The sequence below is a fragment of the Uloborus diversus genome, chromosome 1, assembly GCF_026930045.1.
Source record: "Uloborus diversus isolate 005 chromosome 1, Udiv.v.3.1, whole genome shotgun sequence".
NCBI lineage: Eukaryota > Metazoa > Arthropoda > Arachnida > Araneae > Uloboridae > Uloborus > Uloborus diversus.
Window position 1 is genome coordinate 173,545,229 of NC_072731.1, and position 144,179 is coordinate 173,689,407.

General features: G+C 34.2%; 3 protein-coding genes across 3 annotated transcripts; 1 reads left to right on the forward strand and 2 right to left on the reverse strand.

The window, feature by feature from the left end:
- Positions 1–6,695: 6,695 nt before the first annotated feature.
- On the reverse strand, positions 6,696–43,052 carry LOC129223149 (protein ABHD11-like). The gene is made up of 7 exons (XM_054857718.1): positions 42,760–43,052; positions 35,820–35,973; positions 34,971–35,032; positions 34,793–34,904; positions 15,014–15,205; positions 9,565–9,764; positions 6,696–6,856 (listed from the first exon to the last, which is right to left on the reverse strand). The coding sequence occupies exons 4-7, from the start codon at positions 34,901–34,903 to the stop codon at positions 6,718–6,720; spliced, it is 642 nt and encodes a 213-aa protein (XP_054713693.1). The 5' UTR covers position 34,904; positions 34,971–35,032; positions 35,820–35,973; positions 42,760–43,052; the 3' UTR covers positions 6,696–6,717.
- A 17,159-nt stretch (positions 43,053–60,211) lies between these two features.
- On the forward strand, positions 60,212–87,296 carry LOC129223157 (protein ABHD11-like). The gene is made up of 6 exons (XM_054857728.1): positions 60,212–60,344; positions 62,095–62,248; positions 63,999–64,172; positions 65,706–65,897; positions 68,783–68,967; positions 87,103–87,296. The coding sequence occupies exons 1-6, from the start codon at positions 60,337–60,339 to the stop codon at positions 87,239–87,241; spliced, it is 852 nt and encodes a 283-aa protein (XP_054713703.1). The 5' UTR covers positions 60,212–60,336; the 3' UTR covers positions 87,242–87,296.
- Positions 87,297–87,395: 99 nt separating this feature from the next.
- On the reverse strand, positions 87,396–120,900 carry LOC129223168 (dCTP pyrophosphatase 1-like). Its single transcript, XM_054857737.1, has 4 exons — positions 120,714–120,900; positions 108,900–109,010; positions 98,821–98,855; positions 87,396–87,734 (listed from the first exon to the last, which is right to left on the reverse strand). The coding sequence occupies exons 1-4, from the start codon at positions 120,827–120,829 to the stop codon at positions 87,541–87,543; spliced, it is 456 nt and encodes a 151-aa protein (XP_054713712.1). The 5' UTR covers positions 120,830–120,900; the 3' UTR covers positions 87,396–87,540.
- Positions 120,901–144,179: the final 23,279 nt, after the last annotated feature.

The following is a 144,179-nucleotide window of genomic DNA, read 5'->3' on the forward strand; positions in this document are numbered from 1 at the left end:
AAAAAAAATAAATAAATAAATAAAAAATTATTTTTAAATAAAAAAAGAACCGACTGCAAAAAACAAAGAGGAACTAAAAAGTAAAAAATAATTGGTCATACTTACATACGATTTCCTACCCAAACGTATAAATCAAATTTAGTTTACAATTCCATGTTGCAAATGCATTCGTTTGGCTGTTACTGCAATGAGAGTGCAAGTAAAGAGTAAAAAAAAAAAAAAAAAAATTCAAATGAAAAACAACTGCTTTTCTGGACTCAATTAGCAACTTTGGACCCCCACTGCAGCCAAACTAGGGCCTATGCAGTCAAACCGCTTTAGCTAGGTTCATATCTAGTGCAAACTGATCTAAATCCAGAATTTCGTTCAGATCTGTGACCCTCGAGATCGTGCCGTTTGGTAGTTCAAAAACTTTTTTATAGTTGCTTCCTTTAAATAGGTATTGATTACGTTTTAAGACAAATGTTGTCAATTTAGGACGGTAAAGACAATTTTCTCGCTCAATCAAACACCCCGCTTAATCGAATAATATTTCTAGGAACCGACGAAATTCGATTAAGCGGGGCCGACAGTATTTGTTAATATACAGACAAACTAAATGACCTTTTAATTTTCTACTGCGGGCAAAGCCGTGCGGGTACCGCTTGTAAAGTAATAAAGTTCTTGTTATAAACATTTTAAACATCAATTGAGACCTTCTAATATGCGGTACGATATTTCTTTAGTTAATATTAAGCTTATTTGTTTTTTAAATATTTTGCTAAAGTAGTCGAGTACGATCGGGGTAAAGTGGATGGGGCAAAGTGAAATAGCTTATTTCGCTTACTCACTCAATCATTTACTAAAACACTTACGTATTCAGTTATTAACTTATTCATTTACATTCATTCACTTATTTATTCATCCATTCACTTATTTTCTTATTCATTCACTCTTTTACTCACTCATTTGCCTTTCTTCATACATTAATTAATTAATGAATTAATGGATGAATGTATTCGTTATTTTGTTAAATTTTCTTTTCATTTGTTCATTCGAAATTTTATTTACAGATTCAAGTGATAAAAACTACCTTTTATTATCAAATAAAAACTATTTCATTTTTCACTTTGACCCATGAAAAAAAAAAAAAAAAATTGTTTCACTTTTTTTTTTGAAGGATCAAAATTACTGCTAAAAATAAAAAATAATATTTCAATGGAAGTTTTATTACAAAATGCAATGTTCTTTCTTTTTATACTGTAACTAGTGGCACCCGTACGGCTTCGCCCGTAATAGAAAAATTAAAGGTCTTTTGGTTTGCCTGTATATTTACAAATAATGTATGGTGAATTTTCTCGCCAATTGGCTTGTACCGACGTTACAGTTCCACGTTATGATAATTTCGTATCTCGCCAATTGACTTGTGCCCATGTTACGGTTCCACGTTATGATAATTTCGTAACTTATGATAGTTTTTTTCTTAAAATTGGAATAAAAAAAGAACCACGTCGAATTTTCGAAACATCGCTTCGAGGTGCACACTCCCATGCTACATACTAACTTTGTGCCAAATTTCATGAAAATCGGCCGAACGGTTTAGGCGCTATGCTCGTCACAGACATCCTACAGACATCCAGACATCCAGACATCCTCCGGACAGAGAGACTTTCAGCTTTATTATTAGTAAAGATTAACAAAACAAATTCCCAATTGGTTCATCTTGGAAAAAACTCAGTCATCTTATCTGTTTCACTTTGCCCCACATTCCCCTACTAGATTTTAATCACTAATTTCGTTACGTTTGGAAAAATATTTCACTGTTCAGGTTTAAGCATAAAAATTCTGTTTTCAATTTTATTGACGATCTAATGGTACCCGCACGGCTTTGCCCGTAGTAGAAAAGTAAATGGTCTTTTGGTTCGCCTGTATATTTACAAAAGATGTATGGTGAATTTCTCGCCAATTGGCTTGCCCATGTTACGGTTCCACGTTATGATAACTTGGTAATTTACTCATCCATCTTATGATCATTTTACTCGAGAAAATGTTCTTAAAATTGGAATAGAAAAAGAACAAAATCTAATTTTCGAAAAATCGCTTGGAGGTGCACATCCCCATACTACAGACTAACTTTGCCAAATTTCATGAAAATTGGCCGAACGGTCTAGGCGCTATGCGCGTCACAGAGATCCAGACATCCTCCAGATAGAGAGACTTTCAGTTTTATTGTTAGTAAAGATAAATCTTGCAGGGGTTCCTATGAAACATTTTCTTATTAATCAGTAGCAAAATAAAATTTGATGAGGCTATTAGCAAGAGAATTTTGTAATTTTTAGTTTGAATTTTGAGAAAAAGTCATCATTTTGATGAAGAAAGGTACAGATATTGAAATATTTGTGAGCTATTTAAAAATAACAATGACACAATCCTCTCCCTTTCTCTAAACATTGAGGTTCTTAAAAACAACAGATACGCAATACTAATGAAACTTTTTTTTTTTTTCATTTCCTATTTTGTTACGTCCAAAATTATTACGCTTAGCTAGAAGATGACATTACAAAGTATTAATTGTGCATTTATTGAAAATAGTTAGTCGATAGCTAACTCAAATGCTTCATTTTGAAACAATTTCCTTGATGATAAAACAATAAGTATGAAGAAAAACTTAGTGTAGTGTTATCGAAGCACACTATACTAAGCACAGTATACTTTTTCAAAATATACTGGGAAATTCTGTTTCGTTAGTTGATTTAATATAAGAGTAAAAACATGTTTATAGTCTTTCAAACCATCTTATTGGGCGACATATCTGTACTTGAGAGCCGGACTGACGTAAGTTTAAAAATTGCGATGTTCAGTTTATTAGTGCACTAGTGGTACCCGCACGGCTTTGCCCGTAGTAGAAAATTAAAAGGTCATTTGTTTCGCATGTATATTTACAAATAATGGATGATGAATTTCTCGCCAATTCGCTATGCTTGCCCATGTTGAGGTTCCACGTTATGATGGTAATTTACTCGCCCACGTTGTGATAATTTGCTCATTGAAACGTTCTTAAAATTGGAATAGAAAAAGAACAAAATCGAATTTTCGAAAAATCGCTTCGAGGTGCACACCTCCATGCTGTAAACTAATTCTGTGCAAAATTTCATGAAAATCAGCCGAACGATCTAGGCGTTACGCGCGTCACAAAGATCCTGACAGAGAGAGAGAGAGAGAGAGAGAGAGAAATCCAGGCAGACTTTCAGCTTTATTATTAGTAAGGATTGTATGTATATAGTATCCTATTCCGCATGTAAACGTAATTCTAAAAAAAAGGAAAAATCCTTTGCAAAAAGTTACCAGTGCTGAAAGATCACGTGCCCCGTTTTTTGCATGCGCCAATCTTTTTTCCTATATCTCCTGCAAAGTAGCGATTATATGACTTACGTTGTTCTGGCTCTAAGGTACACATACCTCCAAAACGAAACTATACATGCTTAACACTAAAATGGAAGATTTCCAAAAATCTGTCATCGGCTAACTTGGTCATTTATGTCTTGTTCTATTCGTATTTTGAAAGAATAGTCGCCTGATTTTTTCCGGTTTAAGCTGAAAAGAGTCTTTTTTATTGTTTTAATTTGAGACAAGTCGGTAATAAAATAAACGTTGCTCTAAGGAGAAAATTGATTCAATATGTTTTGAACATTTCTATTGAAGTTTTGAAAAAATAGAGAAAGAGAGCATAATACTTATTACATCAACATTTGCTGTTGGTCACTTTTTTATTCATTTTTTTTTTCCCGACTGTATTCGATAAGGAAATGGTATCTGCTTGATTAGAAAATCCGTTTGGACGTGAAACAGATGTAAAATAAGATATAAAACGTTTCACCGCAGCTAGAAGTTTTCTGCGATAAAACTTTGTTATATCTGATTTAATTTTCAAGCACAAAGGTATTTATTCAATCCTTCTTCGTGGAAGAGATGTTTTCTTTACAACGACTTGTATGATTGCTGCGGCTTACACACAGTGCATCTTTAATTAATAGAAAATGCACTTTGTATTAATAATAATATAAAATGCGTCTTTTATTAGTAACAAAACAGTATTTTCAGATTCTTATTTAAAAACAAATAGTTCTCATTTCTCTCAGTATTTGCATTAGCATGGGTCTCGGAAAATATCATCTATATTTCCTTTAAATACATTTTGTGTATGCCTGTTTGTGGCTCGTTGTATGATTCGAATGTTTTCATTGTGTTACAAGTAGTCTTATTTGTCGCATCGTAAAAATGGTGGTTTTATTAATACTACACTAATGCTAATCTCTCCATTTGAACACACTTATCAAATTCTCGATTTTTTATCTGAATTAAAATTTAACGTTCTGAGTTATTCAGAGTAAAAATAATGGGAAAATACTTAATATCAGGCATAACTTTCCCACCATGGGCAACGCAGAGGCTGACCACCTGTACTTAATGGCTGAAACCACCGACGTGTACGTATAATGGTGTCGTTTACGAACTTTTAAAAGTATTTTTTCTGAAAGAGCACGCTTAAAAACATAGGATTTCACCATTTTTTAAATAATTTGACAAAGTTAAATATTTTTTAAACATTTTTTAAATTGATATCGCAGATTCAATTCCTTTTTTTACGCTTCTGCAGATGACATCACAAGTGATGAAATGTCCTTCACTGATGCCATTAGCGCAGAGCGCAATATTCAATTCCCCACTGAGTTATCATAAGCTGGAAACGTGGTAGACAGCAAGCGTAAACATTCAGCGTGTCAAAGTTCATCACTTGTGACGTCATAAAGATCACGCCTTATTTGAAAAATCGGACTGCTTAAAAAATTAATTAAAAACTAAACGATTTGAAAATAAAAGATTATCTTCGCATACATTTTTTTTTTTTTTTTGCTCATTCTATCGACTTCAGTGACTAAAAGTAGTACTTTTGACTGACGGAAACAAACCCATTGACAGACTGACAAAACTGACAGACAAGCAATACCGAAAGAAACCACCTCAGGAATCAATCTGGGATGTGTGAGAAACTTATCCGTTAGCTTAGTTCGGATTATCATATTTCTTTGTCATATTTAAGCTCAGGGGCAGATTATTGTGCGGCTTTCTGGGGCCAGGGTCTCACCAAAAACGTTTGGGGTGCAGAAATGACTTTTCTCTCATCATATATTTGATTGACATTGAGCAATTGCGCATGTATGGTTAATGCATTAATTAGGCAATATTACAAACTTTTAAATGCTATTGCAACATCATTAATGAGTTGCTTTTTTGTTGAATTTTACCACTTACAAGAAATTCCTTTTTCAAAAAAACTTTTCTGGGAAAGTAGGATAAAAAGGAGCTTTATTGTGAATTTTTACTTATTTATTTATTGAGCAATCACGATTGCTTATTGATCTCACTTGACTGTTTTGATGTCCTTTGATTTTATTTTCTCACCGCCACCCTCTGCAGCATCACCGTCGACCGGGTCCTCACGATGCTGCTCCTATAGCGAAAGCCGTCTGCAGGTTGCATCCATGTCCTACACACACACGCAATAGGGTGTGTCTTATAATGCACTTTTTAAAAAAGTTTTGAATTTTTTATGGGGCACCCCTTTAATTGTTTCCTTTTGATGAAAAAATACACACATAAAAGTTTCATTGAATTTGATCATAATTTAAGGGGTGCTACCAGTGATTAAAATTACATTCATTGTGAAAAGAATGGTGTAAAAATCAACTCCCCAATATATCTTGTTACATTTTTGATCAACATGAAATTAGGTTGGTTGGGTTTAACATAACACAAATACCTATTTCTAATATATACAAGAAAATAATAAGCATTTCATGGTTGTCATTTTATGTAAAAATGTCAAAAAAACAACCGAAAGTTCGGTAATGCCATTTATATCACAGGTTTACACTTTCGGTCTTTTACATTCAGCAATATTGTAATTTTTCTCTTTGTGACAATACAAACTTTTCACTGATTGCTATACTTATTATCCAGACTAAATATATAAATTTAAAAAAAATAAAATAAAAAGAGAGAGATTTGACAAATTTTGCAGCAATGGTAGCACCTTCTAAATATTATTCAATTTTTATTTTTCAGATATGAGAATTTTTTTTTTCATCCAAAGGAACAAAATGAGAGGGTGCCTCATGAAAAGATAACACCTTTAAAAATAAGACGCACCCTAACGCGCATACATACACAATTACACACACAAGCGCGCACACACACACAAACATATACACACAACTACCCACACATTCATGCCTGCACACAGACACAAACACATATGCCTACACACACATACACCCCACACACATTCATATACACAACTACCCACACACAAACACACATACCCCCCACACACAAACACACACGCCTACATACACATACTCGTGATTGCGAAAAACATAATTTGAATTCAAGATGTCAAAATTCATTTTTTTTCTTTTTGTCAGCTATCAACACATGAAATCATTGAAGGAACAACTATGGAGTTCATCACTAGCAAGTTTATTCAACAGTTCTCTCAAAGCATTATTGAAATGCAATTAGACAAATACTATGTAATTAAGAACATATAGTTCATTTACAAATTACGTTCAAATTTGCGTCCTGCGAAATTGTTATTTAGGTAAGCGTGCAAAAAAAAAAAAAAAAAAACATACAATAAATTTTTTGCTTCACTGTGTGGGGGAAAGCAGATATAAGTTACACTTTAGACAGAAATTCCAAAAGAGTTTTTTGAAGCATATCTGGACAGTCTGCTATTATATTGTGAGAAGATCCTTGAATTGCCACCATCTTCGCCCCAGGAAAATGTTGCTTAATTCTAGCTTCATTTGTTGAGCTGAAAAGAAAGGACAAATACTATATGACTAGTGGTACCCGCACGGCTTTGCACGTAATAGAAAAATTAAAAGGTCTTTTGGTTCGTCTGTATGTTTACAAATATAATGTATGGTTAATTTTCTCGCCGATTGGCTTATACTCATGTTACAGTTCACCGTTATGACAATTTCGTATCTCGCCAATTGGCTTGTGCCCATGTTACGGTTCCAAGTTATGATAATTTCGTAATTTTAATCCATCTTATGATATTTTTGTTTCTAAAATTGGAATAGAAAAAGAACCACATCGAATTTTCGAAAAATCGCTTCAAGGTGCACACCCCAATGCTACAAACTAACTTTGTGCGAAATTTCATGAAAATCGGCCGAACGGTCTAGGCGCTATGCGCGTCACAGACATCCTCTAGACAGACTTTCAGCTTTATTATTAGTAAAGATAAAGATAAAGATTTGCAAGATTGAGATCCGTCAAAATACGACCATGTCACACAAATTAATTAGAAACACAATTTTTACTGTTTCTTGCAAATGAAGCCCACGACATTTACCACATTTCCATTCAGCAAGGTTTTTCCGTTTTTAGAGTGCTATGCAAATAGAACCCAGTAAAATAGCTTACTTCCATTATGCAATATATGCATCTAGGGCATACTGAAAGATGGGAATCTGGTTTTATACTCGGGAAAACCAAACCTGGCAGCATATAAACAACCTTTATTTTGTTAGAGACCATGTAAAAATTTGGAGACTGCTGATTGGCTACCACGTAAAAACTTCATCTGTGTCTTTTATAGCTTGATTTGAACCTTTTAATTGTTGTTTCACTTCGGAAGAAGGTGAGGTTAAAAACATCTAAAAGGGAATTCAAAACTTCTGAGGGACGAAATTTGTTCACATGCGTTGGTTCTGAAAAAACATGGTCGATGCATTTAAGTCGGCCAGCCAAATTGGGAGTCCTAATGCTACCAGCTTAAGTTTCCTCCAACTATAGTTTATGTTTTACGTGAATGATAGTAGGGAACCGAGAGATAACTTGAACTGACTCAATTACGTTAGTCATTTCTCGTTTGGTAGGTTGCCAAAGATCCGGTGTTAGGATTAATTACAATATTTTCCCAAATCAAATATTCGCTTTCTAAGAAATTCATTAACATGACTTCATAAACATTTTTATCCTTTTTATCTTTCGTATCATTTTAAATTCCATAAAATATGCACAAAATGAAAACTATTCAGAGTTCAAAGAACAAAGCACAAAAGACACTGAATTTTATTGACCTTGAGCAGCCGATTTTTATAACAGTTCCACAGAGTAATTAAGTTTCATGTAGATGTGGGGGAAACACATAATGATAACTAGCTGATGTGTTTATCACATGACTTCCTTTTACACCAATTTAATGTTATTTACCCATTATTGCAATTTTAATGCGATTCAATAGTTTACTCTCTAAATATCACCAACAGTGGCCTAATTGAAACCAGATTTCAAAAAAAAATGCCAAATTTGTCGCCAAGCTGGCGACAAAACTTGGCGACCGAAAGACTGGCGATATATCGCCATGTGTTCGCCAAATTATAACACCACTTGAGTTTGCATCGAAATTAACAAAGATTTCCCCCCAAAAAGGTACAAAATACCCTTTTAGAAACACCTAAATGCAACCAAAAGGGGAGGTGCACAACTAGACCCCACTAGGAGTCTACGTACCAAATTTCAACTTTCTAGGACATACCGTTCTTGAGTTATGTGACATTCATACGCACATACGCACAGACATACGTACATACAGACGTCACGAGAAAACTCGTTGTAATTAACTCCTGAAACGTCAAAATGGATATTTTGGGCGTCTTTACGTTCTTAGGTATATATGCACGTGTGGTCGGGTCGGAAAAAAAACTCAATTTATCATTCGGGGGTGAGCAAAATGGAAATTAAGGTCGATTTTCGAGTGAAACTTTTTTCGCGAATACAATACTTATTTTTTTGTAAAAGGAAGTAAAAATCACATATGCAATCAGTTGACTAAAAACAGCATTTCAAATGCGATTTTCTCAAAACGTCCATTTTAAAATCTCACAATTCATTTTCCAGAAAACTGTTTAACATATTTCTCTGGTATTTTCATCACGTTTCATTTATATGCAGAAACGAAATTTTTGTTTTAATACACACTCATTCCTGAACAGCTGTTTTTAATGGTAACGAGCTGATGTGTGCATCACATTACTTCCTTTTACCCCAATTTAATGTCATTTCCCCATTACTGGCAATTTTACAATAGTTTACTTTCTAAATATCAACAACAGTAACCAAATTGAAGTCAGATTTAAAAGAAAAAAATCGCCACATTTGTCACCAAGTTGGCGACAAAACTTGGCGACCAAAAGACTGTCGATACATCGCCAAGTGTCCGCCAAATTATAACACCACTTGAGTTTACATCGAAATTAACAATGATTTCCCCCAAAAAGGGGCAAAAGGGCTCCTTTGGAGCATCCGGATGCAACTAAAAAGGAAGGTGTACAACTAGACCCCACTAGGAGTCTACGTACCAAATTTCAACATTCTAGGACATTCCGTTCTTGAATTATGCGACATATATACACACATACACACTTACACACATACGCACATTTTTGTAGAAGGAAGTAAAAAGAATGAAATACAAATACTGAAAAAAAGAAAAAAAAGATTGCTTACAAATCCAAAATTGATTCAGTTCCATAGATGAATGTTGAAGGACCACTATAGATGCCTTCGGGGTCAGACATAAGACTGTCTGGATTATTCAAAGCTTTAATCAAAACGGGAATATTTGCTCTGGAACTCCAATGTCCGTTTTTCTGGCGTTTCAAGAAACCTAAATATGAATCGATCATTTGCTCTTTCACTTTTCCAGTCTGAAAATGATAATTGAAAAATAAAAATATTTTGTAACTAAGTACAGGTTTCTTAAAGCATAGTAAAAGTGATGCTACGAGAGAGAAGTTGTCAATTCTTGTCTATGGGCTCTGATGTTTAATATTTTCTAACTTGTCACTTTCTTACGTGCTGTTTACAAATGATGTCACGTTTTGAAGGAGGGAGGGGTGGGAAATTGTGATAAGGGGGAGGAAGGGGGTAACAAGAAATGTGACATCACGCATTTTTTATAAGAATATATTAGTGAAAAATAGCGTGACATGTGATAAAGGGGAGGAGGTTAAGTGTGACACTTAGTGACAAAGGAGGGAAGGAAGAAAATGTGACGTCATTTGTGGATCGCCCCTTAACACTTTTTGTTATAGCGATTAACAATGGAGGTGGTGCATTCCCAGAAATGTACACTCTATATAAAAAAATCGACGTACCAAGAAGCAATCATCCGATTGCTTTGAAATTTTGTATGCATGAGTGTTTTGACCAGATATGCAAATGATTAAAATTTGGTGTCCAATGAATGAATAGTTTGATCTCCAGCGCATCGAAACATCTAGCAGATGTATATAAGAGCAATTCTTCTACAGTTGTTAAAACTTTCGGTTCAGTTGCGATTCAGATTACTTTTCAACAACTTAAAAATGCCTCGCCGCATGGTTCGTGCTCATTAGGAACAACTGTCAGTTTAAAAGAGGTCGCATCATAGGATTGAGAGGCCGGTTGGTGAAATCGGAGAATCTCTCTTCATTTGAGTCGAAGCGATGCGGCGATTCGAAGATGCTGGCAAGGATGGGTGGAAAATGGTAGAGTTCAGCGTCAGGATGGCAGCGGTCGACCTAGGGTCACAACAGATCGTGATGACAGAGTGATTGTCCGATCAGCTGTCACAGCGCTTTCTTCATCTCTATGAACCATCAGATATTAAACCCAAACACCAGTGTCCATCATGACCATTTACAGACGGTTGGGACAACGAAATAAACGCTCGCGCCGACCGTTAACGCCACCTGCCACTGACGTCTACACACTGCCGAGCCAGATTACAGTGGTGCATGGCTCGATCAGGTTGAAATGGTGCCGACTGGGGACGTGCAGTCTTTAGCGAAGAACCCCGCTTCCAACTGTGTCATGACAATCATCGAAGACGTGTTTGAAGACATCAAGGGCAGAGGGGGGGGGGATCCTGGTTTCCCTTTTGCACGCCACACTGGCCCTCAACAAGGCATTATGGTCTGGGGTGCCATTTCCTTTGATAACTGGACCCCTTTGGTCGTAATTAGAGGTACACTTACTGCACAGTGGTACGTCGACGACATCCTAAGACCTGTTTTGCTGCCGTTCCTTTTGCAGTACCCTCGGCTGGTTTTCAGCAGGACAATGCCAGATAACATACGGCACGTGTTGCTATGAACTGTCCGCAAGTTTGTCAAACTCTTCCGTGGCCTGCCAGATCGCCAGATTCCTCTCCCATCGAGCATGTCTGGGATATGATGGGATGGCGATTGCATCTGGCAAGGAATGTTGATAACTTCGTTCGACAATTGGAGCGAATTTGGCCGGAAATACCGCAGGACACCCTCCGGGAACTTTATTGGTGTTTGCCAAATCATGCTCCAGCTTGTATCCGGGCTAGAGGTGGGTTAATCCCATATTGAACTTGTTACTGTATTTCTGATATAAATTATTTAATTGTTCCGAGAAATTTAATCATTTACTATTCAGTGCATTGTCTTCCTATCCACTAATTTTCGTCTAAATCGGATCATTCCTTCTTCGTGCGTCGATTTTTTTTTTGTTATAGAGTGTATATTAACGCTATATTATAGGCAAACTCAATTACATTTTTTTTTAATCTTAATTATATTTGTGAAAGTAACACGAAAAGATATAAATAATACGGGAAGTTTCTTTACTGAAGATATGCGGCGCGACTCGTATGCAACATTCGATACAGATTCAGCTGATCGATAAACATTGTACATTGAAATTTAAATGAGACTTTTATCGCTGTCTTCAATCTATACGAGACTTTTAAAGCTACTGTTAAAAGTTTCATGAGAAATGTTGATGTTGATGAGGATATTGATGGATTGTTGTCCTTTTTCTAGCGGATGATTTTTGGGGATACTGTCTGCATTCAAAAGTTTTTTATGTTTTTGTTTTTGTTATTTTGATGTGTGATTGTCGTAAGTTTATGAATCTCTTTACATTCATAAGCTAGCATCTTTCATAGTTTACAAATTCAGAGAACTTTTATGGTTTTGCATTATTATTATTATTATTATTTTGTGGGTCGAAATGAAAAAAAGTACCCCGACCCAGTTAAATAAACACCAAAACCAGAGGGCAAACACAGAATTTTCTAGCCGTTTTGCTCTGGAAATGTTTAGAAGAAAGTTATGACTACCAAAACAAAAACCGAGGCGATCATTTACAGGTCGTTATGTTCTATAATGAAATTGTTAATTAGGACATTATAAGAAGAAGAGTCGGAAATGAAGTTTCAACAGTTGAATGCGGTCAGAATTGTGTAAGAAAGTCAAAAAATAGATTGATACATTAATAATAAGACATAACTTAATTTTTCCACATAAGTACCAAAGACATTGATACATTTGTCATACCGCTTAATATGTCTCAAAAGAAAGCTCAGGAAAAACTAAGGACTTTGCATACAAAAGCGTCTAACGACTTGTTTGACTTCAGCATCATTTCTAAAGCGCCTTACGCCAGGAGTTTTCTTCAAAGCCGAAAACAGATAGAAGTCACTTAGAGCGAGATCAGGACCGTATGGCGAATGGTATATGTGTTCTCAACCATGAATTGCAATATGGTTTTGTGATGCTGTCTCGTATTGTCATCCATCATCAAAACGCCAGATCTGAGAAAGTCAAGCCGCTTTTTCTGAATTGCCTCTTTCAATTTCGACCCCTCTCTCAATTTTTGAAATCACCTTTTACAATCTTGACGTCCCAGTAACACGTAGCATCGTCAATATTAAAAGCCCTGATGTTTTCCTGGAGGGCTTTTCGAGCGGTATGACAAATGTCTCAACGTGCTTGGTACTTACATTGACAAATAAAGTTGTGCCGTATCTTTCATGCCTCTATATATTGCTTGACTTTCATACACACCTGGTCCACAGTTGTTAGGGAAAAAAAATTTTCCCACTCATTCCTGTACATTAGGGTAAAGTAGCCATATTTCGTCCGTGTTCCCAATTTCGTCCCCCTAAGTTTCTCTGGTCTGACACTAGATGTTGCCGTCGATGATATTTCTCTTGTTACGGTCAAAAACACTATTTATTTGTCGAAGTTTCATAAATCTATTACGCTACGTTGCTGTTTGTCAGCTTGATTTATCGTAGTACTATTTGTAAACGCTCTTTCTCGGATCTTTTAAAATGAGTTTATTTCGTTGTATTTGACATATTCGTTTAGAGTAAGCTGTAAACTGAATTATTTGAGCCTTTTGCTACTTTTAAGTTCACTTCACGTAGAGCGGGAAATCGTTATATTGGCGAATATGATGTTCCTATTTTCGTCCCCTATAAAGATTGGAGTAAAAACTTTGATGCAGATTCATATGTGCCAAAAATATTTCTTATGGAGAAAAACATGAAGAAATATAGGTACGTTGCCTTCAACGCACCTCGTGGCAAGCATAAAATGTGCTCCAGGATGAAAATCAAAAAAAAAAAAAAAAAGAAACATTTGTGACGCTTGTTTGGAAGCTTGATGAAATGAATCTTACATTTGCTAAATAAGTATCTCACCTAACAGCCTTGAAATTTTGTACAAAATTATTCGAGTCCCCCTGGTTTGCACTTGGGGTTTTGTTTTTTAAATTTCGAATTAGTTTTTTGTAATTATTTTTTACGCTTAAATTTTGCGTAAATTGCCTATTAAAGGAATGAAAGAATTTCCATACCCCTAAACATTTTATGTCGTTCGAAAGAGATTTTGTTTCTGCATCAAATAAAGCTTGTTCCAATTTTCTCAATTAGTTAGAACAGCAAATATGAGGGTTTCTATTTTAGCGAAAAGTCCTAGGCTGAATTCATTTCAAGCCCAGAGATTTTTTCTCTAGAGATCACGAATTTGAAAGCGACTATTGAAACAATCAAAACGGCCGTTTTGCTATGTTGAGGAGGCCCTTAAGCGGTGGAATTTGGTACAAGTTAGTTTGGACTTTCAACAAGTTAGTTTTGGACAAGAGGGACGGATGCTCTTTTAGAAGTGTTTTTTTTTTAATGAAATAATTTTGTAATACTTATTTTTATGAAGTTCTTTTTGTCTTTGTCTTGGAGTGGGATTTTATTGTTTTTCTATGCTTAATGTGTATTTTACTAAAACAATCTTTTCTGCGGGAAGGGGAGCGTGATCTTTATTTAGTTCTAACGGTAACACGTATTGTAACTGGTTTTTCTTAACAGGTACTTTAGATCTTCGTAAATCAAATAAGATTGCCAAGCAATCTTCGGGGGTGGGTGAGCGGCAGTGAGCAGGGGGTGCAGCGCCCTAGTTTTGTAAAAAAAATGCATGATCTGTTATGTTTTCCTTCAATACAATTTATTAATCCGTATTATTATTGTCAGGTTTTTAACACTGTATTGCTTCTTTTAAAACGTGTATTGAAGGGGACGAAAATAGGACAACCATTTTTAATTCTGATAAAAGTTCATTTTTTAAGAAATTTTTTTAACGGAAAACAAATTATGTTTATATTGCATTTAAGCTTAAATGTCACCTGCAGGCTTAGTTGGTGGTGCTTTATAAATTATTTTGGATTAATTGATTGTAACGTAAGGCAATTAAAGACCAAAAAGCTTATAGGGGATGAAGTACGGCTACTTTACCCTAAATTTTGACTATAGGTTCGTTTTCCCCCTAATTTAGAGGCAGTATTAAATGTAAGAAATAACGATATTTACTGAAAATTCACCACCTTTATATATATATATATATATATATATATATATATATATATATATATATATATATATATATATATATATATATATATATATATATATATATATATATATATATATATATATATATATATATATATATATATATATATATATCTGTCCATTGGCATAAGTCCCAACATAAGTAAAATTTTTATTTCGAACAGATAAAATGAATGTGAGTTGGTCGTTAAGTCACTTGAACTTCACGATCTGAAAGACTGAAAATGAATAAATGAATAAAAACAAGCCTCTTACCAAGCCCTCCGGGATAATCTTTTGTATCTCCTCAGACATAGTTAGAATTACTTGTTCCGCATCGGTGTCTGGAGGTATTTGCTTCAGAAAATTATGGACTCTCGTCATGCCCGATTTGATGAGTTCAATTAGTGATTCGGAGTACTTCCCAACAGTCATGTCTACAACAAATAACCCTTCAACTCTTTCAGGCTGCAATAAAGTGAAAAAATTTGGCACATTTTTTGCTGTTTTCGTGAGAAACGACAACCACAATCTTCAGTCAATAAAAGGTGGCACGATGACAAAAAACTTTCTAACTCTGATGCATACAAGGTATGATTTAAAAGTTTCAAGACTGATCTCAAAACTAGAAAATTACTGAACATTTAAGTACAGCGCCCTAAAATTCTTCTAAATATGATCCTTCAGCAGCATGGAGTCGAATCACTTCCTTTTTAGACCTGTCGTGATTAGGGGAAGATGAAAAAAGTCACTTGGAAACAAGTCGGGGCTGTAGAGTGGCTGCGCCAGTGTTGACACGTTAAACTTGACCAAATCTTCGTCGTCGGTGACGACGTGTGAGCGGACGCGTTGTCGTGGAGCAGAATCTAATCGCCCTAGATCGCCAGGCGGACGAGGCCGACTGGATCTCTCAAGCGGCGGAGAACACCAGCGTGAAAATATTTTTTCGTACCTCCCACTTTTCGAGCGAGGTCAATGACACGCACTCATGCTATAAGCGATGTACACTCTCCAGTGTTCCGAAGCCAATGGCCGCAGCTTCCGTTCGTTCACTGACATCCCCCACTACTTCCCTAGCCCATCCGCACCAGTCTACGCGCGCTCCCCTTCTCGGAAGAAAAAACAGTCTTGAAACTTCTGAATCACACCTTGTATTACAGAAAATTTAGAAGAATGTATGGCTTTAGATCAGGGGTTCCCAAATTGGTGCCACGGTGCCCTGCGGGGTGCCTTAGGGATAGACGAGGGGTGCTGCAAAGTTTTTAAGATATAAAATTTTCCAGGAGTGCCCCCCCCCCCCCCAAGATCAAGGGCGTACCCACCAAAATATCGCGAAGACACCCCTAAAAATAAGAAAAATACTCCTCAAACAACCCCTTAAAAATTTCAATGGCGCAGTCTGAGTCATGACCTCTTCCCTCCCCCCCCCAAAAGAGTGGGCAGCCCTGAATTTTTGTTAGTGTAAAAAATAAGTGTGATGGTTCTCTTTGAAGTTTCACCTGGTTTCATATATTTTACACAAATTCATAAAAAGTAACACAAAAGCCATATTAAACCCATAAAGGGCCTTTTTATTCTTTTCTAATTTAATTTAATTTAATATTACTTTTTTATTTATTTATTTTTTTGCGTCTTCGAACTTGTGCGTCTCTGCTTATTTGCAATCTTAAACTAGAGCGCCTTCAGTTTCTTTTTTTCTTTTTTATGCCCTCAAACCTGCGCAATTTCTTTTTTTAAATTTATTTTATTATTTTACATTTCATTTTATTTGCGCCCTTGAACCTGTGCGCCTTCATTTTATTTATTTTGCTCCCTTGAACCTATGCGCCTTCGTCCCCCCCCCTCTCGAATCGTCTTTGAGGGGGTCTTCACCTTCAAATCTGTGCGCTTTCGCTTTTTTTTGCACCCTCGAATCTATACGCCTTTTGGGAGATAAGGTTGTATTCATCTAGCTTGACCCAGTCCGTTCCTGCACTATAAGCAAATAAAAGTAGAAAAAGTTAATTGTTTCTGTAGTTTTTATGTTTCAATCTGCAGAGATTTCTCTCAGTAAGTTAAAAAAAAAAAAAAATTCCCCCAGTAAGACATAAAAATAAAATTTTCAATGTTTTCATTTGAAGTTAAGTTTGATTATTATGCAGTGTCTTCAGACCCGTCATTTCAAATTTTTCCATTAGGGCAGGGGGTCAAAGGGCATATACAAAATTTAAATTTTCTGAAAAGCAGCAAAAATTACACCCATGAACTTGAAATGTAAACACATTAAGTTTTCTTTCTCTTAAACTATATGTGAAGGGATTTTTCGATAATGGGGTGGTTTCCTTCAGTGACTAAAAGTACTACTTTTAGTCATTGAAATGGATAAAATGAGCAAAAAAAAAAAAAAAAAAAAACCTGGACCCAGAAAATACTTTCATTTTTCCAACAGTTATTTTTAGTTAATTTTTTAAAATGTCCGATTCTTCAAACAAGGCGTGGTTTTTATGACGTCACAAATGATGCACTATGGCGCATCTGTTTATCGCGTTTCCACGTTATGATAATTAAGGTGCGAATTAAAGACGCGCTCTCGCTTGCTATCAACCATATCGTTGCACGTGAGTAAAGATGCGAATTAAATATTTTGCACTGTGAATGGCAACACAGAATGGCATTTCATCATTTGTGATCCCGGCAAGGAATAAAGGGTGTCCCAAAACTAATGCAAGATTTCAATTTGCCGCCATTTTTGCAATAAATGGTTGGCAACCCTGAAAAAAGAACAATTTGACAGCTGAGAGTTTAGGGTAATCAAAAATGGAGCGTTATACGATACAATAACGCGTTTTCATTATTGAACAATTGTTTCAAAAATAATGAAAGTTGAGGCTGGTCAAGCAGTTACTGTTATTGGCGCTCGGTATCGCAATACGGTAATGCACGGGTGGTTGTGGGGCTTGTTGACATAGACCTTTGAATTCAAATAACCTCATAAGAAGAAATTTAAAAATGTTAAATCACACGATCTAGGGTGCCCATTCTGATCACCGAAATGAGAGAGTACGCGACTAGGAAATGCCTTATGCAGTAATTGAAATGTTTCACTCTCTCTAGCTGTATGGTACAAAAACACCACATTTTTACTAACCCTAAACTCTCAACTGTCAAATTGTTCTTTTTTCATGGTTGCCAACAATTTATGGAAAAAATGGTGGCAAATTCAAACCTTGCGTTAATTTTGGGACACCCTTTATAAACTATGAAAGCGCACCGATTTAATTTTTTTTTAATATTAAACTTAAACAAATTATTTAAAAAATAGTTAGAATCTATGTTTTCAAGCATGTTCTTTCAGAAAAAAATACTTTTAAAATTTTGGAAACGACCCCATTGAGAATTTGGCACGACCATCAAATTTTTGCGCCCGAATAATTTTATTTTGGTAACAGATGATTTTTGGTAACCTTATGCGACTAGATCTTTCCTTGGAGCAGGCTTACCCTGACCACATTCCTGCATTCTCGGGGGTGGTCAAAGTCACAGATCTGATTTAGCCCTGTTAGGCTTTTGGTATGCGCAACCAGGGCTGTGGAGTCGGAGTCGGACTGATTTTGAGGTAAAGGAATCGGAGTCGGAGTTGTTAGAAAACATGCCGACTCCGACTCCGGGCTTCTTTTTTTCTTTCCTTTTCAGTGACTCTCCTTGCATTTTTTAAAAACTGACTACCAATCGGTTCGATTACATGCATAAAAAGATACTAATGAGAAAATAACTGCCATTATGGCAATCAGCTAGCTGGAGTGCTTACCGAACTTTCTGCAGCCGTCCCCTAGTTTGCTCGCTTTTTAGCTTAACTAATAGCAACTGTCAGCAAACTGTTTGTTGCCTAACATTTTCAAGTAATCACTTTCAAATAAAAATAGAAATATAGTGTTTTGTTCGATCTCAGTTATAAAATAGTAAAAGAAACGTAACAAATTAGTAAGTCGAGGCCCGTAGCTAAGGTTGAAACGTTTAAGGGTGATCGGCAAATTCAAAAAAGTTCTGGCACGAAAGCACGAATCCAAATGATTCGATGAAATAATCTATTGTTTTTTTCTTTATTAAGACTATTTCTATAAACTTGGTTAAACTAAACTTAAAAGTATGGAACAAAAGTGTAAATGATTTCTTGATTAAAACACTCAATAATTGCAGTTAATCTCAAAATCTTCATATTAAAGTTAATTCTAAAACAGCCAATAAAATTTAAATTAAAAATTTAGCGAAGAAGAAATATAGGTATAGTAAGAGCTATTCCTACAAATTTGTATATCGCCGCATTTTGTGTAAAATTAGCATATGACGTATATGTGCCCTATTTTCGTTGAAAATTTATTGATGAAATATAATTTTAAATATATTCGCGAAAATTTTCGGAATTAAAGTATTTACATTTTTTATAAACTCTGAAATTAGCTTTGGGAATCATCTACCAGATGGGTGTCACCCGGGGCAAACCACCCCCTCTCAAGAACTTGGATTTAGAAAAAAAAAGCTTTTTTTTCTCTCAAGTTACAACTTTCAAAAATTGAAAGCACACGATTTGATCAATATCCATTTGTGAAACATTTAGGGGGGGTAAATTACAGATAATCCTTTTCAAATTTTTTAAAATGGATTTTTAACTCATCTCACTTTTTAACTCGTAACTATTGGAAAATTTGATTTTTAAATTTTTCTAACGTTGTATGCGTCTTGGGTTTACAATAAAAAACAAAATGCAAAATTTTCATAAAAAGGAATTAATATATCAATCTCTGTTTAGAGGTTTTCCCCTTTCCCCTGAAGGGAGAGAGGGAGTTGAAAAAATACAATTAAAAAATATATATAAAAAAATCCGGAGTCGGAGTCGGGGGTTTCAAAATCCAGGAGTCGGAGTCGGTCATTTTCCTTCCTACTCCGCAGCCCTGTGCGCAACAACAGATGTTTCCTCACTCTTTGCTTATTCTTGTTACGGAAAAATTTTCCTCGCACAGACCTTGTAGCCAAAAATTTGACGATAATGAATAAAAATCTGCAAACTCCCAATTATTTAAGTCATCCCCTATGTTGATTGCCTCGTTTCAAGTTAAACGAGATTACTAATGTTAAATTTCAGGCTCTGCCATTTTAATAAAAGTTGCAGTGTGAAATCAATCAATCAAACAAAAAATCCGGTCAGACTCCAGCGACATCTGTTGAATTTTGTGATAAACTGTTAACTATATATATAAAAAAAGATTATTTTACTTTTGAAGTGAGAATTCATAATGGGGTCATTTCCAAAATTTTAAAAGTATTTAATCTGACCATTTTTTAAATAATTTTTTCAAGTTTAATATTAAAAAAATTACTTAAATCGGGGCGCTTTCAATGTTTATGCTTCTGTCCGATGACATCACAAATGATGAAATGATGAAATGCCATTCTGTGTTGCCATTCACAGAGCAAAATATTTAATTCGCATCTTTACTCACGTGTATTGGCAAAGATATGCTTGATAGCAAGCGTGATTATCATAACGTGGAATCGCGATAGAAAGATGCGCCAAAGAGCATCATTTGTGACGTCATCAAGACCATGCCTTGTTTCAAAAATCAGACATTTTAAAAAATTAATTAAAAAATAACTGTTGGAAAAATGAAAATATTTTCTGGGTATATGTTTTTTTTTTTTTTTTTTTTTGCTTATTCCATCAATTTCAGTGACAAAAAGTACTACTTTTGACTAGAGGTGCGACATCAATGTCAAAACATCGATGTCCGAAACATCGATCTTTTTATCAATATATAACATACATTTTTGAGTGTACAACACTACAGATTTAAATATATGATAATCTCTAACAAATGTTTCTTAATGGATCAGTAAATTCTTTTTTGGCATTTGTCAATTCATTTAATTATAGCTATTTTTTCAGAAATTTCTAAGTAAAGCCAATAGTAAATTATATACTACATATATTCTCTAACCAATTATACAACACCACATTTCGCAAGTCAACAGAAAAATAAACAAATCAGTCAAGAGGAAGCTTTCCTGTCGCCGTTTATGCTTATAAAACATTGAAAAAAAAAAAAAATGCCATGTTTATTTTGAATGCATTCATTTTATACTCCGTTGAAGCTTAAATAGTTTTGGGAAATTTCAAATATTCTTAACACCGGCAGCAGCGAACTTACTTTCTTTGAATTTTTCTATGCCATTTTCCAAGCAATGAGGATTCTGAGCCAACCTTGGAGAAAGAATTTGAGGAGCATATGTTGAGGTTTTAAGAAGCATTTTGAAATTTGGCGGAGCAGCTCCGTATTTTGCATAAAATTCAAATAAAAAAACGAAAACCACTCGTCTTAAATTGTTTTTGTACTTTGATAATCATTTTAAGCACTAGCATAAAAATAAAACGAGCTGATGTGTGCATCACATGACTTCCTTTTACTCCAATTTAATGTCATTTCCCCATTTTTAGCAATTTTAATGTGATTCAATTGTTTACTCTCTAAACATCACCAACAGTGACCAAAATTGAAACCACATTTAAAATTAAAAAAAAACGCCAAATTTGTCGCCAAGTTGGCGATAAAACTTGGCGATCGAAAGACTGGCGATATATCGCCAAGTGTCCGACACATTATAACACCACTTGAGTTTACATCGAAATTAACAATGATAAGGGGCAAAAGACCACCTTATGAACATCTGAATGCAACCAAAAGGGAAGGTGCACAACTAGGCCCCACTAGGAGTTTACGTACCAAATTTCAACTTTCTAGGACATACCGTTTTTGAGTTATGCGAGATACATACACACATACATACATACGCACATACATACGTACATACGGACGTCACGAGAAAATTCGTTGTAATTAACTCGGAGGTCGTCAAAATGGATATTTCGGGTGTCTGTAGGTTCCTAGGTATATATCCACGTGTGGTCGGGTCGAAAAAAAAACCCCTCAACATTTATTCGGGTGTGAGAAAAATTTAAATTAAGGCCTATTCTTGAGCAAACATTTTTTTGCGAGTACAATACTTCCTTTTTCGTAAAAGGAAGTAAAAACAGCTTTAAACACTACTAGGGGGCTATCGCCCCCTGCTCGCTATCGCTCGCCAACCCCCGGAACTGCTTACGCAGTTCCCTGTGGATCGCTTCGCGATCCATGCTCGCTTCGCTCGCTCGCTGTATGCCAATACATTAGCCTAGCTAAAATTTTCCGTAAAAATTAAAGTTGGTAATTGCATTTAGGTCACCATCCATTTAACCAATATGAAAATTACGTTCATAATGTTAATTTGTCTGCTTTAGCCAGATTTTCGACAGTTTAACTTTGCTGTATGTAAGATGACTGCCTTGGCAATGTGCACAACTTTACCATTATAGATACAAAAGTGTCTGTCATTGCTTTGGAGAGATTGCACTTCTACCTGTTGGTCCGCGGAAGGTATTTTATTTCCCTTCTACCACCCATTGGAAAACCAATGAAGGCATTCCCCTATCCGCCACCTGGGGACGCGCCCTCTAGGGGTTACAGGCTCCCCCGAGGGATGTATTTACATTATTTACACTCTTATATATTTACATATTTACACTCTTATATATTCTAATCAGAGAAAACTTCCTCATATACACAATTAAAAATGTCCCGTTTGGGAGCCACAACTGACACTGCTTCAAAAGATCTTGTTCTTGATAATGCCACATAGAGCTGGCCATGACTAAAAACAGGCTCAGAGAGCACCAAACATATTTTCTCAAACGTTTGTCCTTCTTGTTGTTATTCTGAATCCTTGCCACGTCACGAACAAAAAATGGTTTAACTAAAAACGCGAAAACTCGCCAAGGCTACTTTGCTTGCACAATACTAAAACTACTATAACCCTAAACAAATTTGGCGAAACCTTTCAGCTGAGAATAAAAGGAATAAAGTAAATTCTTTCTCGGTTATTCATTTTGAACTGAACTGTCGTACTGAAGCAGAGAATAGACGACGCTCAAAGCGCCTACGCGTTCAAAACAACATTGCCGATGAACATGATTGTGGAGCAATGTGTGAAGAATGCGAATTTTGTGGTGCTCTTTATTGGCAGAAAGAGCGTAATACTGCAAATAAATATACTAAATGTTTAATGCCACATAGAGCTGGCCATGACTAAAAACAGGCTCAGAGAGCACCAAACATATTTTCTCAAACGTTTGTCCTTCTTGTTGTTATTCTGAATCCTTGCCACGTCACGAACAAAAAATGGTTTAACTAAAAACGCGAAAACTCGCCAAGGCTACTTTGCTTGCACAATACTAAAACTACTATAACCCTAAACAAATTTGGCGAAACCTTTCAGCTGAGAATAAAAGGAATAAAGTAAATTCTTTCTCGGTTATTCATTTTGAACTGAACTGTCGTACTGAAGCAGAGAATAGACGACGCTCAAAGCGCCTACGCGTTCAAAACAACATTGCCGATGAACATGATTGTGGAGCAATGTGTGAAGAATGCGAATTTTGTGGTGCTCTTTATTGGCAGAAAGAGCGTAATACTGCAAATAAATATACTAAATGTTGCCATGATGGAAAGGTGCGGTTACCGGCATTGTGTGACGCACCTGATCTGTTGAAGGAACTGCTGACTGAAAATTCCCCAGCCGCTAAAAATTATCGGCAGCGAATCAGAGAATACAACTCTGGAAATGGCTCGTCTTAAATTGGATTCAAGAACGGTTTCCTGCCTTCTTTGAGCTTTTCTTTGCTGATTAAGGTTGAAATGGGCCACAGCCCGACTCAAACTCATCTCAAAAAAAAAAAAAGTTCGTTGAGTATTCTGTGATTCAAGATTTCAAAACAACGTAGAAGTTTGTTTACATGATTTATCGGCGAAGTGTTGCCAACAGAGGTTTAGAAATTCACCCCTTCATTTGCCGGCACGTAAGAGAATTATATATATAGATGTCATGTTTGAAAACGCTCGGCCGGGGAAATGCGAAGCAAAATACCTTTTTGCAGCGCTCAGGAGTTTTGCAATTTTTGCAGAGCAGTTGGCACCCCTGTTTGAGCTTATTTTGCATGATAGCGACAGGAGCTCAGGTCCTACATTTCTGAGAGTTCAATGCTTTTGGGTCAATTTACAGATACCATCTTTTTTTTCCTCATTTTGAAGATCGATGTTTTGAATCATTGATGTTTTTCAATCGATGTCACTTCTCTGTAAAAAAATTTATTACAATTTTTAATTAAAATACAAAAACATCAACATCGAAAGAACATCGAACCGAAAACATCGATGTTCCAAAAACATCGAAAGTTAAACATCGATGTTAAAAACACCGATGTTTTAACAAAAACATCGACATCGATGTCGCACCCCTAACTTTTGACTGAAGGAAATAACCCTATTGAGTTCTAATGTGTTTACGTTAATTTAAAGGCGCAGTTTTCCTTCCTCAAGAAAAGTATCTGAAAAGATATTTTAAGCAAAAAGTAAATAGATATGAAACTTTGTTTCCAAAAAAATTAATTAATAAATTAATAACTTTTAAAACAAAATCCCATGAATGAAAGCTGAGGAAATTGTTTTTCTCCTTCTAATTAAATCTATGTAAAATTCTTTTAATGAAAAAGGTTTGATAATTTATTCTAATTTTTGCAATGAAACATTTTTAAAATTAGTTGAGTAATGTGACTGACTTTAAAGTCTGAATAAACAATTAGGAGTTAGTTACATTGAATATTGATCATTTCTTGAAGTATGCATTAAATAATAACTTTCAAACGAGCCCAAAAAAAGTTTGCTGTTTGGAAATGTACCTATTTAAATATTTGGTTAACTGGTTCGGAATAAAATTGATCGTTAGCATGTCCTTTCTTATCAGAATGCATTACAATTCACATCATAAAGGAATACGTTGTATCAGGGGCGGACTGACTAGGTCGGCTAGTCGGGGATCCCCGACTGGGCCAACCGCCGAGTGGGCCACTTCAAGCATTTTTTTTTACTGAACTTAATACATTTAAATTAATATCTAATGTTTTTTAAAGTGTCATAAAAGAAATAAAAAAAAAATCATGTAATTCGTTTATTCTATGTGAAAAAAGCGGAAAACAGGGTCCCCCCCCCCCCACACACACTCTGAGCCAGTGACCAAAGTAAATAGCCGAAGTTCCCACGTGCGAACGCTTTCCTCTCTTATTAACTTTCTCTCTAGTTTTTAGAGCTCTGGTCCATGGCTCCCACATTGAGGAAATGGGAGGAGGGCAGAGAAATTGGGGTCCGATGCAGCCTGAAACAGGGTTCGGGCCGAAAAACGAGCATTAAAAACTTATATTTATAGGCCTATTAACAAGAATTGGAGGGGCCATTAGACAAAGCGGCCCCGGCCCTGCTACAAATGCATGTTGTCCGAGATTGTTTAAGTGAGGAGTGAAATACATGTAGGGACGTAGCGGCAAACAAGATATAGGGAGAGGGGCAATAGTCATCTGCTACGGACCCCAAAATGTCTGTGCCCGCGCCTGGTTTCACTGGTTGTGACAGATTCAACTGAATGCTGTCAGTTGGCCAAAATTTCGACTTAGAAGAAAGTGCTCTTGAAAATAGTCCTGAGGCATTAGTTCCGGAGGGCTGGGGAGGACAAGGTTTCTTTCTTTCTTCTTCTTCTTCTTTTTTTTTTTTTTTGAGCTACATTAGTTGTAATCAGGAACAGATTAAAACTTAACGGGGTACCTAAGGTATTTCAGGTATGAGATCCCTTTGTAGTCCTAAAATCACCAACGGTACTAGTCTGTAATCTACAATTGAGAATTTTGATGCAAGAACCAGTTCAGTCCAAACTTTTTTTTTAAATTCATTTTTGCGTGTGGCCGATAGTATAGAAGTTCCGATTGGTACAACAACGGGACACAAATGTAAGATCAGACCGTTGCTTTCTAGTATAAATACTGTTAGAAAGATTGCCTTACAACCGGACACTAATGCTATTTGTTGGTCTTACCAACAATGAGTGAGTCTGGACTTACCTGGTTCTTGCATCGAGGCACTCAATAATGTTTTTCAGATTTAAATATCGAAAAATTGCCACACAAAGTCTTCGAACCTTCACCATTCCCTTAAAGTGACTAAAGAAAGCTTAAAATTTCACATTTTGAAATTTTCATGGGAGAGCTTCGTAACCCTTTTCTAAGCACTATAGCCTAAAATTGATTTCAATTTCGGAAAAAAATGCCCAGAGGGAACCAGTGTTTCCCTCAGACCAAAAAATGGGCAGCGCGCTTTCAGATAAAAGGGTAGTGTTTAAGAGAAATTTTGTAAAACATTAAGGTGTTTCTTTTATTTTTTGGTTTTCTAGGTACATACAAAGTTCAAGTGTTTTCGAGTAATTATTTTTTAAATATTGAAAAGCTTTTTGATGTTTAGTTTTAAAGGTAATGCAAAAAACATTCAGATACATTCTAATCAGATTCTTGTGGATAAGTTATTGAAACGAGAGAATGACGTTTCAAGGATAGGCTTATGTGAATCTTCACCTTTTGAAAAACATATAGCTTTTGTGAAGTTTTGTCAAAATTTTATGAGGAGGGTTGATCAAGTTAAGGCTCAAAGGTTAGCTTAAAAGCGGAAGGGCACACACACACACAGCGCCTTCCTAAAAAATCTAACACTCGAGAAACCTGTCCCATTTTCTTTTAATGTTTTCAAACACATTATGTTTTTTAAATTTCAACGTCGAAAAATTCCGAAGGAGAGTCGCCGGATTCCTTATAGTAACTAAATGCAGTTTAAAATAGGGTAGAGTATGCTTCAGTTTACACTGAACTAGAAATGAAAATAGTCGGAAAAAAAACGGAAAATTTCCGGAAAAACGGGAAAAAACCGTTTTTTCTGAAGGGGTTTATTTTTACTTCGGAAAAATTGAAAAAATTAATTTTTTCAACTTTTCAGGAGTTTTAATTAAAATTTTCAGCAAAAAGTGAATAGAAATGTCTCACACTTAAACTTTGATGCAATCCCCCCCCCCCTGTATGATAAAATACTGTCCAACTTTGATAATGCAAGTTGTTGTATGATAATATAATTTGCATATAGATCAAAAAGCATTTAATACTTTTCGCAAAAAAATTAAACCAATATTCTTAGTGAAGAACTTATTTTCCTTTTCATAAAACAAACAAGCACAATTTTAATCACGACAGAACTATCGATAGACTACCGCTGGCCCTCCATCGATAGAGTGAAGCCTGTTACTCACTCAACGATGGGCAAGATTAAAAAAAAAAAAAAAAAGCATCCAGAATCCATTCTCAGGCTCTCCCGGGCTTAAACTCTCCAGCTGATTCAAAGTCGACGAACCATAGTAATAAGCCCCCTGGTATCCTCAAGACTCCAGGATACATTACACGTTCAGGTCGCCACGTCCGGTTTAAAACACCGTATTGGAGCAACTTACTATCCAGGAATCCAGGGGGGGGGGGTTGTGGCGACCCAGCGAACGGAAGTGAAGAGAACAGGACTTGTGGCGGCCGAGCGAATTGAAGTGAAGTGAGATTGATGGAACAAGAGAAAAAGATATTGTAAATAGATGAAGACGATACCTCTGGGGGTGCTAGTACCAGGTAGCTATTAGCTCTTGGACTAGTTCTAAATTCTCATTAACTGTTCGATCCGGTGATGGTGCTGCCATCTATCGGTATATAAAATAATGGAGGCAAGGCACTAGTATGCAGACCTCGACATAAATACAGTTGTAGTCAGTTGTGACTCTTGAATAGAATAGAAATAGATGAAGTACGATTTGCTGTTGTTGAAGTGTTGATAAATAAAATAAAGTAAAATATTCCTACACACTTAAATGATTAGTTCCAAATGAAATAAAAGTTACTGAAAACTGTGATCTAAAACTAATTACTAAACCCAAAATAATTCATAAGTAAAAGGAAAAGCTTTCAATCTCTGCACCTGGAAAAAAAATTATAATGAAAATTCATTACGTCGTAAAATACATGTCGAGTGCCAAATTATAGAAAATGCCGCTATCTAGCAACCATGCTGCCAAAGTTTTCGCCAAGCCACACACCAGTCACATGATGTATCTCTGAACCAATTTCTTCATCAGCGAGAGTGGGAAAGCTCGGTCCAGGGGTGCCCATCCCCCCAAGTTCAATGGCGCAAATTCCCCCCCCCCCAAAAAAAAAATTTTTTTTCTCGCTTTCGAATCGGGTTAAATATAACAGTTTTTAGAGTGTTTAATTTCCAGTCAAATCCATGAGGGGAGGGGGTAGCGCTAACAAATAGCATTTGAACAGAAATATTGTTGGATTGTTGACCTGCCTTGCCTTCCCAAATTTTACAACGTGCACCTTGAGTAAACAAGTTTTGGGTACACCTGGATTTTGCTACACCTTATTTTTTTTCAAACGTATGAACAATTAAAGGAAGAGTGGATTCAACTTTCTGGCTTGGGATGGAGTCATTACTAGATGTATACAATGTGAATCTATAAAATATGAATCGTATTTTATCGTCACTTAGGAGGTTCGTGGGTTTCTCCTCCGGAAAATTTTCGAAATTGTAGTTTTAAAACCAGTTTTAGACGATCTTTGGTGATGTTTGGGGGATAAAAGATTTGGTGTGCCCTTCCCGGTAATTTTTCAATATTGAAACTTAAAAACCGCAATTGTAGATAGTTTAACGTTGTGTGAAAGAGGGCTTTTCCTTTGTTTTCAAAATTGTAGTTCTAAAAACGCAGTTTTAGACTATCTGTGGTAATGTTAGGGAAAGAAGAGATCCTAGGGCTTGCCCCAGGAAAATTTTCAAAATTAAAGCCTTAAAAACGCTATCCATGATTGGGGAAAAGCAGTTTTCTGAAATTGAAGCTCTAAAATCGCAATTGTAGCCGACTTTTGTGACGTTAAGAAAACGAGTTTTCGGAAGCTCTCCCGGAGTTTTCTCGAAATTGAAGCCCTGAAAACCAAATTTAACACGATTTTTAATAATGCTGATGAGAGTAGGAGGGGGGGGAGGAGAGGCACTCCACTTAAATTTTCGAACTTGTAGCTTAAAAAATGCAGTTTTGATAGATCTGGATGATGTTAGTGGAAGGTGAATTTCGGTGCCATTTCCCCGGCAATTGTTTGAATTTGATATTCCAAAAACGCAATTCTTGGCTTGTCTTTGATCATGTTAAGGAAAGAGGGGGGGGGGGAATCAGGGGCTCTCTCCTATAAATTTTTCAAAATTGCAGTTCGACAAACGCAGTTTTAAATGACTCTTGATGATAAAGAGGGTGATATTCTGGCGCTACAATGGGGGGCGCTCTACTGGAAGTTTTCCAAAATTGAAGTTGCATATCCAAAAAAGATGGATCAGACACACCCGTGACAGATATATTTCGGAAATCCTTAAAAATGGATTCAGCTATTCAGCACACATCGAAAATCTTAATTCGAGAATTTTAATGAATCAAATATCCTTCTATACATATCAGATAGAGGAAAGTAAATATGATTTACAAAACATAATTTAAACACCATATATCAGAACAGACTGTTCTACCTCCATAAGCGAAAACCAACATCACTGAAAGTTTTAACAAAAATCTAATGATAAATTGAAACAATCAGTTTAAAAATGGTAGAGAAGATGGGAGTAAAGTGAAATGAAATTTTTTTTCACAAGCTTAAGCTCGTTAATGAAGAAAATATATTAATTGTCAATTGGAGGGATAAAAAATTATTCGCAAACTTCAAAACTAGTTCTTAACGATTGTCGAGGTGCAAATGAATCAATGGAAGACTAGAGCATACTGGACAGAATTATTACAAACAATAAAACATTTTTGACCTCTCTCCCTCTCATCATTTTTACACACATTCATCATGTAAAACTGTGCAACTTCCAGAAAATTTATAAAAAAATGAAAAGAAATCAAATCGTCTGATCCAGCTTTGAAACGGACACTAACTCCATGCTGTCTGTGATTTTCCCTTCATTGAAAATGAGACACGGTCATTTAATTTAGGAAAGAGTACCAGGGCCGTCCCTAGGTAAAAGAAAAAAAAAAAAACTGGGGAGGGGGTACGCTTTTGAAGGTCCGTTATTTTTTTCAAACGCATGTTCCAATATGCAGAGAGAGAGAGAAGATTTGGCTTCTGGTTTAGCAGGGATAGTCATATTACTAGATCTTAGTACTAGCAATATAAATTTAATCGTAAGGATAATATTCAATCAGAATTAGGAGGTGTCGGAGAGATACCTTCTTGCATTATTTCGAAATTGCAGACACAAAAACGCCGTTTTAGACTATATTTTAAGTTTGGGAGGAAGGGGGAGAGGAGGTCCAGGGTAGCATCTGCCGATAATTTTTCCAAATTTAAGTTATCAACACAATCGTGCGTTATATTTAATTATGTTCAGAAGAGAGGGTCTGGGGCTCAGCCCCGGGTATTTTCTAGATTGTTATTTGAAAAACACAGTTTTAGACGACCTATGGTGAATTTAAGGGAAGAAGAGACACGAGATCATCGTTCTATAATTTTTCAAAATGAAAACTTCAAGCACGCATTCCCAATTGTGAATTATTTGTGAATGTGACACGTAAAGGGGGATCTGGGGGGCTCTCCCCCAGGAAAAATCTGAAAACTGTAGTTTGAAAAATGCTGTTTTAGATGATCTATAGTGATATTAAGGGAGAGAAAGATGCGCCCCCCCCCCCCGAATTTTTTAAAAATTTTGAAGCTTTAAAAACGCGATTGTAGACTTTTTTACTTCCTTTTACAAAAAAGGAAGTATTTCATTCGCGAAAAAATTTTCACACAAAAATCGGCCTTAATTTCCATTTTGCTCACCCCCGAATGAATGTTGAGTTTTTTTTTTCGAGCCGACCACACGTATATATGTACCGAAGAACGTATAGACGCTCGAAATATCCATTTTGAAGTTTCCCGAGTTAATTACAACGAGTTGTCTCGTGACGTGTGTATGTACGTATGTATGTGCGTATGTGTGTATGTATGTCGCATAACTCAAGAACGGTATGTCCTAGAAAGTTGAAATTTGGTCCGTAGACTCCTAGTGGGGTCTAGTTGTGCACCTCCTTTTTTGGTTGCATTCGTGTGTTTCTAAGGGGATCTTTTGCACTTTTTTTTTTTTGGTGGAAATCATTGTTAATTTCGATGCAAACTCAAGTGGTGTTATAATTTGGCGGACACTTGGCGATATATCGCCAGTCTTTTGGTCATCAAGTTCTGTCGCCAACTTGGCGACAAATTTGGCGATTTTTTTAAATCATTTTTTTAATTTGGTTTCAATATGGCCATTGTTGGTGATATTTAGAGAGTTAGAGAGAGAATCACATTAAAATTGCAATAATAGAGAAATAACATTGAATTGGTGCAAAAGGAAGTCATGTGATGCACACATCAGCTCGTTTTGTTAAAATTTAGTGCACCGCCAGTTTCTTGAAATTAAAGCCGCGAAAACGTAATTTAAGCCAACCTTCGATGAAAGGGAGAAGGGGGTGTTTTGAAGGGGTTCGAGACCAGAAATGTTTCGTAATTGAAGCACTTAAAGCGATATTTAAGACATTTTTCGATGATGTTGGCGGGAGAGAGATAGAGAGGGGGCGGGAGGGCATTCTCTCGAAAAAAATTTTGATTTGTTGAAACCGTAGTTTTAGAAGAGTTTCGGTAATGTTAATGGGTGGAGAGATTCGAAGTAATCCCCTGGCAAATTTTAAAAATTAAATTCAATTAACGCAAACGTAGACGATTTTAAATACTGTTAGAGGAGTAGAAGGTTTTGGAGATCTTCACCGAAAAATTTTCTGAAATGAAGCCCTAACAATGAAATTTTTTGACGATCTTCGGTAATATTTGGAGAACAACAGTTTCGGGACACCTCAGGGAGGTTTTTTTTTTTTTTTTTAATTGAAGTCCAAAAGACGAAATTTATTCAACCTTGAGTGATGATGAATGATTAATTGAGAGGACGTTTCTCGGAGGTTACGTTGGGAGCACTCTCACAGCTTTTCGAAATTGCAGTCCTAAATACTTAGGTGTAGGCCATCTTTAATGACGTTAGGATAAAGGATGGGGTTTGAGAACGTTTTCCCAGGATTTTTTCAAAACTTAACTTATAAAAACTCATTTCCAGGTCAGCTTCGGGGACGTAAAAAGAAGTTTTTGGAGTTCCCCACTCTTCCTGTCAGTTTGGCTACGTCTCTTTTATCTTCATTGTAAATTTCAGTAATTGATAAACATATTGTTTTAACATTTTTTTTCCAATTTTTCTTTGCCAAACACGATTATTTGCTTAGATTTTCATAATAAAGTTTTCAATTTCCCGCACAATATTTTTGTTTTCTTGCAATACAAGCATTTGCGGCCTTAGGAAAAGGACTTTTAACATTTTGAACGGATGTGGTAATTTTCTGCGATACCTTAGTTCCCTATTCCACTTCATTTTATTTTAAATATGTCATCTGCATCTCTTGATCAAACTTTGATTTACTTACGATTTTTACATTCAAACATTTAGAACTTTTGGTATGAGTATTCATTATAATACTTTGAATCTCTCTTTGCATTTAACTGTTTTCTTTTTTCCTCTATCTCTCTATTTCTAACTTATTTCGGCGACCAATACATTTTTTTCCACTTAGCAATGATTTTCAGGACAACATTTTTCATTAAAAAAAAAAAAAAGTATATACATATGGGAATGTTTCGGCGACCCCTATCCTATGGGCTGTCCTGTTTATTTATGTATTTTCATTCTTTTTTTTTAAACTACATGGTTTAAGCATGGTTTTGTATAACCAGGACCGCCGAGAGACAGACGTACAACATGTTAGTTTGGTCGCCTGTCCTCCCTCCCATAATTCAAATTTTACTCTATGCACAATGTTTTTAATTCGAGTCGAGCCCATAGTTTCCGACTTGGCAGACATACGCACTCTTCGGCCTAGTAAAGGGTTTACTGTACTGAATACTTTTTTTTAATATTTTTTCTTTCCAAAATTCAAAAATTTCATGTTCTAAATAAAAAAAACCTTCTGGAAAAAAAATCCCCCCCCCCCAAATTTTGATGGCGCAACTTGCGCCATAATCCCCAGTTGTGGGCACCCCTGGCTCGGTCTACTCTTATTATTAGTCTACGACTCAGCCTGATAAGACGCGTATCCAGTGAAGCCTTGACTTAAGTTTAGACTTTTTGGTTCGGATTTTTCATTGTTGCTCAGCTAGGGCTACCACAGCAAAGTTACGGGGTTCGCTAAATTAGCCTACAATAGTCTTTTATTTAATAAACAGTTCACGTGCGGAAATTATAACGATATTTTACTGCACTACAAAATATCGCCAAACGCGATAACTTGCCAGAAAAGACAACCACTCAAACACGTGCTCCGATCCAAAATTGCTGATCTTAAGCTGATGCACCGGCTCGTATATAGGGACTTAAATTTAACTGCTCGTATAACGATGAGCTCGTGTCAGTGACGTTGCACGCTAACTGAAAAACATTTCAAAAAATTTAACTTTCCCTGATACTTTTCAAACTCGTCCATCGAGTTCAACAGCAATCGAATAGACCCAGAAATTTTGGAATTTTTAATGAGGATACATATGGATTCAAAAGAAGTGAAGATCAAGAGTCAACCTCCAACTGCTCTTAAGGTGCCGAAAACGACTGGATCCACTAAAGGCCTTGGTCGCAGATCATGAAGACCATCAGAAAATTGCAAAGAACGCAAGGTACGACTCTGTTGAACATTAAGTCGTTCCTCAGTACTGCCACAAAAATGGATATGAATGTGAAGGACGTAGAAATCAAGATGTACTTGAAAAACGCTTTGAATCGAGGAGTACTGACAATTGAGGCGGGACACTATAAAAAAGCGGACAAAGCATCAAAGAAACGTAATGAAGGACGCATAACAAGTTTGAAGACATCCCGAAAACTGCGAAAAGTAAGATTTGTGGAACCTGAAACTAAAAGCACTGCAAATGAGGAACTAAGAGTAGCAAATGAAAACTTTTAAGCAAAAGATACGAAATGAAGCTTTTTCAGTTTTCGATCTAGAACGAATTGCGAAATTTAACTCATGTCAAAAATAGCTTGTAGTAGTAATGAATTGCCAAGTATATCTGTAATTCTCAAATTGGATAATATGGAATGTTTAATAAATGAAGAAACCGTCTAGTAAAATGCTGAGTGCATTTATGCGTTTCTCTATCAAAACAAAAACCGATATAAAAATTTAAATCATTGATGTTAAACATCGTTTTGCCTTCGCGCATTTAGGAATCTTATTATAGTTGTTGATGAAAGGCAGAAATCTAGAATTTTTCGAATTGAAAGTAACATTACATGAAAAATGAAAGATGATGCCCATATTTACACCTTTTCCTCTAATAGTTAATTTTGGTAACTAAAAATATTGCCGAAAACAAACAATAAGTGGACAATTAGTAAACTAATAATTCAAATTCTGTAAATAGTAATTATTTTTGTGATTACAACAAATTAATCTCGCTAAATTTGGCGTTTATGCCAATATCTTTCACCTGAAATTATCTTAGTAATGTAACCAGTAAATAGTTTCTTGTAACGAATACACAACCCCCTTAGATTCGAATGAAGTATATGGTCCCTCTATTTCTGAAGCATTAGATTTGTGATACAGAATAAAAAGAAAATATGAGAAATTGTTAGAACTTTGAAGAAATTTCTGAATGGAATATTATGGAAACTTTTCTAGGATTTATAAATAGCCACGGCCGACGGCGTGATCAGTTAGTCTCGTTTTAGTTCTTGCTCTGGAAAGTGTGTATTAGCCTTTGCGCTGTAATTTTGCGTATTTTGATGTAAATACGTGTTTGACCGTTGAGTTTACGGTGTTAATTGATATTTGCCTAATTGCTATAGTTAATTTAGCAGTTGCTAATGATATTTCTTGTACATAGTTGTAAATAAATCTCCTGTGCTTTCTCAAGAACTGTGTCGTCATTTAAAGAAAGTTTGAAGTTTCGTCGTACGCGTAACAATATATAGATTATAAACTTACATTTGTCAGAGCAGCATTGATAGCCACTGTTCCTCCCATACTCATACCAACCAATATTGCTCTCTTAATCTGGTAACTGTCCATGAAGTGCAGCAAATCATGAGCCAGCATATCGTTGTAAATAAATCTCCTGTGCTTTCTCAAGAACTGTGTCGTCATTTAAAGAAAGTTTGAAGTTTCGAAATTAAATTCGTCCGTCCATTCCGCGTCTCCATGATTTCTTTGATCAACAACAAAAGCCTTTATAAAAACAAAATATTTCAATGAAGATACTTATTCAAATGCTTAAATAAATTTAAAAAGTCATTCTGAGTCACGCAACTTTCCGGGGATATTTCGATAATTGGGAATCTGGCGCGGTCGTCTCATTTTTGGCGTAAATCATTTTATTTTGGTAACCCTGCTGATTTATAGCAACCCTATGTGAATAGATGTTTCCGATCTCTTTGTTTTGATTTGCAAAGAAAAATACCTCTCGCGCAGGCGCTTGTGCCAAAAATTGACGCCAATGAAGAAAGATCGCCAGATTCCCAATTATCGAAATATTCCCCCAACTTTCCTTTACACAGACACATCCAAACTTCTTAAACGTGGTGTACTGCCATTTTATTAGGGGGACCGGAAAGAAATGCAATGTTTTTCAAACAAATACAATTTCTAAAGATTTCGATTTTTAATTAATATTACATCAGAATAGTTTTTAATTTTAATCATCAGAAACAAGCAATCAGATACATCAACTTTCTTTGAACAGACACATCCAAATTTCCTTACGTTGTGTACTGTATAACGAAGGAGTCTCCTACTTTTTTTACTCAAGGATCGTATAGCAAATTTCGATTGCGAAACAAATTTAGCAATTTACTTTCTCCTGTTTTCTTCCTTTAAAATGGCAGACTATGCTTCAGTTAGAAATCAAACCTACGATAAAAACAAATGCTCACAAGTTCGTTTTCAACAAAAGCATTCATAAAACCATTTCAAACGACTAACCGATTTTTCATAAATATTTCGAATCAACACTTACCCTTCGTTTTGCTGCATTTGTAACTTCTTGGGGTATTTTACCCCAACTTTCCTTTCATCCCGCCAAACCATGAAGAAAAATGATTGGGCATAAATTTTGATTTGCTCCAGTTTCTGGGTCAGCAATGAAATGTGCTAGTTTTGCCGGTATAAATCTAGAAATATTAATTTGTGTATACCTTAAAGCTTTTTACACAGTCAAGCATTTTATTTTATTTTCTCTTATTTAGCAGTGAAATTAGAGATTGCAATACCGGACCAAATAAGCGATACCGGTATTCGGAATTTTTTAAAATGTGATACAGTGATCTCGCGTTTATACACGACCTCTGTTATACGCGTTTGTCACATATGCGCGTTTTTCTCACGGGCCCAGCCAGCGATATAAGAAAACAATGTTAACTCTTGTTCATTTATACGCGAAAGCTAATTTAAACCACTTTTCACTTATGCGCGGTAAATTTTTTTCAAGTTTTAGTTAAATCACCTTTTCACGCTTTGCTTATCGGAGGATTTTCACCTTTCTTGTTCTGTTTCTTGAAATACATTCATATGCCTTTATTCCATTGTTCGGATTCTTCCAAGAACGCGTTCTTTTTCGCACAAGTGTGCAATAGTGGGTGGAATTAGTCTTGTGATTGACATCGAGAGGGGAGGACAGGTTACATACAAAAAGGTTGACGTCACTAAAAGTCGTGCTCAGACTAAGTCAAGCGGTAGGAATTGACGTAGATTATGGAGAATATTTTGCATCCCCGTAGACTATAGCACTGATCACGCGACATTTTTTAGGTTTTGGGGAATCCGCTTACGTACTGTACAGTGCATAAATAATGACAAAACGTACAACTTCAAATTTTACATTTTTATTTAATTACAATGCATAAACGGAAATAATGTGCTGTTAACTTATTTAATTTTTGGGTTTTTCATTGGTGCGCAAATCTCACTTGTACTCGAAAATTTCGTTGTCCCCTTTGGTCGCGTATAAGTGAGAGTTCACTGTACCAGTATTAGGATTTGTTTCAGAAAATTACCAAAAAAAAAAAGAAAGAATGAAAAGCAATTGTTTCTTTGTCATATTTCATAATTTTGCGCAAAAAGTACATTATTTATGAAAACTTATTTTGTACAAATATAAAACGAAGGAACAAATGTAATAATAAGAAATCAATAAAAGGAAGAAACATAATGCATCTTTTGAATTTTCACTTAGCCTGTACCTCGTTTTAGTGAACCAATTTCTCGCAGTTGAAAATACTATTTCTGAATTCACGCTGGTCGGCGGTACTGTTTATGCGCAATACACCTCCTCTAAGTGCCACGAAGTCCTTCATGTTCAAATAACTTGGTCTCTTGCTTGCTGGTTTTGAGATGAATCATCATTTGTGTGTGTGTTTCTTTGTACTGTGTGTAGTTTTTTTTTTTTTAACTATAGCATGCTGTAATTTCTCTTCGAGAGACAATTCTTTTTACTTCCTTTTACAAAAAAGGCAGTATTGTATTCGCGAAAAAAAATTTCACTCAGAAATCGAACTTAATTTCCATTTTACTCACCCCCGAATGATATTGAGTTTTTTTTTCAACTTGACCACACGTGGATAAGTGCCTAAGAACGTATAGACACGCGAAATATCCATAATGACGATTCCCGAGTTGATTACAACGAATTTTCTCGTGATGTCTGTATGTACGTATGTATGTATTTGGTTGCATTCGGGTGTTTCTAAAGGGGTCTTTTGCCCCTTTTTGGGGGTAAATTATTGTTAATTTCGATGTAAACTAAAGTGGTGGTGTTATAATTTGGCGATATACTTGGCAATATATCACCAGTCTTTTGGTCGCCAAGTTTTGTCGCCAACTTGGTGACAAGTTTGGCGATTGTTTTTTTTTTTTTTTTTTTCAATCTGTTTCAATTTGGCCACTGTTGGTGATATTTAGAGAGTAAACTATTGAATCACATTAAACGTTAGAGGTTAGATCAAGTTAGGTTCGTGTTTCCGTGTTTCCGTTCGTGTTCTCGTATTAACTCTATGGTTGAAAGTTCTGATGAACTTAACTAAAATTGATCTTTTGTTAGTTTTTTTATTCGTTTTCTTTTCAAAAGTCGTCACAAGTAGGTAAATATCTGAAAATATGTTTCAGTTTATTACGCCTTTCCTCTATGCACATTTTCAACGCACTTCATAAATTGGTAATTGTTACCTCGTCAAGTATACCCTATCTAATACCTAAATAACAAGACAGACCAGCATCCCAATACCGCTAACAGCAAATCAGCATTTGTTATACAAACAATAAAAGGTTTTTTTCACAATTCAGTACGAATAAAACATTAAAAAATGTATGTCATAAAACATTGTCGCAATGTGTGATGGCTGTTATTCATAGCACAAATATACTCGTAATAACACTTGAAACTAACTTTCACGAAAATCAAGGATATTTAAAAAATAAAAACATGGTAGACATTAAACGCACGGAAATGCAAATCATCTTGTAATCTTTCTCATACTTTAATTCATTGATATTTCATCAATTCGTGCTTTTGAAGCCACATTTTTATACCAATACAGGTATTGGTTTGATACTGTCTCATCGAAAAAGATATTTACCTTAAAATTAACAACAGATATCTAATAAATTAAATTGAAAACTCCTTAACTAAAAGATTTTTATTATTTTCCGCTAATACCGAAAATACCGGTATTTTACCTCAGAAAGTACCGGCATTAAGAAATTGAAAAATAATTCAACGTCCGGTATTTGGTATACCGGTATCGCAATCACTATATGAGATAGGAAAAAGTTTTAGAAAGCAGAAAAAACTTGAAAAAACTTTACGTTGTGATAAAATTTTCAATTTTGCTGATTTTTTTTTTTTTTTTTTTGCAGTTCAGGTGAAACTTGAGTTGAGTTTAAGAAAGATAAAAACATACTTACAGAAAAAAGTATATACAGTGGGTGAATCTTATTTTTAGTGTCAAAAATACTAGAAAATGAATCATGATCTTGCATGAACACGGTTCAAAATGCTTAGAACAAAAAAAAAAAAAAAAAAAAAAAAGAGCATTGGAATATACCCCCATGCATTAGTATCCTCCCCCCCCCCCCCCCGAAAAAAAAACGAAATACGATGTTTTAAGTCGCACACCCTCTTATACTTTTTCTTTTAGGTCAAAACAATTGTAAAAAAAGTTTCATTTTATTTGAACAACGGTAACCCGGGCCGACTTGCGCCTGAAAGTGGGTGTAGTGTGTACTGGGCCGAATAGGGGGAAAAAAATCGGAAGTTTGAAATTTTATGTCATATAGCCAATAGGTACCCCGAAAATATTTATCCAATTTAAAAAATATTTAAGGGTCCAATAGTAGGCCTAAAATTTGTTATTTTCATCAAAAAATTGATTTTTTTTTTCTATACATTAAAAAAAAAAATGCGAGATATATTTTAAGAAGAATAATATCAACAGTAAACTCACTGATTAGTGCTAAATAGAAATTTTTGCTCTTTTTAAGTTTCCCACATAGAACTAAAATATGTTTTTTCAAGTTTAAGTTAAATTTTTCATTTTAAATATTTTTTTATTATTCATTTGCAAATGTTGATTTGAAAATGTGTTCGCTAATTATTTTTAAACTTGATATTTTACTGAAACGTATATGTAATTTTTTAAAAGGAAAATCGAAAAAATCCATTTTTTGAATATAAATAAATTTTAGGCCTCCTGATGGACACCTAAATATTTTTTTTTAAATTTAGATAATATTTTTGTGGTACATGTGGGACTATAGGGGCAACGTTTTACCAAAATAACAAAATAAATTTTCGAACTTCGATTTTTTTTTTCGATTTAGTACACAGGGCTGGTTTACACTTTCGTGCACAAGTCGCCACCTGTTGCCGTTGTTTAAACTATATGAAACTTTTCTTACAATTGTTTTGACCTAAAAGGAAAAACATTAGAAGGTGTGCTACTTGAAAGATCGACTTTCGTTTTTTTCCTGGGGGGGGGGGACACACACCCTAATATACATTGTGTAAAAAAATAGAGACGTGAAAAGAAAAAATGTCTTCGAACGGGCATGCTTGAAAACATTGCAATTGATATCTGGGTGATTTCCCCGAAAATGATTTAGGAGAAATGGACAGGCATATCGACCGACTCACATTTGCTCATTTTATAATTCCGATTTTCATTAAAATAATATTTTACTGAATTATACACTTATTTCTGCTCTTTTTACTTTTTTAGCGGTACCTTTAATTGAAGTGATTCAAGCAACTTTCTCTCTGTCATTAATATTTTTTATATCACTTTCTTTATTTTTAAAATTTTTACCAGAAATTAATCTGAAAATGGACACTAAAATATTATTTCATTTTGCTTTGTTTATAAACGTTAGTACAGGGTGAGGCGTGGGAACTTTATTTTTTGAATTTGGCACAAAAAAAGTTTGGAGCAACACAGAGTGACGCTCCATATCACATGTTCCCATTAAAGTGAGAGATGGGGACAGGCTCAACGGAAAGATCTGAATGGGAAATTTGTTACGTCATGATTTCAGTTGCCATCATGCTTTGGATGAGACAGCATCGCGCTTTTACTGTGGAGGCGTATTTTTATAACAGCCGTTCAATCGGAATGGGGATTCAAACTGGCCTGCACGCTCGCCTGATTTAGCCCCCCGTGACTATTTTCTGTGGGGTTATCTGATGTCGCAGGCTTATAACGATCGTCAACGAGCCCTAGAGGACCTGAAGAACCGCATCCAAACCGAAACTGCCAATATACCGGTCGACATGCTCCAAAGAGTTGAAAAAAATTCCTATTTTGACTGAATCAGGGTGTTGACAGTCGAGGGCAACACTTACAAGATATTGTTTTCAAAACAGTGTAAAGCATAATTTCCAATTATGTGTGACATTTAAAAGGAAATAATAAAGAATTTTGAGGCATGTCAAATTTTTTATTTCATTTTCAAAAAAAGAAGTTCCTGCGCTTCATCCTCCTAAGAAAGAAAGTGTTGATCCAAATTATTTCTTGTGGTATTAGAAACAAGATCAATCACTGGGCCTGCACAATATCGCTATAAACATAACAGATTTAATAACAGCATAACAACGTTGAAATTGAACAAAATTACAGGCCTCTGTTTGGAATTTCAAGCTTTTTTTTATATTAAAAAAATGAGCTAAAAAATGACAAATAACCCGATAGTCGCTTCCATGAAAAATAAAATAAGCTTGTTTGAAGACATAAGACGCTTTAAGACGTCTTTTATTCCACGTGATCTTTTTTTACATTAAAAAAATAAGGTCCTTCGTAACTCTAAAACACGCGTCTGCAATACTTATAACTATTTGGTTTCTGTAATGGTATCGACCTATCGCACAAGGGTAAATATTTTATTTGGCAAATCAATTTAGTCGACAGCTTACAGACATTATTGTTAAGGATACGTCCTGTCAGGTCCTAATTAACTGACGGTCCTAAAGCTCCGTGGACCTGAGCACCACAGTTTTAAGGGCACCGAAATAAGGTAAATTTTGTTCTTTCTTCCCTCTTTTTGAAACCACTTCTTTAAAGATGCACGGAATTACTTGAGAGAGGGCCACCAAATTTTATCAGAATGTGAATCACTTTGGCTTGGTCGCAGCCTGCATCCAGTTCGGTTTCTCTTCTCTTTTTCTACCGTCAAACAGAACGAGTAACTAAATATTAACTCCACCAACAACGTTGAAAAGCGCAAAGTTGCAAGAAATTGCTAACTCATGCTTCAGGATTGCATCGAGTCCCTTTCTTACGTGAGTTTTTGGATGTAAAGATATCCGGTAAAAGCTGTTTTGCATCCCAAAAATAATGTAAAATCGATGGGTGTCTGCAATTTTTATGAACAAACTTGCACTTTTTACCTGTACGTTGTTTGCTGTTATTACTTTCACTTTTTAGCACAAAGATATTTATACTTATCTAATGCTTCAAATGAGGCAGGGAGAAGCAAAGGGATGTAAGTGCCAAAATTAGAAGTTTAGAGTTAATCACTGCAAATGGTAGGATAACCTTTCCTCTGTTTTGGGGCAAGAGAACGAACTAGTAGCCCTAGTAGGTGCTGCTATACAGTTTGATTTAGAAAAACTTTTCAATGAAAGCTTACCTAGGACCAAAACTTTAAACGCGTTTCACTCAAAAATTTAAAATGTCCACTAACGTCCCTTTGGTTCTCACTGCCGCAAATGCTCTGTTAAAAGTTCTTCATTATAGTTGGCAGAATTTCGTTCTGCACAAAATACCCCCCCCCCCCAAATATCCCCCCCCCCTTTTTTTGTGGTTTATTTATTTACTTTATTTTTAAATTTTTTAAACCAAAACGAGATATTTAAAAAAAAAACGAATTGCCAAAATTTTCAGAACATAATTATTTAATTATTTGTTTTACTTTGTATATCGGTTTACGAAACATTATTTAGCAAAAGCAGTAACTTTTAGTTTATGTAATATTCATTGTTTAGATATTAGTAAATCAATTGTTTCACTTAAAAACAAGCCATACTTGTTCAATGAAATTTTTACCAAGTGTTTGACAGTTCAAAACACTTCGGTGTAAATAATGTAAGTATAATTCATGTCTAAGTGTTTCTTCAGGGAAAGTTATTGTGTACAAAATTCATCAAAAGCTTAATAAAAACGTGAGTTAAGTTGCTAGATTTACATCAATTACCACTCCATCTGCTCAAAAACCAAACCTAGCAAAATTTTGTACTTGTTTCTGTCTTTCTCTCCCTTTTTTTTTTTCATTTTTAGCTGCCGCCAAAAGTCCTATGGCTTTTAGTTGTCAATTTGTTTTGCCGCCTCCCCCCACTTTTCAGTCCCAATAACCGCCTTTGCTACACATTAATCTTTTAAAAGTATTTACATAAATTCATTGAAAATGCTTACCTTGCCATGATTTCGCTTCAAGCACTGAAGAATATCAAAATTACTCTAAATTATCTGAAGAGAAATATCTTTGAAATCCAGTTGTCAATTGAATAGGTTCAATACGTTTTCATGAAAGGAGAAAAAAAAAAGTAAAATTCGTTTCATGCAGTTGTTCAAATTTCAAAACCTTTTTAAGAACTATATCTGCCTTAGATATAAAATATAAACGATGAAGTATTGTTTTGGTTTTCACTCAGTCTTTTTTTTATCTCACACTGACTGGTACAGCATCCAGACGTCCTGCAATCAACATCCTGAAATGAAAGGCAGTGAGATTAAACTGTGTCCTTCACATCTTGACCCAAGAGTCAAATTATGTTATTTTCTTTATGTCGCGCTCATTCAGTTGTGCCATGTTCATTTTTATTTAGAGTTTGCTTTTTACATTTCAGTTTTTTCTTTGCTGTTTTTCGGCTTCTTCCTGTTATACGTGTAGAATCAAAAAAAAAAAAAAAAAAAAAAAAAAAAAAACAAAATTGGAGAATGTCGACTTTCACCGGAAATTTTTCGTCGATGTGTTTGGTAGGTGCATGTTGATATCCATTGATCAATGCCAACATTTGCCAGATTTCCAATTTTCACAGTCATGGGCGGCGCCCATATGAAAAATTTTAAGGGCTCAGATATTTTCCCTATGGTTTAGCAGGATATGTTCCCCATAGAAACCGATTTCCGCATAGATTAGAGTTATTAAAATCTGACGTTTTTAATAACTTATTCATCAACGGCTGGAGAAGAAATGTTTTTGAAAAGAAAAAAGTATTAAAAACAAGGAAGATCCAATTTCTAAGGAGGGGCTTGAGCCGCCACTTGAAGCAATGGTTCGGTTGAACCGAACCATTGCTTCGGTCACTCGTCTGGTCTGCTAATTCTATATTAGCTACCAGTTTGTTTCGCACTCTTGGCTTCCTTAAGAGGTTTTCTATCTCCAGCTCAGTCACTTTCCTATAAAGGGGTGATGAGTGTTAATAAGCACGAAACTGCAGTCCTCGGTTGGAAATGACTGAGCTGGCGGTGTATATCACGTAATCCAATTCATTATTTAGTGTATCATCTCAACTCCCAGTCGATAGCTAGAATTGTTGATTATTTTTGCGTTCCGTCTGACTTTTTGAGGCTTTTCTCAAGTCAAATCTTAAAGTAAAGTTTTTCCACAAGATTGGCTAAAAATAAATGTATTTGGCTGATCATTTTCCATTTAAACGGAACTTAAATGTAATTAACGATTTTTTATTAATATTTATGTAGATTGGACACTTACTCACTATCCAATCAACCAGCAGAAATATCCCCAAAATTTTTGCAGAAAGATTTCAGTATAGCTAATGCATTTGGTAGTTTTTTCAACTATCGCTGTTTTTGAAGCCAAAGGTTACGTAATAATGTTTCTCACCAGGAAACATCACGAGTTCAGTAATCATGAAAAAAGTTAAAAATGGTCGCATTCGAAAGAGTATCTTTAGAAAAAAATTTGACCCAAATATTGTGTGCCCTCGTCCTTTTGTTTTTGAGATATGGGGGGTCAAAGTCTGTCGAAATCTTACGAAAATTCGCCAAATTTAAAGACTTGGCAAGAAATGGAAAATACCACGTGATTTCATCGCCTGCGTCTAGCAAGACTCTCATTTCCATTTCTGGTCATCTGCAAAGCGCGTAAACAATGTTTCGAATTAACCCTTTACTTGTGTGGGTAAAATTAAAAAGTAACTATGAAGCCTGTGAAATGGAAACTAGAGAGCTTTATCCAGAGAAGCTACAACTTTATAACGAAATTGAACGTAAGATTTAACTTTGTAATCGTGATAATAATGCATTTCAGAATTTAAGTGCATTTCAAGTGTGTTTTACTTAACTAATTTAAGTTTGTACTCTTGTAATGAAATGTGTTGTAAGTAATTAATAATTATGTACGAGAATTAATATGAATAAGTAAAAAAAAAACATGCTTATTAAAGTTTATATATTGAAAATAAAATGGATAGTTTTTGATGTTGAAAGAACATGATCATGGATTGTAGTATCCCAGCTCTTATTTATTTTTTCAAAAGTTATTATCATTCATGAAGTTTTATTGTCTGACCACTGCTAGCGAAAATGTTTAATTTAAAATCGAAAAAAATAATAATTAAAAAAAAAGAAAACAACGGATAGTAAATGTCTAAAATTTGCACAGCAAAACTAACGATGTCGGAAATTACTTCATAACAGATTCTTATCAAAAATTTTATAGTCGACGTTCATTACAACAACCCATGTAGTTCGAAAAAGTCTGTCACTGCAACTGAAAGTCGCTATAACGTAAATGCACATCATATTGCATGTTATTTAGTCATTTTTAAAAATACTGAACTCACTTTTACCAATTATGTTTCAGGTTAAAAGGGAATTCAAATACGAGCAAAATAAAGATTAATACAGTTTTTTTTTAATTTGACTTGTTAGGGGGTTTACACATAACTTGAAAACGATACACATAACGAAAAACACACTGGAAATAACTGACAGAAGTCGTTTTTTTTAAATTTGAGAACAGGGTTTGAAATCTTTAAAAATGTCGTTTTCTCAGTATTTAGATACTGTTGAAGACTTCAGATTTACGACTCTTCAAAAAAAAAAAAAAAAAAAAGACTTTAAAGTGTGTTTACCGTTTCTCTACGGTTATCATATTTTTTTTCAAAACAGTTTCATCATCGAAAAAACTCTTTCAGTGGAAATATTTCACCCGCAGAAGCATAAAAGTTTTAAACATCAGTTTTTTAACAGTCTTAAGAATAACAAAAAATTCCATTGTTTTTACAATAAAATAAATGTTTCGGGCTGTGGCGTTTTCCCCTATACAGTTGCACGTTAATATCCCGGAACACAAGCCCCTAAAAATTTCAATGTCGCAGTCTGTGCCACGACACCCCGCGCCATGGTAGTCACCCCGAGTAAAGAATTAATGCGATATTTCTCACGCGCTTTGGTGGTGACCAAATATGGAAGTGAAATGTCTTGTCAGATGCAGATGCTGAATTCGCGCCGTACCTTCCATTTCTGAACAAAACTCGCTAAATTTGGCGACTTTACTCAAAATTTCGGCAATTTTTAAGACATCATATTTCGATAACGTGGTCACGAGGGCACGTAGTTTCAGTGCCATAAACATGTTTTCCAATGCTCTTTCGAATGCCACCAATTTGGAATTTTTTTGAATTTCCTTGATCGTGATGTTTCCTGGTCAGCTTACACCATGAAAACAAAATATCGCAAATCAAAGAATTTTTTTAAAAACCTTTTTTTTTACTGTGTAAAATAATACAGCAACTAAATTAGGCAAATCCATAAAGAGCAAAAAAAACTTCTATAAATTTTTATTTTTGCACAATTTCAAACAATCGCCAAATTTTACTACTTATTTTGGCAACATTTCAGATGAAACCGTTTAGCGCCATTTTATTTTGACCAAAAGTATCTCAGCATCTGGCGACAATATTTCTATAATAAAAAATAGTAAGAAGGGGGAGTATTATCGAAGGTGTCCCAAAATGATTCTCGCAAATTTCGTAACATTTTAAACCGCACCAAGTGCCCACAACAATTGAAATTTCTCAAAATAACTAAAGCAAGTGTAAGGGGAACACGGGCGGCTATATTTTTTAAAACAGTTCGTACATCAATAGCCATACAGAGAAGGTTTTAGATGTTAAAAAAAGTACTAACAGCTAAATCTTTTTAAACATGCAAAATTTCATTTCATATTTCAGAAATTCTTCAAATTTGTATATGCTTAAATGTCGTGTTTTCGTTTCTAAATGAAAACTATTTTGTTCTTTATACTTATTGCTATTTTAGTTTTATGAGTAAGGAAGAAGCTCGATTTTCAATCATGTCAAAAAGGTTTGTTTTAAATTCTTTCGCTTAAAACAGAAAATAAGGACAAGTAACGATTGTTTCTCATAACTATTACTGAACCAGGCAACGCCGGGTATTTTTGCTAGTTTATTCTAAATATGAAAAGTAATGAAATATTGTGGCGCTTAGGCACGCTATTTCATCTAAAGTTGGAAGATGGGAACAAAAAGCGAAAATTTGCAACAATTTTAAAAAAGGTAAAGATTCTTGATACGCTTGAACAACTAGAAAGTGGGTCGAAGGTAGCACGACAATTAGGTATGAGTGAATCTTTCATACGTATAATTAAAAGTCAAGAGAATGGCAATACGTGTAAGTCCAGAGCTTAGTTTTAATATGTAGCTCGCAGAGTAGTGTTTAAGCAAAATGCAAAATATGAAATTAGAATTTGCTCTTGTATTGTAGAATATATGGAGACTCTGAAATAGGGGTTACTATAGATGTAAATGTTATGAAAGTAAATGCAAAGCTACTGTATTTAAAAATATATTAGAATGACTATCAGATTGCGCAGCATAAATCATCATCTTCAATTTTTAAGTTATAAATGTAACTTATTGTATCTACTGTATAGTACTCTTATACAGTAGAAGACCATTATAACACACACCTTGGGACCTTAAGAGATTGCAGCATCTTGCGCCTTGTGCAAGTCTGTTATCAGTTAGGCAGGCGCGACCTCAAATTGTGATTACTAAATTAATATTAAATAATTGACATTAATGATTAAATTGTGATAAAATTTGTGATCTATTAACCACTTTGGCGGCTCTAATTCAAGGAAAAATTGTAGCCATATTGCAGTAGGTTTTCGCGCGTTAGTTTCACTGCAGCACATATTGGAACTCTGCTTCTCCCCCTGAAAAGTGTCAAGATTATCTTCGACCACGCCTGCATTTTAGTTCGCACGAGTGACTTCCAATGCTCCCCATTCCTGGGCGTGTTCGACGGTCAGTTGTAGAAAGGTGTAAACAGAAGGAATTTGAAACGCATTGAAAACAGATACTTAAACGCTTGGCTTCGTTCTTCTGAAACAACATCGTGTTACTATGCTTTTCAACACAATGTGTGTATAATATTACACATCAACAATTCGACACGCGCATACACTATATGACCAAAATTACTAATTCGGTATTAGGAAACTTTGAAAAATTCAGTTTTACGGATTTCTCCAGAAATAAGAAGCTAATTCTGTGTAATTTTTTTCAAATAAAAAGTATACTCCAGTTATCATTTTCCAATAAAAATTAAGTCTATTCAGTTAGGGGACTAGCAACAATATGAGGAAACAAAAAAAAGGTTTTTGATCTTCTTTTACTGTAAATAGCTTAGAATACGCTACAACTTACAGAAATAAGTTAAATAACTATATAGAATTCATTTTTATATTTTGGTGAAAATATCACTTGAAACTACGGAGATATAAGCATTTCTTTGAAAAATACAAATTGTTTTTGACGGTTTTCGGCTCATAACACGCTGTTTTCCGTCAAACGTTACTAAACTTTCAGAATATTTCACAGCATACTTGAGAAATATAGTAATAAAATTTGAAGTAAAAGTATTGAAAATTTGATGAAATATGAACGTTTAAAGCAATTATTTTTTCACTGTGCATGCACGAACTATAAGAAAACTATAACTTTCATAATCCAAATTCCAGATAGATCCTTCAACTATTGAAAAAATTCCACTTGATATCTTTACAATTTGAAAAGTTGTCAGCTATCTAATAAGCCGAATTCTTGGATAGGCGACGAAGCATGAGGGATCGTTCGCAAATAATCCGTTTTTATCATGAATCATTTTGCACGATAAGAGGAAAGTTTTGCCAGTTTGAGAACTACCCCTTATCATTCGTTGCCTAGCCAAGAATTATTGAAATTCGGCTCATTTGAACACTGATAACTTTTTAAATTTTAATGATCTCGAAGTGTAATTTTTTTATGAGTTGTAAGATCTATCTGGAATTTGAATTATAAAGGTTATAAATTGTTATCTTTCGCGCATGCACAGTGAAAAAATAATTGCTTTAAACGTTCCTATTTCATCGAATTTTCAATATTTTTGCTTCACATTTTATATTATGTTTCTCTTGTACGCTGTCAGACATTCTGAAAGTTTAGTATCGTTTGAAGGAAAACTCTGCATGTTCTGAGCCAAATATCGTCAAAAAAAATTGTATTTTTGAAAGAAATACTTTTATCTTCCGTACGTAGAAGAGATACTTTCACGAGAATATAAAAATAAACTCTGCATAGTTCTTTTACTTATTTCTGAAATTTATAGCTTATTCCCAGCTAATTAGAATGAAAGATGATCAAAACCCCCTTTTTTGTTAACTCAATTTGTTGCTGGTCCCCTAAATGAGTATTAAGAAGACTTAATTTTAATTGGAAAATGATAACCGGAGTATATACTTTTTATGTGCAAAAAACTACAGAGCAATTGGTCTTTTATTTTTCGAGAAATTTGTAAAATTGTGAATTTTCAAAGTTTCCCAATACTTTTGGTGATATGTTTATGTTTGGTGTTTTGCTCCACAATATTAGCTACTCCTTTCCTCTTCGTAAGCGCAGCATCTGTGTCGATAAAGTAATTTATAATTTCATTTTCTTTTTAAATTTCCTCAGAAGAACCACTGAAATCTTCCTTCCCAAAGGTAGATTGAAGTTGATTTCAATTCAAAAAATGAAATTGGAAGGAAACGCCTTCCTTTTTTCAGTTCTTTCTAAATAACTTATAGTTGGTTATGTTGCAACAAATAATTCCCTTAGCTCATTCAGTTATGGAATTGCTATAGGCTTTTTATAATTACTCCCTGAAATTTTGATAAGTACATATGAGCGGCATAGCGACAGATGTGAAGTAAAATTACATTTTTCGACTTTTTTCTTTATATCTATCGATTAATATTATTGGGTAGTTTGTATCCGTAGCAGCGGCGTAGCGTAGGTTTCTGCCGCCCGGGGCAGGCACAAAATTTGCCGCCCCTCTTACACTTTCCTGCTAAATGCCCCCCCCCCCCCCACCTGAAAAACGACATTTTTAGTATTTTACAGAATGAAAACCGGATTTTATTATCCAAAACGAGTTTTACATTTTAATATAATCTTACGTCAAAACAATTTGCTTTCGATTGCACTTCTCAATGAAAAATCAAAATATCGGCTTCATTTCAATGAGTTCCATGTCCGAAAAAATGTGCACGTTGAAACAAAACATGCAAATAAATAAATAAAATAAAATAAATGTAAATTTTAAAAAAATATATACATCTCGAAGCACCGTATGTTGCACATGAGCCGACTCCACAGACCTTTAGTGGCAAACCTACCCAAATTATTTATACTTATTGAAGTTACGATCACACATACAGAGTCCGTTTTTCACGAGAAGGCACATCGTCACGCCTCCTCGAACGCAGAGTACCATTTTACGCGTCTCGTGAATTTTGATTGCGAAATACATAATTTGAATTCAAGATGTAAAATATTCAAAATTTTAAAAAAATTTATATTGCGCCCTCGAACGTGCGCGTCTTCATTTTTTCTTCTTTTTTTTTACGCCTTCTAACCATCTGTGCACCTTCGTGTTCTTTTCTTTTTTTTTTTTTTTTTTTGCACCCTTTGGTAGTCAAGGTTGGCGCTCTCTGGGGGGACCCAGTCCGCCCCGGACTGCCTGTCGATTTTTGTGATATTTATAATCCTCTTGAACGAGGTTGAACTCTCCCTTCTAGTCTTACTATATCAGCTCCAGTGATCAATAATCCACATGCATGTTAGTATCCATTATTTCGTGGTTGAACGAGAAAAATTTCTTGAGACAATATAGAACTGAAGAATAAAAAAAAAAACGTTTTTGATGTTCATTTAGTGAGACAAAATTCGCCATTCATAGCAAAGTGCCGTTAGAAAAAAACTTTTTTAATTTTAATGTAGTGTTACAGAATTTGCCGCCCCTAGCATAGTGCCACCCGGGGCGAGTGCCCCCTTTGCTTCCCCCTAAGCTACCCCACTGATTCGTAGCTCTCCCCCCCCCCCTCAGAGACATGAGTAACCTTTTATATTAGGTACACCACCATATTCCTGTGTTTCAAGGAGCCACACATTGTGTTTGCTCGCTGTGACGGAAATTTCGTAGCAATTTAATTCAAGCAATTTAACAGCAATTACCTTGGGATTAAAAAATCATTTCGCTGAAACAGAAATTTCGTTTTATTAGTATTCGTTGTAATGTGATCTCACTATATACAGTGCTGTAGTCGAGAAAAAATATTTTGAGGGATGCGCCAAACAGAAAATGTTAACATTACAATTTACATTACACTGGAATCGATTATTTCAGAAAGGGCATGTCCTTTTTTTTTTTTTCAAAATTGATTTCGCTGCGGTTTTAGTTTTACCATACTTGTATGTAGAGAAATCGACTTGTATAGCAGGGAAGTCTATCCATGTACAACAAAGCACTTTATTGAGGGGTCACATTTTTCGTTAGTGTAAGTTAGTGTTTCGTTAGTAAGGGCATAAGTCCCGGACTTATGCCCTTTCGTCACTAAACATGAATGACGGAATAGTAAGATGCACTGTGAATGTATGGCAAGATCACAGAAGAACTAGATGTTTTTGGAGTAATGAAATAAAAACAAATAACTACTTTGATCTAGCATTATTACGGTAATGGTAGGTTCGTCAGTTAGGGGGGTTAGGGAGGAGGGGATTCGAAATCACTACCTGAATAGAGATAAGGCAGAAAACTATCAGAACGAAATTCGCTAATTTATCGGGGATTTTATTATTATCACTCTACTATCTATATTACACAAAAAATCACGTGATTTACATATCCATTCTGGGGAATTGTGAATGCCTCATACAATTTTATTTTTGTAAGGAATTCGTTACAAAGTTGTGTGATACATTCTGATTGATGTAAAAGTTGGGATGTAAGTTCTAAAATGTGACACTTTTAAGCACTTTTTTTTTAAATTAATGATTTGCCTTGAAAACATCAAAAATCATTCACAATTATCGGTCAATCACAATAGTTTTCTATCTCTTATTGTTCATTAAATTTAGGTCTCTGTGTCATATATATTTGTAAGTACAAACCAGTTAGAGGTGACCTTAGACCATTGAGACAAGCTCTCCTGCTAAACACACGTGAGGTAGAAGATCCCCCAGGAGCGACCCCCCATTGATAAGAGCTATTGTGTATTGTGAATGTGCTCGCTCTTTCTACTCATGCCTTTCTTTCAAACTAGAATAAGTAGAAACTGAATTCCTTATCGATTTCAACATCGGGTGCAATAAGGTGCTTTTCATGTTTTCTCGAAAAATCCTATATCTCAGGGCTTCGCAACCGGTGTGCCGCGGCACACTGGTGCGCCGCGACAAGGAACCCGGTGTGCCGCGGTATTTTCGTAGTTATATAAAAGGAAAGAGACGATGTATATTATTTTAAAGTTACGACCGAATAGCGTTTGTATCGTTCTGTAACTCCTCAATTCACCCTGTCGATCTTGTGCAATAAGACATACCCACAAGGGGAGAGGCGGGATTTGCTGCCTCACCTCTTTTAACTTCTTGTGATCCTATTACTTTCAGTTTTTGAAAACGGATTCTAATTTCCACGAAATCAACTAATTATGCAGATTTTTTTCTAAATCTTTCGCAAACGGGATTATCGCCCTCCTTTTGGCAGGGATCGTGCCCTCCCGCCCAGAATTTTAGCCACAGCTTAAACTTTTGTTTTCCTCTTTTCCGATACTAATTTCATTTTATCGTAGTTTCTCAAAGCTTGGTTCTGAGACTTAGCAAACTGGAAATTAAAACCATATACTGTTTCCACCATCGTGAAGCTCTCATGGCAAAGATCTTACCAGATGAGCTGAAGTCTGCTTTGACTGAAGTCGCGAAAATCGTGAATTTCATAAAATCGAAGACACTTAATTCTCGCCTTTTCTCCGTATACTTTGTGAAGAATCGAGTGCAGATCACCACTCACTTCTTCATAGAAAAATTCGCTGGCTTTCATGTGGTAAGGTACTATCAATAATTTTCGAATTGAGGGACGAGGTACGACAGTTTTTGATTTTAAATACGAAATGCAGTACACCAGTTTGTTGCAAGACAAATATTGACTGGGAAAACTAGCGTACATGGCTGACATTTTTGAGCACCTTAACAAATTGAATCGGAAAATGCAAGGACAAGGAGAGAATTTGGGTTACATTTATGGACAAGCTAAATAGGTTCAAGTCAAAATTTCAGCCGTGGAGAGAAGTAAAACTTGGCTCATTGGACATGTTCAAACGAACAGTCAACATGGTATGTGAAGGAAATAAGGAAATGGCATGGAAGAAAAGCTGCTGAATGTGGTGGCAAAGCATTTAATCACACTTCAGGACAAGTTTATGCACTATTTCAATAATACTGACATAGAACAAGTACGACTGATTCGCGATCCATTCTCTTCATCTGCGGATGCATCAGTTAAAGACCTTTCTTTGAAGGCGCGAGAAGAATTTATGGACCTCAAGAGCGACCGTACTCTTAAACTTGGATTGAGCGAAGTGTCTCTGGACGAATTTTGGTTGCTGGTTAAGAATGAGTATCCTACCATCTCTTGTCTTGCTATTGATGTGCTGCTACCATTTTAAACTACATATTTTTCCGAACTGAGCTTCTCAGCCCTCACACTTATAAAAAAAACAGCAAGAGATCATCTCTAAAGAGCCTGGATCAAGAACTTCGTGTAGCTTTTTCTAGCATAGAGCTGAACATCAAGCGTCTTTGCTCCTCAAGGTAATCTCAAGTGTCTCATTAGTGTCAAACGGAAGTTAGGTGCTTGGTTTTAATTTCTTGCTTGCTTCTTTCTTGAAAAATTATTTGATAAATCGTTTAACAGCACTGTGCACTTTAATGACATGTTTGACAGAAATGCTTTGAAACATATGAAGCATAATTTTCTGTTAAATCTGATATAGGTAGTTTTGTTGTTCATTATCAACCTCAATACATTCAAAATATTTCTTTTTATTCTAAATAAATTTAAATACACTACGTTAGTCATAATTGTTTTATTCATATAAAAAAAAGTCCCTCCTCCCGTCCTTTTACCTGTGAATAATAAAAACATTTCTATATTACCATTGCGAAATTAAGTTCAGTGTGCCCCGTTGATCTAGAAATTTTTTAAGTGTGCCGCAAAGTAAAAAAGGTTGAGAAGCACTGCTATATCTCACACTTCCCCAAGAAAGCTATAGAAAAAATGCTAAAGAAAAAAAGCTGTCTCTTTTAGAACAGAATTATTTCTATATTAATTTCCCAAGAGCAAAAAAAAAATATTTTCTCTTAAAATTTGTTGCTTCTTAACCAACTAATTAATTTATAAATGAATTTCATATTTTTTAAATTCCTCATTTAAGATCATTGTAAAAGCCCAGGTATATATTAATAATATATATTTGCACTCTCATAATTAATGAATAGTCTGCTTATGATCATGCTTTTATGTTACGACAACCTTCCAAATCAAAAACATAATTCTTGTATCGTTACACCTATTAATACTGGTAACCTTACTCATTTCTTTTTACAGAGCACATATGCTTCACGGGCCGTAGATCAAGGGAGGATGCAGACAAACATTTTAGGGGGAGGGGTGATCAAAGTGATCATGCTGAAAAACATTCAGTTTTGGTAATGAAAAATTTCTGACACTGTTTGGGAGTCAATAAAATGTATCAAATCGACAAAGAACATGGCACCTAGAACTGCAATTTTTTTTAATAATTAATATCAGAAGCAATGAAAGGAAGAATTATTTCAAATATTTACTTAAACAAATAATTAATAGACTAAAAATTATTAAAGATGACAATTTTATTCATGAAGCATCTGAACACAATGCGTATTGATATATTTTCATGATATGCTACATTCATCCATCTAACTCGTATGCAATTATTAAATTATGATCACGTAAAATAATGATGAATGGATAATAGTGTCAAAGGTTTAGGGGGGTGGTCATACCCCCATGACCATCCCCTTGAAATCTGCCCTTGCCGTAGGCTGGGCACCACCACTGCGCTAACTTCTGAAGAAGATGAAGAAAAAAAAGATTTTGAATTAACTATTGAAATAAATGTTTCCCCGCACAGGTTCTAATATTTCTGTGATAACTTTCAGTCTTGTAAAGTAATAGCAAATGAACTGATTTTAAAAAGCTCACAGACATGTTATCATCAGACTCAGAACTTCAGTTAAAGATACAATTCCCTTCAGGAAATCAGACAAATGATAATATGTGTACAATCTAAAGGACAATAAATCCTCTTCTTTGGATGATGTGTAACAGGTTTTCAAACACACATATAGAAATAAATATGCGACATATGTGTGTGTAAGTGTACAAGTTATCATCTCTTAGTCAGAGCTTAGGAAGAGTTATAAGTATATTATCAAACTTTGCCGCATTCAGTAGTTGTAAATTCACACTATTTGGGATCGTCAGTCTAGAATAGTCATAACAAAACTGGATGCAGTAAATATCTCATATAAGTCGGCACTTCCTTCACATTGGTATCTAAAATTGGTTAGCACGCCAGTGAAATGTACTTGTGCCCCGGATAAATGGCGGTTGAGCTGTGATTCAACCGCCTCGGCCAGAAACAAATTATGTTGAAAATTTTCTTTTGCAATTTGATATATATTTTTTTTTAATTCAAAATTGTACTTTTTGATATATCATCCTAGGTTTAACGATATCCTTGAATTAAAAATAACTTTTTTCAGTCCCTTGAAAATCGCGTACGTTTGGGGTTATGCTGTATTTCAAACGAGCTTCCAATATATGCATGCTCTCACTGCCGGATAAGCGCAAGGCGTCATGCCCATAGTTACAGTACTGTTAATATTGGCCTGTTGGTGGTTCGAAGTCAAAAGATTATCTACTGCAGAGATAATTTATTGTTCCAACCAGTGTTGAATTTCAACCAAATCAGATTTCTTTTCTGCTAATCTAAAATTTAGTCGCGAAAAAGTAGGTATAAATCCAGAGATCACTAGATATGATCAGTAAAGCTAAGAGACGATGAATTTTCTGCTTGTTTCGGGCAAGACTTGATTCAAAATACTTGTTATAGATGGTAATTTGTATTTTTTATTTTTAACACGGTCAAGCTTAAAACTTAGATGCTAATTTTATTAGGTAACAAGAAAAGTTTAATTTTTTTTCCGCTTCTAAACATGAGTGTGTCGCTGACGCGAAACCAAAGCCGTCCCCCACCCCCCCCCCCCCAAAAAAAAATGCTCAACTTTATACTTTTTCCTACCCTCAATACGGGCGTTAAGTCAGTTTACGCAATTGGGGCGAGGTGGCGAATAAAAGGTACATAATATTAGCATGTCTTTAAAATGTTATTATTTAGGAAAAAAGTTTGCAAGCTTCAAATATACAATATTAGTTTCGGCCAAAAAACGAACTAATAATCATAATATAAAATATAGTTTTGTTTTATTTTTTGAACACATTGCATAATTTAAGTCTAATTAATTTGAAATTAGTATAACTTGAAACCTGAATTTCTCCAATATTTTTGCTAAAATTGTTTATATTATTATTATTATTATCATATATATTGTTTCTCAAACGCTTCTTTTTTTTCGGTGGGAACGCCATAACTTCCTCGGTACTTTATCAAACCAATTGAGGCATCATTTAAAAGATTTTACACCCCCTTCCCCCTTCGAAAACTTAAGAAACAACTCAAAGTTTGGTTCTTTTGTCCAAAAACACCAATTTTTTCTGTTTTTTTTTTTTGAATTTTATTACGCAGTAGTTTACTTTTCAACGCGCCAGAGCAAATGTTATAATTTCAAGCACCTATGAAGAGAGGAGAAAAGTGGAAATAGCTTCTTCATTGTAAGAAAATTCCTGAGCGTCACAGGTTATTTCCGAGCAACATTTTAGAATTTAACGGGTTTCCATCAGTTTTCTGCGAAAATCCAAGTTGTTCGGCCAAATGGTTTCCAGAATTGCTTCAAGTTGCAGGAATGCAAATTTCTTGCTGTTTTGAAAAAAATATCTTTAGCTACCAGCATCAAAATATACTCAGCGTTTTTATTAAGTTCTTATTGAGCTTGATCATTAAGCCTTAAGCTCAACTATACGGTTTATCCAGATTGAGGGGATAAATCAGGGAGCTAACAAGCTAACATAAATAAGTTATCTTAGAGAGTACCTGATTTCTTCCAAAAACGTCATTATCTTCTATTGAGAAGGTTTCTGAATACTTCAGAAAGATTCTATGTTAATTTCCGAAAGGGTTACTGACTTTTAGCGGGAAACTGTTGTGCTTTTTTTTTCCTTGATATGTTACTGCCAGAATTTAAGCACATTAGCTGCGCATTATTTTGTAGGAACGTTTCGGAATATTCTTCACGGTTTTAAAGTGCATAAATATTTAGAAGAAATCATAGGTTCTGATTTTTTTAATCTAAATTTGAGCTTCAAAATATTAAAATAATAAAATCATTTCTAACCATATATATAACTGTAAATCTGATATCGTCAAATTTTCAAACTTTTTATTGCTCAAAAACGTAATACCTCATAAGCGAAAACCAATGCAACAAAATTAGGGTTTAGTTTCGTTAAAAATGCTATTATATTGCTTGAACTCCATTGCAGCTAAATTTCCGTTACTGCGAATAAAACTTTCGGTCCATTGAACTCTTTATACGAGTTAAAGATTTACCATGAAAATTACTATAAAAGCATTTCTGCGAGATTTTTCCAAGCACACTCAAATTACAGAAATAATATCTTAGTTCTGCAATAACTGAAGAATTAAGGATGACAAATTTTTCATTCCAGTTTAATCAATTTTGATTGCATAATTTATAAGACCTTTCAGAGATTTTTTTACATAATCAAACTTATTCAAATATTAAAACTGCCATTATAAGTAATTGTAAAATGTTTATATACTTTCATTCACAAACTTGCAAGCATAAAAAACTATAAATTCCACATCCTACAAGTATTTCAAAAGAAACATAACAGTTTAAAATCATGCTCAAGTGATTCCTGACTGGGGAGAAATTGACACGGAAAGGGTGGACAAAGGAGCGGTAGATGCCTTTAACGCCCATACTGTTCGTCAATTCCTTCACCCTTGAGTTCCCGCGAGGGGAAAAACTGCTGGTGTTCTGCAGGAAAGCCGAACGCTTCGAACGTAATATTACGTCGCTGCCGCTAATGACATATAAATTCGTTGACGTAATATTACATCGCAGCCGCTTGAGTGGTTAATACCTACAACGTTGTTATTTGAATCGACTCGGGTGGCTTCATTGTTCATTTGGATCAATGGTCCTTTTTTTTTGAAATGTTCAATGAAAAGAATAAAGTAAGAAGGAATGAAGGAGGAATAATATATATATATATATATATATATATACAGTCGGATCCCGACTTACGCGAGGGATGCGTTCCAAGACTCTTCGCGTAAGTTGAAATTTCGCGTTGTGGAAAAGTGGTGAATATGATTTTTTTATTAACATACCCAATCATTTTAGACATTTTTAAATGCCTTTTAAACTGTTTTAGATCATTTTAAAACTATATCACCATTTCTTACATTAAGAACTGAATTTCTACCATATTTTTGAAAAAGCTGCATTGTTTAACATAAAATACTGTTACAATGCACAAAATCAATGATCAATGGGAGAGACATACATAACAAAAAAAAAAAAAAAAAAACGGTACGTACTGTATGTGGGAATAATAAAGCACTCTACTACAGTAGAAGATCATTATAACGCCGACCTATATAACGCAATTCTCTATAAACCGTACAACTTTCCAGAAGTAAACAATAGGTTTTGAAGTTTAAAAAATACCTCTGTTTCGTTATGCAAACATAAAATTTGTTATTTTGAAACAGTTTTTCCATCTTTCCATCTTAATCCAAAGCTTTTAAATGGAAATTAGTACCCCCCCCCTTACAGTAAACAGAAAATACCAGATGACTCTTGCAAATGCAGCTGTTATGCAAACCAAGAAGCTAGCAGAAGTACAGGATAATGCACTGTCTTTTGATTGTGAAAAATATTTATTTGTGAATAACTAATTGTAAAGTTGGTGCTTTAATACTCATTGCAGATAAAACTCATATTGAAGTGCTAATATAGAGACATATTCTGAACATTAGTTTCAAAATTTGTGAAATGATCTATATAACGCAAAAACCTGTATAACGCAAAAGCTCTAATACGGGCGGGTATCATGCTTGATTGGAAATGCTCAGCCAGTGCCTCGCTCTGCTATTTTATTTGTGAACTACTTTTGAATTAGAAGTGGCAAATTCAAATTTGGATATGCGCCCTTTTGATATGAAAGTGAATGAGTGGATATACCGGCAAATAAGGGATAAGTTCCACTTTGCTGTAAAAGACCTGGCGAGAAATAAGGGAATGGATATACACCGTTTAGGTGGTAAAACCAATGTTTACGCATTTTTTAACAGTAGAAATAAACCTCTTCGAGAAGAATGAAATTCATGGGTCGATAAGGCTTATACTAGAGATTCTAAAAACGAAAAAAAATACGTTTTTTTCTTCCAAAAGTGGATATAATAGTTCGTTTTGAAAGTCAACTACTCATTTTACGCAAAATGTGTTGGGCAACACCCTCCCCAAAACAAAAGTCTAGCTACGGCTGTGACTGAATTTTATGGCAGAAGTTTCTCACGTTTATATCATACATTTCATCCCATGCGTCGACTAATTTATTGATGATTTTTTATTTATTTATTTATTTTTTTTTAAAGTTTTGGGGGAAAGATAAAACGGAAAAATAATTTCTAATTTTACATTTCTTATTAAACACTCTCTTTTTTGTTTTGTTTCTAAATTTTTCCTCTTATTCGTTTAAAACATATTTATTCCTTATTTTCTGTTTTATTTATGTACTTCTGTTTTGTTTTAATATCACCTTCAACACGTCATTTATGCTTATCTTTTAGCCATCATATGTCAATACTTAATAATTTCAGATGGGAGAAAGTACTTTTTTAACTTTCAAGTTGTTTGTAATTGAATGATTTGAATGTAGTTTCTTTAGTTGTAAAAGGATGTTTAGTACTTGGTGCTAAGAGGGAGAGAGGAGACGATTTCGTTAAAACTTCAGTAAAGGACATTTAATTGAGCTACTTTGTCAAAATGAATTATGAACAAAACTTGCTGAGCTCCATTGAAAAGAAAAGTATCGATTCGACAAAATACGAAAGAGAAAAATTAATGTGGCAAAACAGTCTAATAAAATGCGAACTTTAGAAAATCATGATTGATAAAAAATAGAGTTGTTTTACACGTTTCAATAAATGAATCCCATACTTCGAAACGTTTATTTTTCTATCGATCTTCCGTTAGCAAATCTTATCAAACGTGTACATAGATAATGCGATAAGAAATTAATTTCATGGCCTGAAGTACAGTTTTGTAACTCTATCTGTAAGAACGACAGAAACTTCAAATGCAGTTTTTATTTTGATTGATTAATGCTAGAGTAACACGATCCGAGCTGTGGTTTTCTTGGAAGAACGTTTGGTATATTTGCAGAACTATGTCAAGGTGAGGATTTTGTTCTAACTATTAAATAAAGAAATAAATAAAATAAATAAATAAATATTTTTAAAAAAATAACTAAATGGACAAATAAATAATGAAAAAAAAAACACCTATCTAGTATAAAAAATAAATTTAAAAAGCTAAGGAATCAGGAGGTATCACACCATAAATTTCGACTTTCACAGCCAATAAATAAATAATGTAAAAATATAAAAAAACAAAACAAAATGTTACTGCTCCTAACTTCGAAAACTATACCTAAGACGTTCAGAGAAATATTGGATTAAGTCATTCATGAACTAGATCTGTTTTAGCTCAGACTGCGTCATGTTATAAAAGCCCAAAGTGCTTTGTGTTAAATGAGGCGTTCAGAACTTCAAGATCAAGTCGTTGATAGACATGATCTACTTAAACCCTGAAAGCCCAATACATGCTTCATATTTTACAAAGTTTTGGAAGAATTAAGACGTGAACTACGAATAGTGGAAATTTATAAATATTGCAGCTTTTACTGCTAAAAACTATATGCGCGTAGAAAACATACTTTCCAAAAGAAGACAAAGAAGTATCAAGTTTCATCTGCACAAGACATCTAGTAAAAAAATCTTTTTTTTTTCTAATTAAAGCTGTTCCTGACATTTGCCACACACAACACATATTGAAATTTTAATATCAATACCAAAAAGTTCAACCAACAATTATGAAATATCTTCGAAACTAGAGATTTGACTTAGTTTTGAGTCCACATATGTAGGTTTGGATCATCTAGAAAATTAAAACCAACGATTTACTTCTTTAATCCAAATATCACCTTTAAGAATGTTTTTGAGAGTAACTGGCATTAAAATTATCTATTTTGAGTGAACAGGTAAATCGGTAGGTACCAAAACAAAAGTGGTAGCCCGTTTTTGGACAACTTCCATCAATAATTTTCAGACCGAGTAATGAAATACTTTTCCAAGCACAGCAATGTCATGCTATTTTTTTTCAACAAATTTGACCCTACTCCCCCTTGTCACAATGTGCCAATTCGCCTAATCCTTTCCCAGTTTTGTCACATGTCACGCTGCTTTTAGTAAGCATATGGTTATAAAAAATGCTTGTTGCCTCTTCACTCCACAGTATGAAACTGTCTCAATTTCACGAAAACATTCTCCCCACCAAGCGTGACATCATTTATGAACAACCCCTAAGGCAGAACTACAAGCAACTACCAATCAGCTCGCCTACGGCATCCAGATACTGCAGTTTCAGGCTTTCGGACAATCATTGATGTGCTAATTTAAATTTAAGACTACAAGTATGAATGTAATTTTTGTGTTAATGGGTTATATCTGCCTCCAGATCGCTCATGGCTTTTTAGACTGATGGTCACAAAAATGCGTGTAATAACAGGATATGAACGTCGCAAGTGAGCGGATGGGTATTTTCACACATTATGCTGCATTTCTTGGGCAAAATCGAATTTAGAATATGACAAATTGATTATATGACTCTAATTTACCTTGTATTGATCATAGTATTCACTTTTTAAGAATGCTTAAACATCATTTATATTTCATCACAGTGAAATAAATTAGAAGCTATGTCTTAATGCTTAGCAATTATAGCATTTTGTTCATAGAATGAGCTGTCAAATTTTTAAATCAAACTTGCATAAAACTGTCTTATTAAGTATGTAAAAAAAATTTATTTGTGTAAATTAATAAGGGGTTTTCATAGAAGGAGCTTTCAAACTTTTGTATTTTTTTAGTCATTCTCTCATAAAATTGGCTTATAAGTTCCTGACACCTGCTTCAGAATCAGGCGACACACTTCCTCCAATAATATTTCTACATGGAGTAACATTGTCCAAGGAGCACTGGTTTGATATTCCACAAGTTATTTGCAATGAGACGAGACGCAAGGTAAGTTAGCAGTGCTTTAAAATAGTTTTTTACATACCTGTTATTTTCTTGTTGGTAAAAGTTGGTATATTCCACACAACTATGCCTTTCTTTTCCGTTTAATCTTCTTGCCCTCCTTCTCATTAACTTTAGAAATCTTCTAGGTGGTATCAGAGGCATCACTGTGACCTTCCAACAATGTACTTATTCGGCAAATTTTGTCTAACGATTAGGCAAATTTGAAGACATAGTTGCAATTTTAAAATGCCCGAATGTCCCTTTTCATCAAATATACTTGCGTGCATACACGTGCTTTATCAGTCGGCAAAATTGCGCTCTTTATTTGGTGAACGTTTGCATAGATCGCTTCATAACCATCAATGATTCTAACGCAGCACAATCGCATAATATTAACAGTTCCCAAAAGTCATTTGTAGCAAATCAGTAGTTGTCTAAATAATTAAAACCGTTGCCTAAAAAAGTAAAAAAAATAAAAATAAATAAAGGTCTCTTTATTACCTACTTAACGAGCTGATGTGTGCATCACATGACTTCCTTTTACACCAATTTAATGCTATTTCCCTATTATTGCAATTTTAATGGGATTCTCTCTCTAACTCTTTAAATATCACTAGCAATGGCCACATTGAAAGCAGATTTAAAAAAAAAAAAAAAAAAAAAATCGCCAAATTTTTCGCCAAGTTGGCGACAAAACTTGGCAACCAAAAGACTGGCGATATATCGCCGAGTGACCGCCAAATTATAACACCACTTGAGTCTGCATCGAAATTAACAATGATTTCCCCCCAAAAAGGTGCAAAAGACCCCTTTAGAAACACCCGAATGCAACCAAAATAGGAGGTGCACAACTAGACCCCACTACGAGTCTATGTACCAAATTTCAACTTTCTAGGACATACCATTTTTGAGTTATGCGAGATACATACGCACATACATACAGACGTCACGAGAAAAGTCGTTGTAATTACCTCGGTGATGGTCAAAATGGATATTTTGCGTGTCTATACATTCTTAGGCACTTTTCCGCATGTGGTCGAATCGAAAAAAAAACTCGACATTCATTTGGGGGTGAGCAAAATGGAAATTAAGGGCGATTTTTGAGTGAAAATTTTTTCGCGAATACAATACTTCCTTTTTTGTAAAAGGAAGTAAAAAAAAAGTAGTCTATTACATTGGTGTTTACTTTTAAAAACTAAATACATTGCAAAACTAATCAGTTAGTACTAAAAAATTATGTTTTGAAAGAGAAAAAATATAACAAAAACCCGTTAATATTTATTTATTTTTTAAATTAACGAGCAATAGTGTGCAGGTATAGGCAATATCTATTTAGAGACCACGGTTAATATACTGTCAACTGTGTTAAGCCCAAAAGAGTCATATTAAAAACAGACTTTATTTATTTTATTTTTCTGCTTTCAAAAAATTTCAAAAAGTGCATTTAACAGGTTTCTGAATACTAACAGTAAACTAAGTAATTAAAAAAAGAAAGAAATTAGCTAGAAACCCCTCGAACGCTGAAAATACTACTAAAAAGAAGATTTCGCTATTATGGTGATATTTGCAGCGATATAAGACTATTTTTTAATTTAAATAAATTATTATAATCCAAACAAGGGACGATTGATTTACAAAGATATATGCATTTCACTAATCTGTATTGATGCATCATAACTTTTTTAAATGCTTCACGTGAATTGTATTTTGTTGCTAAATACTTAAAGAGTAAATCTCATATTTGTTCTTGCAGGCCTACGTATTGGACGCCAGAAATCATGGTGATAGCGAATGGAGTGACGAATTTAATTTTGAAATCATAGTAGATGACTTACTACATTTTATGGACCAATTAAATATTCCAAAGGCTTTTCTAATTGGTCACAGTATGGGAGGTATAACAGCTTACAAAACTGCTTTAAAGAAGGTACGTAGAAAATATTCCTCAATGGAAAAATATCTTTTAAGATTTTATACTAACTAAATTTTATAATTGAAGTAATATTTTCTGATTTAATTCTTTTCCAGTGTCAGAAAATATAAATTCATTGTCAATAAAGTAAAAGTTATATTTAAAGTATGTAATAATAATTAAATCACTTATAAAAGCAGATACCATGAACTTCTAGGATATTTATACAGGGCACGAGACAATGGAAATAAAGTGTTATGTTATAAGAAGCCTGAGGTAAACGCACAATAGGGACGTTTAATAAATATTAGTGCTCATTAACGAGTAAGGTGAAATATTTTTTTAATGGTGAAAAATGTTAAGCCCAATTATAGCGTGAGTCATTAGTTGAAAACAAAATCACAGATGTCACTGTCATCTTAAATCTGATTCAAAAATTAAAAAAAAGGCTTCTCTTTAAAATTCATTTATGCTCGGATGAAACCAAAAAATAGATAAGTACGAAACAATAGCGAGAAATATCTTGGATGAATTATGGCCTTCAGTAGAAAAAAATAACTGTTACTGGCACCAGCCATGAAATTCTTTGTTCTTATGGGGTCCATTTGATTCATCATGAATTTGTAACAGAATTAATTAGCTAAGAAGAAATTAACAGAAATCAGGTACTTTTTGCAACCAAATTTACAAAAACAAATATATATGCAGTTATTTAGATTGACACTAATGTCTCAGCAGATGATCAGTTTTTTTCTAGCATAATTGCAAAACTTTTGGTGCCATATCATCCAAGGATAGTTTAAGAAAGTATTCAAGGAGGGGGCGATGTATTTCTCAGACACTTAACCCTTTTAGAATTCCCAAACCTCTGTCCCCTAACATCACTGAAGATTATCTCAAATTAAGTTTTTTTTTTTTTTTGGACTTTTGTTTCTAAAAAAATACGGAGTGTACATCTACCTTAACATCATCAAAAGTGTCCTATAATTGCTTATTTTGAACTTCAATTAAAAAACTTTTCCAGGGAAGAGCCCACAAAACCCATCTAAGATAATCTAAAATTGGGATTTTGGAACTTTGAAAAACTTCCTAAACAAAGTGCCGATCCCTATCAGTAGTGTTAAGAGATATGCTACAAATGCGTTTTCAAGGCCATAATTCTGAAAAAATTCCAAAATAATAAATTCCGAAATAATTCTAAAAGATAATCCCTCTTTTTCGTAACATTATTGAAGATCGTCTGAAATTCTGTTTTTGGAACTTCAGTATTGAAAATATGCGGAGGGAGGGTTCCTACATCTTGGGGGCTCAAGGAGGGGGCGATGACCCTCATTGCCCCTCCCTAGTATAATCACAGCCTGTGACTCAAGATGTAAAAATAATTTATTTTGCAATGAATTCCTTCTAAGTAATATATATATATATATATATATATATAATAAAATTAAAAAAAAAACCAAGAGTGATCAGTTTCACTTTTAAACTCAAAACATTTCCTTTGACCTTTTTTTACATTATAAGCTAGTACAATGTTTTGCACCTTTGCAGCCTGATAGAGTCGAGGGTATCATTGTGGAAGATATGCTGGTAAGGAAGTTGCCTAAGCATCTTGTTGAAGGACCAGTTGCTTATATTAAAGCTGCAAGAAGAGCCATTGACCTTGTTCCACCTGACTTTGATGAAAATGGAGCACACAAATGTATTTTTAGTCAAATTTCCAGGGACATTCCATCTGGTTTTGTAAGTATATATTAAGAGAAAAGGACACAAAAAAGATTGACAAAAAAAATCCTCTAAAATTTTTCACTTAATACTTACTGTCCAACCACGGATTGCATGGAATTTTCATACGTCCAGATAAGACGAATCTGTGTGAATAAAGGGGAAAAGTAAAAACTTGATGAGCGTATTACGCTCACATGACTGAGACTCAAAGTCTGCAAAAGCTGGCATCGCTAAAAAAATAATAGATTTGTCCATTTCCGGCTGTAAAACGGATGTTTTCTTTCCATACAATCCGTAGTCAGATAGTATAGACTCTTTGGCTTCTCAGCTCCTACAAAAACTTTGTACTATATAATCAGAAGGAGTCTATAAATGTGTTTGATTCGCATGAGTCAGTACAAGAAACTTTATTAAGTAGTTTCCGAAAAGAATGAAAATAACAGATAATTCTAAAAATTTTACTCAAATGTAAGTTTTAAGAAATTGAAAAAGTGAACAGAACATTTGTTTACTTCAACTTAATTTCAGAAAAAGGGGTAAACTCAAATGTGTACGCAGGAGTATACATTCTGAATGTATACTGCCTAGATACCTGCCAACATCTACTGGGAAAAAATCCAATAGATGACCATGACGGATTTTTTCTTATTATTCAGAGAAGAATATGGATTTTTTATTTTCTTCTTAGTACAACCAAATGTTCCTAACATCATATACACAATCAAGATAAATGATCAAAATCCAGGAGTCTCTCGGGGAAACCAGTCGAGTTAGCAGCATGCATTCATAACCTCAAAAATTGAGCCAGGAAAAGTTTTTTCTACGTACTATCCGCGTCACGATGGCGTATAATATGCAGGACCTAAAATCGGCCTGAAGAAAAAAAAATTCTCATAATCCGTAGATATTACGATGTAAAAAAAGGAAGTTTTGATTTAACATACACGTTTAGCAACAAAATTAAAAAATGTGAAGAAGTAATAACTTTTAAGGTATAATAAAAAATAATGATTTCTTCATGAAATCGTGATTATAGTACCCTAATTGCTTAAAAACAGAGTCAAAACAAAGGAGTAAACGGTCTAATCTTGTGCAAATGAAGGCTTCGTCCATAACTGTATGTTGTTTATTTTACATAGCCTGAATCGTGTTAGAGGAACATTCAAGCTACGTAAAAAAAAAAACAACCTATAGGCACAGAAAGAACATTCAACCTACATAAAATAAACAACATACAGGCAGCAGTAGCGGTCTCCTAGTGAACCCTACCGTAAATATTAATGTTGTTGTGAAGTTCCCATGTAGTCTATTTTGAGGAAAGGTGTAAGTTGAAGGGGGGGGGGAGGAGTGATTTTTTTTAAGGCAATTGAAATTGAGATGTTGCTATTTAAGCACTAGTTAGGTTTTTAAAGGATGAAAAATAAAGCTTTGAATGTAACGTCTGAGAGCAATTTCAGTTTCAATAAAAAAGATATGCAAAGATTATACCTCAGATCAGACCTAGATCCTCAACAAAACGACTAGTCAAAATTAATTTATTAACTGTTGATTAAACCCAAAATTTAGGTTGAAATTCAAATGAGGAATTTTTTTATGAATAAAATATTTCATTTACTTCATACAAGGAAGTAAAAAAAAGTATACATGTCAACTGTTTGCTTGGAATTGAATAAACAAATTAATGTCATTTCTAAAAGAAACTTATGACACACTTTTACATTTCCACAAATCTTACTAGTAAAGCAGATGCACTTAATTCCTCATTGTTCATGCTTGTAATAAAAAAAAAAAAAAGTTTATCATTTTTTGTTAATTCATTTAAATTGTTTTCTTTAATCAATGGAAGTAAAAGATGCATTAGCTAAAATCTTGTTAATTTTTCAGAATTCCATCCAAATTTCAGAGAGCCATAGCATATATATATATATATATATATATATATATATATATATATATATATATATATATTTTTGACAGTTTAAAAATCTGAATTAAGAATAAATAAAAAAGGTTGTGAAGAAAACAGTGAATTTTACAAAATTTTTATTACATCACATCATTATTTTAAACACCCACACGAAACTGGATTGGATTTTAATATAATATAAAAAAACCTTCTTGATTAAAGAAAAGACTTTTGAATGGGGTAGAAAGTTTACATTAAATTTTGAAGCTAAATGAAGCATATATGTCTCTTTTAGTATTTTCTTTTATAATGGAAACATAGCCCTTAGTCTGTGTGAAGATTTTCAAAAATACAAATTAATTGTAAGTGGAGAATGGTAATAAGATGAAATTTTTTAATGTGAATCCAATAAATACTATTCAAAATACCCATAGGACACAAAAGGAAAAAGACAATGTATCAAAGCTGATTTATTTTTGTCAATTATGCACAGACAGAATTCAAATTGGATGGGCCACATTATGTGCCTTGAAAAAAGTAGCAATCAAAAGAAATAGCATTCCTGGCCAAACCATATTGTACTAGAAGACATGGAAGGCCAAAGTTGAGCTGAGTGGAAGTGATTGAAGAGCACTATATTGTCTTTAGATCAGAGAATTGCAAGAGTTTAGTTTAGAATGGGGGGAGGAGCTGGAGATGACTGGTACAGGAGGCCTTGGCCCACTCGGGGCCTGATGCGCCAACAATGATGATTATGACTTCTTCATAGATTCAAATGAACAAAACAAGTTCAAAAGAGTTCATATCTATTATGTTGGAGAAGTTAGGGTTTAAAAGCAATCATAATAATCAGAAAAACCTTTAAACGTAATTTAACTGATGCAAGTAATTTGCCATTCATTTCTATCAGCCCTTAAAATGTATCAATCTTCTTATCATTAATTTGTATATTTTTAATTTAATATAGAAATATATACTTTAATCATTTTTTCAGGTCAATGAAGAGCAAAGCCCCTACTTAGATTTAAAGCGCAGCTCCTATGGTCGTTGGGCCTTTAAAGGAAACATGGAGGTCTTACAAAAAGCACTGGAGAATGAACAGACTCTGATGGAAGACCCATCAGGGGAGTTTCGTGGACCTGCGTGCTTTATTTATGGTGGATTTTCGCCATTTTTAGGGTAAGTTCTTTAAAAGACTGAGCCTAACTCTGATAAAAGTAAGTTATTGATTAGTTCAACGCTACGGACAAGGAAGATGAGTGACAAGACGAGTTTTATTCAAAGAAATTTTCCATCCTTCCCCTATATGTTGTTGATTTAAAATGGCTTGATCTGCTTCAATTAGTATGTGTTTGAGTCGTCGATAGCTCAGTTGGCAGAACTTTGGACTGTAGCTGGGGAAACAGAATTTAGTATGCATATGTTTGTATGATTTGTTCACCTATGAGAGGAGTAAATCCTACTTGGTGTAGGATTTAGGACATGAGTGTCTGTATGCAGAGCAACCCTTGTTTGACTTTCTGTTTTTCATATATACTAGCTTTTACCCGCGGCTTCGCTCACGTTGATGTAGATTTTTTTTTAAATTGATTCAGGTTAATGGTCAACACAGGCAGAGGTCAAACAGTTACTAACAATTGGTTTGTCTCCAGTTTCGCCAACATTTCAAACTTCCTACTCCCGTTCAATGTATCAAAAGGTATAATTAAAACTGAATAATAGGTGGGTGGTTTAAATGAAATATCGGCAAAACTGGGGAGACATCCAAAAAAAAAAAAAAAAAAAAAACACAGAATATAAATCAGGAAAACGTATAGGAGTAGTAAAGAAGTTAGTACAGGTAATTCTTAAAAATTCCAATTCGAGTGAGGTCAACAGTCTTTATCTTTACTAATAATAAAGCTGAAAGTCTCTCGGTCTGGATGTCTGGATCTCTGTGACACGCATAGCGCCTAGACTGTTTGTCTGATTTCCATGAAATTTGGCAAAGTTAGTTTGTAGCGTGGTGGTGTGCACCTTGAAGCGATTTTTCGAAAATTCGATTTTGTTCTTTTTCTATTTCAATTTTAAAAACATTTTCCGGAGCAAAATTATCATAAGACGGATGAGTAAATTACGAAATTATCATGACGTGGGATGGGGGAGCAAATGAACATAGCCAATTGGCGAGAAATTCATCATTCATTATTTGTAAATATACAGTCGAACCGAATGACCTTTTAATTTTCAACTACGGGCAAAGCCTTGCGGGTACCACTAGTTCTTAAATAAAGACAAACATTTCCATTATAATCCTGATCCCTGTCAAATGGGGTCCAGCGCTACGCCGGCTATCTAAATTATTGCATATGCTTTTTTGCCGGAGAAAGGAACGGAGCTCAGGTGACGCATGTCCCTACTGAAAAAATAAAGAGAAGTATGCCTGAAATGGCAATCGTCTCAAAATAGGGTCAACAGTCACTACAAATACTGATCTTATACATATAAAATCTGAGTATCTATCTATCTATCTATGTCCAAGCTTCTTCTCCCGAACGACAGTGAACTGACCATCGAACCAGGTATCGATGGATTCATCATCTTCCCGTCTTCATGTTTGGCTATTTAACATAATCCTCCGATAATAATTAGCGGAGATATCAATTAAAAATTATTAATTATGACTCTTAGATTTCAAAATAAAATCCATATTTTTCGAAGGCTTTCCTCCATTCAAATTATTATTCAGTGCTTCAACTCAACTTTCCGGATGAACGCTTTTATTAAAATTTACAGCGTGAAGAAAATCATTGAGATGAAAGATCTGTTGCCATTTCTTTTTCTCGAATATGAACAGGTAAAATTCTTGTTTTTGTTTTGAGGCTTTTCCTGTAATCAGGGGATTTAAATTGTTTACTTTTTTGGGGGGTTTTCCGCAATCTGCCGCAAAACTACACTGACTTTTTTTTTTTTTTTTGGTTCAAGCCTGAGTGTTGAACTTGCGTCACTTGACATAACTTTTATTTTTGAGGTGGACCGTGCAAAACCGGGCGACGCGGCTAGTTTTGTAATAATTTCCCTTTAGAGTGAGAGCATCAAATCTTTAAAATCCCCATCAGAAGGAAATCAACTGTTTCTAAGTAACGTCAACGGTCCTGTTTTAGGGTTGCCATCCAAATTTTGCTTCAAAATAGTTGCTTTAGTAGCCTAAATTGTAAAAAAAAGTCGCCTAAATAGTCTCCTCAGCACAATGATTAAGTTGCTTTTTTCACCCATTTAGTTGCTTTTTCCAATACCTTTTAACTATTTACTAACTCAAAAAATACTTAGTGTAACAAAATCACACAACAGAAAATCTTAAGACATAGTTATTTATAGTAAATGCAAAAAAAGAAAAACTTAGTTTCTCAGATCTAACATGCGTTTTAACATCATTCAACATTTTTTACTGGAACTACTACTTCAAAAAAGCAACTCTCAGAATAGTAATGAAGTTGATATTTCCAATATTTTTTAAATACTTACAAATTCAAAAAATACATTGTGTCACACAATCAAAAGATGACTACCTATAGTAACTACAAGAAAATAAAAACTCTTTTTCCCAAACATAATATTTTTTTTTTCAAGATTAATTTGGTTCATTCAGCATTTTTTAATGGTACTAATAATAATAGAAAATTTAATGAAGCTCTTTCTTTTTAAAGTCAAGACAAAGGAATTATAAATTGAGTTTGAGTGTGATTAAAACAGAGATTTAAACGCCGTACGATTAAAAATCTTTCATTTAACACTTGGATGACAAAATAGAAAATATAGTTATTTTTTGATTTTTTAGCTATATATATTAATCAAACTTGATTTTCTTTTGTTAACAATATGGTTTAGCTTTGTTTCTTTCCGTTCTACAGTTCTTTCTTTTTTTCGTAACTTCTCTGCACCTTCCATCATCCCCTGTGCTACTCTAATTTCTAACAAATCATTTTTCTTAATAGCTGATTTTAGTCGTTGATTTGCTAATTTTAATAGCGAATCTGAAGATTCTTCATTGGATTTCTTTTCTTGAGCAGCTATTTTTGCTTTGTCTTCCAGTTGTTTAATTGATTGTGCTTTGCTCTTTATTTCTTCTTCTCTCTGTTTCTCTTTTTCAATCATCTCTTCACGTTCTTTGTTTTCTTTCAAAGTCTGCTCCTTCAACTTTCTTTGTTCTTCCAGATAATTTTCATATGACTTGTGAGCCCCATATGCCAATTTTAAAAGTTCCTTTGTGATTTTTACTTCGCCTACATGTTGGTATTTCGTCAAAGCGTCTCTTATAATAAGTCTTTCATTAAGCATCCGCTCAGACATTTTTGACTTATCTTCAGCTAGGATTCTTTTTGAAATAGAGAATCCTTTCTCCACGTCTCTATTTCCATAAGACAAGCATAAGCTAACTTTGACAAGTTTATTAAGTAAAGGATATTTTAGTTGTCCAAGAGGAGTTTTCTAGTTTAGAGCATCTCTCCAAAAATGATCAACTCTTTCATGCTGATCATTAATAGATGGGGAAGAAAATACTGATTGTAATACTTTCCACTCAGGCACGTAGCTAGAACTTTGTTAAGGGGGGGGGGGTCCAAGGTTGCACGAACTTCAAAAGAGGAGGCATGCTAAAGCAGAATCAGTAGCTGATAATTACACAAGACTAAGATAAATCCAATTAAAACTGATCATTAAAATATGATAATTAACTAAAATTAATTAAATAATTGAAATTAATAGAGTCATTAGTTAAAATTAGTTAACAAAAAAGTTTATGTTAAGTGGTAAATTAATTATTGTCAGTTTGTAAATTAACTTTAAACTGAAAGTTATCACATACAAAGTTTCCAAATATGGGTGAACCTCTGTCCTCCTGAAAATAAGTGATATATTTTCTATTAATAAAAAAGGCACAATAAAAGAAAAACGGAAAACGAAAACTGTTCTAGAAATTACTTGGAAAATGCATGCGATAATTTAATAAAATATTAAAGCTTTGTAATATATTTCAACAAAATATGTACATTTGTATTTATGCCATTTTATTTGAAAACTAGAAAGTCACCCGTCAAGGGATGACGGGTGAAAATTGCTTCAACTCTTCTTCATTTGAACGAAGCAATTGCCAATTGTTTGGTGATATTTTGATAGTTGAAATTTTAACTCTAACACCAATGGATTAACCCTAAACTCCAGCAGATAGCGTTCATTGTTTTCGTTTCTTCATTCCTCTGAAATGACACAGTCTTACCAGTAAAACTGTTCAAGTTACCGGATCGAGTTCAGCCTTGTCACAATAAAAGCCTTTCCTTGCATGTTAAACATTACCAAAACATATTATCGAATTACATATCATGCCGTGGTGCGAATTCATTGTTGAAACACGCGGGTTATTCGATCATCGGCATTATTTATATGAGGATAAATAAATCTATATCTATGGAGTCGAATGTATAACTATATGAATGTTACATAACGTAACCTTGTCCGATTTGAACAATATTTCAGGCAAAATCCCACAACTCTCTCAACGAAAATATTAACAATGTTTCATTTCAAAAGCTTTTATTAAAGCTTTTTATTTATTTACATTTATAATATTCTTTTGATAACACGAAATAGAATGATATTTCCAATCTTATCCGTTTTCTAATTATCAATTAAAAGCTTGAACAAACTATTAACTCTTTGAGGGACGGAGGCTTCCTTTGTTGCAACCATTATATATATATATATATATATATATATATATATATATTTTCTTTCTTCAGCCAACTGACACAGTGATTTCAGTTAGCTGAAAAAAAAAAAAAAAAAGAGAAGCAAGAAATAAATGGTGTTCTCAAGTGAAGTCGCTATTCCTCAAAGGGTGAAAGCTGTTCGAAAAAATTTTAAATATCGGAAAAGGCGTATTGCCGTTTTTTATCATTAATTTTTTCTTTCTAACGGGGCTGTATTAGAGGCTTTAGCCTTTTGCGGAACAAGTGCGAACTAACGATACGGCATCCAGTCATTCATATGCCACCATTATGGCGCGGATGTGAATGTCACAGGAAAATTTGATGCCCAACTTCCACCAGATGGAGACACCTGAGCTCTCTTCGATGCGAAACTGCAAAAGGAATTTAATTTTGTCAAGAGTATTCACAGTCAAACGACCTAAGGGATCTTTTACATGCCGATTAATGGAATGTATACCTAATGAATTAAATTAAGCATCTGTGTAATTTTATTTTAACAACATGTTATTGATTTTAACAACAATACATATCATATTTTACGACGCAGGTAATGATTTTTTTTTTCTTCAATACGATGTTAGCAAAACACTCTATTGCAGGAAATAGTAAATATCTTTAGCTTGAAGAAAATAAGTGTTAAAAAAAAGGCAATATATAAAAGAAAAGCTCAAAAACATTTACCTCGTATTCACCTTTTTTGTTTCTTTGCTTGTAACGCAGTAAATAGCGGTAATTTTCACTTAGTAATTTATAGTTAAATGCACAAGCCTATTTTTTGTTACGTTTAATGCTACATTCAATTTACTAAAGATGAATGCATAGATGCTAATTAAATAACTCCTTAGTACAAAGCCAGTGAATAACAATCAGAAAATGTATTCCAATGATGCAAATACGAATATGTTTTATGGAACAACATCGAATAAGATTTTTTTTTCGTCAATTAAAAACTTTTTCTTTTGGGATCATAGAATCACAATTCAGTAAGATTTAAAAGTAATAATTTCTAATAAATTACTTATTACATGCGTTAATATGGCCGAACTTGTAATTTCATAATCGGATCAGAGTTAAATACTCAAGTAATTTTCAATTTAATTTTTCTATAAAATTTTGATCCCATAAAAAGTTTGTTACATCAACTTCAAGTTTTATTTATTCATTTATTTTATTTATTTTACCTTCAAACACGAATTTTTTTTTGGAGCATTTAATATGTTCCATGATCATGCTTAAATATTGGGGGGAAAACATCAGTAAAAAAATCTACGTAATTTGTTACTCAGAAAGGAGAGAGATGTTAAAAGTAATCTAAAAGTTCAAATAAAATTTTTATCAAAATATAAAATGAATCTGAAATGAACCATGCCAAAAATATAGTTAAAATGAAAAAAAAAAAAAAAATCGATAATTATTTTTCTCATCCTCAAACACACGAATTGTGTAGAATTTCTTTTTTCGCTGCTGGCTTAGAATCTAAAATTAGTTTTTAAGAGTCATTTTTTTTAAGCTTGGACACTTTTGATAGTTGATGTCTTCGATTTTCGTAAAAATTTCAGGATGTGTTAGTGGTACTATGATAAGAAAAAGTGAAGTTTATTTTTTTAAAAAACTGATTTGTTTGCCCTTGAGTAGAGGTCAAAGTTTAAGAACGTGAGAAAAAAGAGCTTAATATATGATTGCTTTGCTTCAAAACCAATGGGTGTAGCAAGCCAATTTTTTTTATGTGGATACTACTTGATACTAGGTACATGCTAGCCGAAATATTTTGGTCTCTCATTCATGGCTTTGAGGGCAAAGGTCAATTGAAAATGCTATTTTTTAAACTTTTTTTGCCCTGTTTGGGCCCGGATATCTGCTAAAGCCGTGAGTAACCCTCGAAAATAAGTATATACCTAACTACTCACCACAGTATAGTACTAAGAAAAACATGAAATAGCATGGGTTACTCTTTGCTTTAGCAGTTAAACGGTCTCAAAGTCGATGATTTTTTAAAAATAGCCAAGTTTAGACGTCAATAACTCTGATCGCGACGCATCAACAACTTTGGGACACAGCTGTAGTTATAGTCGAAGTGGTCTATTTTAAGGTCCAGGTTAGAAACCCATGGCAACTAATAAACTTTTTTAGTTACACGGTCTCAAAGTTGAAAATTTGATCTATAATTTCAAGTTTTTTTTTCAATTACTCTATGACTGATGAGTTAGTAACTTCGAGAAACAGTTGTAATCATACCCTAAGTGATGTAGTTGATGTAGATGACGTCAAGACAGCGTGATTTTAAATTTTGTTTCGTTATGGTTAACTGTCGTTTATAAGTATTTAAAAATAGTTCTTTATTTTTCTTGAAGCCCAATCTATGTAGTTGAAGAATTAAAAAAACATAAATGCCGCTGTGAACCGTTGCTTTTTCCTTTGATTTTTTAACCTAGAAAAGCATATTTTTGCCCATTAAGGTCATGGTTAGCCTTATCAGCCCAGTGTCCTCACTAGGACACCGGGTGATGGGGTGGAGGATATGATCCTGTCTTGCCTACGCTAAACATATGTCTACGAACTGTGCTGAGTGACCAAAAATCATAAAATGCCAATTTATCAGTGTCTTAAATGTGACAATTGTACTTTGGGACACAGCTGTAGTTATAGTCGAAGTGGTCTATTTTAAGGTCCAGGTTAGAAACCCATGGCAACTAATAAACTTTTTTAGTTACACAGTCTCAAACCTTTCCGCTGAAGGAAATTTGATTTTTTTTACAAGTTTATTGAACGTGTCAAATGTGTTTTAATATGCTATCCTATTGGCAACAGAGAATGGTTTCTTTTCGGAGGTTTTTTTTTTCAGAGTTGGAGACCAATGTTCCTAGTTTAGCCAATTTGCCCTTCTTTTTTAGAACAGTGTAGGAAAACATAATTGAAAATTATATTTTTTCCATGGAAATATGTTATCTAATGAATGTGCAAAAGTTGGAGTAGTCAATCATAAATGAGGTCACGAACTTAGGATGGCCTTGTTTGGTGCACTAAGCATATTTTTTGTACTTCTCATATGCAACTTAGGGGTAAAGTAAAATATCACACCTGAACAATAGCGGTCCACTAATACAGTGGTTTTTTTTTCTGTTAAAAAAGAAAAAAAGTAAATCAACACGAAAATAGGTCTCAAACATTTTCTACCTTGATTCTTTGCCCACAATTTTCAGAAAATATTTTATTTGACTAACGAGAAAAAAATTATATTGATTATTTTTTGAAACTTGAATCAATTTTTGTCTACCTTACTTTCAATTGAACATATTTTGTTAAACTATATACAGTTTGTTACTAAACCACGTGTTATGTCTCATTAAAATAGTACAACTATTTGAACACTAGTACTTGTAAACTACTTAAATGAAAAAATAGTTGTTTAACATTAAAAAAAAGCAGTACCTTACCTTTACACAATATCTGGCCAACATTCTCTCTGCTAAAAATTTAAAAAAAGCTGGTTGTTGATAGATTTTGTTTTGAATGCTCCGCCTTTCAAAGCTTCGGTTCAGTGTTGTTTGTTTAAAATGGCTACATCAGCCACTACTATCCGGTTTTATAGGTTTTACATATAATTTAATGAAGCCATCTATAAAATAAAGTACGAAACTTTTTAAAAAAATCAGAAATACATTTTGAAAAGGGAGAAAACTCAACACGTGCTATTAACTATATTGAACAAGTAAAAGTTCGAATTAAAAATATATTTTTTTGAAATTTTAAAAGTGTCATGGGTATGAAGCAGATTCTAAAACTACATCACTTGGAGCACAATTACAGCTGTGTCTGAAAGTCTTGTTTTCGTGGATTAGCTTAGTTGAAACTTGACACTTTATGTTAAAATTATCATTTTTGTGAGACCGTTTAATTAAGCAAGATGATTAGATCCCAAAGTTTTCTGGCCTGAGTCTAAAACTATATCACTTTGAATGTAATTACAGATGTTTTTCTAAGTTACTAACTCACCAATCATACAGTAATTGAAAAAAAAAAAAGAAATTATAGCTCAAATTTTCAACTTTGAGGCCGTATAACTAAAAAAGTTTATTAATTGCCATGGGTTTCTAACCTGGACCTTAAAATAGACCACTTGGACTATAACTAAAGCTGTGTCCCAAAGTTGTTGATGCGTCGCGATCAGAGTTATTGACGTCTAAACTTGGCTATTTTTAAAAAATTATCGACTTTGAGACCGTTTAACTACTAAAGCAAAGAGTAACCCATGATATTTCATGTTTTTCTTAGTACTATACTGTGGTGAGTAGTTAGGTATATACTTATTTCCGAGGGTTACTCACGGCTTTAGCAGATATCCGGGCCCAAACAAGGCAAAAAAAGTAAAAAAAATAGCATTTTCAATTGACCTTTGCCCTCAAAGCCATGAATGAGCGACCAAAATATTTCGGCTGGCATGTACCTAGTATCAAGTAGTATCCACAAAAAAAAAATTGGCTTGGTACACTCATTGGTTTTGAAGCAAAGGAATCATATATTAAGCTCTTTTTTCTCACGTCCTTAAACTTTGACCTCCACTGAATTGCCAACAAGTCAAATTTGAGAAGAAAGAAGCTACATCACAATACTAGCAACATATTCTGAAAATTTCAGGAAAATCGAAGGTGTCAACTATCAGGCTCCCATTCACTTTGTCCAGCTTTAAAAAAAATGACTCTTAAATGGAAAAACTCATTAACACGTAAAATTGCTCGTATTATCAAGGAAACTTCTAAAGGGAGCACTGCGACTTACCTAGTTTGGGTAAACTTAATTTTCTTTTGCATACAATTTTGTTCAAGATATTTTTCCTATAAGTATGACATAAATAAAAACTGCGTGTTAAAACAAAAAAGAATCGGAATTCAATTACTGATTCACCAGGAACGCACCTCACTCTGGCTGTCTTTCGTACAACATGCGTCTACGAAATCCACGAAAATCCAAAAAGAAAAGAGAAAGAAATAAAGAAAACCACGCCAATGAGCCTGTGGGATACAGCGGAAGTGGCAATAAATGCTTGTTTTTACTTTGCCAATGGCAATTTGATGAACCAAGGAGAGGGGCTGAATTTCAAGGTCACAGGACCCAGCTGGTTTGAAAGTCAAAAGGGACATTTCCCCCGTTTCGGACGAAGTAGGTGACACAGCAAAAAGCAGACGAAAATTGGGAACCTGCAGTTGTTGCACGAGGTTCTCGTGTTCTGAATTGACTCAAGCGCTGAGAAAATTGCCGATTACTGGGAATATTTAAGGGGAGAGAATGCTGCGTTTTATAAAATCATTATCTTTCGGAAAAATTTTGTTGATGCGAGATGCAACAACTGAGAAAAAAGGAGAGGGGTCTTTCGGGAAGGGGGGGGGGGGTCCGGACCCCATGGACCCACCCCTTGGCTACGTCCTTGTTCCACTCATCTTTCACAGATGCAGAATCCACTTCAAGGAAGTTTAGGGCCTTTGCTAGCAACCAAACAAGCTTTAAACTGTTGTCTGTGGAAATCAGTGCTGGTTGCAAACACATACAATACATAAAAATATTAGAACTTTTAAATTGTGTAGCGAGATAATTATGTGCTGCCATATAGTGTCTTTGAATTTTGTAAAACACATCAAGTCTTTCTTTTTCCTTTAATGACTTAATAGCTGCTGTGGTTTTATCGCTGCAATCTACTGCAGATGCTTGGCGAAGATTTTCTACATTTACCAGATTTTTAGCACTTGCGTCAGGCTTGTATATTCTTCCTTTCAGCTTCTACAGAATATTAGTGAACTCACTGAGAAGATGGATTAAATGTTCTGAATGGAAGAAAATAGTTTGAAATGCACCAAACAAGTCTGCACTTTCAATTACGAAAAGTAGTTCAACCTTTATATCTTGTCAATACATTTAAATGTTGATTTTTTTTTTTCAATGCTGATCGTTGATTTGTGTACTTCAAAGTCTAGTCTTTTTTAAAAATTAAGAACTGTGAACTAAAATGAGACAGTTTTTTCATACTACTATTTAAATGTGATAATTAAAAATGTAATAATGGCTATATAGGGAAAGTAATTAATGTAATACGTAAAATGGCTTTTGAAATAAGCAAAGTAAACAACAAACTAGTATAGGGGAGAGGGGGCACATGTGAACATGGCACCATGACAACGTCAAGCAAAACATCTTAAAAAATTCTTAAATAATGGCAGGGCCAGTTCTACTTCTTAGCCTAACTTTTAGGGCAAGGACCCAGTTTATGTTCCTGTAGTGACAGGTTTTTTGTTTTAGCAGATGCTGATGTAATGTTATCAGACTTCTACATGTGAACATATTTTAAATTACCTAATAAGCTAAGCTTAATTATTGCAAACCAATACATGAACATTCAAGTAAATTTATGACTGTTGTTAAATCAATTTTCATTTCATTTTTTTACATTTTATATTTTAGTGTTATTAGTGATCACTTGAAGCAGTTTCCAGCTAAAAGGAGTCAAATTTTCATATGAATTCCTCCTAGGGTTCAATTTTTAGTTACGTTCATTTCTATGTGAACTTTAAAAAACAAGAAAATTAAATTAGAGTAGCTTTGAAAATATTTATTTTGGGAATAAATTTGAAGATAAACAAGTTTGCTAGTTAGAAATTTCGTTTTTGTACGAAAATACGTAACTAATAACAACTTAAGAACAAAGTTTAAAAAAAAAAAGAAATTATTGAAATAAAAATCAAAACAAATTGCTTTAAGATATCATAAGTTAAAATATCTAAGATCATTTAAAAATATTAAAACACTGACTGGATGCTAAAAGATTAAAATTTCGAGCACGGCAAGACATTTTCGGCGAAGCACGTGTTTGACGCTTGAGTGTTTGTTCTCTATATTTTCATTTCTATGTGAACTTCAAAAAACAGGAAAATTCAGTTCAAGTAGCTTTGAAAATATTTATTTTGGACATAAATTTAAAAGTAAGGAAGTTTGCTAGTTTTTATTTTCGTATTTTTACGAAAATACGTAACTAATAACAACTTACGAATAAAGTTTTAAAAAAATTAAGAAATTATGAAATAAAAACCAAAATAAATTGCCCTAAGATTGCATAATTTAAAATATCTAAGACCTTTTAAATAGTTCAAACACTAACCGGATGCTACAAAGATTTCAATTTCGAACACGGCATGCAATTTTCGGCGAAGCACGTGTTCGACGCTAGAATGTTAACAAACAAGAACGGCTTTAGTTTTTTGCCGTACAAATTAGGATAACTTAAGTCAAAGCACTGGAGATCATTATTAATAATGCAATTTTATTACAGAAAACGAAAATTTAAGGGAAAAAAATCACAATGTGCATCATATGTTTTTAGTTTTGATTTCGCAGAACTTACCATTTTTTTTCGGGTAGGATGGTGGGAGGCATATTAAAGTAATTTTATCCTTAAAAAAGAAAAAAGATGATATTTTAACTTAAAAATTTGACTGATTTGAAAATTTTAAAATTTCCGAGAAAAATCGGGAAAAAAGTCTTTAAAACCAAGACAAAAAGCGGCGATTTATCCCTGTTATAATGTAAAGTAAATAATATTTTTTAACATTTACTTGAATGTATTTATTTCACATCAGCTGTTATCAAAATCCTGGAACTACAATTCTTGATCCTTGGTAAACACACAAATAAGAAACAACTGCAATCCTAGGACTAACAGAAAACAATCTAAAAATACATGAAATACACCGCCAGCTCAGTCAAATCCAGCCGAGGACTGCAGTTTCGTGCTTATTAGCACTCATCAGCCCGGCATAGGATTAACTGAGCTGAAGGTGAAAAACCTCTTAAGGAAGCCAAGAGTCCTATGCCGGGCTGATGAGTGCTAATAAGCACGAAACTGCAGTCCACGGCTGGAATTGACTGAGCTGGCGGTGTATTTCATGTATTTCTGCCTTAGCCCTGGCTATAGGGCGGTAACTTACTCTATAAATCTAAAAATAGTTTAACTGAAACAAAATAGCAGTGAATAAAGGGAAAGTTCAAAAGAAGATTCTTTTAGCTCAGATCATCTTTCTACCCCCCCCCCCCTTTTTTTGCATTTGAATTCGAACCTCAGTAGAGCGACGCGTTCGCCGCGGCGAAACGCTATTGGCTGAAAACTGTATGATGCAATCTCCATAGAGTGTTGGAATGCAACTGATTGGCTCAAAATCGTTCTTCCTATTTCTTTTTCAATGAACTTCATAAAATATGAAATAGTCGCTTTTTATTGCAAAAAGTCGCCGTTTTTTTTTAAATAGTCGTTTTTGGCTTGTTTTTTGCCAAAAAAGGTGCCATAGTTGCCTAAGGTAAGAAATAGTCGCCTTTTTAGTCGCCAATGGCAACCCTATGTTTGAAATACCAAAAAGTTCAGAGTAAAATCAGGGTTCATACACTTTTGGTTAAAAAAAGTTCCCTGACTTTTCCAGGTTTTCCAGGTTGTTTTTTAGAAAATTCCAGGTTACTCGCTTCATTCAAAATTTAAGTTTAAATAGTAATATTTTCAAAATAATTAAAATTGTTTAAAGTAGCGATGCAGAACTGAAACTTCTCCCCTTAGATTTAAAAAAAAAAAAAACTTGGTTTTTTTTTTTCGTTTGTTTTCTCTGTCAAAATTTTAAGTTTTTTTTAAACATTTTGTTCAAAATTGTTTTAATTTGTTTACTATTTGTTGAAAACAGAGTACTTTCAACTTATTTTAGCGTTTCTTTGATGTCACGCGTAATATTATAGCGTTTTGCTGTAGTCCTGCAGCAACCTTTTAGCATCCGCTTTTGGTTTACAATACTTTTTATTTTCTTATAAGTAGGTTACACGAAACATATTGAGCAAAATGCAATGCTAAATTTCAGTATAAATATGATTAACTTGTTGCATCAATCGGCATACCATGTAATGCATAGCAACAAAAATCAACATCCGCCAATCATAGGCTAATGCCAATAATCTTTTTTTTTTTTTTTTTCACATATTAAAGGACGCTTACATTAAAATTTCAAACTTTCTTTTCCAGAAAGTAATAGTCAATTTTCAAAAATTCATAACTTTTTGCACATTTAATGTTATTTTCAATATTACACATTGATATAAACGTCCAATTCTGTTTCTGGAAGTTTAAGTCTACTTCCATTGTGCAAACGATCAAATATGGCGACAAAGTGAAAAATTTAAAATAATAAGTAGATTTTTGGATTTGTAGTATAAAAGTAGTAATAAATAATTAATAATCCTTAAAAAACCACAATAAAAGCAAAATAGTCAGTATTTAGCATATAAGAGTCTAAATCAATTAAAACAAAAAAAAAAAAATGTTATGAAGATTAAATTTTGCATTTTTCCAGAAAATAATTACAAATTATCCGGAAAAAAAGGGCACAATTTGTGTTGTTTTCAATAGTTTGCATTGCAATTAACATCCAATGCCGTTTTCGGGAACTTAGGCACTTGTAAAAGTCTTGTGTACTTCCATCTTGGGAATGACCAAATATGGCGGCTATGTCCAGAAATAAGAAATAACTTTTTTTTTAATTTGTTGCATGAAGACAATTAAAAAATAATAAATCTTCATGATAATACAATTCATTGAAAAGTTTTTATCACATTTGCGTCCGAGGCAGTGAGGATAAGATTAAGTTTTAAGAACAAAATTTTTCATTTCTCAAGAAAATTATTTCAAATAATAATAGAAAAACAATTTGCAGACCATTTTTTGTTGTTTTCATCAGTTTTCAATTAAAGAAAACATCCAATTCTGCTTTGTTTTTAGAAACTTAGGCATTTTTGGATCGTATCTACTTCCATCTTGTGAATGACCAAAGATGGCGACTACGTTTCACACGTAGCTGAAATGATTTTCCAATCAAAAAAAAAAAAAAAAAAAAAAAAAAAAAAAAAAAAAAAAAAAAAAAAAACGATTTTCCCCGATCGACCCTCCCATCTACAGGTTGTGCTTCCGAAGCAGTAAATTGTCTTCTCTCCTGTTGAGTTTGTGCATAATTGCTGTTCACCTGATTTTTACTTTCTTCTATATCTAATATATAGAAGAAAGTATTGGATTCGTGCAAATTTTCGAATTTCGAATTTTGACGGATTCGAACGTTTTGAGGTGTGCTGAGTCCATTTCGACTATTTTTGGAAAATGTCTGTCTGTCTGTGTGTGTGTATGTATGTGTGTGTGTCACGTCTGTGTGTGACCAGTTTTTTGTGGCCGCTCTACAGCAAAAACTACCGCATGAAATTGACCGAAATTTGGTACACATATGTGCCCCTATGTGAACTTGTGCCCATTAGTTTTTGGCGCGAATTCCTCCAAGGGGGGTGGAGCAATGGGACGTTTTTTGAGTTACGCGTGCTTGCTATTCCTCAGGAAGTAACTGGCGGAATCAAACAAAATTTGGTCCATATGTTGCCCCTAACAGGAGCAGGTGCTGATTCAATTTTGGTGTCAATAGCTCAAACGGGGGTTGAGTTATAGAACGTTTTTTATCGTCAATTGTGACTGCTGTATCTCAAGAAATAACGAACGGAATCAAACAAAATTTTTTTGACAAGTAGCCCTTAGTTGATATAAGAGCTGATTTTATTTTGGTGTCAACAGCTAAAAGGGGGGTAGCGCAATCGCTCGTTCTTTTTTTCCATTGTGAGTGCCCTATCTCAAGAAGTAATGCTACGTTCTGGTTGAAATTTGGAATATATGTGAATCCATACGTAAACAGGCTTTGGTTCAATTTTGACTCCAATCGCTCCAAGAGGTGTTGATTTTTTTTTTTTTGAATAAAAATAGTTTTATTAATGCAACAATAAGAAAGATAAATCGTAATAGATTGTCGTCTGCGTATTTCTCGTGATTTTAATTGTATGGAAATGATCGGAAATATTATCTCAATGATTTAAAATTTTTAACTGTTTCCATCTTATGTTTGTTAATAAATAAAATATTTGTAAATAATTGAAGTAAGGCTTTTAAAGTAACTTTCAATTTTTGCTCTTTGTTTTGTTATTACAAAAATTCAGACATTGGGATGGTCGTCAAGTTTTTGCATGTGTAATTTTGTTTTTGTTAGGAATATTGCTTCCTCGTCAAGCATGAGGAGGGATCAGAAAAAGGAAAAATATAGAAGAAAGTTTCGTGGTGGCCACAACATACTAGTTTTTCCCTTGGGAACTACTGAGAGCCAAAAATGGCGGCTGCTGAAGATTTTTTGGGTCGCTACTTTTTTCATTGCTTTAAAATTGTTACAATTTTTTTTAAATACATCGATAAAAATGAAGATTGGGTCTTATCAAACGAAATCCTCTGGGAAAAAATTGGGAAAAGAAAAATTTTGGGGACACATTTGGAAAATTCCTTGACATTTTTGACTAAGTCATTTTCCCTGATAATTCCAAGTTTTCCCGGAGCGTACGAACCCTGAACCGAACAGAATGTTGTGGCAACCCATCTAAAACTTTAGGCAGTAGAAAGAAATGCGTTCCCCTCACTGACTCCATGTAAGAAAATCTTCGCTTTTTTGGCGCATTTTTCGTTGTGAAAAAAAAAACGTTCATTTTTCGATTGCAGTTTTTAAGTGCCAGCGTCGGTTTAGATAAAAATTTACAATTTTTTTCGTGAAATCACAATAAAAACGAAGACTAGATCTCATAGTACTTAATTCCTTGGGAAAAAAAATTTTTGGAGGACAAAATTTGAAAACTCCCTGACTTTTCCCTGACATTTTTGACAGTGTCATTTTCCCTGACAATTCCCGGTTTTCCCGGAATTCCCGGAGCGTACGAACCCTGTAAAAATATACCATTAAAATTAGACTAAGCACAACAGTTTTTTTTTTTAAGTTTCTATTTCAATCAGGACAATAGTACAAATAACTTCGCATTTCGGAAAGAGAAACATTCCCTAAAGTTTCTATTAGAATGGTGATATCAGCGTTTTCAAATAACATCGACCTCCCTCTAATTGCGTAAAACCCCCCAAAAAGTTAACATTTTACATTGTCTAATTATAGGAAAAGCCTCAAAACAAAAACAAGAATTTTACCTGTTCATATTCGAGAAAAAAAATGGCAACAGATCGTTCATCTCAATGATTTTCTTCACTGCTATACATTTTAATAAAAGCATTGTTGCGGAAAATTGAGATGAAGGACTGAATAATTTCAATGGAGGAAAGCTTTCCAAAAATAGGGATTTTATGTCGAAATCTAAGTGTCATAATTAAGTTTTTAATTGATATCTCTGCTAATTATTATCGGAGGATTATGTTACATAGCCAAACGTGAAGACGGGAAGAAATCCATAGATACATGGTTCGATGGTCAGTTAACTGTTGTTCGGAAGAAGAAGCTTGGGCATACATAGATACATACACTCAGTTTTTAATTATATAAGATTGTTATTGTTTTAAACCATAGTTTTAAAGTATGCAAGCACTTGATTGATTTTTTAAAGCTACTGCATACACTACTATCGTTTTTTTTACTGATTTTGTTGAATATCTACGGTACCATGCCATTCTATTTCACAGATAATCCGGAGTTCACTGTATTTAGTTTGTACCACTTAGAAGGAAATTGTTTTGTAGGCATATTATTTCTGATGAAAAAAGTAAATGAATTTGACATTAGTATAGTGACATAATCAGATAATAGCATTGGCATTATTGAAAAATTAATTACATTAGAGACACCAGACTCATTAGAAATTTTTTAGACCTTTTACTGCTAACACTTATATAATTAAATTTTGTGAATATAAGAAAGAAAAACCCCTTACATCCTGGGAAAACAAAAACTCCAACAAGGTTTTCCTTTCTATTTAAAATTATAGCTCTTGACTACATCATATTCAACTTCTTTTAAATTTTGGCAACTGCAAGAGTCATGAAAGATGGGCCTACAAGAGTGGCACCAAAATTAATAAGTGGGATCAAAAAACTTTGGATAAAACAAATAAATGTTTTCTTTTCATGTATCATGTTGATTTAATCACAATACAACACTCCCTTATACATACCTACTCTTATGTTTGTAAAAGCACTCTGAATTGAATGACACATTTAAAGTACGAATGACTAAAAATAAATATTGACAATCGGTGCTTTTTTTAAAACTCTTGATGATAAGACTTGTGCTCCCAGATCTGTATTTTGCCCCTAGGTCCATTTCAGTTCTCGGTATCACATGCTTACCTGAAGTTAATTGGTCAAATAGACCTGTTATCAAACATATACGGTAGTTGTATCCTCTAGGCAAGCAATGCCAAGAAGGAGTGGCTTTATAACCTACACTGGAATAAATTCCTTAACTGCTGCAGGTCAATAGAAAATATTTTGCTCAGAATTTGCATAGTCAAAAATTCATCCACACATAAGTCATTTCAAGGTCGAGGCTCTATATTTCCTAGGTGTATATATATTTTTGGTATAGAAAGGTTACCATTTTGGTGGTGTAAGACATAAGTAAAGTTTCAGTGACTATGTTATTCAGTTACTACAAATAAAATAAATTAACATACAATTATATTTATCCACTTTTTTTTCTTTTTGCAGGGGCAAGGATGAATACCACACTAGACAGTTTTTTCCTAGAGCTGAATTTGTAACTATTGAAGAAGCATACCATGATATTCACAAAGAGCATCCTCTGAAATTTACTGAAATAGTTCTGAATTTTTTGTTAAAAATGTAAATAAATACAAATTTTAAAATAAAAAATACATTTACACTTTGTAAAAAAGCATATAATAATAATTAATAAGTGTTAAAGGATATTTTAAGTCTTCAGTTAAAAAAGAATGACAAGTTTTATAAATCCCAATAATTCCTTGATAAAAGGTGGAAAATATAGAAAAAAAGGATTTATTATTTCAGAAGTACTGATCATAAATGTGACACATATTAAAAATACACTTTACAACAAATAGTTTGCAAACACAGGCAGCAGTTTTATATAAATGCTTCTATAATGACAACGAAACAAAGTAACTTTCAATCAGAGTACTCATTATACTTTTTGCTGCATCCGGAAACTTTTGAAATAGGGTATTTTAATTCATTAAGTCTCATTTTATTAAGTACTGCTGTTGGTAGATCAATATGACATTTTTCACTCAGGCGCAAAAGGTATATTAAAACATCACTTAATTCTTGTGCAAGGTGTTCTTTATCTTCATCTTTCCAATCTGAGGAAGAAAAAGGATTCGTAATAAGAATCATAAAACGTAACAAAAAGCATATAATGTGACAGCTAATAATCAGCGTTAAAAACAATCAAATTAAGAAATAACAAAAATTTAACTTGTATACTGTTTCTCTATTTACGGGGGGGGGGGGAGAGACCCAAAAATAACGGGTTTTTGTTCTAAAATATTTATATATTAGTTTATTCACAAAATTTCTTTAGTCTCCTTCAAAGTGTTCACCCTCAGATGCAATACACTTGTTAATTTTTTTTCCCACTGTTAGAAGCTCCCCTGGAACTCTTTAACTTTGACCACGTCCAGTGTCTGTTGCAAAGCAGTTTTTACAGCCTCTACATCATCAAAATGCTTCACTTCCAGAATTTTTTTCATCCTTCGGAACAGAAAAAGATCACAGGGGGCTAGGTCTGGCGAATATGAGTGTCGAAGAATGACTGGCCACCCCAGAGAGTCCAAGTAGCGGTTAATAGTGAAGGCTGTGTGTAGAGGGACTGTTATGGTGAAGGAACCATTTTTCCCGATCGCTCGCGCGAGCTCCAACTCACTCTTGATTTTTCTAAAGTTTCGTCAATCATAAAACGACGACTCTCGTTGATTTTTTGGTGGATTTTTTCAATGTTTTCATCATTTCAAGATGTTGAAGGGCGCTCAAAGCGAGCATGATCTTCAACATTCATGCTACCGCGTTTAAAGTGCCGGCCATGTGTACGGCTTATAGCATCATTCTTGAAAGCTTGTTGAAGCATTTGGTAAGCTATTCTGTTGCCGACTTTTCAAGCTAGAAGCAAAATTTCAAGCTTACAATTCGTTCTTTTTTAAACGGCCATAATGAGTTTGCAGGAGCCATCCCGCTGGAGAACACTCTGCTGCCTAGGATTGGCAACGTACCATTGGTCCGGCTTCTTTTCTGTCCCCCCTTGTAAATGTGCAAGATGAGAATTTTTGTAGCTTTTAAAATCAAAGTTAGGATATTTGTACAGATCAGATAATATCGAAGGGAGGGCGGGGGGGGGGGGGTATGGTACTTTTCTCTTCTAATTTTAATAACTACTGGTAGTTCTCAAAAAGTGGGAACAAAAAAGTTAATTTTAAACAATTTTAAAGATTTTGAAATTGCCATCAAATTTGATTTTATTACATAATATGTACACTTAGATTAAGGGCTCTCCATGGCTGGTGCTACTAATGCCATGGCACCAGTCCCCTAGTTGTCCGCAAGGAAATAAACAGAAAAAAAAACAGGAATAAAGGGAAAAAAATGAAGTTTTCTGTTAGTATAAACATAGTAGCATTCAAGTGCCTACACATGCTCAAGCATGAATGAGTCTGTGTAGCCTGTTTTGCATAAGCAATGCTAGAGTAAGCAGCTTGAAGAAAACTGTAAACATGCTTATGCTAGCAAGATATAACCGCATGTATCATGGATGTGCATGTTTGTCAGAGCTTCCACCAGGCAACAGGGCATTCCAGCCACGGCAGAAGTTTGGAGTTCGGCCTTGTGTCAAATAGTATGAAAGGAAATTATTCATGCTTGTGCATGTCTGTATGATAGACATCACAGGAAAAAACAGAGGAAAAAGACGTTCTGGACAAATTATTATTTCATCTATTTTATTCACTTTCTTTGATAAATAATAAATTCTAGACTAAAAACTATAACTTAGCAATAAGAAGTAAATATATCGATTCTTATTGAAAGAACAATTTTACATCAAGTTATCACACATACAGTAGTATGTGCACAAAATATGAAACATTGACTAGTTCAGAGGCTCTCAAAGTGAGTGTTGCGACACTCTGGGGCACTGGAGGGAGGGTGCCGCAAAAGTATCCACGTGATCAATATGTATAATTTAATACAGATATATGGACAAGGGTACTGTGAGAAATTTGTAATTCTTCAAATGGTTCAATTGGAAAAGTTAAGGAACCCCTGGACTAGTTTATTTAAAAGCTTATTTATTTATATATTTTTTTAAGCAGCAGGTTTATTAATCAGATTAATATTGACATTAAGTTTCAATGGGTTTAACAGGAACATTTCAATGAGACCTTTAACCATAAAACTGTATAGTATTTGCAATAATGAGATGTGTGATAAAAGAAATGTTTTCTTTTCATCAAAATAGTAATAGGGTTCAACTTGAAAATCATACATATATATTCATATCAATTCTGGATTTATCTTTTCTATCTTCAGCCAATTAACTAAAACCATTTTTCTTTACTTGGAGACGTGTCAGTTTTGATTTGAAGACATTTATGCAGTTTTCAAAAACTATTTTGTCAGTTTAAGGCATTTCAAGCTCACTGGAAATTGTCTATAGGAGTTTCTAAAGTGTGTTATAGGTTTTTATAGCTCTTTTACTGAATCTAGAGAGGTTTTTTTTTTTCTTTTGTTGCAAAATGCAGCAATTTTCTTTTCACTGAGAATTTTTAGTAGTCCCTTTAGGATATTTTAAAAGATATTTTAGTTTTTTTGACCTTGTATTCTATCATTAAAAAGAGCGATTTCAAAGAAATTCTGAAAGGATTTCTGTGTCGGGCCCTGTGTAGGAGACCCTGTAGCACCTACAGCTTTGAAATTTCAGACAAAATTACTTCTTGCACCTGTGTTTTTTCTTTTTTAAATTTCAAATTAGTTTTTTTTTTGCAATTTATTTTTTAAGCTAGAATTTCACATAAATTGCCTATTGAACAGATGACAATTTTCTCACACCTCTTAACATCCTATGTCATTCAAAAGAGCATTCTTTTTTCTGCATCAGATTGAGTTTGTTCCAATTTTCTCAATTAATTAGAACAGCAGATATAAGGGCTTCTAATATTGGAAAAATCCTCGGCTCAACTCATTTCAAGCCCAGAGCAAAAGATCAAAATATTACTGGACACCACAAATTTGAAAGCAACTTTTCAAATGTACAAAATGATACTTTTACTATGGTCAAGGGTCCCTTAAGCTGTGAAATTTCGTACAAGTTAAATAAGAAATAACAACGTCAAAAAGCACAATTGCATTAATCTGTATTTGTGCTTTTTGATATTATTTCTTATTTTACTTTTTAGCACAAAGGTATTTATTTATCTTAGTACAAGTTAGTTTGGATCCTAAAGACTCAAAGCGTGCTTTTTGTAGAGTTTTTTTTAAAATAATTTTGTTTTACGTATTTTTATCTAGTTCTTTTTGTCTTTGGGTTGGAGTGGAATTTTAATATTTTTCAAAATTTAATGAGTTTTTTTTATTAAAACTCTATTTTCTGCGGAAAGGGGAGAGAAATTTTAATTTTGTTCTTTTCGTAATATGAATTTTAATCTGGTCTGATTCTTCTTAACCGACACTTTAAACCTTCGCAAGTCAAATAAGATTGCAAAGCAATCTTTGTGGGTTGGTGAGTGGCAATGCCTAGTTTTGAAAATATAAGTAGGGGAGAGGAGGGAGGAATGGGACAGTGGGAGGAGTGGGACAGCTAAAATTATAGCAAAATAAATCACTTTATTTTATTGTTAGTTTGACCACTAGAGGACCTGTTTATAGCTTCTTTTTGTTTCATACTTGCAGTTTATCCAGCAGGAAGTTTCAGTTAATAGTTGGAAAAAGTTAAATTTCTCACCTCCAAAGTAATTTTTCAATCTATTTTCAGTTTTCTTTCTTTATTTATGTAATTTGTAAAACTAACATAATATATTATCATTGTAATCTTAAGTATATAATGTATGCTTATCTGCAATTTAATTAAGCCAAAAACCAGCATGGTTTATGTGACAAGTTATTTTTTAGAAGCAATGTGTAGAGGGAGGAATGGGACATGCGCCACAAATATGTCCCTTCTGTACAGGGGCTGTTCAAATATTACGTAAGCATATTTTTATCAATTTTTGATCTCTCCTCCCCCTTGTGAGCAGAAATCTTTTCAAAGGCCATATAATTCACCAAACCAACAGTTCAAAAGATAATACAATTTTGTTAACATTGGACAACCATGACAGCCATGTTACAGTTGAAATAATCAACAAGGCAAGATAACAATGGTGTTTTTTATGTTAACGTTTCCGCCTCATTGCAGTCATAGGCTTCAATCACTAGATATATCGGTATCACAGAGTAGAAAGAAGGAGAGAAATGTCCTACGGGATTGCTAGTGTAAAAGTGGCAACGTTTGTTCACTATTTCCAGAGGGCGCTGCATGTGCACCGCTCCCGACAATCGCAGCAGATCAATGTAAATGATGCTAAGTTTCTCATTTTTTTTAGAGGCAGCTATTTAAGCAAAAAAAGAAAAAAAACTACTGGAAATTGGTTGTAATAAAGGGCCAATATAGTGGACGATGTACGGCTTTCGCCCACAGGAAGTTAGCGCAGTATTTTGATGGAAAATTTTATTTTATTTTTCATCACCAACTTGCCGAATTCGTCTGTTATTAATATTGTGCTGTGCGACGTTTTATTTTTTACGAGTTGGAATGTTTCTATTCCTGTAAATAATTGACGAAATGAGAATGTAGTAGAATTAATTACGTAAATCCTTCCTTTAATTAGTTGTAAATTTCGTGACATGTTTCGAGAACTAATTAAAGCAAAATAATTTTTTGCTTTCACGACCTATAACAGATAAAAATAAATGTTAATGTTCTATTCACTTAACTTCAAGCTGATATTGATTATAATAATTTTATTCACGTGTTTACTCACTGCTTAAACAGAATTGTTATCATTATTTTTTTACTATTGCATTTTTTCGACAACCAAATGGAAAAAAAATCGGGAAACCTTTTTCATTTAAAAAATACACATGATTAATTTCAACAGAAAACCCCACAAACTATGAAAAAAGCGTTCCAAGGTAAAACTTTTTGAATGAATAAGGTTTCTCGATTTTTTTTCCATTTGGTTGTCGAAAAAAATGCAATAATAAAAAAATAATGATAACAATTCTGTTTAAGCAGTGAGTAAACACGTGAATAAAATTATTACAATCAATATCAGCTTGAAGTTAAGTGAATAGAACATTAACATTTATTTTTATCTGTTAAAGGTCGTGAAAGCAAAAAATTGTTTTGCTTTAATTAGTTCTCGAAGCATGTCACGAAATTTACAACTAATTAAAAAAAGTATTTACGTAATTAATTCTACTACATTCTCATTTCGTCAATTATTTTCAGGAATAGAAACATTCCAACTCGTAAAAAATAAAACATCGCACAGCGCAATATTAATAGCAGACGAATTCGGCAAGTTGGTGATGAAAAATAAAATAAATTTTTCCATCAAAATACTGCGCTAACTTCCTGTGGACGAAAGCCATACATCGTCCACTATATTGGCCCCTTATTACAACCAATTTCCAGTAGTTTTTTTCTTTTTTTTGCTTTAATAGCTGCCTCTAAAAAAATGAGAAACTTAGCATCATTTACATTGATCTGCTGCGATTTTCGGGAGTGTTGCACATACAGCGCCCTCTGGAAAAAGTGAACAAACGTTGCCACTTCTGCATAGTAAAGATTTATCTCCTTCCCTTTAATCTCCCTGATCGGTATATTCCTCATTTAAAAGCCGGTATAATGCAGCTTGCAATGATTGGTTGATAAGCAATCCGAGAAAAACTATTAACATCAACCACACAGCAAAGCTTGTTGGGATTTCCTACCATGCATCATTCACACCAAAAAATATTACTTCCGGGTTTAAAAAACCTGGAATATATCCATTTAACAGCCAGCCGTTTGGAGATGAAGAGTTTTTGACATTGTATGTTACAGACCATCCGTTGCCGGTAAATAATGATAATAACAGTAGTTCTCTTCCTTCACCATCTAAACCACCTGACAATCCTGTTGATATCGTTGTTAGCATGCCATCCTCATCTCATATTTTGTCGCTTAGTCCTGCAGACATACGGCCATTTCCCAAAGCAGAACCCAGGAATTCCCCGAAAAAAAATAAAGGAAAGAAGAAAGGACGCGAACAAGGATATTGACAGATAGTGTTCACTCTAGAAAAGAAAAGGGCTGGGTGCTAGCCTTTTAAAGGGGCACTTTTTTTAAAAAAAGGGCACTATTTTAACGCGGTGTCCCCCCCCTCCCAAGGCCAATGATGCACCAGTCAAAAAGTACTGAGCGCCCCTCCCCCCCCCCAAAAAAAAAATTAAGAGGAGAAATAACACTTAAAACACCTTGCAAAAATTCAAACAGTCTAGTCTTTAAGAACAATATTTAATTACTGATCTCCCCTTCCTACCAAAGAAACTGCTTAGTAATGTGCATTGTGCCGTTAAGTATTTTAGTAGACATCAAAATAGTGATGAGTGTAAATTCTCCTTCTTTAAATATATTACACTTCAAATAGAATAATTAACTTAAAATGCTGTGTGCAGTGCTTCAAGAATGCAGTGGTAGCAAGTTGCAAAACTAAAAAAACTTTATTTGAGCTCTATTTCTTAGTCTTGGAGTTCAAATTCATAACACAAATGTGTTGGCAGATATATGCGCTCCTAAGTGCAATGCATAAGCAGATTGGGCCAAGCTAAGATTTTTATCTCAGACAATTTTTGTGAAAATTTAATATTTCACCATTTTAATTTTGTGATTTTTTAAAAATCAATTGTATAATGTTTATAAAAGAAAAAGAAACAGTGCAAGATTATTTTAGTTAGAAAAAAGCACAAGTATGTCAAAAGTATGCTTTTTATTATGTCAATAATAGTTTTAAATAATCTTTTATATGAATCATATACAAAGATAATAAAAATATTTAGCAAAAAGGAAAGAATTGAATGAAAGCCCTCTCAATGCGATGTTTCCATTTCAAACGGGTTTTTTTTTTGGGGGGGGGGGGCGGATAAAAAATCCAAGATATTAAAAAAATACTCTTGCATTTTAGCCCAGTAAGCTTTGTACTATGTTCTTCTTAGGAAACAATCAGAAAGTTAACTTTCCAGAAACAGATGTGAAAAGATTGCTACACAATCACTAGCAATGCGCTAAAATGAGCTAAGCCTAATTTCCACGTGCAGATGAAAAACGGACACAAAGGTCTGAAATGTTAGGAAATGTACTATTCCCTCTCTCATTGTTGATTCTCAGAAGATCAAGGATGTGAAGGAATGAAACAAAGATCTCTCCCTTCCCAGAAGACCCTACTCCTTCCCACAACCTTTCAAAAACCCACCCTCAGTAGAAGGGAAGAACATGCCTTTGTTTCCTACTGATAAACCTGTTTGAATTCTGAGAATCTCATCCTCTCTTAGCCTAGGTATTTGCTTCCCCTTTTATTTATGGGGCCGTTTTCAAGGTGAAATTCTGGGAACAAGGATAAGACATTTGCGTTTTTGCAGACGATCGGTGGACAAATAAAATTGCCCCGATATCGCGGCAGGTCGAAACGACGGTTGGGGCATCTTTTTAAAAACACATGGTGCAATTTCTTATTTTTGAAAAGGGCGGGGCGCATTTCACGATCTAAAAGAAAGGCAGGGCGCATTCTGCTGATATGGAAAAGGGCAGGGCGCTGCGCCCTTCAAAAACGGTCTAGCGGGAACACTATTGACAGATACTCCAGAGAAGATAGAAATTGAAGAAGCAGAAGCTGCCAGACTAGAAAAAAAAAGTATCAACAAAAACCTGTATGCAAAAAAAAAAAAAAAAACTAAAAGTTAAAAAAACATTTGAGTTTAAAGATGAATCCAGTGATAGTGAAGGGTCAATTTCTTTACACGACACTTCAGATGAAGAAATATTTTATCCTCATATGCATGATGACGTGGAAATATCACAAGAGATTGACTGGATGGAGGACAAACCAAACATAGGAGAAAATGTTTTTGTGCTTGTCAAATTCCTTACCAAACGCTCAATTGTTTACTATGTTGCAAGGGTGGAGAGCATTTATGATACTGAAAGCTACAATGCAAAATTTATGAGAAAGGACATGAAAGGAAATTTTAATTTTCCTCAACAGGATGACTGTAGCATTATAGATAAAACAGATATTATCATGAAATTACCTCCACCACAAATGGTTGGTGGGACTAGTAGAGCACAGTCTTGTTTTTCTTTTAATGTGGACCTTTTCTAATTATGACACTCGCTAATTTTTCTGTAATTTTCAAATGTGTCCCACTCCTCCCATACTCATGTCCCACTCCTCCCACCCAGAAGGGAGGAATGGGACAAAATTCTTGAAATTTGTGATTAGTCAAGTGTGAAAATAATAAAATGTTTAAACATTGTGTATATTTTTAAAATGTAGTTATAATATGCAAGTTTATTGTGTGAGCTTTTGCATTTATGAATAAGTAGAAGATTATGAATAAGAATCATTTATGTGAAAAGTGTCCCAATCCTCCCTCCTCTCCCCTACAGTGAAATCCTATTACAACAAATATCCATTTCAGCAAAAATTATCAGTTTTGATTTAATTGACATTATGTTGTTTGAATTTCAACAATGAAATTCTCATTACGTTTGTAGTAACAGGACTTCACTGTACAAGCAAATAAATTTTAACTTGATATAAAATGAACAAACTTAAGTATATAAAATGACAGAGAGAAAATTGCTTCGAAGGGGACATTTTCATAACTAAAACTTTAAATTATTTTAATCCCATTTAATGTTCTCCTAAGGAGTATCAAATGCAAATGTATTTTTAATTTAATTTTCATGCAGGACTGTTGTTAGGATTTTTTCTGCAGTTATTTAAAAAAAAAACATTTGAAAAAACATCAATAATTTAATCTTTACAAGTGAAATAAGTGATAAAATGTCTGCTATTAACAAAAATCTTATTGTGGTTCGGCCCTTCAGAGTCATGTTAAATTTTTGGGTTTTAATGGGGCATATTTCCAAAATTTTGCACGACTATTTATCATACTGCAGCACACTTTCATAAGCAAGTTTTTGATGGTGGTAACTTTTCCCGTGGTCCCTAGAAAAAGAACCGTAACTTTTCAAAATTTCTATCAGCTTTTTTGAAAGTAATATAACATAAAGCGATTGGTTTCAGCCTATTGGTAGCACATGTGTTAATTCACCTCTGACAAGCAGTAAAGAGCATCATAAGTTTGGCATATTATACACGAACGCGCGATCGGCGTTCACAGAAAATGTTTGGCTCTGCAAATTTTTTTTTCAAACTGCTGTTAATTTTTTTTTTCAAATCCCAGTTTATTTCTGCTAAAATCTTTCTCCAAAAGTCTTTAAAAGCACACTTGTGAAAAAAATAATGGTTTTGGAAGTTTTCTTCAGTAGGTGAAAAATAAGCACAAACTATATCTTATTGCAAATAAAAATAATAAAAATAAATGATTTAAAGCACTTTTTTTTTGTCTCTTTCATATTTGAATATAAATTTATTTCTTCACTCAAGGGTGAGTTAGGCAAAATAATTATTAGCAGAAAATTTTCCAGTTAGGATTTGTGTTCGCAGAAAGCTTTTCATTTTATCTAAGCCTGAGCATCATTGATTTGAGCTTATAGCATTCTGTTACCTACAGATAGATTAAAGTTATAAATAAACAGAGACTTCAAACATATATAACAAAAAATAGATTTACTATAAAATTACACATTCATTCTCATTCAAAAATAAACAGATCTAATGTAAAATAATAGCGAGGGACTCTAATAAATTAAGTCAGAACTGTCCAGAAGGAAAAAAATCAGGCCCGGATCTGCGAACCCGCAGACCCCGCAGTAAGGGGAGGGGGATCACGCCCTTAATGGGCCCAATGACACAAGAAATTGGAAAAAAAAAAGAAAAACCTAGCACTAAGACCCATTAACATTGCAAACATACACTGCTGGCCTCTGGGGGCCCTACAAATTATGTTTCAGGGGGGGGGGGGCCAAAATTTATAGATCCAGGCCCGAAACAATTAGGTAGCTTTGTTGATCAGTTTATGTGTTACTGGGCATTGTTTTATTCCTAAAAGGAAATAAGGTGGAATTGAAATCGATTTTTGTTCTCAAACAAATACTTTGACAATTTGAATTTTGTTAAAAAATGTTACTGACAAAAATATACTGACTAAGAAACAGGTCCAACGAGAGGCCATGTCAGCCTAGTTGGAAACTAGGGGCGCAGGCTTTGAGTGGGCTTGGTGACACCGACAAAAAAAAAAAAAAAAAAAAAAAAGAGAGAACAAAGAAAGAGAAATAGAAAGGAAGAAAAAGGGGGAAAACAAGCAAACAAACAAAACGTAACATAACACTGGACGTAAATAATAAAATTTTCTTTTCGGGTGAGTGTTCGAAAATAAACAAATGTTCTGTCCTCACTAATGATTAGGAGGGTGAAAATGTGTGGTGAAATGAACCTTTGACAGTTCCGTGAATGCAACCTTTTGTATATGCATGTATAATGGATTCAACTCCCAACTCCTTGCCAAAAAGGAACGATCATAAGAAATCATGAGAGCATGTTGAGTTGAGAGTTGTGAATATTATTACTGATGCTAGGGCATTTTCCCACTATTAGGGGCCCATCTCAATGTATTTTTTGCCATCTCCCTGTCTATCACTCTAAAATAAACTGCAATACTTTTTAAAGTGAACTTTTCATAAGTTTCTGTGTCGTATTTTTTTCTTTTTAAATTAATTAGCAAGCAGTATTATAAGGAATTAAAATTATGATTGTTTGCAAAATTTATTCTCTTGGTACACACTGTTGTGGTTCTGAAAATAGAGTTAATTATCTTTTAGTAAGCAGTTTTAATTTTTTTCTCTAATTTTTTTTCCCTTTCTTTTACGGGGCGTGGGGGGGGGGCGGTGACACGAATCTGACTAGGGGCTCGCCTTGGCTCTCTGTAGCCCTGCTACGAAAAGCATACTGATAAAGTCATGAGCTTACTCCCCCCCCCGCAAAGTTTAGTTGATTAAATGATTAGATTATCATTAAGAAAAACAATCTATGATTTTTAGAAAAAGAACTTAATAAAAGATTTAAATTTAGCATAGAGCTTAAGCTTAAGACAATAGCAATAGATATTTTGTTCCTCTTATTTTCATAAAATGTAATATAAATGTTGCAATAAATATTTTCATTGTTAAAAGTAGGAGAATGAGAAACATACCAAATAAGCCTTCTTGAACTTCTCCTCTCCATTGACTGTAAAAAGCAAAGCAAAATGCAGTTTAAAAATAAAAGGAACCACTTCAAATGTAAAAAATAGCATTTATGTCAGCTTAATACTGTCCAACCTTTTTTTGTCAGAGGGGCACACCAAGTATTAAAATGATTTTCATGATCTAGAACACACATACTATTTCAAATACAAATGTGACAATCAGCAACAGGCTCTGAGCGCAGATAGGCTGGTCTTAGTCAGTTTATAAGTCCCCAATGAAGGCCAATGGCTCTCTGAAAGCTATCCCCCCCCCCCTTGATCATTACCGCCTCTTCCGGTAAGCTGTTCCTAGTGCTCAAGACCCTACTAAAGAAGTAATTTTTTCTAATTTACAGGTTAGCCTGAGATTTGAATGGCTTAAAACAATGACCCTTTGTCCTGCTTTCTGTGCAAATTTAACCCATTAACATCTTTTATTTTGATAAATTTAAACAACTGAATCATGTCCCCTCTGACTCTCCTTTGCTCCAGGCTATACATTCTTACAAGTCTAGTAACCCTTCTCTGAACCCTTTCCAATACAGAAATATCTTTCCTGAGATAAGGAGACCAAAACTGAACAGCATACTCCAAATGAGGTCTTACTAAACTCCTATATAAAGGCAGAAGAACCTTCTTAGATTTGTTTGAAATAGATCCATTGATAAACCAGGGTTGGCAAGTTTCTGCCGAGGTGGTTAAAACCACTGGTAGAAACTGGTTAAAACCGGCATGGCAAAAACCACTTTCTGCCACGTTGCAGCAGAAACTGGCAAAAACTCACAAAATAAAAAAATAATTCTTGATATACAACAGAAAATGTATGGGAAAAATAATTAATTGTTAACCAAAGCACTGTAATTTTATTACAAAATTATCACAATTCAAAATCAAATGTTACATTGTTTGACCCTGCAATTGCATCTTAGAAAAGGTGGTTTCAAAAATCTAAGCAGGTTCTTAATTTAATACGCACAAATGAGAAATTTTAGAATATTCTTGAAACAGATGAGCTAGCAGACAATTCATCAAGGAGCGAGCAAGGTTTGCGAAACTTTCATCTATTGTAAAACTGGACCACCATGTAGTAACTGGGGTTGTGGTAAAAATTTGACTGGAAAAATAAGTTTTGAGAAATGGGGCCAATTTGTTTTGCAAAGCTTTGACATTAGGTACAAAATTTATGCAAGTAAAATTCTGGCACTTTCTTCTTGAAGCATATATGATAATTTCAATCACGAGCAATTTAGAGGAAGCATATAAGTGAGCAAATTACAATCAGTAATGCCTGTTTAATTCTGTATGTCATTCATCTTTCCTAAGCACCCATATGATTTTTCATCCTTTGTTAGATTAATCCAAATATTATGAGCCTCTGCAATTGAAAAGTTCCCTTTCTGAACTAAATCAAGGGCACTAGCAAGGTTACTTTTGTTTTTTAAAATGATGAACTGATGTTTAATTTTTTAGTTTACTTAAACAAATATCATTTATTAATTATTTGAGTTATTAAAGACATTTTAAAGTTTTTGCCAGTTTCTGTCGGTTTTTACCGGTTATAACCAGTTTCTGTCACTGGCATGGCAAAAACTAGTTTCTGCCAGCAGAAAGCCAACCCTGTGATAAACCCAAGCATTCTGCTGGCTTTGTTACTTGTAATGCAGCACTTTTCGACTAAACTTGAACCCTTGATTTTTTAAGATCCAGATCAATAACGTTTTCTGCCTGACTAATGATTGAATCCTGTAAATAATAACTCTCACGCTTCTTTCCATGACCTAAGTGTAGCACTTGACATTTCCCTACATTAACTGCCATACCCCATTTATCCGCCCACTTAGTAATATGATCTAAATCCTCTTGAAGCTGTTTTACTTGTTCTTCATTCTCTATAATCTCCATAACTTTTACATCATCAGTAAAGCAATTAATATTTCCAGAAATATTTCCACTAATGTCATTCATAAAAATAATAAACAGAAGAGGCCCTAAAACTGATCCATGAGGAAGGAAAAAACGCCTAAAACATCACTCCATATAGAATGATTTTCCCTCACAACTACTCTTTGCTTCCTTCCAGTGAGCCAATTTCTAAACCAAAGTAAAGTTTTTTCTCCTATTCCTACATCAGCTAGTTTGCTGAGAAGAGCAACATGCGGTACCTTATTGAAAGCTTTTTGAAAATCCATATAAACAACATCCACACACTTCTTGTTATCTAAATCCAAGGTAACCTTGTCATAGAAATGCAATAAAAAAAAAAAGCACACAATTTACCTATCCTGAAACCATACTGCAAACTAGTCAACAGACTATTAGTCTCTAAGATATTCATAATCTTAATTTTCATCAAAGTTTCAAAAATCTTATAAACCAGAAACCACTGAAGTCAAACTTACAGGTCTATAATTCCCTACATTACCTTTAGACCCTTTCTTGAAGAGTGGCGTTATGTTAGCTATCTTCCAGTCCTCTGGCACTGTTCGCGAGTTATAAGAAGCATTGAAAATATTTTAAATAACATCCACTAATTCCTCTACACATTTAACTAAAATTTTTGGATAAATATTATCAGGTCCCGGAGCTTTAGTTGCTTTAATTTTTTTCAAATGAAATAGAACCTCCTCCCTGGAAAACACAAAATCCTCAAGCTGTATAATAGTTTGTGTCTTGTTAGCATCAACTACTGAGATATTTATCGTTAAACACACTGGTAGGGTTGGCTTTCTGCCGGCAGAAACTAGTTTTTGCTGTGCCAGTGGTAGAAACTGGTTATAACCGGTTAAAACTGGCAGAAACTGGCAAAAACTTAAAATCGTTTAAAAAAACTAAACTACTTACTAAATGATATTTGTTTAAACTAAAAAATCAAACTTCATTTCATCATTGTAAAAAATAAAATGTTATGCTAGTGCCCTTGATTTAGTTCAGAAAGGGAACTTTTCAATTGCTGATGCTTGTAATATTTGGATTAATCTAACAAAGGACGAAAATCATATGGGTTCTTAAGATAGAGGAGTGACATACATAATTAAACTGGCATTACTGTTGATAATTTGCTCGCAAATAAGCTTCATCTAAGCTGCTTGTGATTGAAATTATCATGTGCTTCAAGAAGAAAGTCAAATTTTACTTCCCAATATTAATCTAGATTTTGTACCTAATATCACAGCTTTGTAAAAGAAATAGGCCCCACTTCTCGAAACTCATTTTTCCAGTTGAATTTTTACCACTACCCTAGTTACTACATGAGGGACCAGTTAAAAAAATATATACAATTTGAAAGTTTTATTAATATTGCTCATTCCTTGATGCATTGCCTGCTAGCTCTTCTGTTGCAAGAATATTCTAAAGTTTCTCATTCGTGCATATTAAATTGAGAAACTATTTAGATTTTTGGAACCACCTTTTCCAAGAAGCAACTGCAGGGTCCAAACAATGTAACATTTGATTCTGAATTGAGATAATATTGTAAATTAAACTGTGCTTTGGTTAACAATTATTTTTTCCATGCATTTTCTACTGTCTGTCAAATTTTTTTTTTGTCATTTTGAGAGTTTTTGCCAGTTTCTGCCAAAAATGTGGCATAAAGTGGTTTTTGCCATGCCGGTTTTAACCGGTTTCTACCAGTGGTTTTAACCGCCCCGGCAGAAACTTGCCAGCCCTGCACACTGGAAAAAAAGTTATTAAGAACATTTGCAATATCCCTATCGTTTTGAATTAAACTTCTGTGCTCATCAACCAATGGCCCAATTTGAATATTTTGAGCTTTCCCAGAATTTGTGTTAGCAAAAAACCTTTTAGGATTCCTGTCAATGTTATCTGCTAGCCTTTGCTCCAATTCCCTTTTCTGAAATCCATACCAAATACTTAAAATTATGCCTTCCTTACTATACTGGAGCCTATCAGCACTCTGACCAGTTTCTTTAAACAGATGAAAAGCAGCTTGCTTATAATTTAGAGCTTTTTTTATCTTCCTGGTGAACCATATGGGCCTATTTTTAGTATTAACACCTTTTCTCCTAAATGGAACATAATCCCTAACCGTTTTTGCTAGTTTTTCCTTAAAGTTCGTCCACTGCAGATCGGTGTTGCTGTTTTTTAATCCTCTCTTAAAAATATCTCTTTTAAGCTACGCCTAAGTGCAACAGAATCAATGTTTCTGAATTTGGGCACAAACCTAAAACTTTCATCTTTGTACACTTCAAGTTTAATCCAGAACCTAATACTGTTATGATCACTATCTTCAATACGTCTTCCAACATGTTCCAGGTGTACCCTACACACAACCTCCTACGTCACAACCTCCAAAATCGCATCCTCTCGAGTTTCCTGAGTTACCACTTGATCTAAGAAACAGTCGACAATTACTGCTAAAAATTCCTCTTCTCCGCCATTTCCAGGATAAAAATTATTCCAATCAATACCCAGAAAATTGAAATCCCCCCATTATGATGACGGATCCCTTGCCCGACATGTCGCTAATAATACGATACATCTGTTCATCTTGTCCCTGGTTTGAATTAGGTGGCATATAAATAATTCCAAAGCACAATTTTTTGCCCTTATTGCTCATCAACTCCAGCCAAACAATATCAACATCAGTTGGTTTATCATTTATGACCAATTCATTGCAAATGAAAGTGTCTCTAACATAAAATAAAACCTCACTACCTCTTTTGCCTACTTTATCTTGTCTAAACAAATTATATCCAGCAATACATAATAAATCTACATCAAACTCGGAATCCCACGTCTCTGTAATTCCATTAACATCTAACTTCTCATCTATAATTATGCTTTTCAATTCTTCCATCTTGTTCCTAATACTGCGAGCATTTGTGTAGAAAACTTTAAGCATACCTAAATTGCTTTTATTTAACATCCTGAAATTTCTTAAATCACAGTAGTTCAAAATACTACTCGTATCAGAGCCCCTATTTCCATTTCTAGTAATATCTAAAAGATCATCATCCTTGGTTCTTGAACCATGCCTTCATTTAAACTTAGTTTTTGACTCCAAAGACCCTAAAATTAAAGGACTAACCTTTTTTACAACTGTAGAGCTCAGATGCAGGCCATCATTAGCAATCCAAGTTTGTTTACAAAGACTCCACACATCAATGAACCTGATACTGTGCTTTTCACAAATTGACTTAAGTAGCAGGTTCATATACCTAGCACGTTGATTTAGCCAGCTCCAATGCACTCCACAACTGGGAAGCAAATAAACCACTTGGACACTGGTCGAACAGATGGTTGCTTTGTCCAACAGGGAATCCCATTCTTTTAAAAACTCCCCATTCTTACTGTGGCCTACATCATTTGGATCCACCCACAAAGTAACCATATCCTCCTTATTTAATACCCCCTTCTTTTCAGCAACCTTATTAACATCTTTCACCCGAGTCCCTGGTAAACAACACCTAGCCATCTTACACATTTTACTCTCCCAACTGTATTACCCACCTCTCTCACAATAGAGTACCCCAAAATTACACCCTTAGTTTCCTAATCTGAATCCTTATTTGAAACTTCCCTCTTTATCTCTGAAATATTTGTAACCTCTACAACTGGCCTACAACCTAATGCTAACTGGGCTTCCAAAGTTAGCATCCTAACTCTTAAGTCTGAGAGTTCAGAATATTTAGTGCAAATATGATCCTCCTCAAAAACAGACTCATCCTCCCCCTTATAAAGGCAGAACATATGACATAAGTCACAAGAGATCCAACTGTCTCCCTTCCCAATCCTAACCTCTTTCATTATGCATATACAAGGTTTTTTTTTTCAAGGTCCAATTGATCGCAAAGTGAAAACCAGAAAGTCAAGCCAATGACGCTGTGCGTAGATTTGTTGTCTCTCAAGTAAGATTATGCAGTGCATTAGGTCACTGTGGTTATTTCGGAGCACGCAGTGAACGAGGAAACATGCCTCGAACGATTGCAGCTCCTGCTAAGTGTGAAGTGCGTGCTGTAATTCGATTTCTGAATGCTACAGGAAGGGCAATTCAGAACAAACATAGAGGAATGTTGTCATCAGGCATTGTCCATCTGCACACACTGCTGCTTTAACAAAAACCCTCCTGCAGCAGTTTCGCTGGACAGCGTTTGACCATCCTCCATACAACCCAGACTTGGTACTATCCGATTACCATCTCTTTGGTCACATGAAAAACTGGCTAGGAAGACAGACGTTTGGTTCTGACACCGAGCTGCAGATCAGCGTACAGAATTGGCTGAAAGCACAGGCGGCTGCCTTCTATGAGGAGGGTATCGAAAAAATGGCACCACACTACAACAAATTTCTTAATCGGAGCGGCGACTATGTTGAGAAGTAGTTGGGAGGTGTACTCAGTGAATGTTCTAAAAGGCAAACCAGAAATGCCAAAAATGCAATAAACATAGAATAATATGCTAAAAACAGCAATATAGCAGTGAATTGCTACTCCCAACCAAGCACACAAAATCAAAACAAGATCACCACATGTTAGGCTTAGCTCCCAAAAATGCAAAAACACTTCAAGAATGCAATAACAGAAAAAATTAACTCCCAAGGGAAAAAAAAACCACTGAATTGCACGATGAAATGCAGTAAAAATACTAAAATTAGACAATAATAATTAAAAAATACACTAAGAAACCAGTTATCTGAGTAGCAGCACAGAGCTCTCTATACACCACATGTGGTAGGAAAACATAGAAGAGTATATAAAACGAACTAAAAAATTGCTGTTATCATTATAAAGCTTATTTTATTAATTGCATTTGATGTCCAGAAACCAATTTCTGAGCATTTAGTAGCAAATTTGTATCAGCTTTATAGACTGACGGTTGGGCAGCACTATAATAATGCAATGATATTTCAGTAAATAGAAATATTTTGGCTGCATGGTATCCAAGCAGAACTACTCACAGCTAAGGGCCTAGACCTATACATAGGACAAATTTTTCGAAAATGTTCCCCAAACAACCTTTGAAAAAAAGAAATTTTTAACCAACATTTCCTAAGCTTCAGCAAAATCAGCAGACTTAGATAAAATGAAAAGCTTTCTGCGAACACAAATCCTAACTGGAAAATTTTCTGCAAATAATTATTTTCCCTAACTCATCCTTGAATAAAATATTAAATTTATATTCAAATATGAAAGAGACAAAAAAAAGGTGCTTTAATTCTTTTTTTTTTTACAATAACATATAGTTTGCTTATTTTTCACCAACTGAAGAAAACTGCCAAAACCATTATTTTTTTTACACATGTGCTTTAAGAGACTTTTGGAGAGAGGCTTTCACAGAAATAAACTCTGGGATTTTCTTAAAAATTCCCCTTAAAAAAAAAAAATTAAATCAACATTACCAAGTTGAAAAAAAATTTCTGCAGAGTCAAAAATTTTCTGCGAACGCCGTTCGCGCGTTCGTCTATATTATGCAAGACTGAAAATCAGGAATACTAAATAAACAAATACTGACACAATCTGGTATAATTTTTTCTTGCCTGATTGTAAATTAAAAACAGTAAAAGACTGATTACACAAAAAGAAATAGAAGTGCTGCATTCGCGATATTGCCAATTGAGAGCAAATTAGAGCTCATTCAAAAAATTAATGTAATAAAGCTATAAGAAATTAAAAAGTGAAATTCTATTGACATATCTTCAGAATGCAAACAACAGTTAAGAAAAATAGTAGTAGCAGAAATTAATTTTTTCCAACAGCCACAATTGCAAAAAATACCCATCTACAAAACTGATCTCAAAATGAAAACCTTTTGTGCAAAAATATGATCCTCACATATTTCTGAGTGGGAATATGTTTATTACATTTCATTTCCCTCCTTTTTAAAAAGCTTATTTTAAAATAATAATTGTAGTAAAACATTCCAGATTTTAAAACTTTTTTTGGAAAATAGGAGATAAAATAATCAGCAATTTCCAATTTATTTGTTTTACAAAAAAAAAATAAATAAAAAAAATTAAACAGTTTTTTGTATTTTAGCAGGGGTCTGTCCAGGATTTTTCACAGGGTCCGTTTTTTGTGAAAAATTAATTATTTTTGTAAAAAATCAAATTTTGCAAAAAAAAAAAAAAATTTTTTTTTGTAAAAACGAAATTTTTTAATTTTGAGATGGCGCAAACTGCATCATTGACACTTAATGTTGAGTGTTTTCCCTCCTTTCTGTTGAGAATATCATTCTTGAGTGTTTTTTGAGTATTGGGGTACGGGAGGGCGGCATTGCTGTCTGGGAGATGGGCACCCCTCAAGTATCAATATTTATTTACCATTCTACATTATGTTAAATTATACTAGAAATGTTATATGTATAGTATTTAAAATAATTGTAATAAAGAAATTCAGGCAGGGGTTCAGCATTTAACATTTTGAACCAAGACATTGTTAAAAAGCACAGAATTTCGTTTAAAACTCATAAACTCCATGATTTTTACAAAAATAAAAACAAATTGTTTACCTATTAACAAAGCGTACAAAACATCGAAAATTCGAAAAATCAGATTCCCATAGCGGATGCAAAAAGATCGCAATCCTCAAACTGAAAACATCAAAAGTATAAAAACGGCTGGTAAAATAAAGATTTCTGATAAAGTTATTTTAGAATTGCACTTTAGAGTCCTATGATAAACATATCATTAATGTCTGGACACAGTTGAATAAAAAAAAAATAAAAATTGAACCATCGATTCAGCATTTAAATTTTTGACTCATAAAAGAAAATTGAATTCAGCTTTAAAAACTTAAAATAAGCGTTGTTACAAAAATAAAGAGACTTTTCATTTATTTGCATCCTAATAAAGCGAAGTTAGCTTAAAAAAATAATAGAGTATGATTCTCATATCGAATATAAAAAAGATTGCCCTTTTCAAAATGTAGGCATCTAAAGAAAAAAAAAATAAATAAAAGAGTTTATTTAAAATTAATTATCCTTTTTAGCATCGAAAAATCAAACCCATATAACTTTCTCCCAAAATAACAATTAAACATCGCCCGCCAGATGCTAAGGTGGCAGGTGGCGATAAGTTTAAAGTTGGTAACCCTATATGAAGCGATCACATTCCCCCCCCCATCCCTACTATCCTTTGCAGTTCTAAGTTCATTTCGCTGTATATTATTGTTTATTAAATCATGAATGGGGAGAAAAGTGCTTACAACTGACTTTTTCAGAGAAGTTTGCAACAACACCGCTGCATAAAACAAACAAGCAAAATTATAAACCAAACTGACTTCAGCTGTTAATTTCTTTCATAGAAACCAACAAGCATTATATTTATTTGGCCTTAGTAGTTATTTATCGCTGCTTGCAGAAGCCAGGAGCATCACAAGAGCGCTTTTTTTTTCTTTTGCAAAATTAGCAGATTTTGTATAAGTTAATACCTCTAATTTAACTTTAAAAAAGGTTCCAAACATTATCGTTGGAAATATGCTGCGTTATTTTGATTTGAGATTTGCTCTTCCAATAAACAATTTGAGAAAGATCCGTTTTTGTTTATCCGAATTTTGTGAAGGGTCCATTTTGGTTGGTCGCGATTTTGTGAAAGGTCCGTTTTGGTTGGTCAGGATTTTGTAAAAGGTCCGTTTTGGTTGATCAGATTTTTGTGAAGGGTTCGTTAACGGACCCAAATTTCCTCTGGCCAGACCCCTGTTTAGTTACATTTTCTCTAAAAGGGTCACAATTTTTTAAAATTTATTTCAAAATAATAGCTTTTGGCTAAAATAGTTGTAATAGTCGCCTATACATGTACTTCAAAAAAGTAGCAATAGTTGCCAGTGGCAGTCCTGTATCTGCATGGCTCCCAAAGAGGAACTTGGCTTAAATGCAAGTTTCTGGTCATTTTTTTTATCTTTTCAAGGAAATACGGAGGAGCAGGGAAGGGAATTTAGAGCGTTACATAAAATTTCTTTATCAGGGGACGGTTGGAGGTAGGATCACATCATATTAAGCTTCTGACAAAAAAGTAAGACACAAAGAAAAAAAGGTCAACAAAGAAAGAAAATACTAAACAATTTGCTCATAGTACCAAAATGCAATACTTACAACAGTTCAGCTAGTTCACCAACTTCTCCAACAAGTGCCAATAGTAAATTTCTTGGTTGATGAAATTGATCCCAGTTCCTTTCTCTACAAAACTTGGCCTGAAGTCTACGGCTGCAGAAAGAACCAGAAATCTTTGATTAGTATAGAAGCAACCAGGCTTGGAGTCAATTACCAGGAAATGTAATCAATTACGATTATAATTACGGGCACAAAAAAGGGGGGTTACGGCTACGATTATAATCGTCTGTCAAAACGTAATTAAGATTACAGCAACTATCCAATTAGGTAGAAAATATAATTGATTACGATCATAATATGCTGATTATGATTTTGATTATGATTACAGACTTATATTATAATGTACATATATCACTCATTTGCACCAACAACGTGATAGTTGAAAACTACGTTTTTTTTTTAAATATTAAAGAGATAATTGCAACTACCATGTAATATTAACTTAAAGATTATTTATTTGGTATTATTGAGCTGTAGGGATGTGTTGTTCATGAACGAACTGGTCAAAAAGAATGAATCCTTAAAATTAATGGATCGGTTCGTTCACTTAAAAAATAAACGACCGTTCTTTTGGACGGTGCGCAGTTTGGAGCATTGTATGTGATAAAATCGCATTTTTTAAAACAATTACATTAATCTTCAAATTTTTAACTCTCCACCAATCTCAAATTCCCTTTTTCTTAAGTGTAGTACGTACAATATATTCATGCGAACAATTTTACTTTCTGCTTTATGCATTATTCAATATTACATCCGCCGTTCAGAGGGCGCTGCTCAGCATACGCATGCGCTACCGGTCTGCAATTCTAATCATTTGCATATCATGTCCTAATTTACATTTCCTGCAATTTTCAGCTCACTCGTGTAAGTCCTTCATGTTGTTGCAATTTTCACAAAGGGGAGTGTATCTGCGCATGCAACTCAAAAGTGTCTGCAAGCTAATAATTGTCTATCATGCAAAAAAAAAACATTTTGAATCATAAAAAATAAACACATTTTGTAAAAGTTCATTGGCTAAAACAACGTTATAAAGCACAAAATTGCAAATAATTGCAAGTACAGTGAAGAATGTAACCCGTGTAAGTTGAACACTTGCGGTGCACTACTTTAGTGGTCAACTTATAGAGGTAGAACTATATGATATAGATTGTATTCTGTGCATGAAAATAGCAGTCAACTTAGACAGGTGATCAACTTACAAGGGTCAGGGGTCTGTCCAGGATTTTTCACAGGGTCCATTTTTTGTGGAAAATCAAATAATTTTGTAAAAAATGAATAATTTTGTGAAAAATCAAAAAATTTCGCAAAAAATATTTTTTTTTTTGTTAAAACGAAATTTTAGAATTTAGAGATGGCACAAACTGCATCAATTAAACCTGAAGTTGAGTGTTTTCCTCTTCTACGTCGAAAAAATCATTCTGGATTTTTTTTCTGATATTTGGCGGGGGGGGGGGGGGGGGGGCATCGCTCTTTCAAGCATCAATATTTATATACCATTCTACAATATGTTAAATTATACTAGATATATTTCTGTACAGTACTTAAAATAATTGTAACAAAAATATAAATAAATAAAATAAAATTCAGAATAGGGTTCAGCATTCAACTTTTTGACCCAAGACACTCTTAAAAAGCACAGCATTTCATTTAAAACTTATAAATTCCGTGATTTTAACAAGAATAAAAAGATATTTCAATTGTGTACCTCTTAACAAAGCGTAATAATCATCAAAAATTCGAAAAATTGGATTACCATAGCGGATGCAAAGAAATCGCAATTCTCAAAGTTAAGGCATCAAAAGTATAAAAACGGCTTGTAAAAGAAATATTTTCGATAAAACTATTTTAAAATTGCATTTTAGAGTCCTATGATAAACATATCATTAATATCTGTGGACACAATTGACCCAAAAAATAAAATAAAATAAACCATCTATTCAGCATTTTAATTTTTGACTCATAACAGAAAAGGGAATTTTGCTTTAAAAAAACTTGAAATGAGAGTTCTAACAGAAATAAAGAGACTTTTCATTTATTTGAATCCTAATAAAGCGAAGTTAGCTTGAAAAAAGAACAAAATATAATTCTCATATCGGATGTTTAAAGATTGCATTTTTCAAAATGTAAACATCTAAAGAAAAAAAAAACGGTAATTAAAAGAGTTTATTCAAAGTTAATCATCTTTGTTAGCATCAAAAAACAAAACCCATATAATTTTCTCCCAAAATAACAATTAAACATCGCACCGCACCGTGAAAACGCAAATATTGACAAGCTGGCAAAATGATGAGAATATTTTCTAATCAAGTCATTATAAAGGTTCAACGCCAGAAGCTAAGTGGTGATAATTTTGAAGTTGGTAACCCTATCTGAAGCGATCATATTTTTTCTTCACCCTTACTATCCCTTTGCAGTTCTAAGTTCATTTCACAGATATATATTATTATTGTTTATTAAATCATGAGCGGAGAAAAGTGCTTACCAATGCCTTTTCAGAAAAGTTTACAACAACACCGCTGCTAATTAGCTGTGATAAAACAAACAACCATTATATTTATTTGGCAGTAGCAATTATGGAACTGATGTGATATACCCCACCCTTGGCGACTTTTTCCTGTTGGCGCCAAGAAAGCGTCGCCAAGAAAACGATGTATGACGACATATGTCATACATCGTTCTTAGCGATGCTTTTTTAGCGCCAACAGGAAAAAATCAGATAAGAAAACATGATCAAAGCACTTCAGAACACAATATATATAAAAACGACATAAAAACACAACAAAAAACATCACGAATATATGCTTCAAAAATGTACAGGGCCGGGGTTCATGGTAAACATATTAAAATACAATGAAATAAATTATTGTATTAATTACAAGTCGAAATTAATGCATTAATTTTTTTTTCATCATTTCTCCGGGATACGAGCCCTCGGTCTCATAGTACTTTCGTAATGAGACCTCGGCTCGCCGACCCTGCCTCGGTCTCATTACTACTCTGGCTCGCCAGGACCTCGCTCCGCTCGGTCCGTTATCCCTCTGACTGTTAATATACATTACAGTCGGAGTATGGTCACAGTTATGTATACTACAAGAACCCCTCAAGAATTTGTAAAAACAAAGAATTTTGGAAGTGAGAGGTTTTTTTTTGAATTCTAAAATAAAGAACTTACCTTTTTATATGGTATAAATATTCACACTCAGTCTAAAACAATACATCATATGACAATGGCACGTTACAGATACACACCACATTGGAGTTAACTTTTAATTAACCTTCAAGTTTGAAGAAACTGGCATTTTCTAATGTTTTTACTTCAAAACACAACTACTGAATTTAAACTAACACAAAATAAGCATTCCTGTAAGGCATATTGCACGAAACAACACCACGTCGTAAAATCCCTCTAAGAGCGGAACATATGTGCACCTACCTCCACGGACACACGTGCGAAAAGAATTAGTTCACATCTGTACTTCCCAGGTATATTCTGCAGGGTTACTAGGGCTACCGGAAAAAGTTTTATCGCCAACGTTGGCGATTTTCGAAATGAGCTAAAAATTCTATCCTCGCCAGGGGGGGGGGGTATATCACATCTGTACCGCAATTATTTATCGCTTGCAGGAACATCCCAAGAGTGCCAATTTTTTTTTTTTTTTTCAAAATTAGCCGATTTTGTATAAGCTGATCCCTCTAATTTGACTTAAAAAAAGGTTCCAAAAATTATCGGTTTATACACAGAAATATGCGTTATTTTGCTTTCAGATTTGCTCCTTCAATAAACAATTTGTGACAGATCCGATCTTGTTTATCAGAATTTTGTGAAGGGTCCGTTTTGTTTGATCGGGATTTTGTGAAAGGTCCGTTTTGTTTGATCGGAATTTTGTGAAGGGTCCATTTTGGTTGGTCGGATTTTTGTGAAGGGTCCGTTAACAGATCCAAATATCCTCTGGCCAGACCCCTGAGGGTGGTCAACTTTACAGGTTTCACTGTATATGCTTTGAGGTTACAAGGAACTAATTTTCATGCCAATTATGTGAGTCTATGAATGCAAAGATCTAAGTTAAATTCCAAAATTCTAAAACTAAGCTTCTTTTAGCAGATATCTTTGCATTCATAAGCTGTCATATTTTCCGGAATTATATCCACACAGCAGCGAATACATCCACCGAACGCTCGGGTGTATATACTATCTGTTACTAATTTTTACAATCTAAATAAACAATATCAATTTAAAACGAATTGGAAGTAAAGAGTGAGCTTTTACGATTATCAGACACATGCAACTCCGTGGCGATGTATCCGCACTAGGGTGGGCCGAAAAACCCCGATTTTCGAAATCGGTTTGCGGATAGGGCGGAATTTTGGCCAAATGGCTTCAACATGACGTAAAAAAAATTTCAGCTCGATCACTTAACTCCTTCTGCTGCCGCCGGAGCCCTAAAATTTGGTAAAAATGACCAAAAACTAGGATTTTTTGACAAGTTTTAAAATTAATTGGTTTCCTTAAATTGGTTTGCGGATAGGGCGGAATTTTGGCCAAATGGCTTCAGCATGACGTAAAAAAAATTTCAGCTCGATCACTTAACTCCTTCTGCTGCCGCCAGAGCCCTAAAATTTGGTAAAAATGACTGAAAACGGGAATTTTTTTGACAATTTAAAAAAAGTTGCTAAAAATGTTGCTAAAATAATTATAGTGCTTAAAAAAGAAGAAAATATGGTAAAGTTAGTATAAATAGTATTTATAAATATATTTTGTCATAAAATCCTCAAAAAAATTTTGAAAAATTACTAAAATAGGCAAAAAGTAACATTACAGTTCGCAGTGCGAAACTTATTTAATATTTATTTTCAATTAGTGTTTACATACCATTTATATTTATACGTCTGCAAGGAGGCTTGAGTTAACAGCTGAGGCGAGCTTTTTACTCCGGTGAAGTGACGTATGAACTCTTTGATATAAATTGTGGCATTTTCTTTCGCGATTTTAAAGTGGCGAGCACAAATCCGTGCCTTGCGTCTGATCCACACACAAAAGACGCAGCTTCTGTTACTAACTTCACCATCCTTTCTACACTCTGAGTATGAGATGGATAACACATGATGTTACTGGTTTCTTCAGGAAAAGCAGACATCTGTATGTTGTGTTTGATCTCTTCTATGCTCAGATGTTTCGTGAGAGGAGGTTCTGTCAGAATGCATTCAGACCAGTCAATCATATCAGTGTATGAAGACGCATCCAATTTGAGGTTTTGTGGAACACAAAACCTTCTGGGAGACTTCATAGTCGAATTTGTTCGTGCTTTAAGTATTCTTCGCCATCCCAGTTGTCTTATATTCGGGTGAATGTCCGTAATGAAACTTATGAGCAAATTTTCGGGGTGGCTAAACCACGCGTTTCTCCTGATGACTGGATCTATCACCAGTCGATTCTAGCCTTTTCGTCCAAGAAACGAGAAAAAGAAAGCATCTTCCAAAGGTGTCTTGCTCCGTCCGAAATCGATGGTTTGCACTTGACTGAAAACCACACTAATGCATAAACTTTCATAATGTAGGCTACGATTGTCACTAAAGACTCAGTAGGAGTGCTAGTTGCTAGATAGACACGCAAAATTCTGCTTGCTGCTGTTAACCACCTAGCGTGATGCAATTTTCCCGGATTCAGTTCGGCCAAACGCTGGGGACACCTTCCTGAAGACACTGCTTTGCAGATTTCCAAAAAATACTGCTGATCACTACTTAAATCTTGTACCTGTTCTAATTTCAAATCCTGGATCCAGCGCACTGAGACTGGAGAAAATTTCGCAACAGGCATGGTTTCACAATTTGATAACAATTTTCCAATTGGTCCTTGATAAGTCTCTGGCCCTGTTGTTCTGCCATCAAGAGTTTCAAATAGATGACGAAGAGGCAATTCGTTAGTGTGAAGAATGCAGATAATTCTTTGAAGAGGTTTCTGAATGGCTTTCTCAATAAGCGACATAACCCCATTTGTGTGGCCAGTGTTTGTTACTGTACCATCAGATCCTATGACAGCAATATCGGATAAGTCCATTTTGTGTTCACGAATGAAACTGAGCATCGCTTTACTGATAGATTTCCCCGTACCCGCAGAAGGAGTTACATGTCCAAGGTACCTTGATTCAGGTTCTTCAACAAGGACAATATGTTCTTCTTTCTGTGTGGTCCGATAATATGTATCGTCCTGTTTCCTTTCAATCACCAACGTGCTGTCAATTCTTCCATCAAAATATATTGCCTTCAATTTCTTTTGCTGAAGTGTTGTGGAAGTCTCCTTTAAAATATGTTTAGAGAGACTTTGTTTTTCCCTTTGAATTTTGTTTGGGTCAATAACCTTTTCTTTATTTTCAGGGGTCACCACCCCGATGTCTTCAAGAAGAGAAGAAGCCAGAAGAGCAGCGTCTCTTTTAGATGTTTGTGTCCTGAAGACTGCACTAGAAAAATTGGGCAATTTAAACCTCTGTTGTGTCACGGGAACATAAACTGATCGCTGTACCTTTCTCGATGGCTGAAAATCTGTGTCCGAGTCCGTTTCACTTTGATTATGCACAACATGCTCCTCGTCCTCAAGCTCACTCAAATCGGGAACAATTATATCTCGCTGACTAGTTTCTTTATTTTTTGATTCTCTCTCTTCTCTTTTTGTATCACGTTTATGCCTTTTGCGGAGCCGATTGGTTTCTTTATGGTCAATTTTTTCAACAACCATTTTCCTCTCAGATCGTTGATCAAGGAGAAAGGGCAATTCCAATTTAGGTACTTTATTTTCATTTTTGCACGAGCATTGAAGAACGGGATCGATGCATTTACACGCAGCTATGTCAAACAGCTTATTTTTTGCATAGCGTTGAAAAGATGCAATCTGTTCATTAGAAAAAGAAGAATTTTTTTTTGAAGACTTTTGCAATTTACGAAGCTGTTCAAGGTATTTCGAAATCATAGCAACTATGCGCCTTTCACTGACGATTGCTTTGTCACCGAATGAAGCAATAGTCCAAATATCCACAACTTTCCTACCTACAACATAAGATATTTCTTTGGCAGAAGGTTCCTTTCGAGATTCTAACTCTCTCATTTTTTTATTTCTTTCCCACAAGTAATGCCTTAAAACGTCTTCTACAGTCGGTAGTTTTAAAATAGAAAGTTCCTTGGGCGACCCAATAATGTCATGAAACACATGTGAACGTAATACATTTAAAGATGCCATATGTTCTGTTCAAGGTAGTTAAAAATATGCACTAAAACTGTATGCTATTTCACAGATAACATCGGTAGTTCGCCACTTCAGGAAAGAAAATTAACGAGCGAGCACGTTAAAAACCCTAATACTAGCACTAGGGAACAAACGCCTCAGGAAACTAACAATGGCAGTTTGAAAGTCTAACTGGCGCTCCGTAGACGAGCCCAAAGTTGTTTCGCGGGAAAGGAGAAGTAGATTAGATGCGTCGGTTATTTGCGCTGCTGGCGCTGGGCGAGTCCAAGTCTGCGGAGGGGAAGTTGTTTTTTACAGCTCTGGCGGCAGCAGAAGGAGTTAAGTGATCGAGCTGAAAATTTTTTTACGTCATGCTGAAGCCATTTGGCCAAAATTCCGCCCTATCCGCAAACCAATTTAAGGAAACCAATTAATTTTAAAAATTGTCAAAAAATCCTAGTTTTTGGTCATTTTTACCAAATTTTAGGGCTCCGGCGGCAGCAGAAGGAGTTAAGTGATCGAGCTGAAATTTTTTTTACGTCATGCTGAAGCCATTTGGCCAAAATTCCGCCCTATCCGCAAACCAATTTAAGGAAACCAATTAATTTTAAAAATTGTCAAAAAATCATAGTTTTTGGTCATTTTTACCAAATTTTAGGGCTCCGGCGGCAGCAGAAGGAGTTAAGTGATCGAGCTGAAATTTTTTTTACGTCATGTTGAAGCCATTTGGCCAAAATTCCGCCCTATCCGCAAACCGATTTCGAAAATCGGGGTTTTTCGGCCCACCCTAATCCGCACGTCAGCGGATGTATCCGCGCCCGGTGTGCGCAAGTGCATCTACATTATCTAGCTCTGCGTATTAAGTCTTTCAGTCGAGTTTGATAATCTAAATCTAAAAGTCCTCTTTCTAGCCTAGTAACTCTCTTTGGAACCCTTTCTAATTAAGTAATACATATCCTTATTGAGATATGGAGACTACTACCGAACAGCATACTCTAAATGGGAGCCTGAACAGTTTCGGATGAAACTAATCAACAGCAATGCAGTGAACAATATGTTGTCAATCACCTTATTCATCTACCTTAACAAAGAAACATATTGCTTACAAATGTTCTCGAAACATAACCTAACATGATAATTAGGTAGATAAGAAGAACCAGGTTAAAATTCACAATTTAACTGTTACTAATTATGTTATTAACTATTAATTGTTAAATAGTGTTTTTAAAAAATCATGCAAAAGCCTGTTAAATTCATATCCCAATGACAGCACCACAAAAACAGGTTTCACCAGCAGGAAGTGAACCCTGATCAGTGACAGGGGCGTGCACAGAAATTTTGGGGCCCATCACAAACGACTTTGACAGGTCCCCTCCATATTGTTTACCCTATATTTCACCCCTCATTTTAAAAATCTTGAGCCCGAGCCAACAGGTATCCTTTCTTCCCCTCTGTGGAGGGGATGTAAGGGAGATGTATGCTTAATAATAACGTTATTGTTACCTTTCTGAGATATTATTTTAGTACTTATTTTTATTTTACTTCAAATTCAGCTTTCTCTTCAAACTAAATCAATGTAACTTTTCTCAAATCTGAGTCCCGCCTGAAATGAAAATTAAGAAAAAAACTTTCTAATCGTATAAGTAAAAAAAAACAAAACCAAAAATAATAATGTTTTCTGGAGAAGGACCTAATTGCAACATGGTAAATCCATCACTAGACTTTGTGCATATTAAGCAAGGGCCCATATGCAAAATTTAAAGGGGGGGGGGGCGGGGGCTCAGATATTTTCCTCATGGTTTAGTAGGATATTTTCCCCATAGAAACCGATTTCAGTACAGATTCGAATTATTAAAATTTGACATTTTAAATAACTTATTCATTAATTGCTGAAGAAGAAATGTTTGTACATTTTTGCAAAGAAAAAAAATACTAAAAGTAAGGAAATAATTTCATAGGGGGGTGGGTGGGCTTGAGCCCTCCATGGCAACCATATGGGTGTGCTTGATATTAGTTTTCATCTATGGATGATTTTCCAAGACAAGCATATAACCATAGCATGTAGGCATATTGAAAAAGATACGATTAACGTAAGAAATTGAACCAAAAAAAAAAAAGAGCACATAACGTAAAGCTGTAACGTTTCTCTCTCCTCCCCGTTTCCCCCACCCCCGCAACATCCAAGAAGAGATATATTCTTAAATTTCATCATCATTTATACATCATAGACTGAAAACTGCTATCAATAATTTCAGTTCAAGCTTAATGATATTAGAGCAGCAGTTTCCAACCTTTCTAGTTGTGAGGCCTACCAGTTTTGTAGAAAAGACCATTGTGGCCCACTAACTACATATTACTTGCACAGCCAAAATTTACTTTCTGGGAGGAGGGGGGGGGGGTGGCGGCATCTGCTCATAACTGTCTTTAGGTGCAAATAGATTTACCATTATTAGGATTGAAAGTGGGTTAAAAACATGAGTTCTGGGAGATGTTAATCCTCTTCTTCCCTCACGTGCGCCATTGGCAGGGTTGGCCGAATTGGACCCAATTGGGTTGGACCCAATGGGTTTTTTGAAAAAACCCATTATTTAGCCCACTTTTGGGTTTTTTAAAATTTTCTGAGAAGTTTTTTAAAAAATTAATTAATTTAAATATTTTTACAATTAAAACTTCTTTTTTATTTGTTCTTCACCACAGACAATGAACACAAAAAAATGAATTTTGAACTTTAATAGTATTTCTTAACTCTTAACAGCATTAAAAAAATACTTCAAAGATTTTAAATAAATGTATTTAACTTTTTTCTTTAACTGGTCAATAAATAACTCAAATTATCTTGACCAAATCCTGTCACGTCTGATTTTCTCAATATTTGTAGATTGTACAGAGGAAATTAATCTAGTTAAAAGGCTTCATGTGAATTATTTTCTGCTAACCAACGCGTCACAAATCTCGAATAAACACAAGGTATATTTTTTTAGAAATAAACAGATTTTTCAAATGGTCGACAGAAAACAGAACAAGTACAGTATTTTCATTATCTTACGAAAAATTTTAATATTTCTCACTCTGTAGACAGAAATAGAAAAACAGGCAACATAAAATTCAAAGAAATGTCTTGATTAAGCTGGAATTCAGTAAAAAAGGGATTTAAACTAATTGAGGTTCTACAGTAGTTTTGCATAACAAAATGAAATACAATAAAGTAAAATGCAAAAAAAAAAAAAAAATAGTAATTAAAAACGAACAATAGATTTTATCACTCGAGAAGTGACTTTGCCTAAACTGTTGGTAATAATGAAAATTAAAAAATCTGAAACTTCACCATTTTTGGGTTTTTTCATCTTTTATACTTTTCTTCAGAAAACGCTGAATTTTAACTAGTTTTCCAGCTTTTTTTACCTGAAGACAATTTTTGCACTTTGTCCCTATATTTACGCTACAATATGCTACAAGTACCCCACATTTTCTCTAAAAAAGACAAAAAAACCCACATTTATTTTAAAAAACCCAACTTTAGTTGGTTTTTTTTTTGGGTTTTATTTAAAAAAACCCAAAAAACCCTGGGTCCATGGGCTTTTTTAAAAAAACCCGGGTTTTTGCCAACCCTGGCCATTGGTATAGATATACTGTACAAAACCAATTTTCAAAATATTTTTTTAAGAAAGAAAATAACTTTATTGCATTCACTTAGCTGGTATAGCTGTAAGAAAATTCAAAAACAAGTTATCTAAGTTAAAGCTCCATGAGATTTTTGATGCTGTTTTTCCTCTTTGAGGGAGTTGATATCTGGATTGAAACTGGATATGTTTAGTCTCAAATAACTCACAACGTTCGATACATTTCTATATTATTTTTTAAAAACTGCAGTGAAAAGTCTCATTCAAATAGGTTGGTTTTCGAAAAGCCCCCCAAGTGTCTCAATTTACTGGTTAGTCATGCCAGTTCAACAAATAAAGATCATTTTTAAGTTGAAGCTAATACTAAGTTTCATTGGCAATATTCATTTAAGAAAGGAGTTTCCGAATTCTCAGATTTCATCTTCAATTATAGGAAAAGTTCCTCAGAAATATGAAACATTTTAATCTTACAGTTCATTATTGGCGATGAGCCAGGGAGAGCTTTTGAGTACAGTGCACTTAAGTGAATTTTCGAAAAAAATTGAAAATAAGACTCCAAGATTTGTCTTGGTTCAAATTCTTGATCAGTGTCCGCGGCCCACGGGGGAACCGCTGTATTAGAGCATTAAAAAACAATATCGTAAACATAGTGCTTATTTCCTAAACTATAATTAAAATATTATTTTTACTCATCATCATTTTCGAAAAAACCAGTTTTCTAACAATTGATGCAAATAAAACTTTTAACTTCACAATTATCCAATGAATTAAAAGTGATTTAACTTCTGTTTTCTTCTGCGATTAAAACTACAGCAGTTTATACCTCATACAATTGTCATTTGAAATTATTTCATATCTTTGTTATTCTATTAGAAGAACGCAAAAGGACAAAGAGAGGGAGGGGGGTCAGAAACTTTCGTAATTTGCTTTAAGAATTTAGTGACCAAACAAGAAAATACCCACATATCTTCAAAATTAGGTATAGAGCTGAATGAGAACAAATTTTTGATCTCAGTTACTGGTACTGAATCTTCAGACGGAACGGAAGGTGTGAGTTCATTGGTGCATACTGATGACATAGTGAAATTTGTTTTTCTTCTTTATCACAATTTTATCGAATCTACATTCAAAACAACAAAATCAAATTTCCCGTTTACATCAAACAGTGGTTATTGAACCGGCAAACTAGCTCAAGAGCACCTCGGTTGCCAACTCCTTACTTAGAGTAATAACCAAAACTGAACTCCGAAAACCTCAAAATGCTATTGGATAATTTGATGTGACGTCATAAAGGAAGTTTATGCGACAAAGCAAAATATTCCATGACGTCACACGCGGCAGAAAGTTCACTGGACCTTCGGACAATGGCTGCTGAAAGAGGCTGCTGAGAACTAGAGGGACTCTACTGAGAACCAGAAGAAAGGAGCGGCCCCCCAAAGCCGTAAACTTGTCGCCGCGGACAGAGGAGGGTATGGGAGCAGTGGTATCCAATTCGGAGCACATCAATAAAAAGATTTGTGTCGCACTTTCATAATTTTTACTGTCAGAGCGTAAAATATGCTTTACTTATCACATACAACAATGTTAAGTATTATATTTAAGGGGGGCGAGGGTTGTTATTTTTATTTGTTTTTGTTGCTAGTGAATGCAATTTTGGAACGTAGAGTAGTTACTCATTTCTCCCCATTACCACTCGATTTCAGAAGCTAAATGCACTTAATTTATGAAAAAGTATGTCTAAAACAGTTTTTAGTTAGAACTAAGCGCAGTCTTTAAATGTGTATAAACACATAACATATAAATTATACTTTAAAATGAGGATTCTTTTGATCTTAAATTTTGAACATTGTTTGAAAGAACTGCAGAATGCGCATTTATTTATGCACAAAAATGTTGACACATTGAAGGTTAAAAAAATGTATGACAAAAACTTTTATTTCTCAAAAAGAAAAAAAAAGTCATAAAATAGTCAAAAATTTAAATAATTTTTCTATTCAAAACTCCAGAGACCGAGTACGCTACCTTGTGATTAACAATACTAAAGAAAAAGGTAAAACATTACATTCCACGTGTTTTCTTTGGGGTAAATTACAGGCTTCAGACAGTTTTTGATGTAATGTAATTTCAGAAGAATGGAAAAGAAAGCTTCCCACAAACACGATGAAAAATTACTGTCATTCACTAAACGTAAGTTACGGCATTTGTTTCTTTAACCTTTTTCATCCGTCATTAGACAGTAGCTGCAGCGTCTTTTATAGTTTATTGGAGTTGCAAATTACAATTTCTTTGTCAAGAGCTTCAAAAATTTTTGTTCATTTGCCTTTTATTTCTGGAATTTTAAGGTTTTACCTTTAGTTGTAATATTTTCGAATATAATGAATCATTGTGTATCACAAGATTAAATAGCAACTTTGTAGTGTTTACAAGCATTCAAAAAATCATGATTTGTAAAGCACAATTAAAAGGCAAAGTTTAAAATTCCGGAAATAAAGTGCAAATGTATGCGTAAAACATCACATCACTGCAAATGGATCGAGCATGTGCCTTTTTTGATCGGTTTGGTCGTTCTGTTAGCAAAAGGTTATTTTTACTAGAACAGTGGCAAAAACCAGAGAAAACCTGCAAAAACTGAAAAATTGCCTGTTATAAAAAGTTACAAAGGAACAATATAATTTCGTATTCGCAACTCCAACGAACTATAGGGGGCACTGCAGTCACTGTCTAATGGCCGACTTAAAAACTAAAACAAACGCATGTGGAAAGAAAATGCTAAAAGTGTTGTGATTTTTGTTCGTATGTATGATATTTTTCGCTTCATTCTTTTTAAATTAATTTTCAAAGTCTTGTGGATATTCTGGCCCACGTAGAAAGAAACGAGAATTCAAGAAGCATTACTAAACGTCAAAGATTGATGCAAACTACGTAGTTCGTAGTTCTAAGCAGTTATTTCCACGATGTTGAATTCGATATTTATTATTCTTGATAAAACTAAATAATAATTGTGGCCTGAAAGAACAACAATTAATGCTAGAAAATTCAATATGACATTACAAATTATTATCGAAAGAAGATGATACTTCTTTGCGTTGCTTGGCTAGCGCTTATTGTTTTGCATTTGTTGCTGAGTTATTTCTCTCGAATTCCCGAATCGGTTAATTTAAAATTCTTCTGTTTCGATTTTTCTAATTTCTGAGTTACGATTTAATTATGTCAAGTTATGCAAATCATCTACAGAATTCTTACGGATATATGGTGGTAGTTTTCTTTTCAGTTGATTGACCATTATTTCTTTTTACTTATCGAATTCAGTAATCTTACTACCCTTTATTCCACTCATGATAAAAATTAAAAATGGTTTAACTAAAAACGCGAAATCTCGCCATGGCTACTTTGCTCGCACAATACTAAAACTATAACCCTAAACAAATTTGGCGAAACCTTTCAGCTGAGAATAAAAGGAATAAAGTAAATTCTTTCTCGGTTAAACATTTTTCATTTTGTTCTACGATAATATATTCAAGAAAATATTTTGCATACCGTCCATTCCAACTAAATGCTGCTGTAAAATATGATTAGTTAAACTAATTTAAGATTAAAAAAAAACTCATATTCTTACAAATTCATACAAAACAATAAAATTTTTTACCTTGTATAACGTTATCCAAGTTTGTTAATCCAGTTTTCGCTTTCACCATTTTCAATCAACTCATATTTTAGAAGGAAATAAGGAAAACTAACATTATTTTGAGAAGCTCGAGAATACTACTAAGGGACGAATTAATTTCTGTAGCTGAAAGCAAACTAAGACTCATCTATTGCGTTAATAAATACTCATAACAAACTGCCTGTGTTTACGTCAACAGACACACGTGGAACGCAACGTGGCAATGTTTTAGTTTCATCGGCAGTTTTGTAAATCACCGCAAGGTAGCGTATTCGAGCGCTGGAGTTCCGAATGTAATTTAATTGAAGCTTGAATAAAAGCAGACGATTGAGACTCAACTAGGTTTTTTTTAAAAATAAATTTACAATTAAAACAGTTTAAAGTAATGATTCGCAACTCCAACGAACTATAGGGGGCACTGCAGTCACTGTCTAATGGCCGACTTAAAAACTAAAACAAACGCATGTAATAACGAAGAAAATGCTAAAAGTGTTGTGATTTTTGTTCGCATGTATGATTTTTTCGCTTTATTCATTTGAAAAGATTTTTCAAAGTCTTTTGGTTATTCTGACCCATATAGAAAGAGATTAGAAACCAAAAAGTATTACGAAAGTAAACAATTAATGCGGAACACACAGTAAGTTGTTCTGAAGCAGCCATTTTTACGATGTTGAATTCGGAATTCATAAATTTTTGGTTCGCTTCGAACGGCATTTTCATTTTGTACCGTTTTTTCTATACATTAGTACATATTAAGTTCAGTTTCGTGACATTTCCAGCATTTGTTGACATTTTTGTCACATAGTGCACATACGTGGCAGACTGTCAAGAGTAACGTTTAACACTAGATAATTTATTTCTATGACTATATGATTGGATATCCAAAGAAATCATGCATTTAATTCATTCGTGATGGAAATGATTTACCTGATATGCGAAATCTTGTCAAGATACATCATTCTTTCACACAATTTTAAAACCATAACCCTATAAACAGATTTTTGGCGAACTTTTATTTTTTATTGTTCAAATTCTGAACGTTCTTTCTGGATTTTTCAATCTGTTCTGCGATAAATATTTTCAAGAAAATTTATTTGCATACTGTCTATTTCAGTAGGATACTGTAGTAACAAAGGTTATTTAAATCATTTATGTGGAATTAGGTTAAAGAAAAGTGTCCAGTCAATGTTGTTAAGTTCGTTTTTTTTTCATCCGAATTGAAAAACTGATATTTATTCAAATTCACTCAGAACAAAATAAATAAAATGTGTACTCACAGTTTATATATGGTGGTAGTTTTCTTTTCAGTTGATTGACCATTATTTCTTTTTACTTATCGAATTCTGTAATCTTACTATCATTTTATTACACTCATAATAAAAATTCAAAATGGTTTAACTAAAAACGCGAAATCCCGCCAAGGCTACTTTGCTCGCACAATACTAAATCTATAACCCTAAACAAATTTGGCGAAACCTTTCAGCTGAGAATAAAAGGAATAAAGTAAATTCTTTCTCGGTTAAACATTTTTCATTTTGTTCTACGATAATAAATTCAGGAAAAAATTTTCCATACTGTCGATTCCAACTAAATGCTGCTGTAAAATATGATTAGTTAAACTAATTTAAGATTTAAAAAAAACTCATATTCTTACAAATTCATAAAAACAATAAAAAATTTCACCTGGTATAACGTTATCCAATTTTGTTAATCCTGAGTTTTCTTGTTTACGCTTCCACCATTTAATACTTTTTTGAAAGAAATAAGGAAAACTAACATTATTTTGAGAAGCTCGAGAATACTACTAAGGGACGAATTAATTTCTGTAGCTGAAAGCAAACTAAGACACATCGATTGCGTTAATAAATACTCAGAACAAACTGCATGTGTTTACGTCAGCAGACATACGTGGAACGCAACGTCGCAATGTTTTAGTTTTCCCGGTAGTTTTATAAATCACCGCAAGGTAGCGTATTCGAGCGCTGGAGTTGCGAATTATCGTAGAACGAAATGAAAAATGTTTAAATGAGAAAGAATTTACTTGAATGCTTCCATTCTCAGCTGAAAGGTTTCGCCAAATTTGTTTAAGTTATTTTTTTAGTATTGTGTGAGATTTCACCCTTGGCGAGATTTCGCCATGTCAGTTAAACCATTTTAATTTTTTATCATGAGTGGAATAAAATGGTAGAAAGATTACAGAATTCGATAAGTAAAAAGAAATAATGGTGGATCAATTGAAAAGAAAACTACCACCATCCGTGAGAATATTGTTGATAATTTTAATACCATGACATAGTTAAATCATAACTCAGAAATTAAGCATACGAAACAGAAAAAATTTAAATTAACCGATCCGGCAATTTGAGAAAAATAACTCAGCTCCAAATGCAAAACAATTAGCGCTAGCCAAGCAAGGCAAAGAAGTATCATCTCCTTTTGATAATAATTCGTAATGTCATATAATCAAATTATCTAGCATTAATTGCTATTCTTGTCAGGTCACAATTATTATTTAGTTTTATCAAGAATTGATAAATATCGAATTCATCATCGTGGAAATGGCTGCTTAGAACTACGAATTACGTAATTTGCCTGAATTTTTGACGTTTAGTAATGATTCTTGAATTCTCATTTCTTTCTACGTGATCCAGAATATTCACAAGACTTTGAAAATTAATTTAAAAAGAATAAAGCGAAAAAATCGTACATACGAACAAAATTTACTAGGCTTATGAGAATTTTCTACGCTACGGCGTGCGTTTGTTTTACCTTTTTCATCCCCCATTAGACAGTGGCTGCAGTGCACCCTATAGTTCGTTGGACTTGCGAATCATTCGTAAATTGGGAGGAGATGCATAAATAAGTACATTCTGAATATGCGTAGGTTTATACAGACTTATAATGGCTTTCAGAGCGTGGTACCTTTCCCCCCAAAACTTTGGGTATTCAAAAGAGATTTTGAGTTCCTTGTATTTTGTTCAGTGGCGGATTGATTGAAAAAATCGGCCCAGTCATTAGGAGATGTAGCGACCCATATCTGTTATAGATATTAAATTTTATCTAACGACTGGGTTATCACTTAAATGTGAGGAAATAATTCTTAACAACTAAATATGTTTTATTTAAACAAAATTTAACAGATAGAAACGCTTCTGCGCTTTAATGGTGAACAAATTGATACAGTATTAGCTAAACCTTATTTTGGGGAGAAATTGTGATTGTAATTGTTCATTTTTAAGTATTTTTATAATGCCCGGAACTTGATTGAATATTTCCGTAATGATAACACTGCTTGGCTACCATGTCCTTTTCTGCAGTCATAACAAGTAACTTAATTGCCCTGTTATGTGAAACTGATCTAGCGATGCTCAAGGGTGGAAGACTAGGGCCGTCTTAGAACGTGATGGGTCCCTCGACACAAACATACATTTACTGGGTCATAAACATTCCCTTTTTTACACTGCCATACCCTGATAACCCCCAGACTCGATGCGAAGTCAAAAACCTGGTACGAGGGGGTCGGGTACGAGTTTGGTAGTCCCTTAATTTTTTTTCAAACGCATGTATCAATACAAAGAGAGAGAGAAAGTGGACTTAGCCTCTGGCTTCTGGGAGCCATTAAAGTATTAGCAATATAAACTTAATGGAAAGATTAAGATTGAGTCTGAAATAGGGGGTGAGGGGCCTCTCCCCCGGAAAATTTTCGAAATTGTAATTTTAAAAACTCAATTTTAGACAATATTTGATGTTAGGGGAGAGTAGGTTCAGGGTTTCTCCTGCTGCAATTTTTCGGAAGTAGAAATCCAAAAACAGAATTTTAAATTATCTTCGCGTATATGGTATGAAGAGCAGTTCCGGGGGCTCTCCTCAGAAATTTTTAAAAAAATATTAGCTCTGGAGACGCAGTTTTAAAAGATGTTTAGTGATTTTAAGTCGAGATAGATTCCGATGCCATCCACCCGTAAATTTTCAAATTGAAGTCTTAAAAGCCTTTTTTGGTAAAGATTAAGGCACCAGCAGTTACTCGAAAATTAAGTTCCAAAAACGAAATTTTTGCTGACCTTCAGTGATGTTAGTAAAAGGAATTTTCAGGAGGCTCACCCCGGAAAATTTTCGAAATTAAAGCACTAGAAACAAGATCTAAAACGTTCTTCATTGATGATGCCGAAAGAGAGGAGGGAACGGGACACTTTCTCAGAAAATTTTTGATACTGTTCCTTTAAAAACATAGTTTTAGACCATCTTTGTGAATGTTAAAAAAATGGGAGAGGTTCGAATACCAGCAAATTTTTGAAACTGGAATTCCATGTTATGGCAGGAGTGGATTCGGCTGTTCTCTTACGAAATTATTTAAAATTGAAGCCCAAAAATTTAAATTTTGCACGATCTTCGATGATATTAGGAGGGGGGGGGAGGTTCTGGGGACCACTGGACTCTTTCGACATTGGTTTCTGTCAAATTATTTCCTTTTTAAACTGAGGGGCCCAAAACCGTGAGTTTGCACAGCGTGCAGAATAGTTTGTTTCGTCAAAAAATGTTTAAAACTCACATTTCGGCGACCTTTGATCTGATAATCTTAATAATGTAGAGTCTTTCATGTTCTTCAGTGGTATTTTAAGATTGCATTTTTGAAAATAATTTTACGGAAAAATTATTTTGTCACTTTTATTCCAATTGTTATAAACAGGGTCGCCGAGAGCAAAAGCGGATCCGGGAAAAAAAATGACAAAGGTCAATTTTTCACAAGCCTCCTTCTACACCTTTCACCATTTGGATCCTCTGAATTAGTTAAATTCCGAGTCGGGCGCCTATTCTCCAACTGAGCTGACATGACCTCACGTCAGTTGTATTTTATAGCAATTGTGAATTTTCATTTATAAATTAAAGCGTGAAAGAGACCAAAAGTATTTTAACTTTTTACGACCGCTAAGGTTTCTCTGTTTTTTTTTTTTAATTTATTCATTTATTTTTTATTATACCACTAAAAATATATTGGCAGCCCCAGGGCCCGACTAACTAAAAGTGAGGCCCTAGGCCCACATTAATTTGGGGGTCCCCTGAAGACTATGCAGTGTTTGATTTACATTTTTAAAGCACGAATGCATTTTTGGAGGCCTTTTCGTCTAATCACACAACTATGTATAAATCACTTATATGCATTTATGAATCCCCTTTGGGCCCCCTCATAATCGTGACCAAGTAAATTCGTTACTGGTAAAATGATTGAAAATTCCCCTTTAAAGAATTTTTTTTTCAATTAATAAGTCATAATTTTTTATGTTTTTAAAAATACATGTATTTTTCATATCGTTGCAATGCTATGCATAATTCTTTAAAATTGCGGGACACCTTAGGAACATGGGGCCCCCGACCTAGGCCTAGTCAGCCTGTATGGTAATCAGGCCCTGGGCAGCCCCATTTCAGAAATTCCCCCTTCTCTCCACCCCCTCTTGGTAACGGCTCTGCCTCCCTCTACCCGAAAGTTTTAGCCCATGCGTAAAGAGGAACTGAGGCTGTGTTTTGCGAATTTGCGTTATTCTAAACACATGCGCGCAAAATTTATTTTGCTTGAACCAAAATATAAATTTTTGGTGAAGCATTCTAGAAAAGACGGTTCTTTCATGCACAAGTGACGGAAAATCTTAAGATCCTGAAAATAAGAATTATCAATTCTTAATCACTTTTTACTTTCTTCTATATCTAATATATAGAAGAAAGTATTGGATTCGTGCAAATTTTCGAATTTCGAATTTTGACGGATTCGAACGTTTTGAGGTGTGCTGAGTCCATTTCGACTATTTTTGGAAAATGTCTGTCTGTCTGTGTGTGTGTATGTATGTGTGTGTGTGTGTGTGTGTGTGTGTGTGTGTGTGTGTGTGTGTGTGTATGTATGTGTGTCACGTCTGTGTGTGACCAGTTTTTTGTGGCCGCTCTACAACAAAAACTACCGCATGAAATCGAACGAAATTTGGTACACATATGTGCCCCTATGTGAACTTGTGCCCATTAGTTTTTGGCGCGAATTCCTCCAAGGGGGGTGGAGCAATGGGACGTTTTTCGAGTTACGCGTGCTTGCTATTCCTCAGGAAGTTACTGGCGGAATCAAACAAAATTTGGTCCATATGTTGGTACTAACAGGAACAGGTGCTGATTCAATTTTGGTGTCAATAACTCAAACGGGGGTTGAGCTATAGAACGTTTTTGGTCGTCAATTGTGACTGCTGTATCTCAAGAAATAATGAACGGAATGAAAGAAAAATTTATCGGCAAGTAGCCCTTAGTGGGTATAAAAACTGATTTTATTTTTGTGTCAACAGCTAAAAAGGGGGTAGCGCAATCACCCGTTCTTTTTTTCCATTTTGAGTGCCCTATCTCAAGAAGTAATGCTACGTTCTGGTTGAAATTTGGAATATATGTGAATCCATATGTAAACAGGCTTTGGTTCTATTTTGACGCCAATCGCTCCAAGAAGTGTTGATTTTTTTTTTTTTTTTTTTTTGCGAATAAAAATATTTTTATTAATGCAACAATAAGAAAGATAAATCGTAATAGATTGTCGTCTGCGTATTTCTCGTGATTTTAATTGTATGGAAATGGTAGGAAATATTATCTCAATGATTTAAAATTTTTAACTGTTGCCATCTTATGTTTGTTAACAAATAAAATATTTGTAATTCATTCAAGCAAGGCTTTTAAAATAACTTTCAGTTTTCGCTCTTTTGCTTTGCTTTTAAAATAATTCAGACATTGGGATGGTAGTCAAGTTTTTGCATGTGTAATTTTGTTTTTGTTGGGAATATTGCTTCCTCGTCAAGCATGGGGAGGGATCAGAAAAAAAAAGAAAAATATAGAAGAAAGTTTCGTGATGGCCACAACATACTAGTTTTGTAATTGCTTCTATTGTAGAAGGTCAATTATTGTTAAGAATGATAAAGTGAAAAACTGTGGCCGAAAAATAAATATTAAAATTGTTTTCTCAATAATTCATTTCGTCAGAACAAAGTCTTCATGATACAGTTACAATAGTATATCCGGTAGGGAGGAAAGTACATTCTCACAGAAACGCTCATTTCATGTCCCTGTTATAAAGTATGAATGTTTTTTGACTCATACATATTTTCAGGGGTTTAAATACTTTTCAGGATCGAGTTTAATAACTAGTTAATTAAAAGTAAAATTTCTATAATTTATTTTAAATGTATGTATTGTAAGTCAAAAAGTACCCGTCATTCCCTCATCACTTGTTCCCACTGTTAGTAAAAAGTACGCAAAATTTATTTCTAAGAAAACAAACAATAAGTTCACATTTTTGTGGCTTTTATTTCAAAACATTAAAGAATTTAAGTAAAAAAAATCCATTTAAAATTTAATTTTCATTCAAAATTAGTTCACGTAATTATTTTTGAATTTGTTCCCAGCGGTCAGTGTCATTCCCAAGCAACAGTCAGTTTCCCTCCCAGAATCGCTAATAAATAAAATTTTTTTTAACCAAACTGCAGTAATTTACATTTAAAAATCCAGAAAAATATTGCAGCATATTTGCACCTTTAATTTGTCGGAAATTTTTATTTGGAATCTATATGATAGCAAAAACCAAACAAATTTTTGGCCTCCGTAATTCACCCACATCTGTTTTTATTCAAGATAAATAAATAAATAAATAAAGTAAAATAATGCATGAAAAGTGAATAATCAAAAATTACTTCCTCGTTTCAGAATATTTGTATTGCGAATAGAGATGTAAAATTTCCGTAAATTTTGAAATGGCGGAAAAAACCGTTTTTTTTTTACCGTTTTCTTGGGGGGGGGGGAATTGATTTTTCATAGTATTATATTTTCTTAATAGTATTGTTTTAATTGGAACATATAATGGGTTAAGCATTAAAAAATGTATGCAATCCACACACCTTCTTTTTCTGCTTGATAGAAATACACATACAGGTAAGTTTAATTAGAAAAAAATAGCCTTAGAACTTTCTTGGTGTAACACCAGAAATATGTCAAATCGTTGTTCAACCAATAATATTGGGAAAGGCGTGTCTAATCATAACAATTACATTTTCTGTTTTAGATTTATTTGAAACTTGAAATAATAATATTAACTATAGTGTTCGCCCAGTGGTCGAAATTCGACCATATTCATAAATGAATATTTGAGAAAACTTGCATGAGTTTAACTGTTTCCAACATTTTTATTTCTACTCTTACTCATGTTAACTGCATATCTGAAAACATACAATTTTTATACGGGTACACAATACCACAGTAATAATTTATTCCAATTTTGCTTTTTATCTGTTAATCTCAAAATAAATGGTTGAAAGGTGATATTTCGGTAATAGGGTCGTTTCCAAAAATTTAAAGTATTTTTTACTGAAAGAGGATGCCTCAAAACAAAACTTTTAACCATTTTTAAAATAATTTGAAAAAATTTAATATTTTTAATAATTATTTTAATCGTCGCGCAGACTGAAATTAATTTTTGGCATCAAAAGCGATGAAATGCCACTTATTGATGCCATTAGCGCACAGCGCAAATTATCATAACCCGAAAACGCGGTTGAGAGTAAACCGTAAATATTTAGTGCGGCAATGGAGACGCACGCCAAAGTACATCTCCTTATTCATAAAGACCACGCCTTATTTCCAAAATCGGATATTCAAAAAAGTTAAAAAAAAAAAAAAAACTGTGGAGAAAATAAAAGTTTTTTCTGGCTCAATTTTTTTTTCTTATTCTATCTATTTCATTGCTTAAAAGTAGTACTTTTGATTGAAAGAAACAACCTCATTGAGAAATTGGTGTGGTCGACAAATTGCTGGCTTGAATAATTTCATTTTAGATATCATGATGCTTTGTGCTAACCCTAGGCAAATAAATATTTCCCCACGCTTTGTTTACGTATGCAATGGAAAAACATTTTTCGCGCTGCCATTGGAAACAAAAAAATTGACGCCAATGGATAAAAATCGCCAATTATCCAATTTTCGAAATCTTCCCGTATGAAATGAAGCATCAAAACTCAATTTATACGTAAAACTTCTGTGTGAACAATGTTACTTATAAAACGTCTACCATTATTAAAGTGCTTCTTCGTCATTAGAAATATAAATTTCCAAGTATCAAATGAACGAACGCTATACCCTCCTTTGTCACAATGTTTTGCACTTCACTATACCCCCTCTTCCCTTTGTTACATGCCACGCTGTTTTTCATAAACGTTCCTATTTAAAAAAAAAAGGCTTGTTGTCACGTTCTCCCCATTGTATGCTCCTCTTGTTTTGTCTTTCCTCTCCCTTGTCACAAACTGTTACTATTTCGTGAACCCCACCTTAAAGCTAAAACTCGGCAATAGCTACTGAACAAAAAAAGAATGAAGGAAATTGGTTCGCAAACAGAGGAGGAATCGGTACCGAAAGAAAACGGCTTGCCTATTAATATATAAGGATTATTAACTTACAAACATGATTGATATTTTTTGAAAAAAAAAAAGTAAGATTTCTCTCCCTTGCGTCGTAACTTTACTGTTTGAAAATGCAAGCTATTGAGTTACGATTTTTTTTCAATCCAGCCTAAGTTGAAATCAAAGCTAAATTGGTTTTTCTTTATTTCTCCACCAGAATTAAAGAAAAACCAAACAACAAACCAAAAAACTGCGTAATGGTTCATAAAGTTGAACCAAAATTTAAACTGGAGTTCCAGTTAACTATACGTAGGCTTGCCAGATTTCTGAAATGTTCAACCGGAACACAGGAATGCTCCCCCCACCCCCTCCCATCGTCGCTAGTATTCAAAACTTTACACACCTGTGGCTGATTTTTGGAGTGTTGTATAGGGCAGTTTATTCTCAACGCTATGAATAAATGGTTACTACACTCCTGTTTGTGAAAATTGCAACACCATGAAGGAAGCATTATAGTTGAATGAAATTTAATACACAGTTGAGTGGTAATGGTACAAATAAACGATTACATTTTCAAACCAAACAAACAATAAAAAGAGATAGAAATTAGTATTTTGTGTAGTCACAACGCGCTGCAATAAGAACTGCTACACGACTCGGTATGGAGTCAAACAAAGTTTGAATATCTGCCTGCGGAAGCGCATTCCATATTGTTTGTATGCGCAACCAAAGGATCACGAGCGAGACGCCGCCCAACGAAATCCCATATGTGTTCAATCGGTCCGGGGAATATGCAGGCAAAGGAAGAAGCTGTACCTGCTGCGAATCAAGGTAGGATTTGACAGTCTTGACGACATGTGGACGGACGTTATCCTGCTTGAATACAGCCCCTGGCAATCCTTGCAGGAAAGGAATAGCTTGGGGCTGTAAAACTTCGTTTATGTATCGGGTACTGTTCAAATTGGCCACAATTCGTAGCAATTATGGTCGTCCATGATATGCTATGGCAACCCAGACCATAACTCCGGGTGTTCGTCCACTGTGGTGTTCGATAATGCACTCCGGAATGTGCCGTTCACCGGCATAGCGCCTGACATGAATTCGGCCATCATGGTGACACAAATTCAAGCACATTAAAAAAATAATAGAGGAGCCTATTTTTCAATATAAGCGTATAATCTAATTTTTTACACAAAAGGTAATTTTTAACAAAACAAATATTTTTCAGCTCACTTATTTCAAGAGAAATTTTCTACACAAATTTCATAAATTCCTTATTTACATAATGCGCAAATTAGGTTGCATGTTGCATGGTTAAATTCCGCTGATTTTTCTTACTGCGTAAACCTCACACTGCCAAACTTTCACCCACGAAAATTTTCCAAAGTACTTAATTTTTAATACTTCCTGAGATATTTTGGGTTGCTAGTCATTCTTTCTCTTTTTCGACAATAAAGCTCGAAGTAAATTGGGGTATATGTCAGAATTATAGAAACAAACAATAGCGTGATCTCACTTCTATGCATTTTTGACTCAACACCAGAGAAGAGCGATATAGATCTTCGTCGGACTCAAATGGTAAAGAAACTAAACATCAAAATATTTGAGACGCTGGCATATGCTCCATGTACGAGTAATGTTTTCCTCAAGTTCAATCAATATTTCTAATCAAAAGCTTCTGAGGAAACCGGCGCTTTGCAATGACATATTAAATTATGCAAAATATGTCAGTAAGTATGCAAATATTTTCATGCTAAGAGTATCGAATGTGCGAGAGAGAAATGAATAAAAAAGGAGCAAAATTTGCTTGAAACCGCTTGAAGATGAGACTTCGTCAGAAACAGGATGTTAAAACTGCGCCGTTACATCATTTTTTTCGTGAACCTCCTGAAAACCTCTCGCGAACCCCCAGGGGTTCGCGTACCACCAGCTGGGAAGCACTAATCTAGGATAATTAATTTGTCTTTTGTAACATTGACTTGAAAAATTGTTATCAAATTTGTTAGTAAGGAATTTTACAATAAGATTAAAACCAAAAAAGACTTTTGTAAAAAAAGTCTTTACCAATGAAAAGTAAATGTAAATTGTGTCATTTTTATCACCCTTGTTTTAGGTTCATAATAAGTAACCATTTACTCATAGCATTGAGAATAAACTGCCCCATAAAAGCCAGCCAGGGGTATGTACCCTTTGGAATACTCACGACGCTGGGGGCGGGGGGAGCATTCCGGTGTTCCGGTTGAGCATTTTAAAAATCTGGCAAGCCTACTCATATCCCACTCTCCCTTCCCCTCCGTTCAATGGTCCTCATCGTGAAAAATTTTTATTTCCAACGAGATGTGCCATAAGTGCCCACAGAGTACATGTCGTAAGGTTCCGATACGAACATATTAGCAGTTTGTTGCCAGCAAGAGACTTTCCATTGACACTGACAAAATGGATGCCACAAAGGCCGATATTTTTACTTTTTTAAAGAAGTGCTGCATAAAAATTTTTACATAAAAATTAATAAAAGCTAAATATTTACTTTCTTCATTTGGCTTTTTTTTATTGCCCCAATGGGAGGGGTTTAACCGCTAAAACCTTCCCCTTGGGCCCCACGGCCATATGTCCGACCACGATGGGAATGAAATTGGCAAACGTCCAGTTAAGATGACTCTATCCATAGAATAAAGCAATTACATATATAGTCCCCGAAGCCCGAAGTTGCACCGCTGTATCCCAAGATCCTTAGTTTCTTGCTAAATACAATGCATTTTGATTCAAAACATTCCATTGCTGAATCTCAATTAGTTGTTAATTTAAACTTAGACACTGTTGCAAGTTTATAAAGTACGTTTTTGAAATTGTATTAAAACATGAATTTAAATGTAAACCAATCCGCCAGCTACTTTATTCGGTTCCTTTGCGAGATTGGTGAAGACTGTTCTCGTGAAGCGATGATGTTATCGTTACTCCGCCCCCATCATTGCACCGCTGTATCCCATAGTTTGGGCTCAATTTCATCTCTTTTTTTTTTTTTATCATGGACAGGGCCTCTCTATGTGTTTTTATTTACTCTATGACTCTACTGAATGAGAGGGAAAAGTTAAAATTCATGTTGCTAATTCTCTATCCCTGTGTATAATGTGATGCAATTCTCCTGATTTATGTACTCATATTCTCATAATGCCCCATCCTGAAACACAAGTTAGATTTGTTGTCTCCCTTCGTGTATATTTCAGTTTGAAAAAAAAAGGGGGGGGGGATGGACATGAAAGTCAGACACCATTTTGTCTGATGTTATGATAACCTTATGACGGTGCTGGGCTTCCTCATGAAAATTTATTTAGGAGTGCCCGGCCATGTAAGTCCATCGGTAAGGCGTCGTACTTGTAATCGGAGGGTAACGGATTCGATGCTAGTCGATCGAAGATCCTCCGTGCTCATTAATGGTGACTGGAGCACATTAAATATGTTGTCTTCATGAAGTCTGCCAAGTTTCCATTCCACATGAATACCTCTGGGAGTGCTGGATTGGGGATTGCTCGGCTTCTGGTCCGTTCAAAAAGTCAGAGATCAGGGCCCATCCAACCAGTTAAACAACTTTTAATGGTGAGTACGGGTGACCCTGGAGCCATGCATCCTAGGTGCAGCCCTGCATCAAAGGTAGCGAAAAATTACGATTTTGGAATTTTTGTTTAAAACAAATTCGGGAAAGAGTACTAAGCCTAATCGTTTCTCCTACTGTCATCGAGAGTGACTTCCAATTACGTTTTTAGGATTTCATTTTTCAAAAATTTCCCAGAGGGAGTTTTGAACCTTATTACTTCTCCTAATGTTATCAAATATGGTTTAAAATTGCGATTTTTGAACTAATTTAATGAACAAAATTTAATGAGAGAAAGCCCCCTAAATTCCACGCCATCGAAGATCTATTGAAATTGCGCTTTTGGAACTCTGATTCCGAAACTTGTCCGGGACAGTGCTGAACTCTATTCCTTCCCCAAACGTCATAAAAGATGGCATAAATTTGTATTTTTGGGACTTACATCTCCAGGGAAGAGCTTCGAACGATCTTTTCCTCCTAACATAGTCGAAGAAAATCTAAAATTGCGTTTTTGAAACTTCAATTTTGAAGAACAGCCGATGGAGAGTTCCCGAACCCTCTTGAACTAACATAAATCGATGATTGCCCAAAATTGCAGTTTTAGAAGTTTAGTTTCGAAAATATTGTAAATTTTAAAAGAAAAAGAAAGACAATTCGAAAAACTTTCTAAACCTTTTCTTTTTTCTTTGATTCCACCAAATTTCGCGCCACACGTGGAGGCTAAAGGTACCTCCATTGAACAGTTGGGCAGTTTAAAGGAAATAGTTAGGGACACATTGCTAGCTATGTGCGGGATTTTCACCTGCTTGAAAATGAGTCTGACTCTTTTTTGCTGGAAAAAAAATTAATATTAAATGTGATCCATATTTCAACAACATGCTGATTTTTATGCCATATCTCAATCTGTAGTTGCCAGATATTAAGAATGTTATTTTAGATTGCTTTTGTCTGTAATTTTTAACAGGGGGGGGCACCTAGGGGTGGTGGGTCATAGTGCGCACTGCGACATTGAAATTTTTAGGAGGTTTTGAGGGATATTTTTGTTATTTTTAGGGAGGCTCTTGCATTCGGGGGGAGGAGGCTTCGCGATATTAAAGGAGTGCGCCTTTGTCCTTGGGGAGGTGGCACCCCTGCTTTTAAAACAAATTTTATGTTTTAGAAATCGTTAAATGATATTCAAGTCGTCCATTAATTGGGTAAACCTCAACAAAGTGTACACCTAACAAAACTACTTTGAAAATATACACGTGTTTTAAATTAAAAACACGATTTTTTCTATGTGATATTTTATAAGGTTTTCTGTTGAAAAACTTTCTATAGAGCCTATAGAAAGATGGACCATAATTCTATAGGATTCTATAATTTTTTCTATACAATTCTTGAGGAAAATTTTCTTAAGGGACATCGAATTGACAAATATTTTTTTCCCTTTGATTTTGGTTTACTTTATCTTTGGATTACTTTTTCAAACATTCATAGTAATTTTAGTGAAACATTTCGACAAGTAGTAATTGGATGGTTTGAAAAACAAGAACTTTTAAATGATCCAGAGAGCACTTAAACAATGCAGTTTAGATAAATTGAAGCGCTCGGGGCTAGAATGTGATATGCAATACGATGTATTTTTTTCAGTTGGCCAATTTCCAACGAATAAATTATTTGTAAAATTTTCCAAAGGTATTATAGGGTAGACCGGGGCACATTTACGCATTGGGCATGTTTACGCAGTGCCCTTTTTCCAAAACGAGTTATAACTGGAGAGCTAACAGTCATATCAGATTGATGCTGCTCCCTAGCCAACATTCTCACAAGTTTTTGAGCATCAGTCGAGCTTCAGTTTGGCATGCGGATAGGAAAATCTGTTTTCTACCAAGTTGAGTAAATTTTGTGTTGAACGTTTTGAAGCTTATTGCGAGTAAATAATACACAGTTAAGAACAAATAAATATATAAAAACTTGCAGAATTTTATCCTTTTTTGAGAATTGTAGATGTATGGACAGAAAAGTTATTAAATTTCCTTGCACTTTAAAAATAAATCCAAACTTACCGACGGGACATGTTTACGCATTTTTATTGGGACCTATTTACGCACGTTCTTACTGTGTCTTACTACTCGGTCTTATTTCTAAACGGGCCTCGGACGCTTTTTTTTTTTTTTGCTTTGTACTGTTTCAAATCTTTAGTATTTTCAGGTTATTTAGTTTTGAAAATCACCATTCATTTTAAATTAAAAAAAGATTCGTATCTTATAGCTTGCAATCATATAGTGTTGTCTTCATGATTGTTCAGCTTCAACTTTATACACTATTCAGCTTGAAATACATTTTTTTTAGCTTAAAGACAGTAAGACATTAAGGTCAAAACACTAACAGAACCACGTTAGATGTTAAAATAATGAAAAGGCTTATAGATAATCCAAGTATTTTTCTCAGTAGGCCTTCCACATCGTCACATATGTACTACTTCAACTGAGACCATTTGAAAAAGTAGGACCAAAAAGCTTAAGAAACAGGAAAGGAAAAAAAAATAAGGATGCTTAGAATCCTACCTGATACTCCGATTAAAGAAGCCCTCAGACAAAAGCAGTTAGAAACAACAACAACAAAAAAAAAAAAAAAAAAGAAAAGGGTGAAATTACTTTAAAATTTACAAGTTTCTATTGAAGCAGAAATAGAAGTCATCAAAGAAAAAAGTATGAAACCAAAACCTGCGACAGGGAAAAAGTTAGTACACTCTGTAAAAAGGAAATTAATGAACGATTCTGTTTACGAAGTAGAAAATTGTGCTTACATTTATTGTTAGAAAGTACACAACCAATCGAAAAAGGACAAGACAGGGCTCCATGTCTTAGATGTCAAAACGCAGTCCCATGAAAAGTATGCGAAAAGAAATACTTTATTTTTGTTAGTAAAATCTAACAGTGATGCAGAAGATGACTAAATAGTTTCTGTTTTTAAATAGCAATAAGTCCTATGATTTCAAGACTATAAAATGTTCTTTAATTAGTTATTTGAGGTTCTCTTGTTTTTAAAGTGTTTTAAGAGAAATAAAATATTTAAATTTGGTTAATATCTATTTCACTTACTCCTTGGTATCATTTTCAATATGCTTAAACGTGTCCCACTCGATGCGTAAACTTGCCCCGTGTTCGGGGCAAGTTTGCGCATCGGACTTGGAGTTAAAAAAAAAAAAAAAAACAGTTAAAAACACAAGCTGAGCGAGCAACAACTGAATATACAAATTTTGAATTCATTAACTGCTTCATAAAACCACAATGTCTAAAATTTCTTAGGATCAAACATAAAAATTAGAAAGTTCATTGAAAACCATCCTTGTAAATGTGCCCCGGTCTACCCTACGTTCTATATTCTGCAATACTAAACCAGATATATTTTCCTCTAAGTAATATAATCCATTGTCACGAATATTTAAATTTTAGTTATGAGAAACAAAAATTTTAATTGAAAAGTCACTCCTTGTGGCTTGTCATATTTCTGCCCAGAGCCCTTCAATTCGTTGGTAGTGAGAGCTACACATATGTAACCACTCAAATCAGTATTGAATCACTAAGCAAAAATCTTTTGACTATAAGGTGTAACATACAGTGTGAACTGTTGAAGAATGTATGTGGCTATCGTGTTTACTTTTGCTCGTAACTAGAAAAGCCGATTCCAGCTTTTTTTTTGTTCATATTGATTTACTGTGTGATGGCATGCAATGAAATTTTAACGGATCTTCCCCTACATATGTTACATATGTTGAATTAATCTCTTGTAACTATTTAATCTTTGAAATGACTGCTTTTAATTCATTACCTTTCCCTATATCACCTTCTGCGTTACATTTATATCGAAATTTTCAGTAAAATGCTGTAGTTTTTTAATACTTTTTCTCTGCAGAAGTTACTACGTATTTTAAATCCTGGTATAGCTTTTTCTTTTACTGAAATGCTATTAATTTTCTGCTAGAAACATACGGGCTGTATCTGCAAACATATCTTTTTTTTTTTTTTTTGCATTTTTCTGATCGATTTAACTTTAACTTTGTTGAATGTTTTTTTTTCTCGCTAAAAATAAAGCAGGGAAAGATAAAACGCCCTATACTAATGTTTTCCTATTGTTTGAAATCCAAAACGCGTTTCTTCCAATGTCTCAAAAAACTAATTTTTGCGTGCTTTACCTTACCACAGCTGTACAGTTTTTAATAGTTTTCTAATTCTTTTCTAGCTACTTTAGAAAGGAATAAAGCAGCTTGTATGATAATATTCAAATTTATTCAAGTAATATAGGCTTTATGATGGCCATATACATACTTTAAAAGTTCAGATAGTTAAACTTATGTCTAATTCACTTAACGATTCAGTATTGATTAGAATGGCTATGTGAACTGTTTTTATGACATTCTTTACCCATGCTTAGCTGTCAGCATTTAAATATGAAAATAAGGGAGTCTTAAGATTAAAAATTTGGTAGTCTTCGTATAAATACATCTAACAACAAGAGTTTGTGTGAAGAAATGGATTTTTGAAACTGAAGTTGGAATTTCTTAAATTATACTTGCATAGAACCTGAAATCTACAATATTTTAAAAAAGGTATTAGTTCATTTTCTCTTACAAATGATGATGAACGTTCCTTGCAACAGGAAACACTTTAAGAGGTTCAGAAAAATCGGGAACGTTTTACCGTATTTTTGGGAGATAAAAGTTTTCAAGAACAAGTAAATTGAAAAGCTTAAAAAAAAAAAACATCGGACACATGCAATTTTCATTCTTGTGTATGAAAAGTTTTCGCTTTTGCTGTCGCAATTTGTGTCACTGCAGGAACTTTTTTCAAATTCTACCGAGAATCCTTTCTTAGGGAACTTCGTTGTTTTGAGGAAAATGCAGGAGATCTTTACTCCACCGAAGAGCTCGGGAGAAGGCATGAAATTCAAAAGTCTCCGGAACAAAAAGAGAGAGTTGGCATCTATGCCAATGAATCCACCAATATTGCATTGCCTAAGTTCATTCTGGATCCTTTACAAATTTTTGTTTTTCAAACCACCTATTTACTTGTCAAAATTTTCACTAGAACTACAATGAATGTTTGAAAAAATTACCAAGTTAAAAAAGAAATACAGATTATGCTGTATGAACTAATTTAAACAAACATATTCCTGATTACATGAAATATACCACCAGCTCAGTCAATTCCAGCCGAGGAAACATATTAATTTTGATGATGTAACTTATTAAATGTATTCCTGATTAGTTTAAAATAGAGTAAATCATGATCACTGGAAGAAAATATTTATTAATGCACTGCTGTAACCTTTTCTGCTATGTTGAAAATTTATTAAAGTAATTGATCAAAAGTTTAAATACAACATGTGTTCAAACAAGAGTTCTCACAGTAAAATTCAATGTTGACTTTAGAACTCTAAAACCATTGAAGGAAGAAAGTTTCCAGGTTAAAAAAACTATGCACTTATGGTATTGTTGCAGACGATTAGAAAAATCACAAAACAGGAGAGGGCTTTATTATAAAGCTAATTTTTTACCGAGTTTTGTCAGTGAATGTTCTACTCATAAGTTATTCCTTTGTACTCATTCCATCTTTTTAGGGACAAAGATGATTTTTTTTTTGGTTGTTCAATAGGGATGAAAATGCATTTTAAAAATCGAGGCGTATTTGCTTTCAAGTCAAATTTGATAGAAAAACGTCTAGAAAAAATTCTTCAAAACTTTCAGTACTGAGGCGTATATGTTGTGTAATATTATCAAGAAAATGAAAATGGCCATTGGTTTTTGATTCTTTGATAGAACACACCTTCAGATTTAATTGAAATGTTTAAATTATTGAATAGGACTTGTGCCTCTTTCCATTTAAGTAAACTCATGCTTTTCACTTGAAAAATTGCTTGCTGTATTACATTTTTTTTTATTTAACTGACTCTACATTATATATGTTTCAAGTAATTTTTTATTACGTTCCTATGCTTTAATCTACAAATGTGAGAATATTTCGAGACATCGAATTATTTTTACATCAGACAAAATTTACTGCAGAAATAAGTATGTATGCAGACATACTTATTAGGCTTAACTATTGGATTAAAATGAAATTTAAGAAACATTAAGGGTCTGTAAAACAAAAACTAGCTAACATAAGGGAAAAAACTCATATGGTTACTTTCCACCATAGAACTATTCCTTGCAACGAATTTTGTCAAGATCTGAGGTATGGATCACATGGCCGTCTAACTTACGTGGAATGACACAAAGGTTAATAAGACGCAGCTTTTTTTGCGTTTCCATGTCCTTCCCGGAACAAAAGAAAAAAAATCTATAGATGTTCAAAAAATAAAATAAGATAAAATAAAAGATAAATAAAAAATCGATCATAGCGTTCTCAAATGTAAGCAAACGATGAAATTATAGTCATATAATGTTAGTTACTGCAGACCAAATTAATGAAGAGTACAAGTAATCGACAAATCACCCGTATTTCGGGTGCGTGATTAAACCTTGCATGTCCCCTCCCCCTTGTTTGATAAATTTTTTTAAATTTGTTCTAGTGCAGTGGTTCCCAACTTTTTTTGAGCCCATCGCCCCCTTTGTTTATGGGGTTAGCAGTGAGACGTCCTCTCGCAGCTGAACATACTTTACTTTCAAAGGCTTTTTTTTTTACTTTTTAGTTAATTTTTCTACAAGAGCGTGTTTATTTAGTTTTTTAAACTAATGTTATTCTATCCAGAAAGGTATATTGTGTATACTGTATGTCACGTCAATAGGAGTTTTATCTCCTTAACCGTTTTATCATCACAAAAGAGACGTATTTACGGCGCTAGGCTGACAAAAGAAAGTCCAGAAACAGATTCAGTTCTTTCGGCAGCGAAGCGTTATCTTCTAATAGGGATACTGAAATGATTAATGAATTTTGTACAATGCCCTAGACTTTCCATTCAAAGAGGAATATATCAGAACACGGTTCCAGCCGTGGAAAATATATGTTGCAATATATGTATTGTTTTTAACAAATCATTAAAAAAAATAATTAATGTCTTTTTGCGTACATAGACAGAAAAAACTATGTTGCATGCAATGTACGCAGGCAAAAACGAATGAGTTTGTGAATGAAATTTCGACGATTATGAATGAGTCTCTTTTCTGGTATAAAAAAAATTGTAGAAGGACCCGCTTTGGGGCGTCCATGACGCAAAATGCGGCATTACAATTTTTAGGGAGGGGAGCTGTTTTAAGGGATATTTTCACTTATTTTTATTATGGGGCTCTTATTCTGAGGGATGGAAGCCCTTGAGATTTGATTAATATTTGAAATAGCTTACACCTTATCACTGTTGAAGTTTTGAAACTCCTAAATAATTAAAAGTTACAGGGTAAAGTACAAAAAGCTGACAGTTTTAGGGTCATGTCTGAAAAGAGCTACCGGTTAACCCAGACGGTTGATTTCATGACATTTGACGACGTCAATAGTTAGTGCGGTGAGTGTCCATAAAATGTTTTCATATACAATCGGCTAACCAGGGGTTCTCAAAGTGGGTGTCGTTGCACCTTGGGGTGTCACAGGAACATGCAGAGGGGACTGCAAAGTATCAATTACATACCTATGTGTATGCAAATTGAGATAGACTGGTGTGTCGCGAGAAAATTCCATTTCTTCAAAGGGTGCCACGAATCGGAAAAGTTTGGGAGCCCCTGGGCAAACCGATAATTTATTAGAACACTCCTGGTTAGTCATCTTGAACCAGGTCCGGATCTACGTACTAGCAGG

What these genes read in the sequence shown, in the direction of transcription:
- LOC129223149 (XM_054857718.1), bottom strand. Translation starts at nt 34,903, where the DNA reads ATGCTGGCTCATGATTTGCTGCACTTCATGGACAGTTACCAGATTAAG. An exon ending in TCAATGCTGCTCTGACAAAT is followed by an intron (nt 15,206 to 34,792) that starts GTAAGTTTATAA and finishes ACTTTATTGCAG; the next exon opens with CCTGAAAGAGTTGAAGGGTT. An exon ending in ACTGAATCAATTTTGGATTT is followed by an intron (nt 6,857 to 9,564) that starts GTAAGCAATCTT and finishes CTTTCTTTTCAG; the next exon opens with CTCAACAAATGAAGCTAGAA.
- LOC129223157 (XM_054857728.1), top strand. An exon ending in ACAAAACTGCTTTAAAGAAG is followed by an intron (nt 64,173 to 65,705) that starts GTACGTAGAAAA and finishes GCACCTTTGCAG; the next exon opens with CCTGATAGAGTCGAGGGTAT. An exon ending in GGGACATTCCATCTGGTTTT is followed by an intron (nt 65,898 to 68,782) that starts GTAAGTATATAT and finishes TCATTTTTTCAG; the next exon opens with GTCAATGAAGAGCAAAGCCC.
- LOC129223168 (XM_054857737.1), bottom strand. Translation starts at nt 120,829, where the DNA reads ATGTCATCAGTATGCACCAATGAACTCACACCTTCCGTTCCGTCTGAA. An exon ending in ATACCTAATTTTGAAGATAT is followed by an intron (nt 109,011 to 120,713) that starts GTGGGTATTTTC and finishes TTCTTTCTGCAG; the next exon opens with CCGTAGACTTCAGGCCAAGT. An exon ending in AGTTCAAGAAGGCTTATTTG is followed by an intron (nt 87,735 to 98,820) that starts GTATGTTTCTCA and finishes TTTCTTCCTCAG; the next exon opens with ATTGGAAAGATGAAGATAAA.